At 44.1% G+C, this 122,161-nt stretch overlaps 1 protein-coding gene across 4 annotated transcripts; it reads left to right on the forward strand.

The window, feature by feature from the left end:
• Window positions 1-45,491: 45,491 nt before the first annotated feature.
• CEP78 (centrosomal protein 78) lies at window positions 45,492-105,585 on the forward strand. 4 transcript variants are annotated; one of them, XM_075931741.1, is made up of 17 exons: window positions 45,492-45,727; window positions 47,292-47,448; window positions 48,009-48,291; window positions 48,829-49,004; window positions 49,531-49,603; window positions 50,635-50,738; window positions 69,645-69,819; window positions 71,058-71,171; window positions 71,402-71,466; window positions 77,562-77,667; window positions 81,203-81,335; window positions 84,202-84,247; window positions 87,770-87,898; window positions 94,648-94,725; window positions 96,590-96,756; window positions 100,572-100,725; window positions 103,469-105,585. In XM_075931741.1, the coding sequence occupies exons 3-17, from the start codon at window positions 48,039-48,041 to the stop codon at window positions 103,928-103,930; spliced, it is 2,235 nt and encodes a 744-aa protein (XP_075787856.1). In that variant the 5' UTR covers window positions 45,492-45,727; window positions 47,292-47,448; window positions 48,009-48,038; the 3' UTR covers window positions 103,931-105,585. The 4 variants fall into 4 exon arrangements, with proteins under 4 accessions (XP_075787856.1, XP_075787854.1, XP_075787857.1 ...); XM_075931742.1 differs by lacking the exon at window positions 45,492-45,727 and adding an exon at window positions 45,778-46,054; XM_075931739.1 differs by lacking the exon at window positions 47,292-47,448 and having other exon boundaries at window positions 103,469-105,584.
• The last annotated feature ends 16,576 nt before the right edge of the window (window positions 105,586-122,161 follow it).

Below are 122,161 nucleotides of genomic sequence, written 5' to 3' on the forward strand. Positions count from 1 at the left end.
TCCCCAGTTACTTATATTAAGAAAAATACAAAGACTTTTTTGTTAAAACACAAAACTGTTGTTTTTATTGACTGTACAGGGAAGGGGGGCAGGGAGGAGTTATTGTGGGGAAGGCATAGAGGGGCAAGGCACAAGCCCCTAGTGGGGAGGCCCTGGGAAGAGTTACTGGGGTCCTTCAGAGAAACTCTCCCTCAGGGCTTCCCGAATACGCACCCCCACTTGATGGGCCTGGCTGATGGCAGCTGTGTGTGGCTGCTCGAAGGCACTCTCCTCCTGGCCAACCTCTGCTCCCTACCCCGGTAGGAAGGCCTCCCCTTTCCTCTCCACAGTGTTGTGGAAGACACAACATGCGGAGACCACCTCAGGGATATTGTGCTCCCCCACATCGAGGTGGGTCAAAAGGCACCTGAACCACGCCTTCAAATGCCCAAAGGCGCATTCAGCCTGGATGCAGGCTCTGCCCTGATGGGCATTGAAACATTCCCTGCTTGGGTCCAGGTGGCTGGTGTAGGGCTTCATCAGCCATGGCATGAGGGGGTAGGCCACGTCCCCCACGATGCACAGTGTCATCTCCACATCCCCTGAAATTGCACTTGGGGAAGAAAGTGCCAGCCTCCAGTTTCTGGTAGAGGCTGGAGTTTCTGAATACACGGGTGTCGTGCGCCTTCCCAGACCACCCAACGAAAATGTCAGAGAATTGTCTGCAGTGGTTGACCAGGACCATGGAAGAATAGCCCTTTCAGTTGATATACTGGGCGGCACGGTGTTCTGGGGCCCGGATGGCGATGTGGGTTCTACCACCCCCCTGCAGTTGGGGAAGCTCAGGGTGGCAAATCTAGCCATGATGGGGTCCAGGCCTCCCAGGCACATGACCGTGCACAGCAGGTTGTAGTTTATGGTCCTCACCACCTGTAGAAGGAGACAAACAAAGATAGAAAACAGAATCAAAGGGGGGGACTGAGCCCTTGGGATTCCCCCTTTCTGCCCCCCCGCCACAAACAGCCACCTCCTTTGAAGCCCCCTCCTTCCCGCAGGGCTGTGTGAGGGTGGGACTGCAGTTCTCCCCAGAAACCTGTGAGAAGGATTAATGAGCTATGCAGAGATATGCGCCGTCTCCAGACATGTTAGCAACCTGTTCCAGGAAGCCCTCGCTGTGTAAGTAGACTGGTCGTCACTACATCTCAATTGCTCAAAAAGATTAAGCCCAATTACACCTTAGCGTGATTACCAATGTGAACTCACCAGAAGTGCCCTCCCCACCATCAGGGTCTGGAATCAATAGGTCCTGGCTGAGGGGATTGACTCCAAAGTTAGAGAAAGGTCCTGGCTGTTGATGACATCAGATCCTCTGCTTCCCTGCTGAGCATTCTCCTCCTCCTCAACAATGTCCTCCTCATTGTTACCTGAGGCTGCCTGAACAGTTGCTTGGGAGGTATTCATGGATAACTTTGTGACAGTGGTTGAGTCCCGACTAGAATCCCATGCTGCTGCTCGTAGAAGTGGGATGTCTGAGGGTCTGACCCAGACCAACTGTTTGTCTCCTTTGTCTTCTGGTATACTTGCCTGAGCTCCTTTATTTTCACACAGCACAGCTGAGTATCCTTGCTGTGTCCTTTTCCCACCATGGCCTGTGCAATTTTTCCATAGATATCAGCATTTCTTCTGCTGCTTTAGAGTTCTGCCTGCACAGATTCCTCTTCACACACAGTAGGCAGATCCAGGATCTCCTGCATACTCCGTGCTGGAGCTCATTTGTGACCCTGAGCATCCGTGCTCAGTTGTGCTGCTGGGCTTGCCACGCTGGCCAAACAGGAAATGAAATTCAGAATTTTCGGAGGCTTTTCCTGTGTACCTGGGAGCAGGGGCGGATATAGGGCAGGGCGAGCGAGGCGGCCGTCCTGGGCCCCGCGCTTCAAGAAGCCCCGTGCATGCACCGTGGCAAAGGGGGGCCCTGCGAAATTGTGCTGCCTGGGCCCCGCAAAATGGTCATCTGCCCCTGCCTGGGAGTGCAGTAGAGTTGAAAGTGCTAGCTAGAGCAGTCACATTGGGGCACTGTAAGACATCTCCCAGAGTCCAAGAACGTCTTAACAGTGCTGTGTCTGCTATCCCAGAGTCAGCCATGGAAGGTCAAATTTAGTGCTACTCCTCTCATCAAGGTCGAGTACAGAAGTAAATTTTAAAAGCCGTTCAAGTCAGTGGAAGAGGCTTGGAGGTGTAGACTCGTTCCTTATTTTAAAAAAAAAATCAACCTAACACAGCTAACTTCAACCTAAACTCGTTGGCTGTGTCTACATTGGCACCCCTTTCCGTAAAAGGGATGCTAATGAGACACTTCGGAATTGCAAATGCCGCGGGGGATTTAAATATCCCCTGCGGCATTTGCATGAACATGGCTGCCGCTTTTTTCCGGCTCGGGGTTTTGCCGGAGAAAAGCGCCAGTCTAGACGGGATCTTGCGGAAAATAAGCCCTTTTCTGCAAGATCCCTTATTCAAGGCTTTCGCAGGCCCCTCTGGGCAATGCGGGGTACCACTCAATTCTGGGCCTCCGGGGCGGAGTGGGGGGTCCGGGCCCACCCTCTCTCCGAACCCTGACCCAGGGCCCTAACACCAAGAGTGTGACTCTCAGTGGTAGCAGGGAGGCGTAGACCCCAAACACGCCTGCTCTCGGGGTTCATGGCCCGCCCTGGGTCTGGTCCACTCCGCCGCCGGTTACCGCCCGGCGTAGTTACCCTCCGCTCCTGCCGTCCCTTCACCTTCCATGCTTCCCCTCCACTCGCTTTCCTCGCGGCCCCCTCCGGGTTCGCGCCGTCTTTCCCCTTCCGCGTTCCACCCCCCTTCCCTTGGTGCCCCCGTGCCCTTTATACTGCCTCCCCTGCGGTGGTTCCCCTTACCCCCACACTTCCGGGTTCCCGCCCCGACGCTCTCCGTCGCGCCCGTGACGTCATCAGCGCGCCCGGGCGCTTGGTGATGCCGCACTCCCTCCCCGTCTCTGGGCGTTCCCGGGGCTGCTCATCCCGTGTCGCTAGCTCCCCCTTCACCAGCCGCATCGTGCGGCGTTGGTGAGTGACGGGGTTGCTCCACCCCGTCACACCCCCATGGCATTTGCAATTCCGAAGTGTCTCATTAGCATCCCTTTTACGGAAAAGGGTGCCAGTGTACACACAGCCGTAGTGTAGAGAAGACCTAAGAGGCAACTGCAGGGAAGTCACAGCTGCTCTATCCTTTATGCTCTCACACAAGAAGGCACAAGAGAGATGCATGGTGCTAATGGACATTATTGTTCAAAAATAATATGTTCTTGTGCATGAGAAACCCCACTGACATACTTGAAGGAGAAGCAATATTTTTAATGAAAAAAGATCTTTAAGCTGTCTGGAAATCTAAATCCATTTGATCTGTGCTCTCTAATGTTCATATTTGAGAGCTTAATTGAGAAAGGCTTTACACATAATTTATGTTGACTTTTGGTTTACCTGGAAACAGTACAAGAGATGCTGTATCTCAGTGAAGTAAGTGCTTTTAATAAATATGATGCTCCATTTCCCTTGCACACAAGTGGCAACATCTGTTACACCATGGTAGGCATTTGTAAAGTAAAATAATTTCAAGAAGATAGTGTTCTTGATTAAAATATACATTTTAATAGCCCAAAATGAACCAACACATGTAAGAAAATCAATGCTTGAGTGAAACTTGACATGAATCAATCTTAACATGCAAAACAGTCATTTTAATTCAGTGGTTTATGTATCATCCTCTGCTAAGTTTAATTGCAGTGTATCCAGAATATTGCGAACTATACAATCACTGAGAAATGGAGAATCTTGTCAATTTAACAAACACAGTGAGCTTCACTATAAATTAAAATCTTTAATAGCAAAAGCATCAAAATAATATCATATCTTCTATGAACTTTTAAATGTTATGTCTTCTTTCTAGTCAGTTTTCTTTCTTCAATTACATTACCCTTTTTTTTAACCAAAGTGATATTTTGCTGTTTAATCAGTGACTCCATGGGTGAGGAAAGAAATAATAGATGCAGTAATGGAACTGACTGTGTCAGTTATCATTCATGTTTTTGCCTTGCAATTTACATAAATAAGCAAAAACATGTTCTATTAATTACACACACTAATTCAGCTTCGTCAAACTGTTGCTTTTACTTCTGTATAAAAACACATATTATCTGAAGCATTCACAAACAAAATACAGTAATATAATATACAGATTGAACTTCTCAAGTTCAGCACCTTCAGGACTTGACTGGTGCTGAACCAAAGAATTTGCCGAACCACAGGAGGTCAGTATTGTCTAGCAGCATGACCAACACTTCTACTGCTTACTGGGCTGTTAGAAGACTTTTAGGGGTAAATTAGAGCTGAATAACAGCACAGAACACTGAGAGCCAGGACTCGTGGCTGCAAACAAATTTTATGGAACCAAGAGTAACTTGGCCACACCCAAGGCAAGAGGACATCCAGCTAACTAAAATGATGCGTGACCATGGATGTTGCCGAACCAGAGAGTGCAGGACTAGAGAGGTTCAATCTATAATGTATTTAACTCATTCCATTGCACCTACTTTTGCAGTACATACAGTTTCCCATTTATTTGAGATCACTTCAGTTGGTGAGGCACAATAGCAAACCTAATAGTAACATTTAATGAGTCTGAGATGTGTCTTCAGGGCCAGTAAGAGTTCAATGAAATAAAGAAATGTAAGCCCTTTTAACATAGCAATTGCATTCACCTACAGTATATTGACCAGTGCTGTACAAGGTGAATGGCTCACCGATTTTCAGTAACTTCTGGTGTATGGTTAAGAGGCAAGTTCAGATGCTATACTTATTTTTATTCAGCGCTCAATCCTTATCCAAACTAAACTGCTTGACTCCCACAGGAGTTTTGCCTGGGTAAGGACTAAGGGTGTGTCTAGACTACACAGTTTTTTTCAAAAAAAGTTGCTTTTTTTCTAAAAAATCTTTACCCGCGTCTACATTGCTGCCACGTTCTTTCAAAAGTCAAAAGAACGCGGCAGTTTTGTCAACAGCGGTAAACCTAGTTTTATGAGGAAGAATGCCTTTTTCAACAGAGATCTGTCGAAAAAAGCTGTATGTGGACACAGGGGGCGGGGGGCTTCGAAAAAACAGACCTCCAGGAAAAAAGCCCTGGTGGACAATCCATCTGCAGGAGTAACCTCTATTGTTCCTGTCTCTAGCCATGTTTTAAAGGCACAGGCACCCTGGGCAGCCATTGTGGCAGGAAGGCAGCCAGAGGAAGCCTCTGACCACACGGCTCTCCCTGCCTCTCTGAGAAGGAAGCATGGCACAAGCCCCAGACCCCCGAGGCCCCCAAGGAACTTCCAGGGACCCATTCCATGACCCATCCAGGGGCACCAAAAAGCGAGCTCCAGCCTGGTCAGGGCCTGAGGTCCTGACATTCTTGGAACTTTGGGGAGAGGAGGAATCGCTGCAGGCTCTGTATTCCCGCCACTGGGATGCAGACATCTACACCCACATGGCTGAGGGGCTGGGAAAAAAAGGCCATCACCCAAGAATCTTGGTCCAAGTGCAGGCCAAGGTTAAAGAACTCAGGCAGGGCTATGCCAGGGCCCGTGAGCTCAGCTCCACCTCTGGGGAAGCGCCTCAACGCTGTGCATATTTCCAGTAGCTGGACAGAATCCTGGGTAGTGGGGAACCCCTCTCTGCACCAGTTCTTGTTCAGTCTGGGTTGCAGACACCTGACCAGCACTTCCAGGAGGTGGCTGAGGACAACCTGGAGGAGCAACTGCAGGAGGAAGAGGAGGAGAAGGACCCCAACTGGAGTCTTGTCACGCTGACCCTGGAGCCGGTCCCCCAGACCCAGGATGCCTTGCAGGCATCTTCTGACGCTGGTGAGGGAACATCAGGTGAGTGCGCTCAGGTTCACGCACACAGAACGAGGGAGGTGGGAGCACAGGGGATGCGGGCCAATCTTCACATGTCATGCTCTTCCTGGACAGCTTGCACCTCTCTGTGCATGTGTAAGCACGTTCAGTCCCAGGGCACACATGGATAGCTGTTCACAGCTTGGGGAGGGCCCCACACATGTCTGACCCCAGGGAAGGCTGTCCTGCCCCCCACCAGGCACTGCAGGAAGCAGGCTGGTCACAAGGGCGCACACACGACACCACACAGACCACCGCAAGTGTCACACGTAGCACTCAGCCATGTATGCACAAGCGACACAACAATCGCTCCCGCAGACAGGGCTGCCACGGGCAGGCAGTGGATGGGGCCCTGGGAGACCCATGCTGCTCCAGGCCTCTGTCCTACATCTTGTGAGCCACTGTGGCTGGACACTTTCCTGGGCTGTATGGCCATGGTGGGGATGTTGGAGGGGGGCGGATATTGCTCTAGCCATCTTGGGGCCCCTGTGAGGCTGGAGCTGCTGGCCAGGCCAGACGTGGGCTTGCAGTGAGAACATTGGCATCCCTTGTTCCAAGGACTTACTCACTGATCACAAGCAGGGACAGTTTGTGCATGCATAAGTGAACACTTCTCCCTCTTATCCTCTACAGCCGGACCTGCTGGAGCAGACCAGCATGCAACACCCCTGCCACCACCCACCTGGGACCACAGAAGCTGCAGGCACTGGTGGGTCTACAATGACCTCATGCGCAGGCACTTTGAGGCCCTGGAAAGGATGGAGGAGACCATGGCAGAGAGGACGTGTGAAGAGGTTCAGTGGCATGACCGCTTGCTGGAGGAGCTCCTCCAGCAGAGGACAGCAATCTGTGGGACTATCCGAGAGGCCATGGGTGTCCTAGGTCCTGCCCCCATTGCCGCTCCTCCCGCTCAACCTGCTCCAACTCCCCTTGCCCCCCCCACTTCCCTCTCACTCCTGGCCCCCCTTCCTTCCCCTCACCTCAAGCCTCCCCTCAACCTCTGCCCCCCCACACCCTGCCATTGCAGATCCAGCTGCAGCACCCCCTCTTCCACAGCCCCCTACTGTCCCAGGTCCCACTCGACCCCAAGCACCTCAAGGGCCACGGACCCAAGGCGGCAGACTTTTGCGGGCCAGGCGACACCCTCAGCCCTAAACCTCCCTTCCTCCCTCCCTCCTCCAGGTTTACATCCCCCCTCCTCCCCAGTTAAAGAGACTTTGCTTTATTTACAAGAAAGTTTATTTTTGAAAATACTTTGAACACAGTTTTATTTGGTTAGAAATGTTATTCTTTGCACACTATTTTATGGTTTTGTAATAAACATAATGTTTTTGACAGAAAACCTGGTGTGTGTGTGAACTATCCGGAGACTGATGCAGAGATGGGTTGTGGGAAGAAATGTCTGGGGGGGGGGGGGGGCCAGGCCACAGGCCCCATTGGGGAGGTCCTGCGGAGAGTCATCGGGCTCCTGCTGAGAATCAGTCAGGCAGGGCATGCTGGATGCGGACCCCTACCTGATGGGCTTGGTGGATGCTCGAACTGCCTCCCCTTGACCTCAGCCTATGTCCCCCACCCTGGGAGGAAGGCTTCCCCTTTGCTTTCCACCAGGTTGTGAAGCACGCAACACCCAGCCATCACCTCAGAGATACTGCGTTCCCCCATGTTGAGGCAAGTGAGTAGGCACCTAAACCTTCCCTTCAGCTGGCCAAAGGTGCATTCCACCTGCAAGTGCGCCCGGGTCAGGTGCATGTTAAATTGTTCCCTGCTCGCGTTCAGATGGCCAGTGTACAGCTTCATGAGCCAGGGAATAAGAGGGTACGCTGCATCGGCCACGATACATACTGGTATCTCCATGTCCCCAACAGCAAAGTTTCACAGCGGGAAGAATGTTCCAGCCTGAAGCCTGCGGTACAGGTAGGAATTTCGGAAGATCCGGGCATCATGTGCCCTGCCCGACCACCCAACACAAATATCTGTAAACTTTTCCTGGTGGTCAACCAGGGCCTGCAGCACCATCGAGAAGTAGCCCTCTCTGTTGATATACAGGGCTGCTCAATGGGGTGGTGTGCGGATCGGGATGTGAGTTCCATCAAGTGCTCCTCCACAGTTCAGGAATCCCAGCCCAGGATAGCCAGCCATGATGGTGTGCAGGTATCCGAGGTGGACAATCCTGTTCAGCAGCTCTGAGTTACAATCTAGACGCTTAATGCAATCTAGACGCTCTTTTTCGAAAGATGCTTTCGAAAGTATCTTTCAAAAAAGCCTCTTTCAAAAAAGGCGTATAGTCTAGACGTAGCCTAACATTATTCCAAAATAACACTGCTGTGTAGACATAGCCTAAAAGAGCAGGCACTAGATTTCTCTCCCCCAGCTCCCCTCTCTTTTTCAATATAATTATGTTGGCCAAATTCTGGTTCCCATATTTAGTATTTACTAGGGCTATTGATGCCAATGAGAGTTTTAATTGGATAAGTACTGAATAATGATTGCATAAGAACTTTGGGATATGGCCTTGTATCTACAATATCTAAATCTACATATACAGTACCCTGCTTTGGGATCTTAAATAATGTAAGACTTTTCAACTTGTGTTGCTGTAAACACAACTTAAACTTGTACTTAAAATAATCAGATGATTAAAAATAAGCAAATATGAAATAGAGTAAGATTTGATCCTTTTTTAGTGTGGGCCATATATCTATGAACTAATAGGGTGTGTCTAGAATACATGCCTCCGTCGACGGAGGCATGTAGATTAGATAGATCGGCAAAGGGAAATGAAGCCGGGATTAAAATAATTGCGGCTTCATTTAAATTTAAATGGCTGCCCCGCTCTGCCGACAAACAGCTGACAAACAGCTGTTTGTTGGCAGAGCGGGGCAGCCATTTAAATTTAAATGAAGCCGCGATTATTTTAATCGCGGCTTCATTTCCCTTTTTCGAATACACAAATCTACATGCCTCCGTCGACGGAGGCATGTAGTTTAGACATACCCATATTGAGCTCATTGAGAATCCTTGCCACTGGCTTGCATTCATAGACAATTATGTTTCCATCGAGTTGTTTCTCTGGGCTTTACATATTTGCTTTCACTTAGTGTCTTTTAAATATTTTAGGGTATGTCTACACTACAGCGCTAATTCGAACTAACTTAGTTCGAATTAGTTAATTCGAACTAAGCTAATTCGAACTAACGGATCCAGACTAAAAAACTAGTTCGAATTAGCATCTTGCTAATTCGAACTAGCATGTCCACATTAAGTGGACCCTGAACCGGGGTTAAGTTCGAACTAGCGGAGTGCTAGTGTAGCGCCTATCAAAGTTAATTCGAACTAATGTCCGTTAGTTCGAATTAACTTTGTAGTGTAGACATACCCTTAGAATCAAAAGGGAGAGTGGGAAATGAGGTAAAGAGCCTTCTATTCCTAAATTTCCATTTTTGCAAGTTGGGAATTCAAAGAGCAAGTATATTGCCAAAGGGAACGGTGTTTGGCCCAGTCTCTTCTGCTCTGGCAAATGTAGCTGGAACATGTGGGAAACAATTTGTCCCCTACTAAAGGGAATATCAGATGTTAGTATTGCAATCCTTACCCCACCACTCTTAGAATACATATACACTGCACACTTATTCTGGAGTAAGCTATACCAGAAGAAATACTCCAAAATAGCTTATTTTGAAATAGTGCATGTACACGGCAAATGCCAATCAAAATAACGCTGAGTTATTTCAAAATAGAGCATCCACACTCATTGGCTGCTGAATTGCATTTAAGGCCACATGGAAGCACTTCAGGCAGGGCATCAGAACAGCATTCTCTGCTGCCTGAGATTATCTGAGGCTCAAGCTTAAAAAGACTCCCCCTGCAGTCTCACACTCTTCTCCTTTGCCTACCTCCTGGAGGGACAGCAAAGCCTTTTCTCTGCCTGCAGATACCTCAGGACTCTAGCCATGGAGCCAGAGCTGCCTCTGAGTAGTCAACAGCTCTTACAGGGTGTGCTGCACCTTCTGCAACACTTTCTGTGGGCTGCCCTCATGGCTCTGCAGGAACCCAACCTCCAGCTCATTGTGGGGAACTTCCTCATCTCTCTGCGGGCACTGCTCATGCAGTATGACCTCACCTGCCCTCCCCTGCACGCCGGTGCACCACTGCTTCTGGCATCTGCAAACGTGTTCCGAGTGGTGGGACCGGATCATTATGGAGTGGTGGACTCCAGAATGTCCCATCCCAGTGTTAGGAGCAAGAGTCTTCTGTTACAGCCTCCTGGAGCTGTATGCCCCAGACTGGCACTTCATGTACACCCACGTGCACAGGCTGCTGCATGATCCCCAGCCAGAGAAGACCAAGCAAGGAGTGCACAGCTGCCCCTCTCCACCCACCACCTCCACCTGTGTGTGTCTAGGGAAAGTAACGGTGCTCACCTGATCGGCCTGCCCCAGCATTGGATGATGCCTGGGAGACATCCATGGCAGGGGGTACCAGCTCCAGGGAAAGCAAGTCCTCCTAGCTGGTGGGCATCGTAACACTGCTGGCCTCATCCGGCTCCAACTCTTCACTGTCTCTGTCCCCTGGGAGGGTGACAACAGGCGTCTCAAGCTCTGGGTCCACTACCAGGGGAGGGGAGGAAAAGACTGACCCTCCCCCTAGGATGCAGTGGAGCTCTGTATAGTAAGGACAGGCCTGGGGTGCCACTCCAGAATGGGAGCAGTGCTCCCTGGCCTGGCACAGACCTGCCTGAGCTCCTTAACCTTCATCCGTACCTGCTTCTGGGTGCAGATGTGACCTTTAGTGCCCAGGCTCTCTGCCAACCAGCCACAGATGTCAGCATGCCTGTGTCTGGTGCAGAGATCCTGGAGGTTTGCCTCCTTGCCCCAGACCTCAATGAGTTCCAGGATCTCCGCACCAGACCAGGAAGGCACACATATCCTGGCAGGGTCCTGGGAGCTGGCTGCCTGCTTGGCTGCAGCTGTGGAGGGCTCGGATGGAGCACGGGGGTGGCTCATGTCAGCAGGGACAGCTGTGCAGGCTGCTGCTCTGTAACTCAGGGCTGTCAAGGCCTGCCGTGTGCCACAAGACCTTCCTCCTGAAGCTGCACCTTTAAGGCCTGCAGGGAAAGGGGTACTGTAGAAATTTGCTGAGTGTGGACAAAGGGGCCAGAAGGGCATCTGTGGGAAGCTGATAATCTTGTTGCATCCTTTTATTTGTCTAATCCAGAGGTCCACAAACTTGACGTGTGCCTTCCTTGGGAGGTGCAGTGGATCACTGAGCCAGCTTTCATGGAGGACAGGGAGGGAGCACCACCCAGCCTCATCTCACCCCCAGCTCTGCTCTGGCTGTGGCCCAGCTCCCAGCCTCATGTCTGATCCTGTCCACAGCCTCAGTGTGGCTCTGTTTCTGGCCCAGGACAAAGACTGGGTGGCTGGAGCAGAGCTGCACTGGCCACTGACCAAGCTGCTGGCCCCTACCATGGCCTTGTTGCAGCTCTGCTCATGGCTTGTCCCTGGCCCCAGCTGCAGTCCCAGTCTCAGCCTTTTTATCCCTGTCAATGTCTCTCTCTCACGCACATGAGTGCTGCAGCCCTGTTCCTGGCTCTGGCTGGGAGTAGGGTGCAAGAGAGAGAGGGAGCATGATCCTCAAAGTTTGGTTTAATCTAAGAAGTCTATTGCACTCCCCTCACATCTCTCTTCTCTCTATGGCTACATCTACATTGGCAAGATTTTGTGCAAAAGCAGCTGCTTTTGTGCAAAATCTTGCCACCTGTCTACACTGGCCGTGAGTATTTGCACAAGAACACTGTCGTTCTAATGTATAAAACCAGTGCTTCTTGAGCAAATACTCTGACGCTCCCACTCAGGGATAAGCCCTCTTGCGCAACTGTTCTTGCACAAGAGGCCAGTGTAGACAGGTAACATCAATTTCTTGCGCAAGAAAGCCCAATGTTTAAAATGGCCATTGGAGCTTTCTTGGGCAAGAGAACATCTACACTGGCACAGATGCTCTTGTGCAAAAGCACATCTTTTGCGCAAAGACACATGCCAGTGTAGACGCTCTCTTAGTTATTCTGAAATAATGAAGTGCGCGTCTATACAGCAAGCCCATTATTTCAAAATAAATTTGAAATAATGCGCTTCTTACTTCAACTCCTGTAAACTTCATTGTATGAGGAATAAGGAAAGTCAGGGGAAGAGTGCTCTATTTTGAAATAACGGCTGTAAAGACAGTGCCAAAAGTCAAAATAAGCTATTTCTACTTAAGCTATGCTCAAGTTGCATAGCTTATTTTGAGTTTAGTCCTGCTGTGTAGATGTGCCCTTACTTACTTGAGAGGACTTAAGGTCACAATTCTGTGGGGGTTTCTTTGAAGGGTTGAGGATTTCATGAACACCTCACGAAAACAGACTACTATGAGGATGTGTAATTCCTATATCATGTAATTAATGTGTCACTATGTTCAGGATCCTCAGCTTTTAATATACACCCACATGGTCAGACATTTAGTAACAACAGATTTATCTCTATTTCCCTTTGTATCAGGAACATGGCCTCTAGTGCTTTGGCATTCTTCATTATTCCAGTCCTCATTTCATGGTCAGAAGAGGTCGGAAGAGGTCTCACCCCACAGGTGTGATGGGCCTCTACTTGTTAATCCAGGGGTCCAGTATCTCTCTCTCCTTTCTTCATCAAGACAGAGGAACTGAAAAGCGGAGACCACTAAGTCAAATAGTCCTATATTAGGACTGTCACCCAAAATCTGGGGCTTGGCAGTCTGCACTCCCCTTATGTACAAAGAATGTTAAGGGGGCCCAGCCCAGAGCCCCTATGTAAAGCAATCACACACTGTTTACTATGTCTCTGGCTATCTCCATGGGTTGCTTTCTATTTCTGGCCTTTGCAAATGTCCTATACATAGCAACCATGCCTAGAGAAAATTAGTTCTTGTACACTAGCTCTGAGTCTCTCCAGCAACTGCCCTACTTAAGCTGAGTTTGCATCGTTTTATCCCAGCTGTTGCTAACCGACCATCTATCTGCAGCTGACTAGTGCTGTATTCGTTAACCCTTAATGTTTGCTGTTGTGTGGTGTATATGTGCACCATCACAGACACTTTTTAGGCCTCAGTCCTGCAAGGAGTAGGAGCAGGGTTTGCTCACATGGAAAATCAGTGCTATACACAATTAAATATTGTAGAATGCTTCCTTTCACCATTAAATGAAATTAAACTCCTATTTGAAACCCCACAAGTGCCAGTAAAGCCTCTACCAATGGGAAAACAATTAATGTGTACATTTAACATGATCATTGTGTAGTCTTACAGGAAGTTTCAATGATAAAGATCAGGAAATTAGATATGAGTTAGTGACTTCCCTTTAGCATATGTGGGGTTGTTTTTCTGAACAGTTAGAAAAATGGGAAATTTGGAGAGAGATCAGTTTCATTCTATTCAGCAGTAGAACAAACATTGGGAAAGGGAATGCCATACATGGAGAAAATTACAATTTTAAACATAGGGGTTGGTTAGAGAAAAAAAAAAACCCTGCAGTATTCCCTCATACTATGACAATACTCCCTCTGAAGTTAATGAGTGTTTTGCCTTACAGCTCCACAGTTAGGCCCAGAGAAAGCAAATGTTTATAGTGTACATTTACGAGGCTGTCAAACACCCCATTTTAAAGTGACCCATTTCTAAATTTACATGTGAGTTTCAGTACTTGCTTTATTTTGAGGACAAAATTTATTCTCTATTACACACTCCAACTATGTTGTAGTCCTCAGGATTGCATGGGAATAACAAAGAGCTAAGTTCAGTTCTAAAATGTTTATCTTCTACTCTTTTATCATGTGAGCTACTTATTGCACTGCCTTTTAGAAGAATATAGAGATCAGACTAAATTTCTATCATTAAATCTTCAAAATCTGTTCTCAGAAATGAATTTAATTATTGGACCCAATTTATTAAGAGCCCAAAAGCAAACTACTTTCCTTCATAGGAAAGATAGAAAGTATGGCAAGAGACCACCTTGGTTTAACCAAGAGATCTTACATTATCTACAATTAAAAAAGGAGTCATATAAAAAATGGAAACTAGGTCAAATTACAAAGGATAAATAAGCAAGTAACGCAAGTATGAAGGGGCAAGTTTAGAAAGGCTGTGACGGGGCACCGAGACTCCGCACCCAACCCCCAAGACTCTGTGCCCTGGGAGAAGGGCAACAGAGCACTTACCGCCGCTGTGCCGGCTGCTCACGCGCCGCGGCTCAGCAGGGCGGCACCGCGGCGCGGCTGAGCAAAGCCGCAACTCAGCTGATTGACGCTGCCGCCCAGCTGGGGAGGAGCGGCGGCACAGCTGAGCGGGGCGCGGCCCCGACAAGGGGGCGGGGAGGGAAAAGCGCGCGCGATGGTAGACGCAAGGAGGGGGCGGGGTGCGCCTAAACCCCCCCTCCCCCCGGGGCTGGCAGAGATCTTTAAAAGCTGGCCGGCTGCCAAGGACAAGGGGGAACGCGAGGAGGTCGCGAGAGTACCCCCCCCCCCCCGGGCGCCAGAGAACCCGCAGGGACACTGACGGGTCGCAGGGGGAAAACCGGCGGCAGAGGAGCCGCGGGAACACTGACAGCCTCAGCAGAGGGAACCAGCAGGGAAGGACTGACAACGTGGAACTGGGGTAGGAGAGAGGAAGGAAGCAGCCCAGGGCAGGGCGGCGAGGTAGCCTGTGGGCTGGTGTGTTTAGGGGCACGCCCCCACCAGTTGGACAGAGACTTACGGGTAGTCTCCATCCTCAGGGCCCTGGGCTGGGGTCCGGGAGTGAGGGCGGGCCCGGGCCTCCCTTCCTTCTCTCCTCCCGAGGGAACCCTGACCACAAACGGGTTCGTCGCCCGAGACTAAACAACTTTTCTGGAAAGACGAGTGACCGCTCCTTCCCCCCCCAGAGACGGGCCAAGGGTGGGGGCACGGTCACAAAGGCAAAGGCACAAAATGAACTCAATCTAGCTAGAGACATAAGGATAACAAGAAAACATTCTACAAATATATTAGAAGCAAGAGGACAGGGTAGGCCCATTGCTCAATGAGGAGAGAAAAATGATAACAGGAAACTTGAAAACGGCAGAGGTGTTTAATGATTTAATTGTTTCAGTTTTCACCAAGAAGATTGATGGTGACTGGATGCCTAATATAGTGAATGGTAATGGAAATAGCATTTAGAAGTTAAAACAGGACAAGAACAAGTTAAAAATTACTTAGTGAGATTAGATGTCTTCAAGTCACCAGGGCCTGATGAAATGCATCCTAGAATACTCAAGGAGCTGATCAGAAGGTATCTGAGCCTTTAGCTATCATCTTTGAAAAATCATGAAAGTTGGTAGAGATTCTAGAAGACTGGAAAAAGGCAAATATAGTGCCCATCTATAAAAAAGGAAATAAGAACAACCTAGGAAGCTAGAGACCAGTCAGCTTAACTTCTGTGCCAGGAAAGATAATGGAGCAAATAGTTAAGGAATATATCTTCATACATCTGGAAGATAATAAGGTGATGGTGACAGCTAAAATGGATTTGTAAAGAACAAAATAATGTCAAACCAATCTGATAGCTTTCTTTGATAAGATAACAAATCTTGTGGATAAGGGGAAAGTGGTGGACATGGTATACCTCGACTTTAGTAGAGTATTTGATATAGTCTCGCATGACCTTGTTATCAATAAACTAGAGAAATACAACCTAGATGGAACTACTACAAGGTGGGTGCATAACTAGCTGGATAACCATTCTCAGAGAGTAGGTATTAATAGTTCACAGTAATGCTAGAAGGACATAACAAGTGGGGTTCCATAGGGGTCAGTTTTGGTACTGGTTCTGTTCAATATTTTCATCAACAATTTAGATATTAGAATAGAGAGTATACTTATTGGCTGTGTCTAGACTGGCAAGTTTTTCCGCAAAAGCAGTTGCTTTTGCGGAAAAACTTGCCAGGTGTGTACACTGGCTGCTTGAATTTCCGCAAGAACACTGACTTCCTACTGTCTGAAATCAGTGCTTTTTGCGGAAATACTATGGTGCTCCCGTTCGGGCAAAAGTCCTTTTGCGCAAAAGGGCCAGTGTAGACAGCTCAGATTTGTTTTGCGCAAAAAAGCCCCGATCATGAAAATGGTGATCGGGGCTTTTTTGCAGAAAAGCGCGTCTAGATTGGCACGGACGCTTTTCCGCAAAAAGTGCTTTTGCGGAAAAGCGTCCGTGCCAATCTAGACGCTCTTTTCCGCAAATGCTTTTAATGCAAAACTTTTCAGTTAAAAGCATTTGTGGAAAATCATGCCAGTCTAGATGTAGCGATTAAGTTTGCAGATGATACCAAGCTGGGAGGGGTTGCAAGTGCTTTGGAGTCGGGATGTTAGCTATCCATTAATTGATTAGTTGATAACCACATGAATTCTTAGTGGTTAGTTGACTATTCTGTAGTCCTCAGGGGCAGATCTGGCAGCCAGTGCAATCTGGCCCCACTCCCGAGAAGCCTCCTGCCAGCTGTGTGGGATGCCAGGCAGGAGATGGTTCGCGAGGGGAGCCAGTTTAAAAACCAGCTCCTCTCATGAACTGGCTACCTGCTGTCCTGCACTGCTGCCTCTGATACAGAGGCAACAGCACAGGGTGGCAGCAGCTGGGGTGGAGAATGAGAGTAGTCTACTAGATTAACCGATAAGCCTAGGCTGTTTGAACCGTTTGTCCAGAACTGTTTGGACTCCATGGAGCTAGATGATGCTTGGTCCTGCGCTGAGGGCAGGGGACTGGATTTGATGACCTCTTGAGGTCCCTTCCAGTTCTAATATTCTATGATTCTATACATACATTAAAGTAAATGGAGTTACACTAAGAATGAATTTGGCCTATTTTTTCTCAGCGTTCCAGATAGCTATTTAGAAAACAAGTTTCTTAATTGTAGAGCCAAGTGACTTTCAGACACCAGCCAGTTGACATTTCTAATAAACTGATTATTTTCAGGGATATCTACCATGATTTGAGGTAGTTTGCTTAATCATTACAATAAATAAATTTGATCCTCTAGTAAAAGTCTCAATCAATCCAGCAGTATTCCTGGGAGTAAAAGACCAATCCTTATGGCTAGTCCAAATAATTTTTCCCCATGAAATCTAAACTTCTCACTGGTAATGGCTTTATTTTAATTTGTGCAGGCACATCAGGGCTATGTCTACACGGGCAGGTTCTTGCACAAGAACGGCCATTCTTGTGCAAGAACCCGCAGAGGGTCCACACTGCCTGCCCGCTCTTGCGCAAGAAGATTTACAATACGGTGTCAGAAGAGAGGGCTTCTTGCACAAGAGCTATGCTCTTTTCTAACAGGGGTAAGCCCCCTTGCGCAGGTGCTCTTGCGCAAGAAGGCAGTGTGGATGAGCGACAGGGGTTTCTTGTGCAAGAAAGCCCTATGGCTAAAATGGCCATCAGAGCTTTCTTGCGCAAGAGAGCGTCCACGCTGCCATGGATACTCTTGTGCAAAAGTACATGGCAGTGTGAACGTGTTCTTGCATAAGAGTTCTTGCGCAGGAACCCGTCAGTGTAGACATAGCCCAGGTGTGCAGACATCTGTACCCATGTAGACCCACACTGCAGGATCAGGCCTAAATTTTTAGCAGCCATGAAACAATAACCTGTTGGAAATCTCAGAACTTCACAGAGATTATAATAATATCCAGCTTTTGCAGAATGCTTTTAATCAGTAGGTCTCAAAGCACATTACAAAGGAAGTACCCAGCCTTCACCATCCATCAGTCAGCTTCTCCCTCCCTCAGAAACACTGTTACCTATTATGAGTGGAAAATACTCTCTGCCAATATGTACAAAGTCTTGTCTTTCTTCAGATCCTTCCTTGAGACTCACAGCTACTAGAGTGTTTATAAAATGTTAGCAGTCGACAATAGTGAACTGGAAGCTTTATTTATTGTTATGACTCTGTACTGTAGATTTATAGACCTCTAATTATATTATTATAATTTGCTTGATGCACTTTTCTTTCATCTTCCATCAACCCCTTGCTCATTTGAGTCTGTTATACTCATGTGGATCACAATGCAGGACGGGGGACTTACAATATCTGTTCTCTAGGCTGCCCAGGTCCGCAAGAGGCGGGTGCCCACCTGGTCTAGTGCGGAGATCGTGGACCTCATCCATGACTTCTGCACTAGGCACAGGAAAGTGGCAATCTAGGGCAGGATAGCTGCCAGCCTGGACACCCAGGAGTAGGTTTGCATGAAAATCAGGATGGTCCACTGAGACCCCCGACCCTGAGCCCTGAGCTTACAATGGCCGTACTGGGTCAGACCAAAGGTCCGTCTAGCCCAGTAGCCTGTCTGCCGACAGCAGCCAACACTAGGAGCCCTGAAGGGGATGGACTGAAGACAATGACCAAGCCATTTGTCTCGTGCCATCCATTTCCAGCCTTCTACAAACAGGGACACCATTTCTACCCCCTGGCTAATACCACTCCATGGACCCAACCTCCATGACTTTATCTAACTTCTCTTTAAACTCTGTTCTAGTTCTAGCCTTCACAACCTCCTGCAGCAAGGAGTTCCACAGGTTGACTATTTGCTTTGTGAAGAAGAACTTTCTGTTATTAGTCTGAAGCCTGCTACCCATTCATTTCATTTGGTGTCCTCTAGTCCTTCTATTATGAGAACTAATGAAGAACTTTTCTTTATGCACCCTCTCCACACCACTCGTGCTTTTATAGATCTCTATCATATCCCCTCTCAGTCTCCTCTTTTCTAAGCTGAAAAGTCCCAGTCTCTTTAGCCTCTCTTCATCTGGGACCTGTTCCAAACCCCTGATCATTTTAGTTGCCCTCCCCTCTCCCACCCTCTCTCTTCCCCTCTCCCACCTCCTTTTCCCAGTCTCCCCGAGTTTTGTTCAAAAAAGAGAGTTTCCATTTTTGAACACACGTGTCCTTTATTTTGTACATCACGAAGGGGGGTCTAGGGAGGGGTAAGTGGAAGGAGGTGAGGGAGGAATGGGGTACGAGCCCCCAATGGGGAGGACTGCGGTGGCTTTGCGGGCTCCTTGGGGTGGAAGCTCTCCTGCAGCCCCCCGATTGACCCAACTCCCCCGGATGGCAGCCTGCGGCAAGTGCAGCCGGGCTGATGGCCGAGTCCTGTGATGTGCCCAGTGTGGGCACTCAGGGCACTCCAAGCCAGGACTTCTTTGCAAGCGGGGAACCCCTGAGAACTGTCTGTCTGGGGTGGGGGTCGGGTCCCTTTAAGCACAGCCCTCGGCTAGCCTGAGACAGCAGCTCCACGCTCTAAGTCCTAATCTGATGTCCTGCCGGCACTACTTCCAGCCATCCTTAACCTTGGTTCAGGGTCCACTCAATGTGGACATCCTAGTTCGAATTAGCAAAATGCTAATTCGAACTAGTGTTTAGGTCTAGATGCACTAGTTCGAATTAGCTTAGTTCGAATTAACTAATTCGAATTAAGTTACTTCCAATTAGTGCTGTAGTGTAGACATACCCTTAGAGATTGTATCCTGTACTTGACAGGTGATGCATTCAATGTTTTAACACACCTTTGCCATGACTTATGATAACTAACTTCCATGGCAACTGTACTTTTCCTGTTGGCAAGATTATTTTTACACATGGCTAAGGCAGTTAGTATTATTTACATTATATACCACAATTATTTTAAATTTTGAGTTTGCTTTGTTTATGGAGTATAGATGTGAAAGGAGGCACTATTGTTTTATTTGTCTTTCCTCATCCTAGTGATATACTGTATGTCTATGGAGGATTTTTGCTTGATCTAGCCTTTTTTAGAGACAGCTACAATATGTTCTGTACTCATTGCTGTAAATAAACTCTGAGAATATTACTCCAGTCTGCAGGAATCAATTTTACCTACAATATGCACCAAGCAGGCTACCTCAGGACATAGTGTTTCATTTTATTTATATCTGTAATTTATTCCTTAATTTTATCAAGACATCCTATCGACTATAAGACATGAAAAAGATATTCTTATTGGGTGTGTCTAGACTACATGGCTCCGTCAATGGAGCTGTGTAGATGAGGCAGGACGACAAAGAGAAATTAAGTGGTGATTTAGATAATCGCCTCTTCTTTTAAATCAAAATGGCCCCCGCGGTGCCGATCAGCTGTTTGTCGGCACAGCGCATCAGTCTAGACGGGGATCTGCCGACCCCAGAACCCTTTGTCGGCAGATCCTGTTTGAGGCTTATAGGATCTGCCGACAAAGGGACAGCTGATCGGCACAGAGCGGTGGCCATTTTTATTTAAATGAAGCGGCAATTATTTAAATCGCCACTTCATTTCCCTTTGTCGAGTAAACTAATCTACATGGCTCCGTCGACAGAGCCATGTATTCTAGACATACCCATTGTTACCTCTCATCAGTGTACATATGTTTTTCTTTATACCCCATCTTCTGAATGACACCCAACTTCTTTACATTGTTACCTTTTATGACAGGAACCATATTTTCTTACATGTTTGCACAGCACCTAACATGAAAGAGACCATGTTCTAACTGGATTTTCTATGTGCTAATGCCCAATATTCCCTGCCACAATAAAATTGTGCATTCTGTCTGTACCACAGACAGTATCTGCCTCAAGGCTGTCCCTACCCATCCATAAAACATGGAGCTACATAAGGCACCACAAAATTTGGGGCTTGAAATTGCCCCAAATTTCATGGCGCCCTAGGCAACTGAATGCTGCATCTGGGTACGTCCCATGCTTTGGCTTCACACCCCTAACTTAGCAGTGGTCTGGGAGTCCCTCCTTCACCACTCCATCCCCTGGCTGTCCCTCCAGGGTTCAATGCCCAGCCCCTCATATCAAACCATAGCCACACAGAGCAGGGGGCTGGAGAGAAGTGTCTTTTTCCCTGTAAAAGTGCCGTTTCTCTCTGGCTGGGTGCTTGGCTGCCTGCTGCTACTTGGGAGTTCTCCAGAACTTCTCCTCCTTCCTGGCCATGGTTGCCAACTCTCAGACTGGACAGCACTGCAGTACTTGGTGTTTGGTCTGTCTGGTCTGAGAGAGTTGGCAATTCTTTTCCCGCACAGCTGTAGGGCACTCCTACCCATACAGTGGCCACTTCCCTCCCTCCCACCCTGGAGGAGGGACTCAGTTGCTAGGCTGTGTAGGGCACTAGCACCACTAGTGACAACCCTGGTCTTCCCTGTATGTATCTAGATTGTGAATTTCTTGAAGTTCTGCAGGAGCATTTGTTGTTTTTTAAGCTTTCCTTGAAGTTAAGTACAGTATGTTCTTCTATATTTGCACAGTGCCAAGCACTTTATCAGTGCTCAATAATATAAAAACAAACTTCTGTTAAACAAATAATTCACCTAAAATAATTATATTGACATTTTTTAAAAAATATAATCAATTTTTCTAAAGTTACCATCAGCCAGAGTGTGCACAGAACCACCAACTACACTAGACTCTTCCTCCTCTGCCAGTGCAATGATTTATTTGTGATGGGAAGCTGTGAAACACAGAGAATGAAAATAGTATCTATTATTATAGTCAGTAAATGATCATGGAAACTAGAAAAAACATAAAGAGAAGGAAAACTATATTCCCTTGCTGGGGTTTTATTGAAAGGGAAAGATTTTTTACTTGGTGCGGGGAGGAGGTGGAGAAGAAGAGGATATCCGAGGAGGAAATGTCTCTGGTTCTCCCCCCACCCCAACAAATAAATCTCAAAGTAGTACACAATATTTTATTGGCTTCCATACTCCTAGTTTCTCATTCCACCCTTTCTCCTCCCACACACACTGACTGTACTGATGTAGTTTGTCCTTTAACATTTTTCAAACAGGCAGCCTAACACTGGCTGCCTGCCAGACTGTACTTTTCTGAGGCAGGCAAGTGTATTGCTTTGTGCAAATGTTCCTGACTTTGGCAATTTTGCCAGTTATTACTATTATTACTTTTTTTTAACCAAATAGCCTTACCAAGACAATTCTCTTCCAACGAGTGCTTTCCAAAATGTCTCCAACCATGCCAAGTCCCTGTTTTCTAACTGGTTGTGGGTATATGACTGTGAACTTGAGTAAAAATAGATAATGTCTAGTGTGGCAAACTTCCTCATTGAGTTCAGAGTGTTTCTTATTACATCAAACCAAACCTCCCTTATTTATTTTGGGTTCAGGTTTGAATTTGAGATACATAGAACATGCTCTGTCTGAATTAGTGATCACCGATTTAATTCCTGAAGTGTTTCACTCCTCTCTCAGTTCACGAATGATGATGGTGTTAAATCGAATATCCTGATCTCATAAAAATGCTTAACCAGAGCACACAGAATTGTACATGTGTTGTGCTAACACATTTTTAAATGTATTAAATGTTTGAATTAAATGAACTGTGTATCCTTCGGACAGCAGCCAGCAGGGAATGTCTAATGTAGGCTTGGTGTTAAAAGCTTACATCTTTCGTAAAGGAAGGATAATAAGATGAAAAGAAAACCTAAAAGAAAAGACCCATGCTGTAACAGACAAAAGATCTTCCTGCCTCCACTCTGTGCATTCGTTCCTGAAAAACCACAACTCTGCTGAGAGCTCCACAGAAGGCCTTCCATGGGATTGTGGGCAAAGATGAAGCATGCCACAGAGGTGGCATTCCCCATTATATTCCATGTTTCACATCCAGGATTCAAAGCCTCTGACTCCTTGTTAAATGAGGAAGCAGATGGTAAAATGGCAAAATGTGGCTCTACTCAGAAAAGAAACTGTACTGATGCTACTGTGGAATTTCGTATTTATTGTTTCTATGGGTTTAAAGAACAAATTCTCTCTCTTTACAAGTAAGAGGATCTTTTTTCAACTGCTAGTTCTGTAGCTCTTAAAAAGTCAAGCTTATTTATTTGAAAGTCAAGCTAGGTTCTTTCTATCTTGCACGTCATCGTTAATAAAGATTTTAAAGGTAAGTTTTTCCCTTAAATATACCTTCTATCTAGTCTCACATGGCTCTGCAAGTGGAACTTAGTGAATGTACGGAAAAATAGAAACCAGCTCAGATTCCTGTAGCTATGCTCTGACATGCGCATAGTAGTAAAAAGTCAGTGTTGCTAACACTCATGAAGTTAGCACAAATATTGTGATATTTAATATTTTCTTAAAGACCTCACTCCTGGAGTCAAGTTAAAATGTGAAAGTCTTAGCGTGATTTTTAAAGAAATTTTCTAGCTATCATTTTGCTGTTCAGTGGGTGCTCAACTCTTTAGATGCTTGCAAGAGATCTGATTTATTCTGTTTCTGGTTCCAAATGGCTGTGCATAATAAGAGCTTCACGGTGCTATGCCCAGATTCTTCTGACTGGGTAGCGCAGTTCTTAAAAGTTCAGTCCTCAATACCATATTCATTATTGCAGAGAAAAACCTGAAAACACAATCTGGGTTTACTCTAAAGACTCAAAACCAGGAAGCAAATAAAAAGAAATTTTTCATTTTTTTCAATCTCCTTAACTGTAAACTAATCTCGGTTTTTTTTAATGCTTAGAGATGGGAATATTGAAGCCATACAACTTGTTTGTCACCAAAATAAGTAAATAATTCTATGAAGATTATTGGGTATGAAAGGTCCATTTTCATATAACCACTTCAGCACAACACACATTGCTTTATAGGAAAGTGGTTCATTCCTATGTGGATTGCAAACTTAGCTGCTCTTTGAGGGTACGTCTACATTTGCACCCTAGTTTGAACTAGGGATGCAAATGTAGGAGATCGAAATTGCTAATGAAGCGGGGATTTAAATATTCCATGCTTCATTAGCATAATCTCGCTTGCGTGCTGTTTCGGAGATCATCTGTTTCAAACCAGGAAGTGCGCTCTGGGCCGCGTTAGTTCGAATCAAACCCCTTGGTTCGAACTAACGTTACTCCTCATTTTTTAAATCCTCGCTTCATTAGCAATTTCTTTCGGGGAGCCTTGTATACCTCGTTCTATGAGGGATAAGGGCTCTGCTGAAAGAGCAGGCTTTTCTGCCCTTTGGCCCCATCTAGACTAGCAATTTGCATATTTTTTTCCGAAGAAAACCTATAGTGCAGACCTAGCCCTAGTTCCAAAAGAAAGTTTCATACCCCCAGAAATAACAGAAAGCAAAAATCAAAATGACAGCACACAACAAGAAAACACATCATTCAAAAAAGCACCTTTCTTGCTTAAGTTCACTAAGAACTTTGCAAAAAATTAATGGAGTTTCACAATATCCCTAAAAAACAGATTGTGATGCTGCTTGAAATATGTGAAAAACTTTGTGATATTATTGATCCCAACATTAAAAAATTGCAATGAATCATGCTAGATATGCCATGTAAGGTATCTTCAAAAATGTTCTGATTTTCTTAGTATGATAATCTTATTCATATGTGAGTATCACCTTTGTATATGAGTTTCAGTTGTAGATATATAGGGTATGTCTGTTCTCTAAACTTGTGACACACCAGACAGATTGGCATCTGCAGTGCCTAGCCTGCTTGATGGCCTATCAAGGGACACAAGCTGTACTCATGAGCTCATTAAAATGGTCAAGGGTTACATCTTATGACTAATCTGAGCATGCAGCCTCTGGAGAGAACTTTAAAGCTTCCAGGCTGGGGAATTTGTGTTTGCAACAAAGGAACTACAAGCTGAATGGCAAAATGACTATACAAGACAGTAGCATCTTCTCCATTTTGTCTTCATTCTTGCTTCTTGTTGTCATTTCTGTTTCTTACCTCTGGAATAACCTTTCTACAAACATAGCTCTGAACAAAGAACTTACTGACCCATCCAAACTGTGGATGTATTCCAGAGGAACTTTCAAAATAGCAAACTCACAAATAATGCTACGAACCTGATACATGGACTTTGAATGTTTGTATGTATGTGACTGCTTGCCCATTTAACCTCTCTCTTCTTGTTTTCTCTTTTTTCTTTATAGTAAACCTTTAGTTTTAGACTCTAAAGAATTCAGTGGCAGTGTGGTATTTTGGGTAAGTTCGAAACAGAGACTGACCTGATAACATGGCTGACCCTTTGGGATCAGAAGAACATTTTATATATGTAAGCAACATTTTTAAAATAACTTCTCAAGGTATGGGACCTATGTGCTGATTGAGAGCCAGGAAACTGGAATGCAATTAAGGGGATTGTGCGATTTCTTTTTTGCTTCTTAATAATCAATGTGAGGAATCAGAAATTTGTGACTGGTTGGAGACTTTAACTTCAGTGTTATTTAGCAGTGTTGGGAGTATTTTCTCTCTCTTTTGTAGTAGGTGAGGGCTACTCTAGATACACCAGGTCACACAAATAAGTATTTCTATGAGGTTTAATATATACATAAATTAACAATGGATTGTGCATTAAAAATATCTAAATAGCATGATAAAAGTGAGGAACTCACATACCTAAAAAGTGAATCATTATTTTACTTTATCCAAGAGATGTTCTATTACTCATAGGTTGCTGTCATTCTCCTAATACAATTGGTTCAATATTTTTGTCTTTTCTCCAAAGTTATAATTTTCTTAATTCAAAATATACTCCTGTTATTTTACTTTCTCCTCCTCCTCTGCACAGTTCTGTTATGTTATCTCTCTGGTACAATAGAAATCTCAAGTTTGGTAAGTTTGGTCTGCTACTTCTAGAGCTATCTTCTCCTCTTCCTCTGAATCACTCTCTCTTTTCCTCTTCCTTCCACACTTACAATAACTTTTAGGAAGTAAAAAATAACTGTATTTTCCTTCTTTTCCTGTAACATTCAGGGCCTACCTATCCTGATATTTGCCTAGATGTTTGTAAGGTTGAGTGAAAGTTTCTATGTTTTTTTATGCTTATGGCTTGTTTCTCTTGCAAGACATTATTTACAGTAAATACTAGGAAAATTTCCTCCAAAGTGAGTGGTGCAGATAATCCTTTAGAAATATTCTTGGAGCAATATTAATGGTAAATAGTGACTATTAACTGCTGTTATGCTTCACTTGTGCATTGAGATTAAAATAACATTAATTAAACGTGATAAAGAAGCAAAGAAAAGGACCCACACTGAATTTTTTATTACTGAATTATGGAGCATGAGTAGGACACCTTATCTAAGAACAAATAGTCTAAAAAAAGTCCATGGTCTAGGAGCATACAAAGGGAAAGAAAAAACAGCTTTTAATTGAAAGAGAAGAATCCAATAGAGACAAGAAACAACCTACTTCCTTCCCTTTCACAGGATTTGACTAATCAATAGGAGATGCTTTCATGGACTCTGGAAGAGTTGTTTGTGAATGAAATGCTAAAAATAAAATGGAACACAAATCAAATCAAAACACTGGAACTTGTTGGGGTGTTGGTTTGGGGAGTTTAGTAGGTGTGGAAAGGCTGTTGCCAAATTGCATTTTAATTCAGTTTTCTTAGGTGGCCATACCTTTAGACTAAACACCCAGCTCTGAACACCCCTGAACTTTGTGGGATTTAAAAACCAGATCCAAATCTTGTGGATCGGGCTCATTTTTAAGAAAAACTAAAGGGTTTTTTAGGAATGTGCACAATATTTTTTTTAAAATAGCATTTTGGCTCATCTCTTTATATAGAACATGAACTAAACAGGCTGTGCAACTGTTTGTTATTGGGACATTTTTTAACAGTCTAACCAGTATCTTTTTAACAAAAAGCTGTAATTTTCATTTTTTTGTCATGCATGTTGCTCCTAAAAGAGAGCTTCTGTATTGAGCCAGGCATTGCAAGTATAAATGTACCAGTCTTCCCCTCTCAACAAGATATAGGTTCAAACTTTGCTTCAGGTCACAAAGTAAAATGAATATGATTGGATCATCCCAGGCCTGGCCAAACAGTGTGCAGGGCCTAAGGCAGAATTGCTGAGCTGCGCAGCAGGATGGGTGGGGCCAAAAGCAGGGCAGCACAGACTCTGAATGAACAGCTGGGTGGTTGGGGCCAGGAGCTGGGCAGCCTGGGGCCCTGAATGCGCAGGGCCCAAGGCAGCTGCCTCTCTCGCCTTGCCCTAGGGCTGGGCCTGGATCATCCTAGTCGCATTTATTTGTGTGTTCTCTCTAGAAAAATAAATCAGATATAAGTTAGTATAACAATTAATTTAATAAAGCAGCCTTGAATTTTAAGTGACACTGAGACAAAGGGAACTATAAAGATTCTGAAGTGGGGTAACCTTTCTTTTTAAAGCCCGAAAAGGCTGCGTGTTGCTGGATGAAATGTCAGAAAAAATTTCACCAGTGGTGGTGAAAAGACCAAGGGAAGAAATGCAGCTCTTCATAAACATTTATAATTAATATACAGCTCGCTAATAAGAATGTTGCCTTTAGCATAGAGTACTTTGGCACATGGATTACTAATGTACTGATAACTAACTTCAATGCCATCAGGAAGCTTATTCACGAATATTATGTTTGCAGTGTTACTGTAGCCACATTGCTATTTAGACTTTAGCTATGCAATTGACGTAGGTAAAATTGCGTAGTTTAATTCAGCCTTTGCCCTGATGTATAGACGTACCAGTGGTGTGCTGGTCATGCCACTGAGCCTTGCAACTTGCACTGGGGCAGGCTCGGTGGCATGACCAGCACAATGGGTGACAATCCCCAGGAGACACCCAATGAACTTCTGTTTGGTAGAAGAGACAAACTTTTTAGCTTCATAAAGTTCTTCATCAGGTCTGGGGAAGGTAACCAAACAAAGTCTGAGTTAAACACAAGTTGGAACAAATTGTTAAGCATGAGGGATTCATACATGCTGTAAGAAATCACTTAAAATGAAGTGGATAATTTAGGGTTAGCAGGCAGTAGGCAGTAGGGTGCGTTACAAATTGTTGAATGAGCCATAAAAGCTGTGTCTCTATTTAGTCCATGGTTTTTAGCGTCTATCAGAAATATTAATTTAAGCTCCCAAGCATGCCTTTTGAAATTGTTGTGCAGGTTTTCTTTGAGGATGAGCACTATGAGATAAGATACAAAGCAATTGCTTTGTGAAATGTGTTAAACCACCAGTGATACAGTGTTTTTGTCTTTTGTCGTTCGTCTGTGTGAGTTCATTAAAGCTCAGTGTAGCTCAAAATCTTGTCCCTCTCACTAACAAACATTGATTCAATAAAAGATTATCTCACCTACCTTGTCTCTTTCATTAACATTATAACACTTAAACAATTTGCTTCCCATGAATTGTAACAAGAGATGGAGGTATTCATATTTTTTAACCCTCTAATTGAACACAATCGATGTTGTAATATACCTTTTCATTTAGCTACAAAAAATATTTTCATATTGGAAATCTCACTTAGAGGAAATGCACAATGAGTATATTTTTCACATTACTAATTAATTCAGCTGGAAATTAAGAAATCAGATCAAATGTGTGCTTTATGGAAACTCTCAGTAAATAAACTGTTTCACACATGCTATGAGGTATAAGGGAAGTATGGGGAGATTAATATTAATAAGAAAGAATGAAAATAAGGACTGTAATGCAGTGATTTTGTTTTCTTTTTGATAAGCTAAACAGAATAAACATGTTTAAATCTCAAGTATCAAAGGGGTAGCCATTTTAGTCTGAATCTGTGTAAACAACAAGAAGTCCAGTGGCACCTTATAGACTAAGGGTATGTCTACATTTCATTCCTCTTCCGATAGAGGAATGCAAATGCAGACATCTGAAATTGCAAATGAAGCGGGGATTTAAATATTCCACACTTCATTTGCATAATTGCGTTATGGCGCGACTTTGCAATAGCGCTATTTCGAGAGAGAAAACGGGTTTATTTCGAGATAAAACCCTTCCCTTATTTTGAGGAATAAGTGTTATTTCAAGGGAAGGGTTTTATCTCGAAATAACCCCTTTTTCTCTCTCAAAATAGCACTCTTGTGCTATTTCTAGACATGGTTCTTTCGAAAATGGGGCACTTCTTTCAAATATCCTGTAAACCTGCTCTAGACTGCAGTCTAGACTGTGGTTTCAATTTCAAAATAGAGCTTTTTCAAGCGCCATTACATGATTATGCAAATGAAGCGCAGGATATTTAAATCCCAGCTTTGTTTGCACTTTCAAAGTGCTTTATTTACATCTCTTTGCCAACAGAGGGATGTAGTCTAGACGTAGCTGCAGCGATATTGTGTTCAGCAGTGGCTCACCTCCATGCAGGCCCACAGACGAGGGGGGAGACAAAAGGGGCAGTTGTCCTGGGGCTCAGCAATTCAAAAGGACCCGGGGCTCCTAGCCACTGTCACCACTACTGCAGGACCAGGTGCACAGAAGCCAGGCAAAGGCAGCTAATCTTGGGTGCTTCAAGAAACAGGATTTCCTCCCCAAAACACTTATTTCCAGAACCACTTTTCAATATCTTCAAGATCCTTGGGTATGTCTAGACTACAGGCTTTTGTCTACAGAGGCTTTGTTGACAGATACTGTCTAGACTACAGCCAGTTCTGTCAACAAAGCAAGCCGCTTTTTCGACGGAGAGTCTAGACACTCTCTTTTGTAAAAGCATAGTGTGGATGCAATAGCGCCTTTTTTCGACATAATTCTGTCGAAAAAAGGCGTTATTCCTCATAGACAAAACTGCTGCGTTCTGTTGACTTACTGTCGACAGAACTCGGTGGTAGTGTAGATGCAGGTATAGTTTTGTCGACAAAAGTCCACTTTTGTCGACAAAACCCTGTAGTCTAGACACACCCCTTGTGTATAGATTTGACCTTTCAAAATTGTAAAAGGACCCTGACAGGACCCTAGACACCATTCACATTCAGAGGCAGACCCTGTCAGTCTCCTAGTGCACTCTAGGCTTCATGTTTTTTGTCATGGTCCACCTTATGATTGGAAAAGCCTCATGACATATACCAAAGTCCCTGCTTCTTTGAATCACTCAAAGTAAACTGGGCCATTTGTTTTTTAACTAAGTCAGTTCGCTTTTTTTGATTGCCCTGATTTGTTGACAAAGATGTGGAGATTTGTTGCACATATTTTGAGTGTGTCAAAGTACCATTTTTGGTATAGCACTAGATAAAAAATGATCCTGTGTGAGTGTAACCATGATGATCCAAGAAAACGAAAAAGCCACCTAATGATGACATGATGAAGTCACTATTTCCGTTGTGCTTGAAAAAAAAAGAGTTTCAGTCATTATGAGTATCTGTTTACTTAAGGAACATTGCCACCTAGCAACAGCCTAAAAGTATTCTCTCAGGCAAAACCCTAAAGAATAGCAGCAGCAGCAGCTCCTAGAACAATAGCATTGAAAAATTTATTTTTATTCCTCTACCACTAGCATTCAATGCCAGCTGGCTTTCTGCAGAACCCAGAGAGAAATAGCTAGCAATTGACTTTCAGAAGCAGACTTTAAAAGGCAAGGTACAGTAGTAAAGAAATTTAAAAGAAAAGACAAACTATGAGCTAAACATTATAAATATTTTTTATTTAATGAACACAAGTAATGTATCAAATATTTTAATTTAAGTGCTATTTTAAAAAAAATATAGGTTGAAGCAAAAAATCTTGTAGAAAGAGAACTTGAATAAAATAGGAAAATCATTAAAAGTCAGGAAAAATGCATGGACAGGCTATGGCTGTTGTTTTCTCATCAGAGTAAAAAGCACTGAGACAAAATCAACATTTTGATGTCCACACGTTTTGATGTCTCGCATTTAAGCTGTCATTGCTGTGGATGGAGTAGCTACTAGGGCACTTGTGCTTTTTTCCTCTTTCCTCTTCTTCTGAAAGAACTCCCTGTCCACACACGCCTTTGTCTGAAAGAGCTCTTTTGGAAAAAGGCTTCTTCCTCATAGAAAGAGATTGACCAATATCGGAAAAAACCCTCTGTTCTTTCAATTTTTTTCCAAAAGAACGCGATTGCAGTGTGGCCGTAAGCAAAGTTTTTTCAGAAACACGGCCACTTTTCTGAAAAAACTCTGTAGTGTAGACATAGCCTGGGAGTCATTATGTCTCATTTATCAAGGAAAGATTAGTTGCTGCGTTACCCTTTAACACCGTACATCTTTATTTGTCCCTTCCCTCCTCTCACTGTAGCATTAAACTTGCAAAGTGCTTGCATTCTTTGAAATACACTTGACTTTGTATTTAAAATTAGAACCACTGTAAATTAAAAATAGACATCAGAGCATATGGCCTAGAAATATGTTTGAAAAAACCAACAATATTTAGAACAAAAATTAGTACAAGTAATTCAACAAAATGATTGTTTCGGGAGAAGATACCATGTGCCAAAGTGACACACAAAGACAGGCCTGTTCAAATGGGCTCAGCGACTGTCTTCTTGAAGAAAAAGCATGCATGTATCGGTACCTCACTGAATCATCGTCAGAAGAAAATAGTGTAAGTGAACTCTGGAAAAGTAAGTGTAGACTCATAGAATACTAGAACTGGAAGGGACCTCGAGAGATCATCAAGTCCAGTCCCCTGCTCTCACACCAGGACCAAGCACCATCTAGACCAGTGTTTCTCAACCAGTGGTACGAGTATTCTTAGGGGTACTCTGGAGAAGTCTGGGGGGGGGGGAAGGGGGTTACGTCAATACAACTGACATTTGGAGAAAACTGAATTTTTGTTTTAAGTTTTGTAGTGCTTTATTATTTTTGTTCTTTTTACACCCAAAAATTTCATTGCCCGCCTGGCTACGAATAAGTTGTTTAAACAAATGTGTTGCAATGGTAAAAAAAAAAAAATGTGTGAGTCTGAAAACTGTAGGTACTGGGGGTACTTTTTTTTTTTTTTTTTTTTAAAAAGGGGTACTTTATAAAAAAAAGGTTGAGAAACACTGATCTAGACCATCCCTGATAGATGTATATCCAACCTGCTCTTAAATATCTCAAATAATGGAGATTCCACAACCTCCCTAGAAATTTATTTCAGTGTTTATCCACCCTGATAATTAGGAATAACAATTCATACAATTAATTAAGTAATAATTAAGACACTTTACCACAAAATAAAAACTTAGCCAAAACAGTACACATTTCAGATCTCAGTTTTATTTTAAATGAGTACAAAACACTAACAAACAATGTAGTTAAATGACACTGTATGAAATGGGAGAATAATGAGGCACAATATGTCTATAGAAATGTTTAAATCTGCAAACAAAAATATGGATGTAAAAACTAACTTTAGTTCCTAAAGAAGAATAGATTAATCTACCATAAAACACTCTCATCACACTCTCCTGGGTAGTGGGAAGCTTCATACATAGAATTTTCATTTTTAATGATCTGATAAGCCCAATTTAACATAATAGTTTTGTAACTTTCAGGCTGTGTCTGCATTGGCACCCTTTTCCGGAAAAGGGATGCTAATGAGACCAGTCGGAATTGCAAATGCTGCGGGGGATTTAAATAGCCCCCGCGGCATTTGCATGAACATGGCTGCCACTTTTTTCCGGCTCGGGGTTGTGCCGGAGAAAAGCGCCAGTCTAGACGGGATCTTGTGGAAAATAAACCCTTTTCCGGAAGATCCCTTATTGAAGGGAGGGATCCCTTATTGAATAAGGGATCTTCCGGAAAAGGCTTTATTTTCTGCAAGATCCTGTCTAGACTGGCACTTTTCTCCGGCACAACCCCGAGCCGGAAAAAAGCGGCAGCCATGTTCATGCAAATGCCACGGGGGCTATTTAAATCCCCTGCGGCATTTGCAATTCCGACTAGTCTCATTAGCATCCCTTTTCCGGAAAAGGGTGCCAATGTAGACACAGCCTCAGAGAATGAGGACAGAACAGGAGTACAAGACCAAAGTACTATAAATTTTGTATTTTCCCAAACTCTTCACTGATACTAACAGGCTTTACTAAAATAGTGAAATAGTTAGAAAAAGTTATTAACTAGTAAAAGAAAGTTCCTTATGGCCATGTTAGCCTGCACTTGTAACAAAAGATTTGGCTTTAGCTGTTTTGAAACAAACCAATCAACCAGTCTTGCATCATCTTGATAGAGACTGATAGAGGAAAAAAATAAAAAAGGGATGTAAATATCCTAAAAAGATGGCATTAGAGGGAGGAACTTAGTTATCTAAATATAGGAGGACATCAGGTGAAAGTGAAGTGTTAGGGTTAAGGTTCATACATGAAGTGTGAATATGCTAATATCTGGAAGCTGATTGGCTGAGATGAGCTGACCTGAAGAGTACAACCAATATACAAGGCTGACAGTCAATAGGCCTAAATGTGGATGTATATGGTATTAGCGCTACAGAAGCTTCAGAAGATTAACTGAAGAAAAGTAGAAGACTCCACAAGCAATTACCTGAAGAAACAGCACTAGAAAATTCTGAAGCAGCAGCAAGAGGGTTCCAGAGGCAACAGCTTTAGAAAGCAGTAATAATGTGAACCATTGAGGCAACAGCCCAAGGTCGTGACTGCAGCAGTCCCAGCAGCAGCAGCTGAGGCAGCAATAGCAGTGAGCCCAAAAACATCAGGATGAGCTTCTTTTTAGACAGTACTGCGGGACCAAAAATATGAAACAGAAGTGTAAATTGGAATTTCTGTCTAATTTTAAGGAGTGCTTGGGTGTGTATATGTTATGGGGTGTATGTTAATAAAGCTATATGCCTGTTTTTGAGTGAGATCCACCCCCTGATCCTGCAACTCGCTGATCAATGCTCACAGGATGTTAGTGTTATGCAAATGATTTTATTATATTTGTAACACTATGATAGTCTCTTTTGCATGCATATAAAGGTCATGCACACATCCTACATAACAGTATCAGAGTATATACACTAAAGGCTACGTCTACACTGGCCCCTCTTCCGGAAGGGGCATGTAAATTTCACGAGTCGTCGTAGGGAAATCCGCGGGGGATTTAAATATCCCCCGCGGCATTTAAATAAAAATGTCCGCCGCTTTTTTCCGGCTTTTAAAAAAGCCGGAAAAGAGCGTCTAGACTGGCCCCGATCCTCCGGAAAAAGCGCCCTTTTCCGGAGGCTCTTATTCTTACTTCAAAGTATGGTCTATTTCATCCAGTATCCTGTCTTCCAATAGTGGCCAAAAGCCAAGTGTTCTAGAGGGAATGAACAAAAGAGGCAATAATCAAGTAATCCATCCACTGTTGTCTACCTCCAGCTTCTAGCAGTCAGAGGTTAGGGATACCCAGGGCATGCAGCTGCATCACTGACCATCTCAAATAATAGCTACATCTGGACCTATATTCTATGTATATAGCTAATTCTTCTTTCACCTGAGTAGGTCCGGCCTTCAGAATTTCCCCAGCAATGTATTCCACATGTTGACTGTGCATTGTGTGAAGAAGTATTTCTTTTTGTCTGTTAATTTAATTGGAAGACCCCTGATTCTCCTGTTTTGTGAAGAAGTAAATAACACTACTTTATTCACTTTCTCCCACCATTAATGATTCTGCATGACCCTCCCCTTCTTAGTAATTTGCTCCCCACAATAAAAATTCCCAGTCTTTTAAAATCTGACTTCATAATCTTTCCAACACACAGCTCATTTGGTTAGAATCTGCCACAGGTACCAGGATTTTGTTGCAAAAGACTGCAAAATGTTAGTTAGTACTTTTTGCAGGAAATAACATACAATAAAATGTAAACCAGTAGTTCTCAAACTTTTGTACTGGTGACCCCTTTCACACAGCAAGCCTTTGCATGTGACACCGCTTAAATATATAAAAAGATCTTTTTAAAGTTTATAATATCATTAATAATGCTGGAGGGAAAGTGGAGCTTGGGGTGGAGGTGACCCACCCAATGTAATAACCTCACAACTCCCTGAGGAGCCCTACCCCCAGCTTGATGTAAATGAATAAACAATATTTTCTAATGAGTGAAACTATAGTGTTTTATATGGAAAGGACACTTCCAGACCCCACACTAAGACTAAGGGGATGTTGGAATAGTATTTGGCCAAGAAAGCCCCATCACTCAGCAGCTGCAGAACACGTTCCAAATAGAGACTCTGCTTAAAAGAAGACTCTGACAGTCATACAGAGGGAGTGTGAAAGAGAGCCTATCCATGGGAAGGAAGCAATTGGGTTTATAGTTTTTCTGGGGTAGAGAGATCCACAGGGCAAAGGCCTGGTCTGTGGGTAAGACCTGACTGGGAGGCCAGGGGCCTGACCCTTTCTCTCCCTGCCCCCTGCCTGGTGAGAGGGAACAAATGGATATTGAAAAGTGAGCTGGAAAGCGCCAGCTAACTGTCTGAATTGTGAGGAATGTGTGAGAAAGCCCTTCTGGAAGAAATGCAGATTGCTGTGACCTTGCTCCAAACTGAACAGAAAACATGGGAAGGTAGGACATGGTCCGGGGACTCTGATCTGGGGTATCAGCTAGAGAGCTTGGAGATTCTTCTGGGTCACCTTACTTTCCCCTCCCTCTTTACGTGATCAGGAGAAACTGTGGGATGATGCACTGCACATCAGATTTGCAGAGCAAGGCTGTTTGAAGATGCTGGGTAACTATTGCCTGCCCACTAGACCTGCACACCCCTAGTAAAGCCCATTAAATCCTTGGTAATAGGATGACTGTCACCCTTAAAGCTACAATCCCATATATTATATTTACTGAAAAGGCAAATCCTTCTATAGTTACAGCTGCATAACAGAATGTTTGGCTAGGTTTATTAGCATGTGTGGGTAGCTACAGGCTGTCACTGGTGAATAATTTAGAGAATAATTTTGCCATATTGTAAGATAATGAGGGCTATATTTATATTCTGATCATTCTGTTCTATGGGCTATCCTCAGCCTGACCCTTCAATCTTATTCTCAACAGATAACAGAACTAATATGTAAAGCAGCAAGTATAAAACCAAATAATAGCTTTTCATTTCATTTACATGTGTATGGCAATGTTGCTGAGATTCATAATTCATCTGCAAATCCAGTTCAATACAGTTGATAGGAATTTGACAGCAAAATGACTGTATGGAGACCATCCAAGATATAGCAGTTGTATTAATTAATGGTACATCTAGACTGCGTTGCTCTTTTGGGATACCTGAAGTATCCTGAAATAGCAACAACACGTCTTTAAAAGTGCCTGCTATTTTCCAATATCCAGTAGTGGGTGCACTATTCCAGCATCCATTGTGGAACGAGGGTTAAGGGATTTGTTGGAATAGTGACTCATTTAGAAATTTGGCGCTGAGTACACAGTGCCAAATTTCAAAATAAGCTCTTTTGATTTAGAGTCTAAATAAGTTATGCAATTTGCTTAGTGCAAATTGCGTAGCTTATTTTGACAGAAGGGTGCCTTCTAGACGTACCCTGAGACTTTATCTCCTGTGGAATCAATCTCAAACCAATCTGACACTTTTGATTTTTCATATATGGTTGTCTGAGGGTGTGTCTACGCTGCAGGGCTTAACTCAAAATAAGCTACCCAAATTGAGCTATATCAATTGCGTATCTTATTTCTAAATAGGGAACACCTACACAGCACTTATTTAGAAATAGAGCACTCTTCCTCTGACTTCCCTTATTCCTCATACAGCGAGGGTTACAGGAGTCAGAGTAAGAAGTCCTCCAGCTTGACAGTATTTTGACACTATTTCGAAATAACTGCCTACTGTGTAGAAGCAAACTAAGTTATTTCGGAATAGCGCTAGTTATTTCAAAATAGTGTTGCAGTGTAGACGTACCCTGAGATGTCTCTTTTCAACCAGCATATCAAGGGTTATGCCATTGTTTAAATACAAGTGCCAGAACATAGAAAATGTACAACATTCTTCAGTAGTCATGGAGAATACAGAGATTTGAAAAGGCAGCATCCCATGCCTTTCATTGGTAGATGTAAGTATAAAACTAGTAATTGTTGTCACAGTTTCAGAATAACTGCAATTGTATTTCCTTTCAATCGTCCTGAGGCACACACTTTAAGACTTCTGGCTCCCAGACATCACCTCTCTTAGGCAGAGATCTGAATCTCAGTCCATCTTCCTGACCACAGGTTTTAAAACAACAGCAACCTGGAATTACATTATTATAGCCCCCAAAAGACAGACTGCCTAAAAAGATCAGTGGGTGCACATTGCTTTGCTTTCTCTCTGAAGGTATGAACAGTGTATTTATTGGCCACATTTATTAGTTACCACAGTGCTTCTTCTAACCAATAGGCTACATCTAAACTACATCCCTCTTTTGAAAGATGGAGGTAAATTAGGCAGATCGAAAGTACAGATGAAACGGGGATTTAAATATCCTGTGCTTCATTTGCATAATCACGTCACAGAGTTCTTTTCAAAAAGGGTATTTCAAAAGTGAAACTGCTGTCTAGGCATGGTTCTTTCAAAAAACCCACCCCTTTTTTGAAAGATCTTGTGCACCTCATTTTTAAAGTACAGGATCTTTCGAAAAAAAAGTTTTTTTCGAAAGAACCACGTCTAGACAGCAGTTTCACTTTCGAAATACCCTTTTTCGAAAGAACGCTGTGACAAGATTATGCAAACGAAGCATAGGATATTTAAATCCCCGCTTCATTTGCACTTTTAATCTGCCTAATTTACATCCCTCTTTCAAAAGAGGGATGTAGTTTAGACATGCTCTTAGAGAGAAAGCATATTAAACAACAGAAGAATCCACATCCATGCTAGAAAGCTTACTAGAGGTTATCCCCAATTTCAACCTAGATCTGTTGTTGGATTTAGTTCTTCAAAACCTACAACTAGTTTTTCCCCAGGGCTACCAGTTCCCTCCCTCTTAGATGCCCTCAACTGGGCAGATTGGCTGTTTCTCAAGCCTTGGATGATTGCCTTCTACAATAGGTAATCAGTTATCAAGAATTTTCTCCTCGGGCATAACTTCAGGATTTTTGCATAACTGAAGTTGAGGAATTTGTATTTACCTCTCCCCTAGGGACTCCTAAGGAATTCCACTTAATAGTTATTGTCCTATTAAGGACAATATAATCTTTAAAACTCCCAGGCCTTACATCTGTCACATCTCTCCCCAGTGAGATTACATATAATCTCAACCACAATAATATATACATTTAACACAAAATAAGGTCTGAGATACTCTAGGAAATATACAACAAATAACCACTTTCTTGGGACTTCTCATACAGTTAAGAGAGTATCAAAGAAGGGAAAGTGAGAAAGAAAGAATGGAGGAAAAATTTAAAGTAATACAAAAATGATTAGGGATACAATCAAAAAGTTTTTTTTTAAAGCATGTAGCATATGAATGAAGATGTAGAAAGGTTCATTTTGTTAATAGTTAATAGTTCATTTTGTTAATAGTTAATAACAATTAAAGTTTGAACTAAACTAGATTGAGACAGGAGGCAAACTTCTAGTTGCACCGCCCACCCCGAGAAGGGGCAGCTGTTGAGGAGCTGCTGCTTATCCAAGCCAAGAAGGGGAGGAGAGAGTGCTAACACACCGCATTACTGATTCTAGTAGATCCTGTTATATGTAAAATGGATGGTGAAGAGAAATTATACAGACAGTGGGAGTAAAATAATGGTAGGAAATTGGGGTTTAGCTTGAAAAATTAAGAACAATGAAATAAGATATGAAGAATCTTTGTGTGAAGGATGGGAACTGTATGGTGACTGATCTGAAAGAGGTGGTAGAAGTATGAAAAAATATTTTCAAGGACTGTTAAATGAGAAGAGAGGGTCATGGGTGCACGAACTGCCAGAAAGTATGGGGGACTCTCAAAAGGTGTTGATACCTGTGGGGAAAACAGAAAAAGCTCTAAATAAGATCAAGAACACCAAAGCAGCTGATAAAGATGAAATAACCATTTATATGATCAGTGCAGTTGGAATAAAAGAGGAAAGTGGCTTCATAGATACTTTGTGTTTGCAAGATCAAGCAAGGATACCAAATGACTGGAACTCATGACTGATTGTGCCTCTTTGGAAGGATAAGGGTGATGCAAATGATTGGGGCATAACCCTGATGAATGTATCTCCCAAAGCAGCGTTTCCCAAACTAAGGGCCACAGGAAAAAAATACTGAGCCTCAGCATGGTTGCTGGGGTGTTCTGGGCTTCCGGAGTGCCCGTGTGGCACTGGGTCCGCCAAGCCCTTGGCCAGCCTGGGCATAACCTGCAGCCCAATGTTCTTGCTCCCGGCAGAGGAGTAGCTAGGGGAGGTCGGGAGCGGAGGAGTGGGGGGAGAGGAAAAGGAGGAGGAGGGGAGAGCCGACCACCGGAAGCAGCACTGGACAGGGGAATCGGGGCAGGCTTTGGAGATTTGGGGCTGGGGGCAGCCAGCCTAAGCAGAGCTGGCTGGGCGGCAGGGGGCTGGCCGGGAGATCGGGAGAAGGAGTAGGGGAGAAGCGGCTGCTGAAAGCAGGGCTTGCCTAGGGCATCGGAGCTGGCTGGGAGAGATTGGGGGGGCCGGTGAAGCAGGGCTACTGGGGGGCGCGAGGTCGGGGGTAGGGAGCTGGCCGGGGAAGATGAGCGGGGGGCGGAGGGGAGAGAAGCGGTCGCCGGAAGCAGGGCTGGACGCGGGCAGCAGGGCTGGTCAAGGGAGATTGGGAGGAGAAGCGGGGGAGAACTGGCTGTCTGGGAGGTGGTTGGGGGAAGTGGGGCTGGCCAGAGATGGAGCGGGACTGACCTGGCCATATGTAGATCTCGGGGCGCTGCCCCCCCCACCACCACCCCGCAAAGCACAAGTGAGTCTGGCCTGGGTATTCTATTGTGCCTCCCGCCCCACCCCCTCGAGTAGTTGCGAACTGGCTGGCTGGTAGACACACTCATGCAGCCTGAGCATATTTAGCAGCCAGGCAGTTAGAAAGTACAAACTGATACATCTAGTAATAATAAAACGTACCTAATGAGAAAATACCAGACATGTTATATGTATGGTATTTTCTCTGTTTGATTTTTATGTGTTTATATTTTGGGGCTGCAAAAAACAGTACTGAAAAAAAAGGGTTCCAATGAAAGTAAAAAGTTTGGGAAACCCTGGTCTAACCAGCTTTCTGTCTGTCTTACACTCCATTTATCCAATCCATATTCTTTAACTTGATGGCAAGAATATTGTGGGTGACCATATCAAAAGCTTTGCTAAAGCTGGCACTGGGGGCTTTGGGAGGACCAGAAACAACTTATTTGAATATTCATCATTTGATTAATGAATATGCAAATGTGCAAATGAATGTTTCCGGTCCTCCAAAAGTTCGTGAATGGATTTACTGGTCCCCGTGTCAAAAAGTTTGGGAACCCCTATCCCAAAGTCTTTGAGAGATTTGTGGAGGCAAGTCTGAGGAACAAGTTGAAGGAAAATAAGAGAGGAGCAACATGACTTTAGGAATGGAAGGAATACTATAAGCACAGAATTTGCAATGAGATAGAACTCTGAAAGAATGATAAATAGGAGGCATAACTTACGTAGTACATATTGATTTTGAAGAATGCAAAAGATAATTCTGTTGCAGCTGGTATTTGGAGTATTGAGATGGATGGGCTTCAAGAAGTAGAGACAGAGGAGTTGAATTAAGTGTGGTCACAGTACATGGAATTTCACAAAGTTGTGATGTGGTGGTGAGACTGAGACAAAACAGTGTACTTCCTCCCCTTCCCTTCATACTATTTATGGTGTTAAGTAGGATATCCAAGCCTGTGGTAATGCAGAGAAAAATAAAGTATGTTGATAATCTGGCCCTTTTGGTTAACAGCATAGAGGAATTGACAAATACGATATCAGAGTGGGTGTATGTTTGAAAACCATGATTTGAAGGCAAACACACACAAACCCTCCACAAACCCTGAATTATTCAAGTAGGGAAGGTAAAAGAAGAGCTGTTAGAATCCTAGATGATTAGGTCTGGAAGAGACCTCAGGAAGTCATCGAGTCTAAAGCAGAACTAATTCCTACTAAATCATTCCAGACAAGGCTTTATCAAAGTGGACCTTAAAAACCAATAAGGATGTACAGTCCACCACTTCCCTTACAGTGCTTCATCACCCTCTTTGTGAAACAGTTTTTCTTAATATCCAACCTCCACTACCACCACTGCAACTTGAGACCGTTGCTCTTTCTTCTGTTATCTTCCACCACCGAGAACAGCCTCGCTCCATCCTCTTTAGAACCCACCCCTTCAGGTAGTTGAGGGCTGCGATCAAATCCCACCTCACGCTTCTCTTCAGCAGACTAAATAAGCTCAGTTCCCTCTGCCTTTTCTCATAAGTCTTGTGCCTCAACCCCCTAATCTTTTTTGTTGCTCTCTGCTGGACTCTCTCCAATTGTCCACATCATTTCTGTAGGGGAGGCCCCAAAACTGGACATAATACTCCATATGTGGCCTCACCAATGCCAACTACAGGGGAATAATCACATAACTCGATCTTTTAGTAATGCTTCTACTAATTCAGCCCAAAATGCAGTTAGCTTTCTTGGTGACAAGGGCATATTATAATCCTCAAGTCCATTTCTGCAGAACTGCTGCTTAGCCAGTCAGTTCTCATCTTCTAGCAATGCATGGAACTCTTCCATCCTAAGTGCAGGACTCTACATTTCTCCTTATTGAACCTCATCAGATATCTTTTGGCCCACTCCTCCAATTTGTCTAGGTCACTCTGGGCCTTATCCCTACCTTCTAGTATTTCTACCTCTCCCCCAGCTTAGTGTCATCCACAAATGTGATGAGGATGCAATTCCTTCCATCATTCAAACCATTAATGAAGTTGTTGAACAAAACCAATCCCTGGTGCATGCTGCTTGACTAGACATCAAGCAATTGATCACAATGTATTAAGCCCAATGACTTAGCCAGCTTTTTATCTACCTTATAGTCCTTTCATCCAATCCGTACTTCTATAACTTGTTGGCAAAAAAACTATGGGAGACTGTATCATGTCCTCTGCTTTCCGCATATCCACAGAGCCACTTATTTTATCATTGAAAGCAATTAGGTTGGTCAGACATGTCTTGTCCTTGGTGAATCCACTTTGAGTGTTCCTGATCACGATCCTTTCTTCCAAGCACTTCAAAATGGATTTGCTGAGGACCTGCTCCATGATTTTTCTGCAGACAAAGGTGAGGCTCATTGATGTGTAATTCCCCAGATTCTTCTTCTTCCTTTTTAAAAGATGGGTACTATATTTGCCTTTTTCCAGTCATCTGCCACCTTTCCTGATCACAATGAGTTTTCAAAGATAATGGCCAATAGCACTGCAATCATATTAGCCAACTCATTCAGCACTCTCAAATGCATTGCATCTGGCCTATGGACTTGTGCATGTCCATCTTTTCTAAATAGTACTTACCCTGTTCTTTCACTACTAAGGGCTGCTCACCTCCTTCTTATTATATTGCTTGGAATTACAGAGTTTAGAAAAAAAATCACTTGAAACACAGAAATCTGAAGCAGTTGCAAGATTCCATTTATTTCATAAAACAGAACTAAACAGAACCAGCCAAAACTGGCTGTGCTGACCCCTAATGACATAACTCAGTTAGTATAACAACAAGATCTACAATAATCCAGTACACAACATATTCTCCCCCCCTTAATAAGAATGTCCCCTTAATAAAAGCAAAATGCAGGACTATGTAGCACTTTAAAGACTAACAAGATGGTTTATTAGATGATGAGATTTTGTGGGCCAGACCCACTTCCTCAGATCAAACAGTGGAAGAAAATAGTCACAACCATATATACCAAAGGATACAATTAAAAAAATGAACACATATGAAAAGGACAAATCACATTTCAGAACAGAAGGGGGATGCGGGGGGGGGGGGGGGGGAAGAAGGTAAGTGTCTGTGAGCTAATGGTATTAGAGGTGATAATTGGGGAAGCTATCTTTGTAATGGGTAAGGTAGTTGGGGGTCTTTGTTCAATCCCCCCTGGAGAGTGTCAAATTTTAGCATGAATGACAGTTCAGAGGATTCCCTTTCAAGTGCAGATGTAAAAGGTCTTTGTAGCAGGTAGTTAAGTCATTGAGACAGTGTCCTTTCTGGTTGAAATGGCAAGAAATTGTTTTTTCTTTGTGATCCTGTCTGATATCTGTTTTGTGGGCATTAATCCTTTGACGAAGTGTCTGAGACGTTTGTCCAATGTACATAGCAGACAGACACTTTCGGCACATGATAGCATAAATTATATTTCTGGATGCGCAGGAATATGTGTTCTTGATCTTATAACTCACTTGGTTAGGTCCAATAATGGTATCAGCAGAGTGAATATGTGGACAAAGCTGGCAACGGGGTTTGTTGCAAGGAAAGGTACCAGGGTTGGTATTAGTGTGATATGTCTTGTGGTTGTTGGTAAGAATCATCTTGAGGTTAGGTGGTTGTCTATAGAAGACTATGGATCTGTCTCCCAGAGCCTCTTGGAGTATGGTATCCTGTTCCAGTATAGGCTGTAGTTTATTGATAATGTGTTGGACAGGTTTAAGTTGGGGGTTGTAGGTGATGACAAGTGGTGTTCTATTGTTGGTTTTCTTGGGTCTGTCTTGAAGTAGATGGTTTCTAGGTATTCGTCTGGCTCTTTCAATTTGCTTTTTTATTTCTCCGGGTGGGTAGTTGAGATTTATAAATGCTTGGTAGAGATCCATAGTCTCCTATAGACAACCACCTAACCTCAAGATGATTCTTACCAACAACCACAAGACATACCACACTAATACCAACCCTGGTACCTTTATCTAACTGATAAAGGGGGGTGGGTTGCTTAACTGAGTAGTCTATGACGCGATGGAACTGTCTATATAAGACTACCTGTTAATGAAATCAGAGCTGGTTCTCTTCGGAGACAGGCCGCTCTCTATTGTTGTGTGCACTCTTCAATAAAGAGCTTATGATTGAACCTTGCTGGTTTTGCCTGTCTCTTCGCGGTCAGATAATGAACGGACGCCATCTGGGTTCGAGTCCCTGACAGTAATAATAAAGTCCTTTATGTTTCACAACAGTCATCAGCTCTTGGGACTTCTCATCAATGTACATCTATAAATACGCTTGACTCAGATCAATCTTGCTGAACTTTTGTTCACCAGGCAGGCCCGCAAAGAGGTTATTGATGCAGTAAAGAGGGTATTGTTCTGCACACAACACCAGGTTAACAGTGACCTTAAAAATCTCTGCAAATCTGAATAGAACCATCTTTCTTTAATATTGGAATAATTGGAGTGGCCCAAGGGCTATGGGTAACTGGTATGAGACTTCATTTGTGACTAGGTGCTCCAGGTCCACTTCAACTTTTGACCTGATGACATATGGAACAGTTCTGGCTTCCAGTTATTTGGTTGGCTGTCAGTTTTAATGTTCAGTTTCACAGTGATTCTCCTAATGCTTCCCAGATCCTCTTCAAAAACAGCAGCATGTTTCTTTAATACATTGGTCAGACCAGTTTCTTACTTATTCATCTCATGTACTTCTGCCCAATTCAGCTGGATCTTTCTAAAGCCACGATCTATCCATTAAGGCACCATGCATCTGAAGAAGTGGATTGTTCCCAAAAAAGCTCATGATACTATATACAATTTTTGTTAGTTTCTGAAGTGCTACAGGACCACTTTTTTAAAGTTTTTGTAAGTTACAGACTAACATGGCTACCCCCTGAGACTTTTTAACATGTTTTCCAGCCTCATTTTAAACTTTTTTTTTTTTTGTGTGGAAAGCATATGGTTGTGGTGGGCTGGGACTGTGGTGAGAAGGGTGAATCAGAAGGAAAGCATAAGAGAAGACACCAAGAAACAGTGAGGAAGATGAAGAATACTTTGGAAAGGCAGACTCTTGTCATCATACCTTTAAAGAAGAAAAGGGTGGGAACCCCAACACCTTCCTACCCATGTCTTGAACCCCAGAGTGGCCAAGAATGGTGGATACTTCAACCTTGCCGAAACAGGAAAAAAGCACGGCTATGTCTAGACTGGCATGATTTTCCGGAAATGCTTTTAACGGAAAAGTTTTCCATTAAAAGCATTTTCGGAAAAGAGCGTCTAGATTGGCACGGACGCTTTTCTGCAAAAGCAACTTTTTGCGGAAAAGCGTCCGTGGCCAATCTAGACGCGCTTTTGCACAAAAAAGCCCCGATCGCCATTTTTGCGATTGGGGCTTTTTTGCGCAAAACAAAACTCAGCTGTCTAAACTGGCCCTTTTGCGCAAAAGTTTTGTGCAAAAGGGACTTTTGCCCGAACGGGCACAGCATAGTATTTCCGTCAAAAGCACTGATTTCTTACAGTAGGAAGTCAGTGCTTTTGCAGAAATTCAAGCGGCCAGTGTAGACAGCTGGTAAGTTTTTCTGGAAAAGCGGCTGATTTTCCGGAAAAATTAGCCAGTCGAGACACAGCCCACAGGTTTCTGCTGTGGGTTCTGCTCTTCTCTGCGCCTGTTGCTAGGGCTACTGGGCTTTGCTAGAAGGGCGCAGCTGAGTGTGTCTCAGGCCCGGGTAGGATCGCGCAGTGTGATGGGCAGGATTGGGGGAAGCTGGGCTGACGGGTAAGGGCAGGGGGGGGGAAAGATTCGCCACAACCCGCAAGGGAGCGCCCGTTGCCCTCCTCAGTGGGCTGCTACCAGCACCCTGAGGCAAAAGCGAGGCAGGGGGCAGTTTAGCGATTGTGCGCGCGGCGCGAGCCCGGAGAAGCCCCGCCCCTCGGCTAGAAGCGGAGCCGGAAGCTGCGGGGGGGAGAGGGAGGGGCGAGACGTTTTGATCCTGCCCTTGGAATCGGAAGCTCTGCCCTCAAACTAACGGCTCGCGGGCTGGTAAACTCCAGTGGCCGTTCCTTGGGCGCAGCCATTTTGAACCGGGGTCGCAACCAATAGGCGAGCGCGCGCCAGGGATCACGTGGTCAGGGGCGGTTGGGGAACCAAGGAAACCTCCCCACGCGCTCGCTTGCCGCCGGCTGCTATAGCTACAAAGGGGCGCGGTGAGTGCGGCTGGCTGGGAGCGCGCGGTGCAGAAGGGTCAGTGGGGGAAGGGGTCCGAGGCTCGGGGCATGCGCCAGCCCGGGGGGGGGAGGAATAAGGGTGAGCGCAGCAAGAGGCAAGTTGGTAGGAAATCGAGGAGGGGTGGAAGGCGCCGTGAGCCTCCCCGCGTACTGGGAACGTGCGCGTGCACCGGGTTGCATCCCTCGGGGCCGTGGAGCGTATTTGCCACTAATTTTGAGCGTGCGGGCGAGGTGCGCGCTTAGTTGATTGGTATGAAGACCCCCCTCCCCCAGTCTTTCCGTTACTCTCTGGCACTAGCAAGTCGGGTAAGTGAGAGGGGGGTTTGCATGAGATCAGAGGGAGAGGAAAAGTGGTGCCTGCAGTTAGGGAGGTCAGACCATTCATGGGCAAGCCTGGGTTTATCATTTAATCCTGTCAACTACCTGCATCTAGGGTTGCCAGGTGTCCGGTTTTGAACCCGACTGTCAAATATTCTGTTCTGGAAACAAATTGAGAAAAGATAATTGTCCGGTATTGGAGATTTGGATGTAATGTCAAGTGTGTCCAGTATATTTGTTGAAACCATCCGGCAACTATACACTATCCTCCCCCTTGCTGCCTCTGTGTCAGAGGCAGCATGGGAGGGGAGGCAGGAGCCAGGAGCCAGTATCATTACTCCCCTGCTGGCTGCCCCACTGCTGGCTCCTCCCCCATAGGCTCTCAAGGCTCTCAAGCTTCCCTCCCCCCCACTGTCCCTGCTGCCACTGGGGGTTCCCAGGAGTTCCCCAGCAAGGGCCACCTGGCTGTTAACAGCCCTGCTACGTCTGGGAGTTCCTTGGCCAGCACAGCTCTGTTGCCATCAGGGTTTTCCTGGGGTTCCCTAGTCAGGGTGGCCATGGCCAATTTCCCTGCTGGAGCTGGGACTGCCTGACTGCTGCCTGGTCCTGCTGCTAGGTTCCCCAAGTGGTGCTTCCGTGCTGCTGCCTGGCCCTGCTGTCATTGGGGTTTCCCAGTCAGGGCTGCCTGGCCATCACAGATCCGCTGCTTTCCGGGGGGATCTCAGGATTCCCTGGCTGGGGTCGCCCAGCTGCCACCAATCCTGCTGCCAGGGGCTCTCCAGCCACCTGACCCTACTAATGGGGGGGGGGGGAAGGTTCCTGGCTGAGGCGGAGGTTCTCTAATGCTGCCTGGCCCGCAAACCCCACATTCTCTTGGTTGGTTCCCACTCCTGGGGCTCTTTGGTCCAGCAACATTCATGGCCTTGCTGGACTATGGCTGTTGCGGGACTAGATAATCCCAGATTTGGGGGATTCAACCTGTATTATGGTAGTGCCTACCATCCATTAAGACTCCATTATGCTAGGTGCTATACCAATGCATAATGAGAAGAACTTACACTCTAAGTATAAGATGAGAGGCACAGATATATTGGGAAGCACAGGGTAACTATTAGGTCGTTATTCCAGTTCTAATAAGAAAACTCAATTTCTGTTACAGTGTTCTACCTACACTCAGTGAAGCAGCTTCTTAGTGGTTGAATTGACAAGTTCTTATTTTGCTTAGAATCATAGAACCATAGAGCTGGAAGAGACCTCAGAAGGTCATCAAGTCAAGCCCCCTGCTCTAGGCAGGACCAATCCCAACTACATCAACCCAGCCAGGGCTTTGTCAAGCCGAGACTTAAACACCTCTAGGGATGGAGACTCCACTACTTCCCTAGGTAACCCATTCCAGTGCTTCACTACCCTCCTAGTGAAATAGTTATTCCTAATATCCAACCTGGACCTCTCCCATCTCAACTTGAGAAAATGTAAGCTTATTTTCTACAGTTGGACCATCCCATAGTAGTAGACTAGATTTCAGTGTAGCAAAGCACCTAAACATGTGCTTAACTTGCAACATGTGAGCTGTCCTAAAAGCAAGGATCACCATCTATGCATTTCATTGCTGGATCAGGACCTAAGTCAACACCAGTTTAAGGCACTGAGCATTACACAGGAAGCACCCAGCATGTCGGAACTTGGAGCCTTGATACATTAGCTTTATAGCCATTGTTACATTGACTATATCTGTGAAGGTATCAATGTAGGGATTTTTCTTTTCCCTCCATCTCATTCAGTATAGTAATTTAAACATAATGATACTGTCTTCCTGTATGTGCTGAATTGCCTGAATGTACGCTTTATTTATTTTTTAATATTGTATGCCTGTATGTTAGTGCTGAAAGCATGTAATAGTACGCTGTTCAATGGAAACTGTCTTATTTTCTTTCTCCTTCAGTTTAGAGAGATACTCAGCACATGAATAGAAATGATTGACTCAGTTAAAATAAGAAGACAGTGCAGCTTGGATTTTTATTCTCACTATGAATTTCTCTGTGCTGTACAAGGCTGTGTTCCACTAAAATTTGTGAAAGCTAATGTGAATCAGGGCATTCTTGAGATAAACGCAGATCGCTTAAAGACTGCTGACTGGACGCCTCTTGTGAATGCTATCAGGCATAATAAGACCTTGACTTCTATAGTAATAAAAAGCTTTCATCAACAGGGCCTTGGAGAAACAGGTTCGTAATGATCACTTGAGATATTAATTATGTCTGTCTAGATGGGAATTAATTTCAGGAAAACTGGGGAGGTTTTTTTTAATGGTCTTAGGTAAAACATAATAGGCCAATCTTGTGTTGATAGTAACAACTCAGATAATGTGGTATAAATAACATGAGCTGGAGACTTTTTTTTCCCTCCTTTTAATGGTCCATTAAACGGTGGTGATGATAAATCCAAGAGGTATAAAAGAAAGCTTCAGGCATTACTTCTTGGAGATAGGAAAGACTTCCTATGGCCAGTTTGTTTGTTAGGAATTTTTTTTTGCCCTCTTGTTTGGGTTTTGGCTTCTGTGGGAGATAAAATACTGATTAAATGAACCACAGTTATCTGATATAGAAATTGAGGTGTGTACTGGGGGGGAAAGGAATAATTCTTCAGATATCACAATCTTAAAACAAAGAAATAGGATGGAATTCTGGCCCCATGTAAATCAATGTAAAAAATCTTACTGATTCACTGGATTTTACCCCTGATTCACTTCTGTTATTTATTAGGGACTGAAAGATATAAAACCTACTTTAGAAGACGAATTCCAGCAATTCGATCAAAAGACCTGACTAGTCAATTATGTAAAGCCATCAGAGGTTGTCTGAACATATCAAGTGCTCTAAAAAATTTGGAACTTGAGGGACTGCTTCTGAGAGAGCGTGATCTAATACTTTTAACAAAGGTAAGACTTCAAGTACATCTCTTCCCCTCCCTCCCCCTGTGTGCACTTAGCAATAAAGATGTTGGGTGAGAATCTGTTTTTCCACTTTTTACAAGCTTCTCACAGATGTAGCTGGAGCTATGGGTAGCTAGCTTTAAGCTTATTTGTGCCTTTGATTATTCTGAGGGTTGGAGAGGCCCCTAGTGTAACTTGTTTAAGACAGACCTAGGGACCTCTCAAAGTTAGTGTAGACTCCTCAGGTTGTCTGCATGTTCTAGCACTATCCTGGCCTGATCCCTTCCCTAGGGCTTAAGAGGGAGCTCTTAGAAGGCAGATTTACAGGTATCTTCTACATGTTCTGTACTAGGGGAATTCTCCCTTAGAACCAAATAAGGCTTTTGTGGCCTCTTTGCACCATTCTGGCCTTTTGCATGCATGAAGGATCCATAGTGGGAGGTACTACCAGTGCTTTTTCTTCTGATATGTGCTATTAAAATACTGTTATTCAGGCAATTTAACTATGTTTTGAATTATTTTTATTTTGAAGGGATTGGCCAAGACCTCATCTTTGGAGAGCTTGTCATTAGCACGTTGCCCAATTGGGGATGGAGGACTGGAAAGTAAGTTTTGAAATTATTTAAAAAAGTAGTCTATAGTTATTAGGGTTGTAAAAGCTCGTTTAAGTGGTTAAACAATATGTTTAAGCAATTAGCCAATTAATCAATAAAGGGGAAGCAAGCAGAGTAGCCACTACAGCCCAGCTGCAGCAGCTCACTGCTTGCCACTGGGCTGGAGCGCCCTTCCCAATGCAGGCAGGGGCTGCAGGCAGGAGCTACGCTGGCTGGGACGCTGGAGCAACCCATGCCTGTGGCGGGCCAGGGTGTCATGCAGGAAGGGGCTACTCCGGCATCCTGGTCAGAGCAGCCCCTGCCTGTGGGGCCAAGCACCACACCGCGGGGCTGGAGCAGCGCCCCGCTTGTGGCAGGTGGGGAGCTGCTTCAGCCCCCACCTGTTAATCTTAACTGGTAAGCCTCATCTGTTAAGGGTGAGGCTTAACTATTGTGAATGTGAAGTTTCAACCAGCATCTACGTCTTGTGTGATTCTGCTTTTGAAATAGCTTTTTAAAAACCTCATTGTTCCATTCCTATTTTAATCTATATTGCTTATAGGAGAAAAGTCATGTTTACGTTGAATATTGTGAAAATTTGCATTTCAAGTATAAGACTTGTCATTATTGTGACTACCAATCATTTGTGTATGTGTATTTGGTTTTGAACATTCTTCACACTGAAATAAAATAGTATCTTACCAGCATACTGCAAGTAAACTAACTGTTATGTTGAAAAGTTACTTCTACAAATCATGAAATACAGTAGTTTCCTCTTATCATGTGCAGTATCTATACTGCTTTAATGTGCCATATAAAGCAATTCTGAAATATACCTATTTTAAAGATATTTGATGTTCTGTATGCAAAAAGTTATGAAACAGTTAATTGATTCTTATCTTGGTCTTCTACAATACTTCATTCAAGGCTCTAGGTCCTTTCCAAATGTCCGAATTATACTTTTATAACACCATAGTGAGAAACATAGTAAGTATTATTCATTTTAATGATTTGACCTTAATTTTTTTTCTTTTTAACTTCAGCAATCTGTCAAAGTGTGAAGAACTCAGCCAACATCAAATCTATAAATTTTACAGGATGTAATTTAACCTGGCGGGGAGCAGAACACTTAGCTAATGTCTTAAAGGTAACTTGCTTTTTGTAAAGGCAGATCTTTAAATGGATTCATGTACTGTACATATTGTAATTCATAGCTGTCTAGTATGTAAACAAAATTTATTTACATATTTAATATTAATAACATTCTGATACTATAGGAAAAGCCAAAGTGTAATTTACTGCTAGTGTAACATTGAGTTCCCAATAGTCCTCTTAAGATGATGTCGTCTCATAGCAGTTACCTTCCTGAACAAGAGATGCATATATGGCTATTTTTTTATTACATACCTGAAAATAATATAACATTTATATGACAAGAAATAGTTCTTGCCACACGAATTTTTAATGTGCTGAGCCATATTATTAAAGATTATTTAATGTAATCATAGTTCTACATATCCCAGTTTGTTCAGGTGTTTTGGGTTCCAATTCAACCTGGTACTTAAACATCTGCCTAACTTCAAACGGTGAAGTCTATGAGACTATTTACATGCTTAAAGTTACCTTCACGAGGCCCCCTGACTTGCAATGCGATTGGTTTCTGGGAAAGCATCGCAAGTTGGGGGCGTCATAACGCAAACCCTCATTTACGGTAGGCGCCATACGCTGTCGTAAATGCAGGCCAAGGATGTAAGTTGGAGTTTTTTGACTCCTTCTGAACTTACAACCTATTTTGTAAGCACGAGGGGTTGGAATTTGGGCTGTCTCAAGTCAGGGGCCTCCTGTATATGCTTCTGTACCACCCTGAATTATGGCCTATGAGAGCAAAAATATTCATTCTCATTTTAATTGTTTGCACTAAACATTAGCTATCGCCTTTTTTATTAATAAAGAAACAAGCTAAGCTTACATATATATCAATAGTTCAAGGAGCCATTGTACTTCTGGCAATGCAACCTCCTCTTTTATCCCAAGCATTGAAGGCCTGATCCAGTGCCCATAGAAGAAAATAGAAGTCTTATCACTGAGTTCAGTGAGCTTGGTCAGACTCTAGGCCTTATGGGCTGTATTATATCATTTGGAAGCTGTTAAAGCATGAAAGAAAACAGATGTGCTTAGACTAAAGCCGCATCATTTAAAAATATTGTGACTTCAATGTCCTTAAGAATGAGAGTGACTTCACTTCACTTCATTACATTTTAAAATTCTTATCAAATGTGTTCTGTTTTTGAAGTTTGTCTTTTAATTTATTCATTGCTTAGACACATTCTTAGATTGTTCAGCCAGAAGTAGCCCCTGTAATCATGTGGTATGCCTTCTTGCATAATAAAGGCTGGGAAATTCCCTGAAATAATTCCTGTTTGCACTAGAGCATATCTTTTAGGGGGTGGAAAGATCTACTCTTAATTTAAAAACTAACAGTCACTAATGGGATTCAGCAGATTAAAATAGCTGCCTACAGCTCCTGCTTGCTCTCCCTCCCATCTGCCAACATTTGCTATATTAAGATGATGGGTTTTATCTCTGAAGATTGTTCATCCTGTTCTTTAAAATCATAGAACTAATGGATATGGTTTTGAACTTCCTCGCCCTTCTTCCCTGGACTCCCTTCCAGTTAAGCAAGGGAGGCTCTCTGACAGCTCTATGCCTGGTAGCATAGCCACACTCAATAAGGAGACACTGATAGGCCTGGACAAATTTTATAAAATTCTAAAGCAAATATCCGAAGAACAGATCCTGCTTAGAAAAATATCTGACAAGATCTCTGAAATTAAAGTGATAGCTGCAGCACACCAGCTCAGTTTGCAGGGACTATCCTCAAGAACGGGGGAGGCAGAAACTAAAGTTTCTTTTCTAGAAAATAATATAGGCTGTTTAGGATCACTGCAGACCAGCAATGTCTGATCCAAGAAGTGCAAGATAAAATCAATAATCTGGAGGGCTGGTTCATATGAAATAATATGAGGGTTGCTAGGTTCTTTTAGGATATGAAAAAGGCCGATCAGTAGAATTTTTTTTTTCTAAAACCATCCTTGGAAGCCTTTCCTTCGACCCTGAAACAGAGTTGGACATAGAAGTCACTGCTCTATAGACAATCACTCAGCTAATGTCAAGCCTAGGGCATTTGAAGTAAAATGGCCTGCTCTTTAGTTGCTCTGAACTAAGAAAAGCAGAAAACTGCATTATCTCCATATAACAGACACAATTTAAACTGCCAGGTGAATTACTTGACGGGAAGGGATCCAGAGCAATGCCCACCTCAGCTCTGCACCTTCATATTTTCCATCTTGTCTGCATTTAAAGTGGACCCATCAGGCATTCGGAGGCTCAGATCATTATGCCATCTCACTGAGCAAGTTCCCAAGACAATCTGTCTCCAGTGGAACATAACTAATCTGTCCTCTCTGTCAGATACCCGAATACAGTAAACTTCCGATAATCCGGCACCTTTAGGACCCAGGGGGTGCCAGATTATTAGATATGCCGGACTATCGGAAGGGGGGGGGCTATGAGGGGTCTGGAGTGGAGTGGGAGGGGATGCCACCCCAAACCCCTCATAGCCCCCCGTTCCGATAGTCCGGCTCTGCTCCAGGCATTCCTGATTCAGCCGCTGCTGGTCAGTTTCAGCAGTGGCTGAATCGGGGATGCCTGCAGCAGAGCAGCTGGGGTGCTGCCGGTTGGTCCCGCAGTGCCGAGGGGCAGCGCTACGGGACCAACCCAGCAGCACCCCCGCTGCTCTTGGGGATGCCTGGGACAGAGCAGCTGGGGTACTGCCCGGTTGATCCCGTAGTGCTGCCCCTCGGGGCTGCGGGACCAACCCGGCAGCACCCCAGCTGCTCTTGGGAACGCCTGGGGAAGATCAAAAAATTTGGCTTGGTTTCTTCATTACATACTTCTGAGATTGTCTGCACTAGACAATTTGAGATTAGGTAAGGCTCTATATCTTTCTAGCTGAACTTTATGCCCAATTCAAATACAGGCTGGTGTACAGATTGTCTGAAGTATACACCGACACTTGTTAAAGACACTCTACTTTCTTTGGTGAGAGAATCTGTCAAGAGAGTAAAAAAGTTTAAGATTTTCCAGTTACAGACTAACTCGGCTACCCCCTGAAGCTTTTGTCAAGAAAGAGTTAGCTATTGCTGAATACCCTTAATGAGCTCTGGCATTACTTGTCTAAAATTCTACCAGGGTGAATAAAAAAACGTAATGTGAAATGTAACCCAGCTCAGGTAGGATTTTTCCAAAAGAGATGTGGTTCAGACAACACTCATCAGCTTCTTTGTGCTGTCCTAATATTAAAGCCCTTCAGGATAGTTCTGTCACAAGTGGAGAAAGTTTTCAGTAGATTTGACCAGAGTATTTGTTGTTCTTCGGGTGATGTTCCCATGAGTTTTTACTAACCGTGCCTGCGAGCTGAGCATGCGCAAGGGGAGCTCGCGTTGTCCCCAGATTGTCACCTTGCACGCACAGCTCACCTCCTCCCTTCAGTTCCTCTTCTCCCATCCTCGGCTTCAGGCAGAGTTCTTCAGTCTCTTCAGCTTTCCTCAGGGGAAGTGAGAAACCTCCCTGGTTTCACTCCCCGTTTCCCTTTGTGCCATTGCAATCAACTTTAGCTGGGGGGGGGGGGGGGGTGTTTGTCAGTGCAGAGTACCGGCTTTAGTGAGCAGCCACCTGTGGGCGACTGCCAGACCCATTGCCCCCTTCTGTCAATTAAGCTCTCTCCCTATTTAAAAAAAAAGGGGGGGGGGGAAGGGAGGAAGAGAAAAATCAACAGAAAAGAAAAACGGCAGCTGGTTAATGGCAGCAACTGCCACAGTGGCAGTCTTAATAGAACGCTGGTGGAGAGCTGGCCAGGAGCCACAATGCCAGGCTCCTCTGATTTTAAGAAGTGTCACGTGCCAGGAGCCCATGCTGGTTTCAGACAGACATGCGGATTGTATCTGTTGTCTTGGTGAGACACATGTCCCCCAGAGATGTGATTTCTGCTGCTCTTTCATGGGGAGAGCCACGAAGGACAGGTAGCTTTGCCTCTGCATGCTGCTACTAAATAAAGCAATGCAGCTGGAGAGTTCTCAGGGATCCGTGGCCAGAAAAAGAGTCACCTCCAGCTTCAGCAGCATGGGCAAAGAGGGGACAATCCTCCACCAAGTCCCTGCCCCCGACTCCATCTCCCCGACAGGTGAGAATGGAAAAGGAGAGCACCCGCACTAGGGAAGTTAGCGCCAGGAACGGCACTGAAATGCCTAAGGCGCATTCAGCCTCGGTGCTGTGGAGATCAGTCCTGGCACTGGAGAGCGCTTCTAAATGCCCGTGCACACCAGTGCTGGCAGCAGCAACAGACGTTGCACCCAGAATGACCCTGCACGCAGCCACACAATCCGTTCGCAAGGAATGGGGTCCAGAGGCGTGCTTGTCCACCTTCAGCTCCATGCCATCCCCCAGGGGCACTACAGGTTGCAGATGATAATAGGAGGCCACAGCTTTCACTTACACAATCCTAACGGGCTTCCCCCACGTAGTCTTCTCCAGGGTACATCCCACTCTACCCAAGATCTCCAGCATTGTCTGAACGAGATGGTATCAGGCGGGGGGGACCAATACAGTGTCTTCACAGTGCAACATTTGTCCCTTACTGCAGCTTGTCACCCTTACTACTTCCAGGGTAGACCACCCTGGTATTTGGAGTACCTGTACCCTTCACCCTACTACCCACCTCACTGGGTGCCATGGGACCACTGGGGTGTACGGAAGAGACACTGGACATCATCCTCTACCTCAGGGACGCTACCTCCTCCCTCCCCCTCTCAAACAGTACCGTCAGCTGCAGACTTGGACGAGGAGGAGGAGGATCAGCTCTCCGACAACCAGGCTGAATTAGATAACTTCATCCCACAACAATAATGCCTCACGTTCCCAGGAGGTGGTAATACCAGATGAGACTCAACCATCTGACAACATGAAACAATTCCACAAGTTATTTAAGAGGTTGGCAGCAACACAGGACGTCCGCCTCCAGGAAGTAGGGGAGAAACAGCACCGACTTTTAAAGAACGTGCACCCTGCTTCACAATCCAGAATTGCACTTCTGATTGATGAGGCAATAATGGAGGTCTCTGAATTCCAACGAACTCCTGCCTCAATCCAGCCAACCTGCAAGAAGTCCGACAGGAAGTACTTTGTACCCCAGAAGGATCTGGACTTCCTGTTCTCACATCCACAACCTGACTCCCTCATCATGGATGCAGCTAATCAATGCACAAAAGCCCCTCATCCCAAAACCTCACCTAATGACAAAGAACACAAGAAGTTGGACCTTTTTGGGGAAAAAGGTCTATTCATTGGCCACCCTTCAGCTACGGATAGCCAACTACGCAGCCTTGTTAGCGACCCACAACTTCGACAACTATTTTAAACTGGCTGAATTGATGCAACATCTCCCTGACTCCCAAAGGTCTATCCTCAGAGGCATTATACATGAGGGTTATACGATTGCTCATACAGCTCTTCTCTTCACAATAGATGTAGCTGACATGGCAGCCAGGGCAACTGCCATGGCTGTGGTGATGAGAAGAGCTTCTTGGCTCCTTGCGGCCCAAGGAGCTCCAGTCCAGAGTAGAAGACCTACCCTTTGACAAACTCAGGCTCTTCGTGTCAACAACTGATGAGGTCCTACCTCCAACAGTAGGGCATCATCATCATCTTTCCATATCTAGACGATGGTCTCATAAAAGGCCGATCTCAGGCACAAACTCCAACATGATCACCAAAACCAGGCAGAGGTTCAATTGTCAGGGCCTTCTAATAAACGAACAGAAATTAACTCTGCTCCCCACTCAAGGCATAGAGTTTATTGGGGCCCGCCTCAATTTGTTGACAGGCAGGGCTTACCTGCCCCAAAACCAATTTGCAGCATCACGCAACATCATCAGCACATTGCAAACTACGTCACCCTACTGCTACAGTTCTCACATGCCTACAAGCAATGGGACGCATGGCAGCTACCACCTATGTTGTACAACATGCTTGCCTGAATTTTTGGGCCCTACAACATTGGCTAGCATCAGTTTACAGACCCGGCCTCCCCTCCCTGCACAAACAAGTCGTGCTCCCCAACAGGGTGCGAGATTCACTCACATGGTGGACAGTTCCCTCCAACCTCCGAATGGGCGTTCCCTTTCACCAGCCCGAAACGTCCAGACAGATTACTACAGATGCCTCCTTTATCGGATGGGGCGCTCATCTGCTCCATCACACAGTCCAGGGCAGGTGGTCGGCACATGAATCCTCAATGCACATCAACCTCCTTGAACTCAGGGCCGTGAGGAATGCCAGCAACCACTTTCTTCTGCTCTTTACCGACTAGACTGTTCATATGCTCACTGACATGACAATCATGTTCTATATAAACAGGAAGGGGGGGGGCTCACTCCCTGTCACTATGCGCCGAAGCTATTTGCCTCTGGAATTTGGTTAATCCATCATGGCATCACCCTGAAGGCGTCCTACTTATCTGAAATAAACAATGTTCGAGCAGATGCCCTGAGTCAGAATTTCAACTCTGATCATGAATGGGAACTACATCTGGCCATACTTACCTCAGTCTTTCAATGATGGGGGATCCCAATGATAGACCTCTTTGTGACTCCCAGCAATACCAAGTGTCCCCAGTTTTGCTTGAGAGCCGGCGTAGGCAGACAATCTCTAGGTGATGCCTTCCTCAACCGTTGGGATGAACCACTACCCTATGCCTTCCCGCCCCTCCCGCTTATAGCCCAATTGCTACACAAGATCTGTAGGAATGGGGCTCCGGTCATACTAATAGCACCATCCTGGGCAAGACAGACCTGGTTCCCCTTTCTATGCGCAATGTCAGTAACCAAGCCATAGCCTCTGTCACGACATCCTATCTCAGAACAGGGGCATATTGCTTCATCCCCAGCCTCACACACTTCACCTACATGCGTTGCTACTTTCTGGATCTAGGGAACGGAATCACTGTGCTCAGACCACATGAAGGAAATCTTTCTACAGAACAGATGACCATCCACAAGGGCTAACTACTTGCAAAAATGGAAAAGATTCTCAGCGTGGTGTCACCAGGGCCATACATATCCTCATGTGGCATCACTTCACTGGATTCTTGACTACCTACATCATCTCAAAACTGAGGGTCTGTCAAATTCCTTTGTGAGGGTACACCTTGCAACGATATCAGCTCTTCATGAGTGTATAGAGGGCTCATCAATATTTGCACACCCCACTACGAGAAGATTTCTGAAGGGCCTTCAAAATCTTTACCCTCCTGTCAGGGTTTCTCCACCTACGTGGGATCTGAACCTTGTCCTGGACTCTTTCATGAAGCTTCCCTTTGATCCCTTGGCCACTTGTCCAGTGCAGTTCCTACTAATGAAGGTGTTGTTCCTCACAGCCATCACCTCGGCCAGGAAGGTTTGCGAAATAGGGGCTCTCATGGTGGACCCTCCCTATACAATGTTCTCTAAGGACAAAGTCACGTTATGCCCACATCTACCTTTTTTACCTAAGGTGTGAACGGCCTTCAACATCAATGAACCTACAGTGTTACCAGTGTTCTTTCCCAAGCATCACACATCCCCCCAAGGAGGCCATGCTTCACACACTCAACATACGAGCTTTGGCCTTCTGTATAGACAGAAAGGATCATTCCGCAAATCTTCTCGCTTGTTCGTTTCTATCGCACCACGATCAAAGGGTGTGCTTATTTCAATGCAATCCATTTCCAAATGGGTCTCATTATTCATACTATGTATTTATGCACTCTGCAACAAGCCCTTGCCAACTCCACTAAGGGCACACGCAGCCCGTGCAGCTTCCACCTCCATGGCCTTCCTCACTGACATTTACAGAGCAGCCACCTGGTCCTCAGACCATACCTTCGCTAGACATGCTATTATGCCACAACTGGCTGCCGATTCAGCACTGACGACGGCGGTGCTATCTACAGCTTCTAAGCAGTGACTCTGATTCCTATCATCCTGTCGGATACTGCTTGCCAGTCACCTGACGTGGAGCACCCTTGGGAACGTCACCCTAAGAAGAAAAAGGAAGTTACTCACCTCATGCTGTAATGACTGCTCTGCTCTTAGGTCCCTGTGGGTGCTCCATGACCCTCCCTTCCTCCCCTCTACTCGGAGTCGCATACTGCTTCAGTGGAGAAGAACTACTGAAGGGAGGGGGCTTGCTGCATGCCCAAGGTTGATAATCGGGACAGTGTGAGCTCCCCTCGTGCATACGTGGCTCACAGGCACTGCTACCAAAAACTCTGCTCTGAGGCTCTGGGACATCCCTACACCTGACGTGGAGCACCCATGGGGACACATACCTCGAAGAACAGTCGTTGCTGTACATAGGGAGTAACTTCCTTTTTCCTCTACAAAAATTTGGATTTGGACCCTCTTTCATTTTCTGGATTAGATTTTATACTCCAGTCCTAGCTCCTGTGTTGTAACCAGACACATCATCTCCCCTTCTTGGTACAAGACACAGAAGTCTCCTGTTCTCTGCCTCCTCACCTTGGCCCCCCATTTGATTTGACTTTGGAGCCAAATACAATTTAGAGTTCCCAAGAGATGATATATTTATTTTCTACTAGCCTCTGTCAGCCGACGGTCAGGGCAGTGTGTATGTGCTGTACACCCGAGACTTCAACTGCTGGGACCGGGGTCCCTTGCAGCGGGCAACCTGGAGGAGGTTGACGGGCGCCCAATGAGTTTACAGAGAGAGCTTATAACACCTTAGATTTCAGCTGCTAGAATTTGTAATTCCTTCGCAGCGGGCAGCCTTAGGGAAAGACTGAAAGGTGCCCCAGTGAATCTGCCACCTGGGAGTGACACAAATCCAAATGCCCAAGTGCTTCCTATATATTGTGTGTGTGCTATACACCCGAGACTTCCAACTACTGAGACCGGGGTCCCTTGCAGTGGGCAACCTGGAGGAGGTTGATGAGTGCCCCAATAAGTTTGCAGGGCGAGCTTATTACACTTCAGATTTTAGCTGCTAGAATCTGATTCCTTCGCAGCGGGCAGCCTGGGGGAGGCTGAGAAGTGCCCCCAACGGATCTGCCACCTGAGAGTGACACAAATCGAAACGCCCAAGCTCTTCCTATATCTGTCCCTTAAGACCGGCTGAAGTTCTTTTAAATTGTGCCTGGTTCTGTTACAGCAACTGAAGGAGACAGGTTAAAGCTTAAACAGTTACAGGTTTGAGGAAGCTTATAAATCATATCGTTGCAATGGCTATTGTTCTATTTCTTAACTGCTAGCAAAATATAGATCTTAAAAATGGTTACAAAGAAGATAAAGATAGGAAAAACAGAAATAATAGTACCAAGTAACAGCTTAACCTTTAAAGAGCTCTTAGTCTGTGTACACTTAAGACAGAGGACCACATCCAGGTACAATTTTTACCCCCTTCTGTGCCTCTCGACTCCAGCGTGTCAGGCCAGGGCCGGTCCCTCAATTCCTAAGAAAGATGAAAATACGAGGTGGGCGTCCCCATAGAACCTTGGGAGGTCAAACACCTAACCCGACCAGCAGGTAGAGGGTAGAATGACACTCAAAAGTGAGTGTGCTGCTGTACCCATCTTTATACCCATGGGGTCACGTATTTCTCTTTCTTATCTGTGATGCCAAATGGTGCTGGTCTGTCTTTTGTGAGACCAGTTCTTACAAGGGAGTTGTGAACTTAATTTACACTTGTAAGAGAGAGAACTAAATTGGAAGTACTGGGCATTCTTTTCTCAGTGGGAAATTCCTCTTCCAGGGACTGTGTGTTCGTATCAACATGGGTGCCAGCCGGGTACTTCTCGCAGCCTCAAGGTCAGCTTATTGCCTTAATCGTTCTCTCCTCATAGCTATGTTTTCAGCTTCTCAGGATCAGATGAGCCAGCATAGACTATGCTGATTTTATTGCTCCTTCTCTGTCCTGTATGCTTTAGGAACCTCAGAGAGGCAAATAAGATAGATGAGATGGGGGGGGGGGAAGGGGGGCGGTCTGTCTGGCTACAGCCTCCTTTAACCATCCCCGGTATTACAAATCACTGAATTGTTTGGGAAAATTCCAGGGTAGAAAATTAATGTAATTGTCACAGATTGGAGGCTTTTGGTACTTCGAGGGTGCTTAACTTGCCTCCTCAGATTATAGTTTTCATTAGCAGCTGGCAGAAATCAGGTAATTGGGAGTCCTCTTTTTCTAGAGACATAAGAAAAATAGTCAAAATTAATTTAAATTCTTTTATTACACACATGGTTTTGGATTTACATAACTGTCAGGCCCTCCTTCTATTCAGGCAGAGTTAGTATATTACAAACAAATGTTTTCCTGTGATTTATACTTGTTTTTTCACTCCTGCTCTGTTTCTTTTCAGAATTAATAACTCTTAAGAGCTCAATGTGGGGTATGGGCAATAAGTCCAGATTATTCTTTGAAGAAATGCAACTGCCTTTTAAATTAGGGGCTTTGATTTACCTAACCTTAGACTTTACTATGCATCTTCAATCATGAGCAAGGTTATATAGACTTTAAGGCCAGAAGAGACCATTGTGATGATTAAGTCTTACCTCTTGCACATGGCTAGAAGTAAGAATCTCACCCTCCCCTCCTGTAATAGATCCATAACCTCTCCACAAATCTTGATGTAAATATTTCAAGTTCCAGAGATCCATCATTTACTCAAGTTAACACCAGCAGGTGACGCAAGACCCCATGCAGTAGAGGAAAATGGAAAAACACTCAGGATCTCTACTTATCTCATATGGGGAAAAAATCCTGACTCCAAAATATGGCAGTTAGTCCCTAAGCACGTGAGTGAGATCCATTAGCCAGGCACCAGGGAAAGAGTTCTCTGTAATAACTCTGAGTCCTCCCTATCTAGTGTTCTATCTCTGGCTGTTGGAGATGTTCGCTAATAGCAATTGAGGCTGGGCCATCTGCCACTGTAAGCAGTCTCCTGATACCATCACCTCTGTAAACTTAATGAGCTTAGTCTTGAAGTCAGTTAGGTTTTTTGCCCCTACTGTTCTATTTAGAACTTAACCACCAAAAGGAGTAATCAACATTTGTCTAATTTCAAGCCTTAATTTGTTGATGGCCTATTTATATCTATTTGTTCTTGATCATTGGTCCTTAATTTTGAGATTGCTCTCCCATCTGGTCTGTATCCTTCTTACATTTATAGAGATCAATTATATGTCCTCATAACCTTAATTTGGCTAGGCTAAACAAGCCAACCTCCTTCTTCATTTGTATGATCCTCCTAGTAGGCTTTCCAGTTTCAATTTATTTTCCTTAAATATGGGAGACTAGAAGGGAATATTTGAGATAGACTTGCTTGCTCACTGACAGGCACTGTCTGTCCATCTGTTCTTTTCAAGAACTTTTCCTAAAGAGTAAGGCTTAGGATCACCAGATTTGGAATACATCTTTTATTGTAACTTACAACAAGGTAAGGGTTTGGTTGTACGGCTAGGCAGAAGGTCTGAATTCCCCCTCCCCTCCGCCTTATTTCATGCCGGTAAGGGTTTGGTTGTGCCAGCAAAATGGGATGTGCCTGGAATAGGATTGCTTCTCATAAAACCATACTGAAAAGGGACAGAATCACCAGGTAGGTGAAAGGGGTTGGTTGAGGTGTTCTTCCTCCACCCCTTATCCTGGACTACCCCAACTCTAAGCCTTCCCCCACAGGTGCCCAGTGGGGAGGGGGTTGCAGCTCCCCCACATCCAATTAATACTGGAATATAGCTGGCTGTTCCCCTTTGTCACAAAGTGAGGGGAAAGTGCACAGTTTGCTCTATTCCTCCTTCTGGCTGGGAAGTGCAGAGGACAGATGAACCTGGATGTGTCCCAGCTGGCCGATATGTACCCACCCCTCCCCTGTCTGTGCTTGCTGAAGCTGTCATAGCCACGGAGAGGTGGGTTTTTTCACTTGACCCTAAGTTATTTCAGTGAGAGAGCACTGGGGTAGTCCTCTCTTTCCAGAGAACCTTGCATACTGAACCTCATATCCTCAGCCCTTCCCCAGGGCAATGATTTAAGTGAAGAAAAAACAAAAATTAATTAAGAACATGAACCTGAGAAATGCTGGGAAAATCTTCTCATACAGTGATAATAATCTTCTCTAAAGCTACTGGATCTACCTCATTAGATACATTGTAGGATTTCATTTGTCTCTTCCATGGTGTTACGGTATCTCTTCAACAGAAATGGAGAAGGTCTTAAGGACACTGCTCCCGAGAGCTATTTAATAGCCCATCTCATCCGCGAAGGATGGTATTTAAGGTAGTGACCCTCTAATCCGTATCTGATCACCGGAGAATGTCAGACCACAGCTTAATAGGATGCGTAAATAAAAACTGGAGACGTGGATTGTAACTGACAACCACAAGACTATATTATTATAAGAAAATAAATTTGACAAAACAATACCTCAAATTAACATAAAGGGGGCAGTCCCTTTTTACACTAAATGGACCAGGAAGGGCAGTCCCTCCAGGTCCCTATGCCTACCACAGAGTCTACGATGACGGAGACGACTGATGAGCTGCTAGCGACCTACAACCCTCGGGCTAATTGAAAGCCTTTAGGGAGGACAGCTAGGCGTCCCTCGTCGGATGATCCCGACGCTTGGTGACCTACAACCTTCGGGCTAATTGAAAGCTGTCAGGGAGGAACAGCCAAGGTGATCCCTCGAAGTGTGAGTAGAGAGCGATGACGGTCGATTCGCCTTCTGCGAAGTCTCCTGGTCCTCGCGATCCCTTCTCCGCACTTCGGTGTGGCAGAATCAGGCGATTGATGCTAGACTCTATCTTATCTACCTTAACCCTAACCTAAAATAAAAAACCATATCTAAACCCGACGAGCCCCACGGACAGACACGAAGACGGCCGACATGCGTGGACCGACGCGACCTGCCGTACAGTCTCGATGACGAAAGCTGTCCTAACTAAATACTATGCTACCTAAACTAACCTAATGGAGAGAGGTCTGACCTTCCGTCAGCCTAACTCTAAAACCTAAATTTACTGAAGTGGAGGAAGCATAACCTTCAGTCAGCTTCTCCGAAAATGACCTTTACAGGACCTCGCTTAAACCTAGGACAAGAGTATCTAGAACCTTGCTCTCTCTCTCTCTCTCTCTCTCTCTCTCTCTCTCTCTTAACCTAAGACCTATACCTGACGCACCCAAAAGCCTGACGCTGTCTGACCCAGGGATAAGCCCAGGGACCAGCAGCAACTGCTGTGCGGCAGAAACTTTTATACTCAGGGCTCATGAATATTCATGAGTGTTCTAGGCTTAAAATGATTGTCTGATAAAGATGCTCTTATTGCATGGTTTGAATTGATTGGTCAGTGGAGGATGCTAATGAATATTCATAACTTATTCAAATCTTAACAGGTAGGTGAGTTGCTGCTTTTAAACTTTAACTGCTACCTGTGGACATGACAGAATTTACATTTCCAAATGGATGCTCAGAGAAAGTTCTATGGTTTTCAAAATGGAGTTTTAGACTCCATTTTGAGATATTGCAGAACTCTGCTATATTTGAGTCTTTATGCATTGTAAATGAGTAAATTGACATACATATGTGTACAAGTAAATATCATCAGTCCTATACACTGTACAAAGATTCACAGGGTAAATTTACAATTGATGTTATACATTTCCGTTCAATTATTTGCATTTCACCGATATATTAATTCTGCCTTACAAGGGCACGTCACCTTGGCAACTCATAGTCATCCTGTGATTGACCAGTACACCCAGATTTTTCTCGTCCTCTGTCACTTCCAACTGATAACTCTTGTTGTTTGTCCATAAGTTCATGATCTTGCTCTTCGTACTATTAGTTTTCATCACATTTCTATTACTTCTATTTTCAAAGACTTTAGAATTATCTTCTGTGATATTCCAGTCCTCCTCCATACCAGCAATACTTCTCAACTATGTTTCATAATCATATTTTATGTGCACATACCCACTTTTTGTGCCAATGTCATTAATAAAAACGTTAAACGAGTGGTGTGATGACCGATTCCTGAGAAACTCCACTATTAACTACCTTTCTGACAGTTCATTTTTCAGCACAATCCACTTTGGTCTCCTTTTAATCAGTTCCTAGTTCACTTTTCAATTTTCATATTCATTCCCATCTTCCCCAGCTCTAGCTGTGCATGGTAGTGTCATCCCACTACCACCAAAATCAGTTCTAAACTTAGACTTCTATACCTTCTTTAAGGATAAATAAGTCACCATTTTGCTGTTAGGAAAACCTGATGTCTGATTATTTATAAGTTTAAATGTTATTCTTATTACATTTTCTTCAGTTTGGGGTAACTTGAAAAATGTAACTGCTCATAGATCATAGACCTATTCTTTGTCCCAATAGGATTAAAAAAAAAGAGAGAGAGAGAGAGAGAGAGAGAGAGATTTTGAACATAAGATACATAACTGAAAATGATTCCTTCATGTCCTTTACTCACCAACTCTGTTTTGGGAACTGAAATCCTTTGGAAAAGCTTTGATTGGGTAGAGATCTGATCATCGCTAAATGTCTAATTCGACAATGCTGGAAGTTGCAAGAGTGCCCAGCTACCAAAGATTGACACTTTAACTTGGTTAGGCTGCTATCAATGCAATAATAATGTGTTGCTATAGTAGCAGTCAAGATAAATATATGGTCTGCATTTCTGGATAATCAGTTTAATTCAAAATCTGTTTTGGATTTTGAATAATCAGTTTAATTCTCCATTGGGTAACTTGGTTTGCATTGTCTTCCGAGATCCTAAATTCCTCTCATCATCTCAGACTATCCCTTCCATCTCTTTTGTGTGTCCCTGCTTGTCCCTGCCCCCCGCTGCCCTTTCCTCCCTGTTTGATCGTTCTTTTATTATTTGCTTTTGCTTACCTTTCAAGTTAGTTTTTGGTCTGCCCTTCAGTGTTCTCTCTAACATATGTCCATGGGTATAACTTTCGTTATTTGGGTAAATATGGAAGTGATGTATCACATAACAAAAATCATTCCACATATGCACAGTGTGTAATGGGGGTGGTGTTGAGGATTTGGGTTGCAGGAAGTGCTTCAGGGCTGAAGCAGAGGGTTGGGATGCATGGTGAGTTCTGTGGCTGAAGTTGTTGGCTCTGGGGTGGGGCTGGGGATGATGGGTTTGGGATGCAGACTGTCCCTGGGCCAGAGGACTACTCCCACCCCCAGCACTCACTCATTGCAGCAGCTTGGGTCCTCGTGAGAGACACCTTTCCATGGCCGCAGCAGGTACAGCAATCGGAAGGGCAACTGTTCCCCACCTGGGATAAGTCCCAGCTAGACATAATGGAGGTCAGGAAGGAGCACTTCTTCCCTGGCAGCAGCAGTTCTGGGTTAGGTGCTGTGGCCAGGGGAAAGTCACCCCCTTCCTGCTGGCCCCAGTATGGAGCTGCTGTGGCTGGGGCAGAAGCAACTTTTTCCTCCCTGGAGCTGTCATGGCAGCTCTGCTACAGCAACTCCATGGTGAGGAGAGGTGCTTCTGTCCTGGCTTCAGCAGCTTCATGCTGGAGTCAGCAGGCAGAGGAAGCGCTTTGTGCAGCTGCATTGGGCCCTACCTCCATGCTTGTTAAGCAGCTATGCAGCCACCTAGCCACGAAGCTAAAGGGAACTTAGCCTCTCTATACTTTTCATATCTTTTTTTTCCTTCTTTTGCTTCTCTTTTTCTTTTGTCCTTTCCAAAGAAGCAATTCTGGGAATTAATTTATGATTTTATTTTACAACTGGAAGCAGAATAACTAACAAAATGACCATCACTGCATGATTGTACACGCAGTTCTCTTTAAACACTCAGTTGTCTTTATTGTATTATTCTTTGCCCTTAGGTAATGCAATACTTTTTCATTATTATCTTGTTGTATAATCTGATCTCTCTCTATTCCAAGCTAAATACCTTCATTTTCTTTGTCCTCTTTGTTATTTATTAGCTGTATTTAAAATAAAGAATAGGTAAATAAATTGCCAATGATGGTGAGTCCTTCACAACTTCTCCCCCCCCAGATTAATTACCCTTAAAAATATGTTTCTTATTTTCAATTTGTTTAATGTCATTTCAGATTGTAGTTATTGGATTTTATTCTAGCTTTGTTTGCTAGATAAAAGCCCCCATTTTCAAGTACCTGTACCCTATATAGTTACTTATAAACTCTGATCTTTTTAGCTGTTGAGCTAAATAGAACGATGGATCTTCTTGAGTATGATACATGGTTTTTCAGAACTTTAATAATCTTTGTGTCTTTTCTCTGAATCTTTTCCAGTATATTAACATCCTTCTTAAATTATGGATACCAGAATTGGATGTAGTAGTCCAGCAATTATCAAACCAGCCCCAAATACAGAAATAATATCTCTGCATTTCAACTTTCAAATCCAATATGCATCCAAAGATCATATTAGCCCTTTAGTCACAGTGTAGAACTGGGAGCTTATGTTCATTTGAATCCCAGGAATTTTTTTTTTAAAAAGTACTTGTTTATAGACATGTGGGGCAGATAGCCTTTTACTAATGAAAAAACATCAACTATCTTAAAAGTTGTAGAATGCCAGTTCTGAGGCTTAATTACTGTTTTCCTTTGGACTGTAAATTTTGGGTTAAAGACAATAGTAGGGCATGAAGAATGATACTGTTCCCAGCAATGTTGCAGTGTTGCTGTTGGAGAAATCTGTGTCCGTGAGAAGTAGGAGAGGTAATAAGCCATCTAGCAAGTATATCTTTTTCTTGCTTTTGCAGATTTTTGCATTGGGTAGGTTTTATGTATGACGGACCATTCTCAAAGAACAGATACCAGTGGTTGTAGTTGAAGTAGGAGATAGGGATGTTAAAATGTGTGTAGTCAGGTAAATCTGTAATCGCTGAAAAATTCAGGATTACATGTTTACATGTGGGGGAGAGGAGAGCAGATTGTCGGGAGCCACTCCCCCCGCTATGCTGCTGCTTCTGTATCTGCTTCTGAGGCTGCAGTGAGGGGGGATAGATGGCTCCCTGGGAGCTGGTGCTTATGGGGAGCTGTCTTAAAGGCTGGCTCCCCATGCGCATTGTCTCCTGCCTGCTTTCCCTCCTCCTCCCCCTCCCCCACCCCATCCTTAGAGGCAGCAGCATGGGGGTGGGGAGCCTGTGTGTAAATGTGAAGGTTAATTGATAAGCCAGGGCTCATCGGTTAATTGTTTACATGTGCAAACTATCACATCCCTAGTAGGAGGATGTATGGGTTTTGCAGGGGGGATCTTGACCTATGGCTAGCTTTAGTATTTTCATTAATGACTGGATGATGGAGCAGAGAGTAATGCTCATAAAAGTTGTGGATGATTGCAAGCTGAGGGAGGTTGCAAGCATTTTAGCAGAATGGATTAGAATTCAAAGTGATCTTGATAAATTGGAGAATTGGTCTAAAATCAGCAAGATGAAATTCAGACAGATATAAGGTAGGGACGTGAACAGGTAACTGGTTACCTGGTAAGCGTCACCATTACCAGGCCATCACCATACTGGGTGATGCTTACCAGGTACCAGTTAATCAATACCATAAGCAGCCTGCAGGGCTGCTCCAGCTCCGCTTTGGCAGGGAGCAGAAGATGGGCATGGGGGGCCAGCAGAGGGGACGGGCAGCTTCAGTGAGGGCAAGGAACGGCAGCCCCAAGCACAGCAGGGTGAAGAGTAGGATCTATTTAACCAGCTAACTGATTAACCAGGATTTTACATCCCTAATGTAAGGTACTGCACTTAGGAAGGTAAAATAAATTGCTGAAATATAGAATGGGGAATAACTGGTGAGGTGGCTGTACTGCAGTGGACCACAAGTTGGATATTCGTCAACAGTGTGATACTGTAGCAAACAGACAAGTGTCATCCATGGATGTTTAAACAAGAATATCATACATAAGAATGACATTTGGTGCTGGTGACCCTGTACTGGAGAACTGCATGCATCTTTGGCCACTATGCTTTAAGACAGATGTGGAGCAATTGAGAAAAGTCCAGAGGAGGTCAAGAGAAATAAAAAGTTTAGAAAATTTGACTTATGAGAAAAGATGGAAAGAATTGGCCATGTTTAGTCTTAAGAAGATAAGACTGTAATGTGTAATGGTCTTCAGATTTCTGAAATATTATTATAAACAGGACAGTGATTAGTTGTTCTGTGTCCTCCGAAGGTTGGACAAAAAGTAATCTGTCTAATTTTCTGCAAACGAATTTTAGGTTGGATATTAGAAATACATTTCTAACTATAAGAAATGTTAAGCTCTGGAATGGTTTATCCCGAGAAGCTGTGGAATTCCTTTCATTGGTGGTTTTTAAGAACAGTTTAGACAGACATCTCTCGTGGATGGTTTAGGTAGTCAGTCCTCCTTCAGTGCGGGGGAGGGTGAGGTAGATGACCTTTTGTGGCCCTTGCCATTCCTACATATCTTGGATAAATGATCAAATTGCATTTGCAGTTCAGGTCTTACAATGAACATTTCATACATAACAAGCTCTCATATTTAAATAATTTTAATCATTTTTCAGTAATAGAAGAGAATATGGTAGAACTCTAAGGTATGTTAAACAAAAATATTGATCTTTATGAAAATAATAAAAAACAAAACTTTTTAGCCAGTGTGTGTTAACACACATGTCAAAAAAACATATCTGTCTCTATTTGATAGGGAGATTCCTAACAAATTCTCTGAACCTAGATTATATTTTAATTAATGAAATTTGTCAGTAATAAGAATGTGAACTCATAGGATACCATAGGCATAATGCATGACAGCATGATTGTGTTTATTTCTTAAATTCAGTAACATTGTAGTTGGGTTTTATTTCATTTAATGTAGCAACATTGCAAATAATAATAACAGTAATTGAATCATTACTCTCATTAATCATTGTACCAGTGTTGATGCCTTCAATAATGTTAACTTGTTCTGTTTTCAAAGCATCAGGCAATGAAGAGACATGGTGAAGCTTGGGTTGAAAGCCTGCGCTATAGGAGACCTGATCTTGACTGTATGGCAGGTTTAAGGCGTATCACTCTTAACTGCAATACACTTGTTGGTGATCAAGGGGCTAGAGCTTTTGCAGAATGTCTTGGAGAGGACTTATGGCTGAAGGGTATGGTAAAACAATTGTTTTGTGCTTCTAAGTAGGTTGATCACAGTTCTGAAAGGTAAAAGGTGATACCATGATGGGCTTGGATGGTCATCCCTGCTCAACCCAAGCCCTGCTAGCCTCTCCCCTGGGCTCCTCTCCCCTGTCTCTCGGCCCCGCAAGCAGTAGCAACCCTTCTGGAGCTCCCAGCTGTGCAAGCTGCGGCAGCCCCACTAGATCTCTTGGCAATCCCACCGCCTGCTGGCTTCATGGCAGCCCCGCCAGACTTGCTGGTGGCTCCACTGGCTGCAGGGTCTACTTCCCCACGAGCTAATCCTCTCCCTCCCCCGCCCACATGTCCCCCCCACACCAGCTTCCCTACCAGTTGTGGGTTCTGGTGCCCCATGGGCCTCCCTGTCCTACTGGCCCTGTTATCTGACACCATTCTGAGCCGCCAGCAACCTCTGCTGCTGATGCTCTCTAGTCCCGCAACATCCATGGTCTTATTGGACCACAGATGATGTCAGACCAGAGTGTTCCGACCCACAGAGGTTCAACCTGTATCGGATATTACAGTATCTGCATAATGATGCTTTTCCTGTGAAGTATTGAGGTCAGTATTTAAAACCTATGCTATTAGATGCGTTTGTTTATTTTTCTCCTAGCAATATGTTGAACCGTGTTAAGCAGCATTGCATTTAATATTGCTTTGCATATTAAACTTTGATTCTTTTCTGTTCTTCAAGTTTGCAATTTTCAAAACCAATCATAAAAATAACATGATGAAATGATGGAGTAAGGACTTTTAATATTTCTAAATATAAACGTTTAGAAATATAGAATATAAACATAGTTTAGAAATTATACAATTGCTAACATTTAGTAAAAAAGAGACCTTTTAGTCAAGAGTACTCTAGATTTAAACATAAATAAATTTTGCTGATATTCCAGTATTTTTTTTTTTAAATCAAGAGCAGTTCTCTTTCAATTCACAGATATTTATTTATTTATTTTCTCTCATATGTTTGTCCAGCAGCTATATGTTCTAACTTTGATGTGGATAATGACATAAATGTTAATCTCTGTCCTTCATTTAAAACATTACCTTAACTCTCCTTTGGGTGGAGAAAAGAGTAGTGTTTGTTTGTTTTGGTTACTCACAAGATGAAGTATATGCATGTTCATATTTTCAATATGGATAGATTAATTATTTGGGTTAAGTGATGCAGCTGAGTAATGTTTAACCTTTTTAAACATTTCAGCACTTGACATGCAGCAGTGTGGAATTTCCAATGATGGGGCAAAGTCGTTGTTAGATGCTTTTCAAAGTAATACTACTCTAGTGATATTGGATGTAAGAAAAAACCCATTAATTGGTACGTACTTTTATATGTCCTTCCATTTTGATTGAAAAGAAAGATTTTTCATTTATTCCTTATTTAGAACTTGGGATATTCAGCACATTCAAATCTGGTTTAACATGTGCCATATACATTTTAATTAAAGGGAGATGTTGACTTGTTTTATCTCATACTATCTGTTATGTTTTTCAAAAATAATCTAATATTGAAATTAATTAAATGAAATAAATTTTGTTTCACTTTAGATCACACTTTGATGAAAAAACTTACTGAAAGAGTTCTCATGAATGGAAACAGTGCCAGTTCAGAGGTATGTTTTAGGTATTCTGGAATTACTTTTTTTTTTTTTTGGTATCTGTATTTAAAGATATAACATCACATGCCTTTGTACAGATCAGTACAACTGTTTTGTTTAATATTAAATGTAGGTTCACGTTACGGTTAAAATTGACAAAAAATTAGAAAACGCAAAAGTGTAATACCAATAGCAGCATTAACAGTGCCAGTTTGAACATCCTGTATATTTTGTGAAATTTATAACGTAAACTAATAAAGCAGGAATTAGGTAGATATTTAACAAGAAAAAGAAAATAGAAAACAGTTCATATGTGTACCTTCTGGCTCATGGAGACTCCTCTCCCATTCAAGCCACTAGCTGTTTGCTCTTTAGCCTGCCTCTGGTACAAAACAGCCTTCCTGGTAGTTATTACTTCGAGCAGATGAGTGTTGGAGCTGCCTGCCCTTTCTCATAGACTCATAGACTTTAAGGTCAGAAGGGACCATTATGATCATCTAGTCTGACCCCCTACACAGTGCAGGCCACAGAATCTCAACCACCCCTCTTAGAATAATCCTGAGCTTCTCTGATGTATCAGAGGCAGCAAGGCAGGGGAGATGGGAGCCAGCTTTTAAACAGGCTCCCCGTGTGTGCCAGCTTCCGCAGAACTGACTGACAACCTGACAGAGCTGACTGGGGAACTGACTGCCATGGAGGCAGCAGCACAGAGGGGCAGGCAGAGCTGGTGCTTGTGAGGAGCTTACTTAAAAGCCAATTTCCCATGAGCACCAGCTCCTGTGGTCACCTGTGCTTCGCTGCTGACTGATGGAGAGGCAGTAGCGTACCGGGTGAGGGGGGCAGGCAGGAGCTGGTGTATGTTGGAAGCTGGCTTTCAAGCCAGCTTCTTGTGTGTACCCGCCTCCCCTCAAGGTGCCTGCCCTGCCCCTCTCTATCAGAGGCAGGGGGGAGGAGGGAAGTGGAAGGGCAACAGTGCCGGGGGGAGAGGGGACAGGAGGGAGATGTCTTAAAAGCTGGCTCCCCATCAGCACTCGTTCCTGCTGCCCTCCCTGCCCCCTTCCTCCGCCTGCGCTGCTGCCTTTGATAGAGAGGCAGCAATGCGGAGGGTTGAGGGTGCAGAGGTGAGTTTGTTCATGTTGTAGCGGGGTCAAGCTCAGTTCAGCCCCACTGACCCCCCTCCTTCAGTCTGTCTCCCTCCGTGTCCCTGCCGCTGCACGACAGCCACTTTACAGTCTTGGCCGTCTCGTTGGCTCGGCCGTTTCCCACTTTGTTCCTTGGGCCATCAGCGCCCTGGCTTGGGCTCAGCCGGCCTGTCTCCCGGGGGCTGCGTCGCTCCTGGGCCCTCCTGGGGGCAATCCCCTGCCACCGGCCCGCTCCTCTCGGGCGTCCGCCGTCCCGGGCACTCGCCACCCCTCAGGCTCTCCACCTGTGGGAGGGGAGAGCACAGCCAGTCCCCGCTCTCCTCCCTGCTCCTCCCAGTCCTCCTCCTTTTGGGCGTGTGGCCTGGCGTCCTGCCCCTGCCCTGTCAGCGTGCTGGCTGCCCCTCCCTGGCCCCTAGCGTCTGCCGCTTGCAGCCCGTCCCCTGCTGCGCATGCGGAGGTGGCGCCAGTGGCGCCAATAGGGTTGGGAGCCGTAGGACAGCGGGCAGAAGTGCGGGGTGCGGTTTCCCCGCCACACACTATGGCTATGTCTAGACTACATGCCTCTGGCGAAAGAGGCATGTAGATGAGGCTACCAGGCATAGGAAAATGAAGCAGCGATTTAAATAATCGCCGCTTCATTTAAATTTACATGGCTGCCGCGCTGAGCCGACAAACAGCTGATCAACTGTTTGTCGGCTCAGTGCTGTAGTCTGGACACGCGGGTGTCGACATCAAAGGCATTTGTTGACCACCCAGGTAAACCTCATCCCAGGAGGCATACGTGGGTGGTCGACAAATGCCTTTGATGTCGACACCCGCGCGTCCAGACTACAGCGCTGAGCCGACAAACAGCTGATCAGCTGTTTGTCTGCTCAGCGCAGCAGCCATGTAAATTTAAGTGAAGTGGCGATTATTTAAATCTCCGCTTCATTTTCCTATGCCTGGTAGCCTCATCTACATGCCTCTGTCGCCAGAGGCATGTAGTCTAGACGTAGCCGTAGGGACCTAGGTTTGAAGCTTGCTCTCCTCACATACTGACTCTCACTGAGATGACTGCTGCCTTTCCCTGCCTCTGACACAGAGGCAGCTGGGGGAGCTCTTCCCCCTACCTCCCTTCCCCCCCTCTCCCCCCCCCCCCCGCCGGTATGTAAACATGTATCCTCTTGAAAATTGCGTGGATACACATTTCCAGAAATAAACACATTTTAACAATGCTAGTGCTAATGAGGCTAATTAAGTGGACTGAAAGTGTCCTGTTCTTAGCTTTTGATGTAAAAATGCAGTTGTTAAAGGCAGGAGAGACTAACTTTTTAAGGTTACATCCAGTTAATGTCTTTGTTCAAGCCCAGGGTAACAGTGTTAAATTTGTAGATGAATACCCATTTTGCACTCTCTTTCTGTAATAGGAATGTCGAAGCTTGGGTTTATCGGTTAATCCTGTTGAATTTCCTCCCTCTCACCCCTGCTGCTTCTGTATCTCGAAAAACCAGCTTCCTGCACAAACCTGCTCCGCTTGCCGCCCCATGCTGCTGTCTGATACACTGCCTGCCAGCTCTGCCTCCAGGGACTAATGAATAGTCATGTAACTGCAAAAATTTGATGCGGTTGCAGGACTATTCAATTACATGCTATCTAACAGCCCTATTCTGTAATTGGCTTGTGAAATTACTTTGTAGAAGAATGGCTACTTTTAAATCCATAATTGAGTGACCACAGAGGTTAAAATGTTCCCCCTCAGGTTTATGTATGTTACCATTTTTGATGTCTGATTAATGTCCATTTGAGACAGTCCAGTTTGTCCAATATACATGGCAGAGTGGCATTGCTAGCACTTGATGGCATATATCAAAGTGATTATGAAGCCCCATCCCAGCTTCATGCCTAAGGTGTTCTCAAATTGGTACCTAGCTCAGTGTGCTCTTATCTAGCCCCCATTCCTATATATGCTAATCTTATCTCCCAATTGCAGATGTAAATAGGCTATTCTCCTCTTCCTTGGAAAATACAAAACCTTTTAGAAAATCTAATAAAGACTAGTTGTAACATTTGGAGAGATGTCAGGGTTTACTAGAGTCTGTCACTGGATTAAGAGATATATGAAACATTGTTACAGCTCACATTGAAAACCAGTACACCCTCCTATAAACTACTCCATGAGAGCTGCTGCAGCATAATTTCCTTCTACAAATTACAGGCAGTCCCCGGGTTACGTACAAGATAGGGACTGTAGGTTTGTTCTTAAGTTGAATCTGTATGTAAGTCGGAACTGGCGTCCAGATTCAGCCGCTGCTGAAACTGATCAGTTTCAACAGCGGCTGAATCTGGACGCCAGTTCTGACTTACATACAGATTCAACTTAAGAACCCCAGGCGTCCCCAAGTCAGCTGCTGCTGAAACTGATCAGCGGCTGATTCCAGGAAGCCCGGGGCAGGGGCTTCCTGTAGTCAGCCACTGGTCAGTTTCAGCAGCGGCTGACTTGGGGACGCCTGGGGCAGAGCAGCTGGGGTGCTGCTGGGTTGGTCCAGTAGCGCCGCCGCTCCTCGGCGCTACTGGACCAACCCAGCAGCACCCCAGCTGCTCTGCCCCAGGTGTCCTGATTCAGCCACTGCTGAAACTGATCAGCAGTGGCTGAATCAGGACTCCTGGGGCAGAGCAGCTGGGGTGCTGCCGGGTTGGTCCAATAGCGCCAAGGAGCGGTGCTGTGGGACCAACCGGCAGCGCCCCACCTGCTCTACCACAGGCCCGGGGCTTTGCTCCACATCTCCCTGGTCTCCTGGGAGGGGGGGGGGACCACTAGCTGCACGCCTCCCCCCCCAGCAGACCAGGGACACGGGGAGCAAAGCCTCAGAGGCGCGGGAACCCTCTGCCTCCCGGCTTTGCTCCAGGTGTCCCTGGTGTGCTGGAGACGGTCCCCAGTAGACCAGAGGCACCGGGAGCAAAGCAGCAGCAGCGGCGGAGTCCCGTGCCTCCCCGGCTTTGCTCCCGGTGTCCCTGGTCTGCTGGAGACGGTCCCCAGCAGACCAGGGGCACCCGGAGCAGCTTTTCTCGCCCCGGAGGTCGAGGTGGCGGGACCGCTGCTCTCTGGGCAGTCCCGCTGCCTGCGAGCTCCGGGGCGAGAGAGCCCCGTTCGTAAGTGCGGATCCGACCTAAGTCGGATCCGCGTAACTCGGGGACTGCCTGTACTTTAATGAAACAGCAATTTAATGTCTGGTGAAAGTGATCACTAAACTGCATTCCTTGGATTTAGCATTGTGCTCCAATGCTTAGTTTAGGATATTTATGCTGTAATTCATATTTAACTAAACTCTTAGCTCACTGTCCTGCTGGTAGATCTCACTACTTGTTATACTCTCATAAATGGGAAGACTTAAGATTTTGAAGACAGGGAGATTATTCAACAGTGATTGCTATTTTTCAAGAGTTAAGTCTGTGTATTTGCTCTCTCTGTCCACCTTCTCTTCTGCCTGGGAGTTCTGTATAAATAATATCAGGTCTCTGTGTTTAAGAAACAGGGACTAAGTTGGGAGTAGCAAACGTCATATGAAGTAGGACTTTAATATCACCCTTGTGTAATATCTTTCATGCATTTGCCAAAAGATACAACTTTTCAAAGTAGTGCCACAACTTAATACCAGGGTGCTGTATCCCACAAATGGGAATTCAAGTGTGAAAATGCAAAGGTGACTCTTGAAGAACAGCCATAAATGGCAAGTAACCTCTTTCCAATTGTCAGACAAACAAATTGAATCTGGACTCCAAAAGTCTAACTATTTTTCCCTCCTGCTTATATTTTGCAAGTGAAGCTTAATAAATTAATGATAAAATCTTTTCTTTTGACTCACGAGCCAGATTAGAATCCAGTGAACTTTCCCGTAATTGTGGGTTCTGCTGTAAACAGTAATAGACTTAGCTTTTGTCCCTAAAGTATGTAAACCTGACTTTGAATAAAATGAAGGCAAATCAGCTGAGAAAGACAAAGCTATTTTTTACATTAACATTCTTTCATCATCATCATGATCATCATCATGCTCATAGATAAAAGCATAAAACCCTACCAGCATTTGCTTAATAATTTCATGTGTGGGGGGTTAGGCGTTCTGATGTGATAAATGCTAATGATACTGATGCCAAGCTTTTTTGAGCCAGTGGCTTTCAAGTTTTATTATATCTACAAGTTGGGGAGACATACTTTAAAAAGCAAACAAAATTCTGGAATAGTTACTTGGAACGTAAACCTAGAAAATATTGGTCAGATTCAGTGTTTTTTGAGACTCATCTAGAGCAGTATGGTGTCATCTTGAAGGCAGACAGTAAAATCAAAGCACAGCTTTTTCTTTGATCTCAATATACAGTACTTCAATTTTAGTGTGAATTCTTGTGATAAGTGTGCCCTTTGTTATACCGTATCATTGTAAGCACTAAAAAAACCTTTATACTTTTTTTTTTAAACCCTGCATTTTATTTATAATATAATATCTTACTAGAAAGTCTTTTTTTACTCTGGAGAACTTTGGCTTGAGCCACACATTCCTACAAGTCAGCTCTGTACTGGAGCATGGAAAGCAAGTGGCAGTTTTTCTTTTCTATAGAGCATGTGCTGTTTTTGTTACTATAAAAGGAGAACTGTTTCACAGAGGAAGATAAGTTGGATGGGGATGCTTTGGAGATGTTCAGGGAACATTTGCCTGTGGATAGGGTGTGTAGTATTTATAGCCAATCAAATTGAAAATTATTTTGTTAAATAAGAGACCACACCTCTAGAAGATTGAATTTTTTTCATCTTATTCCTGATTATTGAAAACTCAAATTGTTAACAAGACCACAAGTGATATTTATTAAATAAAATATTCTACAAAGAGAAATAATCACTAGCATATTAGCTAAGAAACCCTAAAACTAGTACCTTCCAAAATATCAGTTACTAAAATAAAGTTTATATTTTTCTTTTTCTTTTATTCAATGTTTTAGTACAAGTGGCTGACATCTCCTTCAAAGGATGTTTTCAAACCTAAATCAAAAAAAAGAACTATTGTCCTAGGAAATGGTCGGAAAGGAAAAGCTACTATTCGTATTGGTAATACTGTCTTCCCTCTCTCTTGGCAGTTTTGCTATTCTGCATGCTCCCATCTGTCTAGAAAGTAGGCAGTGAAATTGTCCTTCAGAGGAGGACAAATACAAATAATAATGACACAATTCTTATTAACATTATATAAATATTTCAGCTCTAAATGATAATTTTATCATTCATGTTGTCAATCTCAATAGTGAGAAAAGCTAATAGAATTTTTTTAGGAAGAAGGACAGTGAATGGGAGTGTTTTCAGTTATGAAATAACCATTGAAACTACATTCTTAAACAACTAGCCCCCAGCTGGCCCTCAAATTAAAATACTCGCTGCTAATCTCTTCTTCTGTTTTTATATTGATTATCATTCTAGTCATTAACTGGGGTACCTTTCTGTTGCTGACATTACACATAGCTAATAGTACTTTCCCTATTAGAACAGAGGGAAACTTCAGCTGTAGAGTTTGCCCCTCTTTTAGTTTGGCAATACTGAATTTAATAGAAATGAATTGTTTCATCCTCTTTCCAAATTTCACTGCTTCTTTCCTGTTAGGAGACAATAAAGAGACCAGACTGCATTAAGGGTCTGTATAAACACAAAAGTTTGTATTGCTTTAACTTCACTGGTATAGTCAAAATAGTACAGGGCCCTTAGAGTGAATGCAGTTATCTGTATAAAGGTTATTTTATCAATACAGGTTGAACCTCTCTATTCCGGCACCCTTAGGACTTGAATCAGAGAATTTGCCAAATCCTGTGAGGTCAATGTTATAGTGAGTGGATCTCTTCTTATTTCACTCCGGTTAAAAAAAATGGAACAATATTTGCAATTCTGCTTAATGTATGACTTTACTGATACACCCTATATGAGCCTATGCCTAGCCAAGGCTTATCTCGCTTTATAGTAAAGTGTTAGTGTTGTTGCACAATTTTATTGTATTGTCACAAGGAAATAAGCAGATAAAGCATAAAAAGCATGCTTATGCTTAACAGCATTAACAACACTTCCATTGTTTGCTGGGCTCTTAGAAGACATTTAGGTGTAAATTGAAGTTATATAACAGCTCAGAACAGCGAGAGCCAGGATCAGTAGCTGTAAGCAAACTTTATGGGATTGCGGGAAACTTGGCTGCACCAATGACAAGTGGACATCCAACTAACTAAAATCATGTCAGACCACGGATGTTGCTGGACCAGAGAGGTTCAATCTGTATAACGTATTCCTATTCCTGTTACATGGAGCACTGTTAGACCAGTATAATTGTGCCCATATGCGGGGTTCTACTTGCATAATTACTTCAGTAAAATTTGATGCCCTAACCAAAATATTTGTGCTGGTACAAAAACTGTGTCTAGCTCAGGCCTTATGCTTTCCCTCCCCTTCTTCCTGGTGCTTGGTAGAATTAGTAACTTTTTGTGCGTTCTCTTAGTTCCATGTATACTGGATTAGTGCCTCTGTTTGAGAGGATAGCAGTATTTTCAATAGATTGTGTACTTGGGCTCATGCAGAATGAACTGAGGAGTGATCAAAGATACAAAAGCAAAAGATCCTGTAATTTGAGAACACCATAAGCAGTGATCCAGCATGGCCAGACTAAGGATGTTCGATGTTGAGTAATGGAATAATCGTATAACTTAGCAGTAACTTAGCAGTTACATGATTATTTGATAGTCCTGGGCGGGAATGGGTGGGAGGGTTAGAGCGGCAGCCAGCGTGCTCCTGGCTGCACTCCTAGGGAGCCCCATGCCACTCTGCGCTGCTGCCTCTGATACAGAGGCAGCAGTGTGGGGTGGTAGCAGCCCCTATCCATAGGGGCCCTGGGCTCCCCACCGACAGAGGCTGCGCTGGCATCCCATGGAGCAACCTCCCCCCGCACTGAGACAGTAGGACAGCAGTCGGGGGAGAGGCAGGAGGTTCTGTAGAGCCTATTCTTATGGGGAGCTGGCTCCTGCCTCTCCCCCCCCCCCTTGCTGTCTGTGTCTCAGATGCAGCAAGGGGGGGACGTGTAGTCTACAGGATTAACCGATGAGACCAGGCTTATTGGTTAACCGTGCAGTTGACTATATGTTGACATCCCTAGGTTACACAAGCATTACTGTACTTAATGGAAAACCAGATGAAATTTTGAAGGTTAGGATTCATCAATTAAATGCCAGAATCAGTTTAAAATGAAGCATAATAAACTCTTAAAAAAGGGAAAAGAAACTCTGAAAATTGTTTTAGAATAGCTAAAATTTGTGCAATGGTCTGTTTCCTAAAATACAAATGTTCTCCAAATTCTCTCATTGCTGCCTAATTCAGATTCCTACTTCTGCTGATCCCTTTTCAAATAACACACAGCAAATGAAGCAGGGGACTTCTGAATTGTGTGCTGCATCAGCATAGACCTTTTTCTTCCTTCCCATGTTGACTTTAGCATAGTTTACTCACTCTTGGAATTGCTATGGATGTTGGATTCAGAGAGCAGTCTATATTTTCATATGTTGGGCTTTCCATAGCAAACTGTCCACTGCTAGCATAAGATGAATCTGGCCCTAAACATGAATGGCATTCCTGTCACTTTTTTATTGCAAGTAAATCTGCTAATTTGACTAAATTATTCAAATTGTTCTTCTTTTGAATTTGCGACACATTATAGTATAACTATTTTTCAAAAGGTTGCTAAAATCATACTTAATTGTGTTTCTTTGGCTGTTTATCTTTTTTAAATCTTTGCTTCAGTGATTTGGAGACACAGAGGTAAGCATAGTAAGTCAAACTGCATGAAACAGATAAATTTCAAAGGTCTTGAAATTGAGACAGTTGTGAGAATACGGAAAGAAAACTACTGCTGCTAACTTTTTTGAACCTTTCTCCTAAAGTTTCGTTACTTGATAATTGTGACTAGGAATTTGAAGTCTCATCAACATCAATTATGTCTTTTTACATTGCCACCAGATTAGCAGGACTATTGTATGTTCTTCAGAGGACTATAACTCAAAGCTTTTGTTTTTGAATGCTTCAGTTAAAACAGCTCAGGTATTCCTGATGCAAAGAGAGTGGGAATATTTCCTTTTACCCATAAGTTCAAGGGCTGACTTATTTTACAGTCTGGACTGCACCCCAAAGTTAAATAACTTATTTTCATGTTCAGGTATTTCACTAAGGTAAATTATATAAACTTCAGGAGCAGTTCTTGAGTGTGGCTGGGTCTAACTGATGCAAAGCCAGAGATGGAGTGAGCATTTAATGATACAGTTAGTATTGGGATACAGTCCAAACAGTGAAATATATCTGCCCTTGGGCTAATGGGTATAAGGATATAGTCCCACTCTCTTTGTACTCAGGAATACCTGACTATTTTCACTCAAGCATTCAAAACCAAAAAAATTCTTAGAAACTTGTCCTGAAAAATTTCAGTTGGAAAGTTGTTTATTTGAAAAAATTACAAACTAAAAGAAGATCCTTAAAATGGAAATGCCTGAGCAATCTTAACTCTTGATGTTTTCCATGTTGTAGTTGTAACGAATTCTCTCTTCTCCTCCATGCCTGCTGTACAATACAGGATTATCATCTAAAAAGCCAATACAGCCTGGAAAGAGTCCATCTGATAAAGATAGCTATTCACCAAAACCATTACCACCAGGTGCATATGGTTTCCTACCGTGGCGTACTGCAGAACGTGCAAAGAGGTGCAGGTGAAGTATTAAGAGTGTGAGGAAGAAAATACAACATTCGGATTGTATCTTGGATTATGGTAGAATAAATGGATGTGGTTTTCAAAGGCCATACTGTAAATTCTAATCTATGCTTATTTTAAAACAAGTTAGTGGACACAAAACAGATTTTACATTGCATTTATAATCCTTTCTGTGTCCTGTGGTTGTAAACTGTTGCTCTGCCAATAGTTGCCATTGGTTAGCTGCATGTAGGTTTTGTTTTTTTCCAGAGCGCACTTGTTTCTTTAAAAAAAAAAAAAAAAATCATGGAATATTTCATGTCATAATTGGTTCTGTAAACCAGATAAAGGAGAATAATGCTATTGGTAAAATTGATATCTTCTAATTCAACTTAGCCATTTATTTTGTTGAGTTGTAAATGCTTGAATTAGAGACAATGTTTGTTACTCCTTTTGGATTTGCGGTGCTAACAATTGAAAGAGAGACTGAGCAAGGTACTCTTCCTTCTTGTACGTCATCAGGAGATTGTTTACTAAGTTCCAATCAGTTTATGCAGCCATACAAATAAACATATAATTTATCTTTTTGTCATGTTTTCCTATCAGTCTGTTTTTGCCACATATTCACAACATGACTTTCCGCACTACTTTAATTACTTGGCTTATTTATCTGTCTGTCTTTTTATTTGTTGTGGTTTTCACGTAATGTGGAATTAACTGAATATCCTATGTCTGTGACCTTTTAAATAAGACAGAGTGGAAAATTCTTTCACGGTTGAGATAGCAGTCAAAGTGCAAGAATTTGACCACTAGATCTGGGTGGTGGAGCGTCTTTGTTGAACTTGATCATTTAGGTAGGCTAAGGTATGCAGAAGTTTGTAAGCTGCTCTATTTAAGTGACGATGGGCAGCTTCTCATAATGGGAGACTGTGTATGTGGCTATAGGAACGATAGAGTTATGGACTCGGAGTGAAAGGGGCAAAGTCCTTGTTAGTTTAGAAAACACTTGCAGGAGGAGGTAATGGCCATGCATAGCTTCTAAATCTTACAGGAGCTGCCTGGCCCCTTCTCTCTTACTAGGGTGACCATCCGTCCTGTTTTTACCGGGATTGCTCTGTGTTTAAGCTGTCTCCTAGGCATCCCAACTTTTTTTTTTTTATAAGGGGCAAAATGTCCCATGTTTGCACACCCCCTTATGGTCCTTGAGTTCCCTGGTCAGCGTAGCCACAGCAGCCTCCTATTTGTGGCTGATGGTAAAGCATGTGGTGTGTGGAGTCAGGCAGAGTGCCAAGGGAGAAACCAGTTAGGAGTGTCTTCCCTTCCTGTGTACCCCAAAGAAGGAGGGGAAGTCTTCTAGCCTTTCAGGAACATGGGGCTGAAGCCCCAACCACCGGCATCCCACACCCCAACATTGTAATGCTTAAAGATAGACATATTTAAATCCATATTGAATCACCTAAATAAGACCTGGCTTCAAAAGTGCCAAGAAGCCAACATTTCTTATAAACTCCAAAGTCAGCTGCAACGGTGCCACATCTAAACTGTACAGGAGCTGTAGGCATCTAAATACAGGCAGTCCCCGGGTTACGTACAAGATAGGGACTGTAGGTTTGTTCTTAAGTTGAATCTGTATGTAAGTCAGAACTGCCATCCAGATTCAGCCGCTGAATCGGGACACCAGTTCTGACTTACATACAGATTCAACTTAAGAACCCTAGGCGTCCCCAAGTCAGCTGCTGCTGAAACTGATCAGCAGCTGATTCCAGGAAGCCCGGGGCAGAGCAACTCTGCCTCTGGCTTCCTGTAGTCAGCCGCTGGTCAGTTTCAGCAGCGGCTGACTTGGGGACACCTGGGGCAGAGCAGCTCGGGTGCTGCTGGGTTGGTCCAGTAGCGCGGCCGCTCCTCGGCGCTAATGGACCAACCCAGCAGCACCGCAGCTGCTCTGCCCCAGGCGTCCTGATTCAGCCACTGCTGAAACTGATCAGCAGCGGCTGAATCAGGACTCCTGGGGCAGAGTAGATGGGGTGCTGCCGGGTTGGTCCAATAGCGCCAAGGAGCGGTGCTGTGGGACCAACCGGCAGCGCCCCACCTGCTCTACCACAGGCCCCGGGCTTTGCTCCACATCTCCCTAGTCTGCTGAGGGGGGCACTAGCTGCGTCCCCCCCAGCAGACCAGAGAGACGCGGAGCAAAGCGGCGGAGGACCCGGGCCGGACCTGCTGTGCTTCCAGATCAGCTGGAAGCGCCGGGGGTCCGGCCCCGGGTCCTCCGCCGCTTTGTTCAGCGTCTCCCTGGTCTGCAGACCAGGGAGACGCTGAGCAAAGCGGCGCAGGACCCGGGGCCGGACCCGCGGCGCTTCCAGATCAGCTGGAAGCGCCGGGGGTCCGGACCCGGGTCCTGCGCGGCTTTGTTCAGCGTCTCCCTGGTCTGCTGGCTCTCGCAGCAGACCAGGGAGACGGGGAGCAGCTTTTCTCGCCCCGGAGGAGGCGGGCAGTGGGACCAGGAGTCCCGCCGCTCCAGTCCTCCGGGGCGAGAAAATCCCCGTTCGTATCTGCGGATCCGACATAAGTCGGATCCGCGTAACTCGGGGACTGCCTGTATGGACTTATGAGCCTAACTTTAGGCACCTAGTTTTGAAAATGTGGTCTAAATCTCGATTAGAGAGTAGAGCTACTTTGTTGTACAGTATGATATTTTAACAACAGTTTGTTGAACAGATCATGTCAGGTATTTTTATACAGTGTTTTAACTTTTATTTCTTTTGACTATCTTAGCAATGTATGTTTGCAAGATCAGGACTCTTAGAATTATACCTTCAAATTAAAATGCTGACAAAAGATAACATTTTTTTCAAAAAACCCACCCTGATTTAATCATATCATTGTAGGGGGTTCCCGGTGGATGATACCTGTGAATTACCAATGAAGTTCCAGGTATGATTATCAGTTACATATTACTAGGTAGGTGCATAAATAATATGCTGGCCAAATAAAATCCTTTGTACCCAGGGAGCTTCCAATACAAAACTACATAGTGACAAAACAGAAGTGGAGAGTGTTTTTATGATTTAAATACTTCCTGGAATCATGGAAATCGTGTGTGTGTGAAAATACTTCATGGTCACACTTTAACATTTGGGAAGAATTTTTGTTTTTAAGCAATGCTTGAGGTTTTATTTGTGTTCCTCGTAATTTTTTTTTATTGCTAAAAATTGTATTAGTAGGGTTGTGTTTTTTTTATTTTTGAATTTTTTAATTAAGCAAATATCTTCTTACAAGACTCTAACATAAGTAGGAAGAAGGTAATTAAGATGGCATGGCATTTTTTTATTATTAAAGACATTTTTGGTTCAAAAACTCTACTGCGACAATCTCATCATCCTCTCAAGCCTCTGTGTAGACATACATGCTTAAACTGAAATGTGTCCATGTGAGAGGATTACAATGATTTTACAAGTACAGTGATTTCAGTTAGACTTTAGTTGGATTTTTTTTAAAGTTTAGCTGGAAAAAAATGCAGATTGAACCTCTCTAGTCTGGATCCTTGGGACCTGTCTGGTCCTGAACCAGATAATTTGCCAGACCTCTGGAGGTCGATATTATATAGCAGAATTACCAACACTTCCACTGTTGACTGGGCTCTTAGAACACATTTAGTGATAAATTAGAACTAAATAACAGCACAGAACACTGAGATCCAGGACTGGTAGCTCTAAAAAACCTAATTGAATGACAGGGAAACTTGCTCGCACCCATGATAAGCCGACATCCAGCTAACTAAAATTATGCCAGACTACAGATGTTATCAGACCAAAATGTGCCAGACTAGAGAAGTTCAGTGTGTACAAATATTTTCATCAGCAGCGACCATGAGTTCAACGCCCTTTGGTGTCCGATGCCTCCCTCACTATTTCCTTCCATCTTTCCCTGTCCAGTGCAGAGTGGCTTAGTTTCTGTAGACTAGCTCCGCACCAATCTACTATATCATCTACCCATTCTCTGTGGGGTCTGCCTCTCCTATTCAGACCATCCATTATGCCGAATACCAAGGTCTTAACTTTTCGTTCATCGTTCATTCTGCAGATATGCCCGAATATTCTGCAGCAGGTTCTCTTTCAGCTGTATCTTCCTATATAATTCCTTGTTGATGACTTTCTGCATCTATCCTATTCTCAGGATCTTTCTATAACTCCTCTTGAATGCCAATATCCTTCTCTTCAAATCTTTCGTTATCACCCATGTGTCACATCCGTACAACATGCTGCTAAATACACATATTTCCTTAGCTAATCGCTTTACTTTTCCAGATTTTATATGTGAACTTCTCTGCGTTCTCTAGTTCGATACCATCTACACTCCTTCCTATTTCCTTATCTCTAAATACCATTGTCTTAGTTATATCAATATTCATAATCAGTCCATACTGCTTCCCTTCCTCATTTATCACCTGCACCATTCTCGCTAACTTCTCTTCATCTTCCTTACTGATAACTATATCATCTGCGAACCTCAAGTTGTTAATTTTCATCCCATGTATCGATATCCCTTCCGCCTCTTCCTTGATCTTGTCCATTGCTCTCTCTAGGTCTGTGAAGAAGATACTCGGCGATATCAGATCTCCCTATCTCGTACCTCTACTTGTTCTAAACGAACTTCCCAACTCTCTGTATGTTCTTACTGCTGCCTCTGTATTACTATTGGTATCCTTCAACAACCGTATCAGTCTACTATCCACTCTGTACGACTTTCTAATCTATACTGTCAAATGCCTTCTAAAAGTCAATGATGCAATTGTAGATGTTCTTGTTCTTTCACTGAACTTTCTCCGCTATCAATCTTAGTGCCAATATCTGCTGTATGGTACGTCTATCTTTCCTGAATCCCTCTTGCTCATCCACTAGATGTTCTTCTATCTGCGATCTCAATCTCTCCATCAGTTTCATCTTCAGCACCTTGCCTAGATGACTTGTTAAGGCAATCGATCTGTAGTTCTTGCACTCCAACTTGCTTTCTTTCTTGTGTATTGTCACCAGCACAGATCTTGTCCATTCCTTAGGTGCCTTCCCTTCTTTCCACGTTTTATTACATAGTCTATGTATTTCCTGAATCATACTTTCTCCACTGTATTTGATCATCTTTCCCGTGATCTTATCATTTCCAGGGCTCTGATTGTTCTCTAGTCATTTCACTGCTCTTCTTACTTCCTCCTTCAAATTATCGGTCTCGCTCTCAATGCCCAGCGGTGATATGATATCTCTTTCTATTCTTCAATCATTTTGAGTTCAGTTAATTGTGGTATAGAAGATACTAAGGGAAGCATACTCATGAAATCTCTGGCACCAATCACCTGCTTTGAGGTTGACATTAATTTATCTGTTACTGAAAGCATGACCATTTTACTGCTAGTAATTTAAAAGAATAGGCTGTAGGGGAGAGGAACCTTGATAGTTATGACAATGTTTGCCATTTTCATAATATGGTGTTTTTTTTTTAATGGAGTAAAATCACTCGCTCTCCATTGGAATTCTGGGTTGATCAGGAACCAAATCAGCTTCCAGCGTAACTAGCATTTCAGGAGCTGCTCTAAATTGTTACCTTGCTTGGACTACCTCTGAGCATTTTTGCATCCCAGAGCTGTGCAGAACTAGGTATGTTTACATTGCGCGTTCTTGCATAAGAAGATATGCAAATAAGGTGCGGCGATGAACATCGCCGTGCCTCATTTATATACCTAATGACCTGCCATTTTGCGCAAGGGGCATTTGCACAAGAAGGAGCAGTCTACACTGAACATAAGCAGCAGAATGGCTCTTGTGCAAAAGCCCCTTGTGCAAAAATGGCAGCTCATTAGGTATGCAAATGAGGTACAGTGATATTCATCACCATGCCTCATTTTCATATAATCTTGCGCAAGAATGCGCAATGTAGATGTAGCCTTACTGAATAACTATGTATCTCTGCTTCCACTACCTGCAGGCAGACAGGCCCCCACCTGTAGTACAAGAGCTTTGGAGATCTCTGGGTAACACAGTGGTTAGGATTTATCTTGCGTAGTAATTGTAACAAAAAATTACCATTCAGGCACAACTTTTATCTCTGTGTCCATAGTTATTATAATGAAACAGTATTTTTATAGTTTATGGTGCTTAAAATATTCTTCCTGGTTCATTAAAATGCTTTTAAGTCTAGTATAAAGAGAGACTGCAAATGACAGACTTTACCTCATTTTTGGCATGGAAATTACTTTGCAAAAGATTATGCATACCCTTTCCACATGCACACTTATTTCTAGATTGTTTGGAACTATTCAGAGGAACACATTATGACTAATTCAGAATAAGATCTTTGTGGATGACATGGCTTCTAATCAGAAGTATTCACTAATATTGTATAACATATTTCCTTGTTAAACATTGTTTAATAATGCTCGTATATTCACTTATTTCATATAAATAGACAGGCATTCCTGTGAAAGTGACAGTGGAAACTGAAGAAACAGAAGGGGCTTTAGGGGACAGTCTGCATGATTCTGGTTTAACAAAATCCCTAGATAAAACTAATGTAAGACAATATCAACAATTACAGGTAAGGAGAAATATTTTGTTCTTCATATTTTCCAGAAAAAACAGATTTTTAGAATTAGGTTTAAATGGAAGACTAATGATTGAAAGTGAACTCTGAATATTTGCATATTTCTATTGTACTATAGCACAGTGTTTCTTAAATTGTGTTCCGAGGCACACCGGTGTGCCACGAGGCAGTTGGAGGTGTGCTGCAGAGAACAACAGAGTTCAAAATGGCCACCCTTAAAGGGGCAGGCGACCTTTTTTCCTCAGTAACTTCCCCCCTGACCTTGCCCCCCCCCCCCCCCCCAACAAAAAATTCCTTGGTGTTCCTCATTTAAAAAAAAATATTGTTTGGTGTTCCTCTGTCTTAAAAAGTTTAAGAAACACTGATATTGCATATGTGCCTCAATTCACCAAAGTGCATGAAGCACAATTCCTGTCCTTAATCACCTCCTCTTTATAACTTGAAGACTGTTGTTCTGTCCCCATCAGTCTTCTCCAGACTAAACAAACACATTTTTTTCAGTGTTTCCTCATGGGTTATGTTTTCTAGAACTGTAATAATGGTTACTGCTTTCCTTTGGACTTCCTTCAATATATCCATTTCTGTGGTCCCCAGAACCAGACACAGTACTTTGGTTGAGGCCTTATTAGTCCAAAGAAGAGAGGAGGAATTACTTTTTCATGTCTTGCTTACTTCACTCATGCTAAATAACATCTTAGAATGATTTTTTTGCAATAATATTATTCATACTTTGTGATCTGTAACCCCCAAATCATTTTTTCAGTATTCCTTCCTAGACAGTCTGGGTTTGTGCAATTGATTATTCCTTCTACAGTGCAATAGTTTGCATTTGTCCTTATTGAATTTCATCCTATTTAATTCAGAACCATTTTTCCAGTTTGTCAATATAATTTTAAATGTTAATCCTGTCCTCCAAAATGCCTGCAAACCCTCCAAGCTTGGAATCCTCTGTAACTTTTATAAGTGTACTTTCTATGCTACAGGCAGTCCCCGACTTATGCGGATCCGACTTATGTTGGCTCCGCAGTTACGAACGGGGCTGCCCCGGAGTACACAGACTGCGGGACCTCGCGGTCCCGCCGCCCGTGTACTCCGGGGGAGAAAAGCTGCTCCGCGTCTCCCTGGTCTGCAGACCAGGAAGACGCGGAGCAAAGCCGCTGCCCGAGCCCTCCCCCCCCCCCCCCCCCCCCGGCGGCTTTGCAAAGCCTCGGGGAAGCCGGCAGCGATGCAGCCCAGACTTTCCCCAGACGTTGCAAAGCCGCGGGGGGGCTCGGGCAGTGAGGCAGCCCAGGCCGCCTGGGCTGCTCCGCTGCCGGCTTCCCCGCGGCTGTCCCGCTGCCGGCGTCCTCAGAGGCTTTGCTCCCCGTCTCCCTGGTCTGCTGGTCTCCTGGGAGACTGGGAGCAAAGCCGCGGAGGACCCAGGCGGCGGGACCGCGGTGCGTCTCGGTCCGCCGCCCGCGTCTTCCTGGTCTGCTGGGGTGGGGTGGGGGCGCACCTAGTACCCCCCTCCCCCCCCCCCAGCAGACTAGGCTTTTCTCTGGACGCCTGTGGCAGAGCAGCTGGGGCGCTGCCGGTTGGTCCCGCAGCGCCGCTCTGGGCGCTACTGGACCAACCCAGCAGCACCCCAGCTGCTCTGGTCCTGATTCAGCCGCTGCTGGTCAGTTTCAGCAGCGGCTGAATCAGGACGCCTGGGGCAGAGCAGATGGGGTGCTGCTGGGTTGGTCCAGTAGCGCCGAGGAGCGGTGCTACTGGAGCAACCCAGCAGCACCCCAGCTGCTCTGCCACAGGCGTCCCCAAGTCAGCCGTTGCTGAAACTGACCAGCGCTGACTACAGGAAGCCTGAGGTACAGTTGCTCTGCCCCGTGCTTCCTGGAATCAGCTGCTGATCAGTTTCAGCAGCAGCTGACTTGGGGACGCTTGGGGTTCTTAAGTTGATTCTGTATGTAAGTCAGAACTGGCAGTCAGTTTCAGCAGTGACTGAATCTGGACGCCAGTTCCGACTTACATACAGCTTCAACTTAAGAACAAACCTACAGTCCCTATCTTGTACATAACCCGGGGACTGCCTGTATTATCAAAATAATTTTTAAAGATACTGAACAGAACTGCATGTTAGAAGATAACTGCAGGACTCTATTTGATATGCCTTGTTAGTTTGACTGTGAATCATTGATTACTCTGAGTACAGTTTCCAACCAGTTGCATCTGTATTATCATAGGTTTGTCCTAGGTAATACTTCCCTCATTTGCTTATGAGAAAGTCATGAGAGACAGTATTAAAAGCCTTACTACAGTATAGATCAGTGTTTTTTAAAGTGTGTGCTGCAGAGAACAGAGATCAAAATGGCCTCCCTTAAAAGGGTAAACTTCTTTTTTTCCCTCAACAAAAAATCCTTGGTGTTCTGCATTTAAAATATATATATATATATATATATATATATATATATATTGGTTGGTGTTCCTTGGTCTTAAAAAATTTAAGAAACACTGGTATAGATATATTGCATCTACTGCTTCTCTCACTCCACAGGGCTCGTTATCCTGTCAAAGAAAAATATTAGGTTATTCGCTTCTAGATACTTACAAATTTATTGTTTGATTTCTTTTTTTTCTCCATTATCTTTTAGGGTATTGAAATTAAGATGGCTGGTCTATAATTCCCTGGGTTTTCATTAGCCCCTTCTCCCCCCCCCCTCCTTTTTTTTAAATACAGATAATTACTATGATAATTTTGTTTAATCTTCTGGGATCTCTCCCATCCTTCATGACTTGTCTCAGATTATCACTAATGATTTAATGAACTCTTCATCTAGTTCTTAAGACTTCTAGGAAGCATTTTGTTGGGTCCTACTGACTTGAAGGCATTTAAGTTATTCTTAATTTGTTTCCCCCCATTCAAGCCTCAGAGCCTACTTCATTTACACTGGTGTTCAGTATGTTAGTTGTCTGATCACCGTTAATCTTTTTGGTGAAAATTAAACAAACAAGGCATTTAACATTTCAGCCATTACTGTGTTTTCTGTTATTTGTATCTCCATCCCCATTGAGTAATGAGCCTATTTTGTCCTTGGTCTTCCTCTTGCTTCTAATGTGTTTGTAAAATGTTTCATGATGTACAGCACTTCAATAGCAATAATGAGATGTTTATATGTGCTGTTTCCTTAAAACTTTGTGAAGGGAGTAAATGTATTTAAAATAGTTTTTTATTAAAATATTGTATTTTGTTGTGCAAAATGTTTTTAAAGATAAATTGAAATTTGAGGTACTTTAAAGCTCCATTTGCAGTTAAGTTTTATAATATCTTTTTAACTTTGTCATCATTCTGCATAATTCCTTTGCTTACTATCTATAGCAAAATGAAGAATCATAGCTAGACTCTCTGACAGCTGCTAGAAGCATATTCATACAGTGTGTGATAGTGGTGCAGAAGGAAGGAAAATGAAGGGTTTGTTTTAATGGCTCAGTAACAGTGATTTGATAAAATAGAATTACTATAAAACGCTACTCCTCAGGCAGAATAACTAAATACTTGAAAAGCTGGCAGTTGAGAATTTAGTTTGCAAAAGATATTTTGCCACCAATTAATGTAATTTTTAACTACACAGTTACCCAAAAGAAATAAAAATTAACTTAGTGGCAGATCTGTGTCAGAAGGCGCATAGAGAATGATTGGGATATGGAGGAGACAGTGGAATTACTGTACTTTAGTATAGGTTCTCTTGTAAGGGGAAAACCTACTATATGTCTTACTACTCCTGGATAGAGGATAAAAGGAGTAAGTATTTGTTACATAAGAATTATGGTTCTCTTGGGAGGTGGACAAGTTTGAAACATGTCTGAAAAATGCCTTGGTAGTATCCTCCCTTCCTATTAACTGAGGGCCAATATTCTTATACCTGTCACAGTGAATAAGTCGTGTATGGTGCAATTGATAGTTGGTTTATTTCAATGTGGCTATTTAAGGATCAAGATACCACTGAATGGGAAACAGGTGAGATAATTTGGCATTTAGAAGTATTGTTTCCTTTTATGCTATGCTTCTTGCCATAACGGCAGTTTATAGTCGCTTTAATTCTTATGTTCATTTAATATGTTAGTTAATGTAGTTCATTTAAAAAAAGGATTCTGAAAATGTAAATGAAAACTCCAATATTTTTCAAAACTAAATAAAAAATAGGAACTGATATATTCCTTCCCTCCACTAGAGGGAATCAGAAGCGCTTGAATTGGCTCTTATTCACAGAGGAAAGACCTAAGAATTATACTATTGTAAATAGTTATTTAAATGGTGGACTTCACACTCCATGTAGTGCAATCTTTAACTTTACATAAGCACTGCAGATATTTATATAATATGTGAAAAGAGCCTGTTTATTTTCCTTTTCAGTTTTTAAAGGTTAATCTGTCTGAGAACTTACCTAAAAGTCAATGATTCCTGTTTTAGTCAGCCACCTAACATTTCTTTATTATGTTATTTTCTGTGTTAACTTCTATTGCACTGCAGCATTAGTGTTGTTATTATTAGTGTTATACTGTAAAACCAAACTGCAGGGCTGATTTTGTTTCTTCCTTAACTCCAAGCACATCTGTGCTTGTCCCAGCCAAAACCTGTCTGGAGATATAAATCCTCTCGACAAACTACAGTAAAAGGATTTTTTGCAGAAGAGAATAAACTAACTAAAGGACACATTTCAGATGTGGATACCAAGGCTGCACGAGAAACGTACATACACCTGTTTTAGCACCAACAAATGGGTGTAAATAAGTCACGTTCATTTGAAATTTTGGCTTCTAACAAGATAGCACTTAGGAGGAAATTTACCTGAAATTTTTTTTCCTATCTACTGTGCAGACATTTATTTGCTAATTCCTAATTAGGGGTTTAATCCTGCAAGGCTGCGTCTAGACTGGCATGATTTTGCGCAAAAGCAGCCGATTTTGCACAAAATATTGCCGCCTGTCTACACTGGCCTCCAGTACTTGTGCAAGAACACTGACTTTGTAATGTACAAAATCAGTGGTTCTTGCGCAAATACTCTGACACTCCTGCTCAGGGATAAGCCCTCTTGTGCAAGTATTCTTGCGCAAGAGGGCCAGTGTAGACAGCAACGTTAATTTCTTGTGCAAGAAAGCCCGATGGCTAAAATGGCTTGCATGGATGCGTTCGCACAAAAGCAAATCTTTTGCGCAAAGGCACATGCCAGTATAGACGCTCTCTTGCGCAAATACTTTTAACGGAAAAACTTTTTCGTTAAAAGTATTTGCGCAAAATCATGCCAGTCTAGACACAGCCCACACGTTTACTTTCAGTGGTAATGCCTGCCAACTTCAATAAATCCTACCGAACTGGATTTCTTTGGAATTAACAACAGTAAGAAGTGTATCACTAGTGTTTGCATTATAGGGCAATGTACAAGGCAAATTTATTATGTGTTGGTATTATTAGAATGTTGTTTTCTTAAGAATCTCTGACTTTTTTTGCCCTTGCAAGTCCTCCCTTTTCTAGATTTGTGATAGCAGAGACCATGTTCCTTTTGTGATGGTACGATGTCTGCCATACACAAGTATCTTCAATGCTTGTTAAGAAAGAAGTCAGTATCCAGCTAGATCTGTCTCCAAGATAAATTTCTATGAGCCTTTCTACATATCAACAGCTGTCCTTGTTTAATTCTCCTTTGGCTTTAAATACCTAGAAGAAGATGAGGCTGTAGAAGGCCCATTCTCATATTTTTGGTCTGTGAATGATTCTGTCATTTGAATCCCCAGTCTCCCTAACTCAGGATTCCAAGAGTTTCCAGAAACTCTTAGGAAAGCCTAGCTGAAGTCTCTGACTTGGAGTCGTTTGTAATTTGTTACTGAGCAGTTCCATCAGCGTCTTGTTGTAACTGTGTTGTAGAACTTGCAATAGACCTCTTGCTTATTTTCCCGATCCGTTCCTCCAACCTCCTAAGAGAGCTGACATTCTTTTTAAAGTTCCACAGAACTGTCATTTTTAATATTTCTTCTGTCCCTGACACTCTGGTCAGCTGTGGCTCAGAGGAATTTGATTATTATTCAAAATGTCATATTCCAATTTAGTCTTGCTTTATTTCTTTTTTAATTTGATAATATTGTTTATTAACCCTATTAAAGGGATTGCAGTCTTGAAAAATAAAAATATTTAAATTTAGAATTTAAAATACCCCCTCAACTGGTTAAAGTATTGTAGGGTATCACCTATAATTTTGAAGTCTTTATATTCCTGTAATATTCACAGTACTAGATGATAAATACATTCCAAAGGAATAAATGTTTCTATCAAGTAAAAATGCATTTTGATTTTTCTAACCTCACTCTGAGATTGACCAGGTAGGCTTATTTATTTTCTAAACAAGGTAGACAAAAAGAAAATAAATAGAAACAATCCTTGCATTTAATGTTGGAGACCTGAGAGAGAGTTTGCTTTGCAAAATGTTGTCAATAACATTTAAAATTTTAAAGTAAATGTTGTAGTCACATTTTAAACTTTTTATTTTAATCTGGTTAAATGATACTGTATATTTATTAAAAAATAAAAACTACTTCCCTTTCCACTAATCACCATCAAAACTCCCCCTTGTCTCCAAATAACATTCTTGAATGCAACTATATCATATCTATAGTGTTATGGACTGAGAGTATACACCCAGTTATAACATAAATATAGTTACAAAGTATTATAGGTGTGTCTGCTTCTTTAAAGACCATCTTCTACTTTCTGACAGATAGAGTTGAAAGAATGTCTACTAAAATTAAAGGAAGAAAGAAGGGCAAGAGTAAAGGCTGATGAACGGATAATGGAGGTAGTGATTGTTTAATGTTAAATGGTAGTTCACATTTGCCTTTATAGATATGTAAATCATATTACCTAAATATTTAGTTGGGAATAACTATCAATGATAATTAGGTGCATGTTAACATATTATATAATGGTTAAATTATGTGAACTAGTTTAAAAAAACAACTACTAGGATTTCAGATGCTTTAAAATGATCAGTTCCATTCTTTTCTAGAGAGGCTCTTAATACATCCATGAACCTGGTATATCTGATCGCCTTCCAGTAGCGTATTAAGTGACATGACTTACATCCATCTCTCACTCTTTCTGCAGGGGCAGAAGTGCATACAGGGGACTGATTTGTAGAATGCTCTGTTTTTAATATACATACTGCTATATACTAGAGAAGGACAGGTTGAATAAATGCATAGTCCACTTGACATTGAAGGTGGTGAGGTTTATGTTCAGGAGGAAGTTTATTCCACAGATTTGGATTGGCCTCAAGGTTGAAGCTCATGTGTGTGGAAGACAGTACATCCTTATAAAAAGAGTTGCATAGTGTAATAAGAGCATAATTGTTGAGCATGGTGAACATCATTGAATTTGATTTGATATTCCTTGAGAAGCTAATGTGGAAAAGGACAAGCTTGGTGTCTTTACAGCAGAATGTGTTGGTGAGAGATGCACTGAAGCATTCTGTTCCTAAATACTGCAGGCTTGGTGCCCAAGTGTATTGCATTTCTATAGCCCATTTAAGAAAAGGTGTGAATAGCTGAGGTCAAAGTACTGTGTGTCACTTACCAGCTTTAGAGAAATGACAATTTGTATTTAGTAATGTGTTTTTGTGCTCTTGCTCTCTTTCAGAGCCTTGAATTCCAGTTTTAGCCCAGCTGCTGTTTCATTGTGCTTTTTAGTATTTAGTATACAGGCCATTTTGCTTGTTCAATTTTTGTTGAGTGATTAATCTTTGAATGTATGGGAATAAGGATGTTAAGAGGCAAGTAACTAGGTAATTGTGTAGGCAATACAATTTGTATCGACTTCATGATTAGTTGATAAGGGAAGGCGATCAGAAGGAGCTACCCGTGCTGTGGCTCTGCAGTTTAAATGTAGTAAGAGCCAGACGCGCAGGTAGCCCAGCTCTTACTATATTTAAACTGCAGAGCTGCAGTGGGAGTAGCTCCTGGACCCTGCACAAGCTGGCACCAAGCCAGGCTTGCTCAGTTCTGGCTCATGCCAGGTCCAGCAGCTCCTGTCCGTTGTGGGGTCCCTGATATAGAGATAGCCAGGCCGGGATGGGGGAGAGGTGGAGGAATGTGAGTAGTCAATTCAACTACCCAATAAGCCTAGGCTTACTGGGTAGTTGACTAATTGACTACTCTTTTATATCCCTACATGGGAATGGTTTAATTATGTTGATGGGACATCTCTCTCATGTCAGCATAAAGTGGCTACATGAGAGATCTTAACTGCCATGCTGCTGCATCATTACAGCTGTGCTGCTTGTAAAGTCTCAAGTGTAGACATAGCCTTAAAGTTGACGTTCAAATCCTCTTCAAGGAGCATCTGAATTAACATCTCACTGAGAGGGGTGTGGGGTAAGTCATACCTCACAAAAGGGCATCTAGGGAAAGATCTACTGTATTGAGCCCAATATTGAGGTATGATTTAGACACACATAATACTAAATATAAAGAGAGCACTAACTTTTCCTAAGAGATGTCTCTTGGTTGAGACATAATGACTACGCTGTCTTTTTATTGTTTAAAGTGTTTCACAGAACACCTAAAATAGCGCAGTTTGAAATGCTTTACATCTTTTTTCAAAGCTTATGTCATTCTCAGTGATTACATTAAGTGATACTAATTTTTTCTAACTCTTTTTTGTAGCTGGAAGTTGAAAATGGCCGGTTAAGGAATTTAAACGTCTCTCTGTCTGAGGTTCTTCATGCACAGTCAGTAACCAATATGATTCTGGAAGATGAAGGTATTCTGGGCAGCATTGAGACGTCTTTCCGAAAGTTTCATGCTTTTTTAGACCTCCTTAAAGATGCTGGGTAGGTTATCATATTATCTGAGTACTTCACCATTTTCTTTTACGTCTCTCCTCACCCCGTCCCTGCACCATCTCCCTCCTAATAGTGCATGCCTCTCTTCCAGGTATCCTGGAGACTAAGAAGAAAGAGTAATTAGAAAATAAACTTCCCTCTCTCCAAATTTTTCCTCAATAGAACCAATCACCCAAACCAAGTTTATCTACCTGTTTCTAGAATACACTTTCAGGATCTATAATTCCCTCCTATTTTTCTTTTGACTGAGCTTCTTCTCCCTTCCAAGAATTCTTTACTGAATTCTTTACTCCAATTTCTCAGCAGCTCTGGGAATATAACTCTCAGGCATCCTAGTGCTGAGAGGGGAGTTCCATGTCTGTTCCATGACAAGTCTGTAATGTAGGTAGTACCATGGCCTGGAGGCTTTCCTCTCCACTCTTAAAAGGTTTATGTTTACAGATCTAACTGAAAAAAGAGAAGCAAGGCTTGGCAGAAGTAAATAAGTGAAAATATTTTTGGACCTTAAAATTGGTCATTATTTCTTCATCTCAGAAAAGACCACATAACACAAGAAATTTTATAGGCCAGATGTTTGAAAGTTGACTGAGTGGCTTCCGATCATTCTTCTCTGTCTTATGAGCAAATATGGTTTTTGTATGTTCTTTGAGTGGTTGCTCATGTCCATTCGAAGTAGGTGTGCGCGCCGCGTGTACCACGTCTTCCGGAGCGTTTTCCCTAGCGGTACCCGTAGCGCCGGCGGGGCGCCCCCTGGAGTGGCGTCGCCATGGCGGGGCATAAGTACCCCTGCCGGCGCTGCCCCACCTCAGTTCCTTCTTACCACTGTGTCGGTCGTTGGAGCGTCTCTCTCTCTCTCTATCTGTTTAGGCTTAGACAGTTAATGGTTCCCGTTTCTCACATTGTAAATAGTTTGTGTAGTTAGATAGTTAGGTTTTTTGTTTTTGCTCCTTCCCCCCTTGGGGGTAAGGAATGCCAGGGCCGCAAGGCTTCAAGGCGTGCGCTGACTGCGGGAAGTTTATGTCCAGGGGCGACCCACACGACAGCTGCCTTAAGTGTCTGGGTGAGGCTCATCTGGCAATTGCCTGCAAAATCTGCAAGTCTTTCAAGCCCCATACGAGGAAAGAAAGAGTTTCCCGCTTGAAGCTTCTCCTTATGGAGATGGCGCTTCAACCGGTACCGCCGGACCAGCCGGTGGTGCACAGCGCACTGGCCTCCACGCGTGAGGCCGCACACCGGCACCGGGCATCGACGTAGAGATCCTGGCACCGGTCTCACTCTCCGCCATCTAAGAGGGTGAAGAAGTCCCAGGGTAGGTCTCCGTCTAAAAAGCCAATGTCGGCTGGACACCGCAGCGGCAGTTCACCGGTGCATGTTTCCCCTCCGGTGCATCGTCGGCACCGAGGGGGCCTGGTGAGTCCTGGTCGCCTGCCCTCTCATCGTCCGTCTACGCCGGACACCTTTGAAGCGGCGCAGGACCTAATCAGTCTTACGACCTCCCCTCCGTCATCGGTCGAAATTTTCTAGGCCAGATGTTTGAAAGTTGACTGAGTGGCTTCTGATCATTCTTCTCTGTCTTATGAGCAAATATGGTTTTTGTATGTTCTACTTGCACAGGTCTTTCCATCACCCAATCCCTGATTCAGCAGAGAGAGAGGTGGCTTTTCAAGCAGCTTCTATTCCAGAAAATGTCTGATTTCCTTATGAACTAGGGATGTCAGAATGTAGCAGTTTAAATGGGTAACCCATAAGCCTGAGTTTATTGGTTACCTACGCAGCTGTACACAGCTCTCAGGTAGCTGTCTGTTGCCCTGTGCTGCTGTGTCTATATCAGAAGCAGCAGTGTGGAGTGGCAAGAGGGAGCCAGTGTGCACGGGGAGCTGACTTAAAATACGGAGGCAGAAGTGCGGGGTGGCTCCTAGCACGTACCATCTCCTGGGGGCTGACTGTGGCCCTGCATATAACCATATAACCGCCAAAATTTTCAGCGGTTAAATGGTTAGTTACACAAACTTGGAGAAAATGTGAATAACTTTTTTCCTCCTGTACAGATATCACTTCTATACAGAGACTCTACAGTTACAAAGGAACTGTTCATAGACCCTAGACACCGCTTCTCTAGATTTTCAGCCTTTGAAATGTTCAAAAGCCCCAGTGGGCTCAAAAGGAGAAGCCCTGCATGGAGTGCGGGGCCAGCAGGCAGGGGACTCCTCCGCTAGCCCCACGCTCCCAGCTGCGCCTCAGCCTTTGAAATGTACAAGAGCCCCACTGGGTTCTGACATGGTGACAGGGGGCTCCCTGGGGGTGAGGCTAGAAGTGCACTGACTGCCAGCCCTGTTCCCGGGGACTATCGAATATTTGTGGGACCCCTACAATTTCATGCGGTTATAGGACTATTCGATCACATAATATCTAACATCCCTATTTTAGACAAAGGGCACTCTTCATTTTGGTCTCTTTTGGTAAACATGGTGGTATTTTAAAAATATTTCTGATACTTCATGGGATCAGTCTGAGTTGGAAATGTTTGTTCTCCCCATCAATGAGGGAAATTTCCTACTACTTGCTACTTCCCATCATTCCTGGAGTGGTGGATTAGCAGGTATATACTTTTGTAAGTTAAATCAGTTGTATTTTTCCCCACTGTTGTTTAGTTAGTGTGTGTGTGTGTGTGTGTGTGTGTGTGTGTGTGTGTGTGTGTGTGTGTGTGTGTGTGTGTGCGCGCGCGCTGGTATTGCATGTTCCTTTTGATGTATATGTTGTTCCTGACATTGAGTAGAATTCATCTGAGGCAAGTGAAATAGTAATGAGAGTTATTTGAGGACGAGACTGCTTGAGTCAGAAGGATCTTTGAAATCACAATTTTTCCTTAAAAAAGGTACTTTTATGTTTTTAAATTAATTTTTATCCTGTCGTCTTTGTGTTCTTAGTCAATGTTAAAAGGGATTTTTGTTGGTCATTTGCATATTTTCCTCTATGGCCACTAGTATGTATCCATAACCACAAAAAATGTATTTTAACCCTATGAATTGATTTGCTTAGCAAAAACTGTAGCGTTTCTTTCTATTTAGGACAATCTTTTTTTTTTTTCTTATTCACATTGACTGCATATATAGCCCCATTGGCATCACTGAGATTAATGGGGAAAGATATTCTATGTTAATAAAAATACAGATTGAACCACTTTAGTCCAGCACACTCTCTGGTTCAGCAACATCCGTGGTCCTGCATGATTCTAGTTAGTGAGATGTCCACTTATCATAGGTGTGGCCGATTTTCCAATGGTACCATAAAGTTTGTTTTCAGCCACCAATCCTGGTTCTCAGTGTTCTGTGCTGTTATTTAGCTCTCATTTATCCCGCAATGTCTTTTAAGAGCCCTTTATGCAGTGGAAAGTTTGGTAATGCTGCTAGACAATATTGACTTCCTGTAGTTTGGCAAATTCTCTGGTTTGGCACTGGCTCAGTCCTGAGAGTGTCGGACTAGAGAGGTTCAACCTGTATCACCGTTTGTCTCCTGTTATGGGTAGGAAAAATAACTCATAACAAAACATTTCCCTCCCTTTACCAGCATCCCTTCCATCACCAGTGCCTCTTAGTTTCCTAGTTGAAATCATATATTTTTGGTAGTGCAAAAGCAGGAGGTATTATAGTAACTATAATTTATAATTTGGGGTATCCTTGCACCCCAAAAAGAAAATTTCAAACAAATATTTATTTTGCAACAGTTCTCCTCTTTTGTCTAGTACAGATAACTACTACCCATTCCGGAAAGATCACATTTCACTTTTTTTTTTTTTTAAATAGACTTGGGCAACTTGCTACGATAGCTGGGATAGACCAATCTGATTTTGGTTTGTTGGGCCATCCCCAAATGAATTCTACGGTCAATAAACCTGCTATTATACAGAGAGAGAAATCATTTGAAGAAGAAAGACAAGAACACACACAGAGTAACAAAGTAAGTGTGGGAAAAATCTGAAGAATAATGTGGCAATTTACTTTATTTCCTGGTTATTGCCCCACTGTAGGTGAAATTTATACATTGGTGAAGGACCAATGAACATTTCTTAGAGCTTCAGAATCTCTTATATCCTTGTGCAGAAGGGGCATATGTAGAAGTGTGTGTATGTTTGTATAAAATAAATGTATGAATACAAATATAACATATTACAGGTTGCACCTCTAAAATCTGGGATTCTGTGATCCAGCAACATCCATAGTCTGGCATGACCACAGATGTTCCTGGATCAGAGAGTCCCAGCACTGCAGGAGGGTGGGGGCCTGGGAGCCGGCGCACGGCTCAGTTGGAGTGCAAGTGGGGGGGCTAGGTGCACGGCTATTCTGAGCTGGAGTGGGGATAGGGAGCCAGTGTGTGGCTTAGCTGGGCTGGGACGGGGCAGGGAGCTAGCGTGCAGCTTAGTTGGGCTGGGGGTGGGGCAGGAAGCCCATGGCGGGGGGGGGGGGTGAACAAGTAGTGGGGAGCCAGCAGCAGTGGGCCTGAAATGACCTCCCTTGGTAGGGAAAAATCTCTCATCCGGGACCAATTAGGTCCCGAGGGTGCCAAACACTTCCAACCTGTACTGAAGTGTCAGTCACTCATTAGTAATACTTTTACTGGTTTTGGATAAATTGCATCACACCATTCTGGATATGTTGCATACAGACATTTTAAAATGGTGTATTTATTGTATTTCCCATACTTAAAGCTACGTTTCCTTAGTGAGCATGAATCCTATTTTGGAAGATTTAGAAAGAAGAGAATTACTATGAATATAATTTAGAAATATCTACAAATTACCAAAAATAGTTTCACTTATAGCTGTTATAACTTTAAAATCTGATGTTCGAAACAAGTGCTGGGTGTGTCCATGGAACAGTTGGGAGCTTCCATTTCCCAATGATATAAAGCATCATGTCTAGCCATGATTTTTTGGGGAATATATTAAACATGCCATTAGTCCTGGACAGAATTTTGCCACTCCTAGGCATCAAGTGAGTATAAATTTGTAATACCAACACAATAAGGCTTTGAAGCATGTTCTGCAAGTTAGTGAACTTTGAATCTATTAAACTAAAGGGAAATTAATTCAAAAATTAAGAGCCCTTCAGTAAGAACACCCATTCTAAAGATGTGCAGATATGTGGGGTCTAACAGTTGGAACTTTTCAGAGATCTTAACTGCTAGATTAAAAATGAGTGGGTATCTAAATGCTTTTCTATACCAGAAAAATTATTCTTTGCTACAATATTATTGTAACCTTCTGATGAACTTGGAACACACTTCACATCCATGCTAAATGTACTCTAAATAGTTTACAATGAGGATGCGAATGTTTACCCGAGCCCAGGCTCATTGGTTAACCCTCATGGCTGCACTCAGTGTGCCGCCCCCTTCCCCCCCGACACAGTGCTGCTGCCTCTGTATCAGAGGAAGCAGCGTGGGAGGTGGTAGCCAGAGTGCATGAGGAGCTGGATACAGAGGCAGCAGCGTGGGGGAAAGGGGCAGGCGGGAGCTGGTGCTTGAAGTGATAGAGGCAGCACCCAAAGAAGGGGGGAAATGGCTCCTGCCTCCCTTCCCCACTCCCTGCCTGTACACATGTAAATGCTGAAAAATTGAGCAGTTACATGTTTACGCAAACACATTTTAACAGCCCTAGTTTACAAGCATGCTACCAACTGCAGAGCATTGTGGAATTTTGAGACTAGTTTTGACACTAATATTGACACTCTGAATAAATCAGTTTTAATATTCATTAAGCTGAGTGAGGTTTAAAACTGGTTAAAGTGTTACTGTAGATGAGGATTTTATTGCTAGAACTATTTTTGTGACTGATTTTAACTTTGGCCTCTGTAGCCTACTCTCCAACTGTTTTTTTTTTAAAGTTGGTTGGAATTTTTTTGGATACTTAACCCAGTATAGGAAGACCTTTTTTTTATTATTTTTGTTAGTAGTAGTATTTTCCAAAGGTTAAATGTTTTGTTTTTATCTGCACTTTTTCACTTGGGAGAGTATTAATGTCTATGAAGTGTATGCAGATTAACTGAAGGGTTTATCTAATCTTCCCACTACTGTCCATGGTACACCAGTGGCTTTGGAAAATCTCCCACCATACACTGCTACTGGGTGCTGGAGATTACTACTTGTATTACCGTGGAAATCAGGAGCCCCATTCATGAACCAGGACATGATTTCCCTGGGGGCTATACAAGCACAGAACAGGTTATGGGATAGGTACTAAGAGGACATTGCAATTCAAGTCATTTTGGACAACATTAGTGTGGGCACAAGGCAAGTCTGTAATGGTTCTTAAAGTCACAACAGCCATGCTGATTTAACACGTTTGTGCTATAATTTGTTCCGTGCAATGGATTCAATTTTGAGAAGTAGACAATGCCCAAAATAAATGAAACAAGTGAAATTGTTGCAGTGTGCCTTTTTCCTCTTCATTGGTTTTTCCCAGTCACTCTGATGATCCTCCTTCATAAGCTGAACTTTCTGGGAAAAAGGATGTTCTGAAAGAGCCCTCTTCCCCATCCAATTTCATTATGTATGTATTTTACAAAGATGACTGTGCAATAATCCAGTAAATTGAGTTAGAGGTTTTCTGGCTTCATTAAGAAATTTGATTTTAATTTGAATCTTTTGCTTCAGAATGTTGGTGGAGACATCAGTTTCTCTTCCTGGTATCTTCTGTTTTCAGGTTCTTACGAATAATACCTGTGCTGTTCCCAGAGAAATACAAGAATTTAAGGTCATTGTTCAACAGCAGCAAGGCTTATGGGAAGAAACTGAAGCTCAAATAGATAATCAAAGAAAGAAAGAGGAAACATCCAAAAATAGCAAGCCATCATCCTCTGAGAAGTGTGTCACATTAAGTGAACAGACAAAAGGGCATTCCTTGAAGCAATCAGCTACTAGTAGTCAGCATTTATTCTCTGATTCCAATGTCATTCTGAAAAGTAGGGGTAGCAGAAAAATCAGTGCCACTTCTAGTGAAGAAAGCCAAAACCATTCCTCAAAAAAACACATCTACAGAACAAATGAAACTGGAATTGCAAATGTTACAGCCCAAGAAAATCAGCCAGCAGACCCATCTGGAAATGATGCAGAGGGATTTGATTCTGATATACAAGAAAGTATCCATACCATGAATAGCATTTGAAATGAATATAGAAAGAAAATTCAGATTGTTTTTCCGCGTGTATAGAGAAATGTATGGTTTCAAAACTTTGTAAAACTTTCCACACTCTTTACTGTTTCTATTTCATGTAAACAGTCTTTTCTCATTACATGATTTCTAGCAAAACCAAATGATACGTCATCAGACTAGTACCCTTTACTGTTCTGAGTTTAGAAAGACTCTCATATGGTGTGTGTGTGTGGGTATGCATGTTTAATTTGCTGTGCAGTAAAATGAATATAGATTTATTAAATAATAAAGTTTTGAGCAAATAAAATTAATGAGAGTACTAATTATGACCTGTGTTCTGTCTAAACTGCATGGCAGCACAGCTTCACAGGTGATTAACCAGCCCTGCCCAGTCAATCAGCTCTGTGTATAGAGCCCTGAGCCTCCTGACAGGGCAGGACTGATTAATCATCTGTGAAACTGTGCTACCCTGCAGCTTAGAGGGAACACTGATTATGACTTTTATTTTCCTTTCAGTTGACCATATTTTAAATCCTAATTTAGTTGTAAGTACATGCCACATTGTCTTAGGCACCAGTGAATATGTCCTTACTTCATTGTTTATGCGTAGCTTCCATTGTTACTGAGAGAACCAGGGTGAGTCTAAATCCTTGCTGGTCAATATTGTGTATTAGAATATGGTCTTGTTTTATTGTTACACATGCAATAATGGTTTTGTATATCTTGTCTTTGACGTCAATTGAAATTACAGTCTTTTTATTTCAATAATTTGTTTTCATCTTATTATTATAGAGCAGTGGCTTCCAACCTTTTCAAGGATATGGACCCCTTTTCAATCTATTAACATTTTATGGACCCCTCTCCCCCAAAAACAATATAGCTGGATTTGTAGCTTCCACATCCCTCAGCCCACTGGGGAAGCAGTGTGGGCTGAAGGACATGCTGGCTGCTGGCACAGAGCCTGAGCTGAGAGGCTCTGTGCCAGCGGCCAGCAAGTCCCTCAGCTCATGCAGCTTCCTGAGCTGCAGGAAGCAACACAGGTTGAAAGATGTGCTTGACTGTGAGAGGCTCCTCATGGACCCCATACAGACCACAGGCTGGGAACTACTGTTCTAGAGAATATAAGTAATAACTTACTGACTCACTTGCATATGTCAAGCATTTTTATTGTTTTCATATACAGGCAGTCCCCGACTTACGCAGATCCGACTTATGTCGGATCCGCAGTTAGGAACGGGGCTCGCCCCGGAGGACACGGACTGCGGGACCTCGCGGTCCTGCCGCCCGTGTACTCCGGGGCTTTCTCCGCGTCTCCCTGGTCTGCAGACCAGGAAGACGCGGAGCAAAGCCGCGGAGGGGCTCGGGCAGCGAGGCAGCCCAGGCGCACCTGGGCTGCTCTGCTGCCGGCTTCCCCGAGGCTTTGCAAAGCCGCGGAGAGGCTTTGCAAAGCCTCGGGGGAAGCCGGCAGCGGGACTGCCCAGACGCCCCGCGGCTGTCCCGCTGCTGGCGTCCTCAGAGGGTTTGCTCCCCGTCTCCCTGGTCTGCTGGTCTCCAGCAGACCAGGGAAACTGGGAGCAAAGCCGCGGAGGACCCAGGCGGCGGGACCGCGGTGCGTCTCGGTCCGCTGCCCGCATCTTCCTGGTCTGCTGGAGTGGGGGGGGCACAGCTAGTACGCCCCCCCCCCCCCGCCCCCCCCCAGCAAACTAGGCTTTTCTCCAGACGCCTGTGGCAGAGCAGCTGGGGCGCTGCCGGTTAGTCCCGCAGCGCCGCTCTGGGCGCTACTGGACCAACCCGGCAGCACCCCAGCTGCTCTGCCCCAGGCGTCCCCAAGTCAGCTGCTGCTGAAACTGACCAGCGCTGACTACAGGAAGCCCGAGGCAGAGTTGCTCTGCCCCGGGCTTCCTGGAATCAGCTGCTGATCAGTTTCAGCAGCAGCTGACTTGGGGACGCTTGGGGTTCTTAAGTTGATTCTGTATGTAAGTCAGAACTGGCGGTCAGTTTCAGCAGCGGCTGAATCTGGATGCCAGTTCCGACTTACATACAGATTCAACTTAAGAACAAACCTACAATCCCTATCTTGTACGTAACCCGGGGACTGCCTGTAATGGAATTTATCTCTACTTAATCAGCCTATATTAGGTGTGGTGACTCTGTTTTTGTTTTAAGACAGGTATTGATTGAATTCAATCACTAACATGTCCCACTTGAAGTTTCAGTTTCTGAAATAGTGATGGTTATTCTGAAACAGTAAAATCAATTTAACTTGGATTCTTATAGACGACTGAGAGGGTGAGTATTGGGTTCATTTCCAGCTTGCTGATTCAAGACTAGCAAGTGAAATTATTACGATCAAATGGCTATTAAAAGGTCTTTTAAATTAATTAATTGTGTTGGTCCAATTCCTAGAGGACAAGTGTCCTTATCACGAAAATTCATATTCTATTTAATTTTGCTCTTCTTAGCAGCGATATCAATGACAGAAGAAAATGGAGCCTTTAAATCAGATCGAGGATGCTGAGAATAACAAAAATATCTAGGAAGATAGAACTACCATATAAAGGACTATCCAGAACAGCATTTGAAGCAGTGTTCCCTCTAAATTGAATGGCAGCACAGCTTCACAGGTGACTAATCAGTCCTGCCTAGTCAGAGGCTCAGGGCTCCTTGCAAGGAGCTGCCTGACTGGGTGGGGATGATTCATCACCTGTGAATCTGTGCTGTTGCCCAGCTTAGAGGGAACACTGATTTGAAGTATTCTGGTTTGGGCAGTGCGGTGATTCTTTTGGGCTCATTTAATGAAGAAACATGAAATTTCAGTGATTATTACATAGTGGCTGTCCCAGAGAATGAAGTTTCATGATTTTAAAAGGACAACAAAATTGAACATGTTTTCCAGCAAAATTGTTTAACCTTATCACATGGGGAACTGCTTAGTGGAAAATATTGTCCCACACAAATGGAAAAAATATTGAAAGAAAATGGAAGTCTGGAAGAAATTGTTTCCTTTTGCATCAGAAATCATTAGCTGGTACAACTAATGGCTAGAAATAACTTTTCTGTAAGTCAGGAAAATTTTTTATTTTCAGTCAGTATAAAAAAAAAAGCCCATTAGATATCTTGTAGTGGTATCTAACTTTCTAGTTAGTGATAAACTTCTAGTATGTTGTTGAAGCAATGATTTTGTACAAAGTTTAATTTCAAATTGTTGCGGTTTTAATTTAACCTCTTACTTCTCTGTACCCATGTTAAATATGTTAAATATGAATCACAAAACAAAATTACATATTCAAGATTTTGTTCTATTCTTAAATTGACTGTAATATTGAAATGAACACTTAAAGTTTTATTTATTTACATTTTAAATAAATTTTTGCAGATAGACTCTTTTCAGTCCATTCACTATCTGATCTTTCTCTAAACCAGTGGTCTCCACAAGATCACTTGCTCAGTTTAAGTACGATGTAAGATTTACCTCAACCCAAATACCTTTGCCCCACTTCCTTCCCATTTCTTCTTTGAGGCCCTGCCCCTGCTCCACCCTTTCTCTGAGGCCTCACCCTGCTCACTCCATCTTTCCTCCCCCATCCTCATTCACTTTCATCAGGCTGGGGTAGGGGGTTGTGGTACGGACTCTGGTCTGGGTCAAGGGATTTGGAGGGGCTCCGGGCTTAGTCCAGGGTGTGGGGGATTGGGGTCCAGGAAGGGTTTCAGGGTGCAAGCTTTGGGGAAGGAGTTTGGGTGCAGGGGGACTCATGTCTGGGGCAGGAGGCTGGGTGTAGGAGAAGGTTCAGGGCTAGGACAGGTTCAGGAAGCAGGCTTTGGCTGGATACCCTTTAAATGAGACTGCTTCCTGTACTGGAGCAGTGGAGTTAAAGCAGCCTTACTCCTACCCTGGCACCACTCCTAAAAGCAGCTGTCATGTACAGCAATGGCTTCATAGCACCATGTGTTGCCCTTCATCTCAGGTACTGAGCCCACAGCTTTTACTGGGCATGGTTCCCCGTTATTGATCAATGGAAGCAGCAGGGGTGATGTCTGTAGGCAAGGACAGCATGTGGAGACCAACTGCTCTGCCTTTCTCAGGGGCTGCAGGGACATGCCAGCCACTTCCAGGAGCAGCAATTACCATTGGTATAATTTCTCCAGCCATGACAGGTTAGGCATTTTAGAACTCACTGCTCAAAGAATTACATTTAAGCATAAGAGAAATGAAAACTAAGAAATGCACAAATCAGACAAAAACCAAAAATAACCCACTTTGCAAGCAGACACAGATTTGCATTGCCAAACTCCCTCCATCCACTTCTTTCTGTGTGGAGATGGGGTACGGGAGAGGTGGGACACCCTGACATCAGCATTCCCCACTTCTCCCTCCCTCCCATACCCTGCACAGCAAGCAGAAGCTCTCACAAGGAGGCAGCTCAAAAGCGGAGGGCAGGAGCAGCACAACAATGGGTGGTGGGGCAACTGAAGCGCCAGTGCTTGATAGCTTCCTGGCCAAACCAGTCAGCATCACCTGTCAGAGGCTCCAACATCTCCTGGTAGGTCCCAATCTACAGATTGGTAACCACTGGTCTAGACTCTCCTCTTGAATCATTCTCCCTAATATCCTTTATAGATGTATGGGAGATGAATCCAGAAGAATGCTTCCAGTCAGGTTGGATTTGATTTAAATCAAATGTATTTAAATCACTAGTCAGGAAGACTTGATTTAATTATAGTTCTTCTTCGAGTGATTGCTCATGTCCATTCAAACTAGGTGCATGCACACTGCGTGCATGGTTTCCGGAGCATTTTTTCCCCAGCGGTACCCGTTGGGCTGGCAGGTCGCCCCCTGGAGTGGCGCCGCTATAGCAGAGCATAAGTACCCTGCTGGCTCTCCCCCTCCCAGAGCCCCGGCTGGCACTGGTAGAGTCGAAGGACCGTCCGTCGCTGCTGGCCGCAGTGGTACGAGGCCAGACTGTGCCGGTACTGGTGCAGGTGGTAGTGATGGCTCCAAGACTTGGCTGTCGGGGCTCCCGTGCTGTGGTCGTTGCCACAGGCACCGGCCTTGTTGGCTCAGCAGGCGTCGTCCATGCCGGCGCTGCAAGCCCTCCCGCCGACGCACGCACTGCCGGTACCGTACTTGCCGGCACCTCAGATAATGGTTCTTCCGGCACCACAGGCACCAGCCTTGCTGGCACTGCATGGCCCGGTGCCGCAGCCTCCATCCCTGCAGCCCTGCCCCCACACAGGGATGCCAGAGTTGATGGCGCGATTCCGCCCTGGGGCAATGCAGGATCAGCCCTCATCGGCACCTCCGTAGTCGGCGTCAGAACTGTCCTCAGAGTTGGAGGCAGAGTCGATCCCGTTCCCAGCACCAGGTGACACCGTTAGGTTTTGAACAAACGTGGCCACCTCAGGTCCAGCAGTCCTGGCCTTTTTGGACACCCTGAGCTTATCACCAGTGGCAGGGGTCACTCCTGCCTGCCAGGTCTGTTAGTGGCTCGCGGCGGAGGTCCACATCCTCGGCCTCCTTGTCCAGAGCTCGTCCTTCACCTAAAGGGGCTAGCCCCAAGTGCCACCTGAATCTGGGGGACTGGGCAACAGGGACCCAGCAGCAGCAGCAGTCCAGAGGACCGCTGCAACCAGCCCCCATTCAGGAGGCGGTGGAGCAGCCACTTCTGAGTCGTGAGTCGACAGCTTCATCGTCCCCGGACAAGACCCTGGCTGATCTGGCCCCAGCTATGGACGCTAGATCCCACCAGGAACTGCTGCGCCGGCTTGCTGCAAATCTTGGGGTACCGGTACATCTGGTGACCGAGGAGTCAGATCCGATGGTGGACATACTTATAGATGATGCTCCGGCAAAGTTGGCACTGCCACTAAATAAGACAGTGGCAAAAATCACCAACACGTTGTGGCAGATGCTGGCCTCTATCTCCCGAACTCTCAAGAGGATAGAGAGAAGGTACTATGTCCCACAGTCGGGGCATGAGCACCTATACTCACGCCCGGTACCAGGGTCTATGGTGATCCAGGCAGCCACCCAAAAGCAGGGGCAGAGGCAACTGGGCCCATCCCCTAAAGCGAAAGACCTTAAGTTCATGGACCTGATGGGGCATAAGGTCTATGTGATAGGGGAAGAGAGGAGGTGCAACTGCGTATCGCTAACCAGCAGGCCATGCTCAGTCGCTATGCCTACAACACCAGGCAGGTGATGGACAGGTTCCGTGACAGATTGCCCCTGGAGGACAGACATGAGTTCTCCGCCCTGTCCACGGAGGGCAGAACGATTGCGCGCACCACCCTGCAGGCGTCCCTGGACATGGAGGAATCAGTGGCCAGGACAATGGCGTCAGGCGTGGTGATGCGGCGCAACGCATGGCTGCCGGTCTCAGGGATCCCGTTAGACTTGCAGGCCACAATCCAGGACCTGCCATTTGATGGGAAGGCCCTGTTCACTGAGAACACCGACTCCAGACGCCTCAGCCTGAAGGACACCAGGTCAACCCTGCAATCATTGGGTATCCATACGCCAGCTCCCCAATGCAGGCAGTTGCTGAATAGGCAGCCAGATAGGGCCCCCCCGCAGGCTGCGCGCCCTGACTATTGGCGGCGGAGACCACGTGGTCTGTCTGGGGCCATCACCCAAGGGCAGGGCCTGGGGTCCTGCAACAGGCGCTGCTAGCAGCGGCAGGAAGCAAGCAGGGGCCCCGCTCAGCTGCCTCCATCTCTGCCCAAGCAGTAGTTTTGAGGGTGCGCTCGGGGACCGCATACCGTTGCCAGTCATCTCCCTTCCCCCGTCTGGAGACAGATTGTCCCACTTTGCCCAGGCCTGATCGGGTATCACCTCGGACAAATGGTTGCTAGACATAGTGTCTCGGGGGTACTCCATCCCCTTCCCGGGACCCTTCCCTCCCCCTTTCCCCATCCCTCTGCAGGGACCCATCTCACGAGGCCCTCCTTGAACAGGAGGTCCTTGCGCTCCTGGAAAAGGGGGCAGTGGAAATGGTCCCTCCCCATCGGGAGGGCAAGGGGTTCTATTCCCGTTACTTTATTATCCCGAAGCCAAAGGGAGGCCTTTGGCCCATTCTAGATCTGAGGGCCCTAAACAAGCATGTAAAAAGGAAAAAGTTTCGGATGGTAATCCTGGCCTCAATCATCCCAGTACTATACAAGGGTGGCCCTCGATTTGAAGGATGCCTATTTTCATGTTGCGATCCGGACGAACCACAGGGTTTCTCCGGTTTGTTGTATCCCACCAACATTTCCAGTTTAGTCCTCCCCTTTGGGCTGTCTACGGCACCCAGGGTGTTTATGAAGTGTACGGCAGTGGTAGCGGCCTACCTCAAGTGGATGGGAGTCCAAGTCTTCTCGTATTTGGACGACTGGCTTGTCAGAGGTTGCTCAAGAGACCAGGTGCTTGCGCACATAGGTCTGGCGCAGTCTCTTTTCAATGAGCTGGGCCTTGTGATAAACGAGGAGAAGTCGACCCTTACCCCCACTCAGAATATAGAGTTTGTGGGGGCGGTTCTGTGCGCCAGGATGGGGTGCGCCTACCTCCCGAGTTCCAGGTTCCAGGCGATGCAAACCCTAGTGTCGACCCTGTGGCTGTCTCCCCTGATGATGGCGCGGTCATGCATGAAGCTGCTGGGCCATATGGCAGCCTGCACCTATGTGGTCAAACATGCCAGCCTGAGGCTCAGATCGCTGCAGATGTGGTTAGCGGGAGCATTCAACCAACCCAGGGACACCTGGGACCGGATCCTCACCGTGTCACAGGGAGTCTTTGCCTCACTTCTCTGGAGGACATTGGAGAGCGAGGTCTGTTCAGGAGTTCCCTACCGTGTGGTACTGCCGTCGGCACAGCTCATCGCGGATGACTCCGACGACAGTTGGGGGGGGTGCACCTGCAGGTCCACAGGATGCAGGGGCTGTGGACTGCGCAAGAACGGGGGTTGCATATAAACATTTGGGAACTGAGGGCAGTCAGTAGGGCCTGCGAAGTCTTCCTGACCATGCTCGAGGGGAACCTAGTGTCAGTGCTGCTGGACAATACCTCAGTGGTCTTTTACATAAACAAGCAGGGGGGAGCCCAGTCATCCCCGCTGTGTCAGGAGGTGGCTCTCTTGTGGGAATTCTGCATAGCCCACTGCATGCCATTACAGGCGGCATACTTGCCGGGGTGTGCGAATACATTAGCGGACTCACTGAGCAGGTCCTTCAGAGTCCACAAGTGGTGCCTGAAGGAGGAGGTGGTGGAGCACCTCCTCCAGATGTGGGGTCGTCCCCTAGTGGACCTTTTTGCTACCAAGGGGAACAGGCAATGCCCCCAGTAATTCTCCCTACTGGGTCTGGGTGCGGGCTTGAGAGGGGATGCCCTGACCTCAGCGTGGCCTCAAGATTTGCTTTATGTGTTTTCCTCCATTCCCACTGGTCCCCAAGATGCTTACCAGGATCAGGCTGTTCAGGTCACAGGTAATCCTGATAGCCCCGGATTGGCCCAGACAGTTTTGGTATCCCATCCTGTGGGAAATGGTGGTGGCCTGCCCTTATCGCCTGCCGCTGACCCTGGACTTAGTCACCCTGGACAGGGGTGGGGGCATCCTGTATTACGCGGATGTACAGTCCCTCCACCTTACGGCGTGGCTTATCCATGGCTGAAGCCCTCTGAGAGGGCTTGCTTGACGGGGATACAGGAGATTCTCCTGGGCAGCCGGAAGCCGGCCACCAGGTGGTTGTATGCCACCAAATGGAAGTTTCTCTCAGCCTGGGCTCAGAATAGGGATGTTTGCCCCTCCCGGGCTTCTGTCCCGGTGGTCTTGGATTACCTACTTGGGTTGCGACAGGCGGGCCCGTCCGCTCTGTCGGTACGGGTGCATCTGGCATCTTTGACGGCGTTTCATGAGGGATCAGGGGGCAGGTCTCCGTTCTCTGACTCTCTGGTGAAAAGGTTCCTGAAGGGCCTAGATAAGCTGTTTCCCCATGTAAGGGCCCCGGTGCCGCAATGGGACCTTAACTTGGTGCTGAATAAGCTCTTGGGTCCCCCCTTCAAGCTGCTAGCATCCTGCCCTCTGAAGATCCTGTCTCTTAAGGTGGCTTTTATAGTCGCCATTATGTCAGCATGTTGAGTGTCTGAACTGCATGCCCTGACGGTGGAGCCCCCGTACTTAGTATTCTCAGCAGACAGGGTTCATCTGCATCCCCACCCTGCGTTCCTCCCCAAGGTGGAGTCAACCTTTCATATGTTGCAAGACATATACCTCCCGGTTTTCTTTCCCAAGTCCCACAGCTCCCCTAAGGAGCGGGCTTTGCAATCTCCTTGATGCGAAAAGGGCACTGGCATTTTATATAGATAGAACTAAGCCGTTTCGCAAGACTTCTCAGTTGTTTATTGCTTATGCGGATCGGATGAAAGGGATGCCAGTTTCAGCCCAACGGCTGTCGGGGTGGATATCATCCTGCATCCGGGAGTGCTATGCTCTCATGCATACGTTTCTAAAGTTTTCCAGCTAGTTAAGTGTTGGATAGCACAGGTTTTACAGTACTATAAGTAACAGGTAGGCCTTGTCAAAAGTAGGTGTTTCACTGTAAGTCAGTGTCTAGGATACAAACCCAGCACTGGTACTGCTAGCACTGCTAAAATACATGGAGCATGTAAATACACTCCACCAGAACAGTACAAGGACACGCTAACTCAGCACGCGATAAAATAGTTTGACAAAAGTGGCGAATATTTTGTCTGAAACATCAGGAGTGAAAGCACAACAAAAGGTGGTGAATAGGAATGTTTGTCTGAAGTGTCAGGAGGAAAGTACAAAGGGAGGTAACTAAAGCATCATTAATGCCTAAGATGATACATAAGGTGCGTATCATAGAAAGTTTCTCAGTCAATAAATGTCGGGGTACCTGGACTTAACTCTTTGGCCAGCCTAGGGGACAAAATTAAATCCACACAATTGACTGAGCCATGTCTACTGTCAGGGGGTACATATGTGTAGTGGCTTGGTGGCTGTCTGGCTACTGAGAACTATTACTGTACTTAGTTTGATAATAAACCTGACTTGGGTACTTTTGTATATTATTTCAGTCTGTGATCTTTGGGTACTCTCTTGAAGTCTTTTATGCTAGCTATCTGCACAGACCTGGTATGATATGTGGAGGGAGCATACAAAAACTCACACAGCAGAACATTTATCCTCACAAACAGAGCAGGAGATCTATCAGGACACAACACTGGTGAATCCTGAATTACTTCATTGCTGCCCTGAAATTCAATTCCATATATATATATATATATATATATATATATATATATATATAATCCAAGGCCAAGAGCAGTCTATAGCCCATCCTAGATCTACAAGACCTCCACAAATATCTAAAGAAATTGAAGTTCTGTATCGTTTCCCTGGCCTTTGATCATCCTTTCCCTGGATCCAGGAGGGGTATGCTGCCCTCAACTTGAAGGATGCGTATTTCCTCATAGTGCTCTTTCAAAGTCACAGATACTTCCGAAGATTTATAGTGGGATCCAACCACTATCAGGCTATGTCAACACTGTCCCCGTTTTGTGCAAAAAATATGCAAATGAGGCAAAGCGTGGAATAGAGCTGTGCCTCATTTGCATAATTGAGGCTCTGTTTTTGCTCAAGAGGCTTTTGTGCAAGAGCTGTTCTGTATTTTTTTCAGGCAGAATGGCTCTTGCGCAAGAGGGGTTTTTTGCGCAAAAGCCTCTTGTGCAAAAACAACCTTGTTAATTATGCAAATGAGGTGTGGCATATTTTTTGCACAAAACGGGCAGTTTGCAGTCCTCCCATTCGGTCTAGCAACAGCACAAAGGGCATTTACCAAGTGTATGTTTGTTGTAGCCACTTACCTTGCACATCAGGATATCCAGAGTTACTAGTACCTTGATGCCTGGCTCCATAAAAGCTGCTCCAGATCCCCAGTTCAGAGCGATGTTGCAGTGCTGCTGCAGGCTACACCAATCCCTGGACCTCTTGGTAAATGACAAAAAGTCAATATTAGATACAATGCAGAGGACAAAGTTAATCAGAGCAGTGCTCAGCTCCATCTGGCACCTCAGAATATTTCTGCCACAGGAGAGATTCCAGGTGTGGGTATAAAGATCTCCAGGATCAGAACCTAGTGTGACACTGTACCCCATATTAATCACATTATTATGATATGATTATGGCATAATTATGATTAGTTTTGTACAACATAAGTTGTGAGATGTCATTGGAAAAGTTAATATTTGCTGAATATGATTATCCAATTTATGTGCATGTATCAGAGTTGTATTTGAAACTGTGAAAATTGACTGGGGATCTGTACTTCAAATGGGCTTTCTATGGAAAACACCTATAGCCAGCCTTTCAGGTACAACAGTGAAGAAGCCAAATGGGGCTGAAAGCCCATCAGCAAAGACAATGGTGATGCAGTGAAATGGTGGGAATGTTGGCCAGCTTGTAAGTAATGGCTACCAGGACTCTACAAGAACATGTGATCAGGCTACATGGTTCTAGACTCCATCTTGGGATGTCAGTATTTTTCCACAAATTGGTCTGGGAAACAAGTTTTGAAACAAAGAGTTCTTACCTTATGCTCAAGCCGTGTAAGGAAGGGAGTGATCTCATTTGTGGTTCTCCACTCCTCATACAAGAAGACTCCTGGAAATACTTGAGTAAAAAAGACTGAACTGGAGGAAGCGCTGGACCCAGACTAAAAGGGATTTCTAGCCTTTGTTTGAAAGACCTGGGGATTCTAAGCTGCAAAGCAGTAGCTTGTGCCTTAAGAATCTCCAAGTTTGCTCATACAACCAGTGAGGGTCAGACTCTGCTATTCATATCCAATTATTTAGTATTTAGTTTGTTGTGTTTTTGTTTGTTTGTTAACAAAGAGATTAAAGCAGATTCCCTATCACTTAATATCTATCTTCTGTAATTAATAAATTTGTTTTAATCTATTCTAAGCCAATGAGTTTAGAGTGAAGTATGTAGGAATCTTAGCAATGTTGATGCATATTTCTGTTCACAGTGAGAGGGAGACAAACTGAATAGTAAATTCTTACTATTGGAGTAGGGTAGGATGGTACCACTATAGGGTCCTGTGCTGGAAAGCTGGGAAGGGGGGGAGTATTTTGGCTGTAGCTTCTCTATTGTGGGTTCCCATGTAGTAGGTGGTCAAAGAGCTTGCATGTAACTGCAGATGGTCATGTCCTTACCTCTGTGTATGCTGGAGGAAGCATAAGACCAGGAGGGTTACACCTGCACTTTTCATAACAGCACAGTGTGCAAGAGAGCCCAGACTGGTAGGTCAGAGGGCTCAATGGTACTCCAGTTCCATGCGGTGCCACGGAGAGAAACTCATCACACCTGTATCTGCAAAACCAGGAACAGCCGATGTTCCTACATCAGCAGTAGGAGGTCATAAGAGACACAACCAATGACCATTTTGAAGTTTAGGTACTGGAAAAAGTACCAGCCAAAAGATCCAGAGTGACAGCTCCCTGTGGCCTCCTAATTTGCCCATGCTCATGATTTAACTTTAGAGGATGTTCCTGGCTATAGTGTGGGTAATTATACAGACTTCTGACCTCATCTTGTTTGCTCATCTCCAATCTCTGACAATAGTCTGACCCTGACTGTTGCCTCCTGATTTCAGCCTGCTGATAACCTCTGGTCTCTGACCCTGGCCTGACTCTAACCCTAGTTTTTGCTTATTGATCATAGCTTTGATCATATGCGCTGATTACTGTCTTATAACCCTTTGTGACTTAGTGACACTGGCCCAGCTGTGAATGGGCTACCTACTCCCCTGTCCCTTACTAGGGATGTAAAATCCCATTTAATTAACCAGTTAAGCCTTAAGTTTAACGCAGGTGGGGGCTGCTTTGGCTGGGCTGGAGTGCCTCTGACTGTGGTGTGCCTGGGCTGGAAAGCCCCTATCCTCTGGTGGGCCCTATGGGGCTGGAGAAGCCCCTTGCCCATGGGGGATTACAGAGCCTTATAAAGAAAATCTATTAAAAATAATAATGCAAGCTAATAAGCTTACCAGAGACCACCCCAAATTCTAGCAAGGGATCTAGTAAATAGTACTTCAATTCCCACAAAGGGTTTTTTTTTTCCCTGTGTTTACACGCACATAACCACTGTTTTGTTCAGAACAAAACCCATATAATAGATTAGCCTTTGTTTTATATAGATAGGCACTTGGCTCTTCAGAGACCACGGAACAGACTATACTCTTTTGGGGGCATAGTTTCAAAAGATTGGATCCAGCTGTGGGAATCTGCATTCCCTTCCCCCAGTCATTTGGGAGGAAAACCATTGACCTTTGTGAGTTCCTTCTTGTATGATACATTATTTTCAAATAGTCCTTTGAAACTTGTAACACTTCTCGGGGTTACAATAATTCATAAACTTTGCATTTTTAGTTCAATGGACTGCAAGGCTATTGAAACTTAATTCAACGAAGTCTCTAAAAGACATTGCAGGAGATTGTTGTATCTGTCATGCTGGGTATTAAGGAAACTGGAGATTTCCTATATTTTGATAGAATGTTTAAGAAATGCAATTTAGAAACCTTAACTTTAGCTTAACAAAGGGTTTTTTTCCCCTATGGGGGAGAGTCTATAGACCTATATATATAATGACTGTGTGTATAAATTCATTATGCATTTTGAATTTTGGTAAAGACTGTTTATTTCAAACTCTTGCTGGCTGTTAATGTTTCACATATTTGTAGTTTCCATGTTTGATATGGCAAAAGCCTGAAATCAATAATGGACTTTGGCCACATTTCACAACTGTAATATATAATACTGGAAACAACAACCGATTATCTGATCAGGAAAGTTCTTTGGATGAATTATCTGAATACTATTTCAAATCCCCCCCTCTTGTGGGGGGTAGGCAACCTCAACCCCGCCAGCGTGGGCCCCTTTTCCTCCCCTGTCATAATTGCCAAGGCCCCCTTTCTCCCTCCCTCTGCTGTGCCAGCCTGAGCCCTTTCTCCCTTCCCCGTCCCCCGATGTCTTAGCCCAGGTCCACCCTTCTTCCTCCTCCCCCAGCCCTGTGAGCCCCTTCTCTGTCCTCCTCCCCCACTGGCTGAGTCTCTTTAGGGGTAGCCAGACTCCAGGTGGTCGGGCACCATGCTCTGGCTCCCCAAGAGCCCTCTGTTGGAACATAAGCTCAGCTGGGATTCCTGCTCCTAGCGCCTGTCTCTGGCCTGCTGTCGCAAGCACCATACCGTTCTCCCCCACCCGTAGCCTGTCATGGCTGCAATGTGGGGTCTGCCAGTTACTGTGCCACGTTTCTTGGGCTGCGACTAGCTAGACTGGCAAGTTTTTCCGCAAAAGCAACTGCTTTTGCGCAAAAACTTGCCAGCTGTCTACACTGGCCGCTTGATTTTGCGCAAAAGCACTGACGTTCTATCGTCCAAAATCAGTGCTTCTTGCGCAAATGCTTTGACGTTCCTGTTCGGGCAAAAGCCCTTTTCCGGAAATGTTTTTGCACAAGAGGGCCAGCGTAGACAGCTAAAAACTGTTTTGCGCAAAAAAGCCCTGATGGCGAAAATGGCGATCGGGGCTTTCTTGCGCAAAATTGCATCTAGATTGGCACGGACGCTTTTCCGCAAAAAGTGCTTTTGCAGAAAAGCATCTGTGCCAATCTAGACGCTCTTTTCTGCAAATGCTTTTAACGGAAAAACTTTTCCGTTAAAAGCATTTGCGGAAAATCATGCCAGTCTAGACGTAGCCCTGGTGTTTAAAGCCCTGTGAGGCGAGGATGGAGGAAGGGGAGTAGCGTCTTGGTTTAAAACAGCAGTTCCAAGTGGCAAGGGGAACAGCGAGGTCATGCTCAAGCTAGAAGGGGGGGGGCGAGGAGAGGTGAGATGCAGAAGGATTTGATGACATCACTCTGTTATCCCACAGGAATTTCTTTATAATATATGAGACACATTAATTTGCCCATTATCATGATCAGCCAAATACTCTGCACACAGTTTATTTTGTAGCAATATAACCTCAAGAACTCTATCTAGCTCTTTTTGGAACCTGTTAAAGTCCTGGTCTTCTCAACATCCTCTGGCAAGGAGTTTCACAGGTTGACTGTGCACTGTGTGATGAAAAAATTCCTTTTGTTTGTATTTAACCTGCTACCTATCCATTTCATTTGGTGACCCCTAGTTTTAATATTATGGGAATAAGTAAATACCTTTATTAACTTTTTCCACACCAGTCATGATTTTATAGACCTCTATCATATCCCCCCCTTAGTCTCCTCTTTTCTAAGTTGAAAAGTTTAAATCTTTTCAATATTTTTTTTAATATTTCTTCATTCCAAAGCCTTAATCATTTTTGTTGCCTTTCTCTGAACCTTTTCCAAGACCAATATATCTTTTTAAAGATGAGGCGACTACATATGTATGCAGTATTCAAGATGTGGGCATACCATACTTTTATGTAGAGGCAATAAGATATTCTCTATGCCTTTCTAAATGATTTCTAACAATCTGTTTGTTTTTTTGACTGCCACTGTACATTGAGTGGATGTTTTCAGAGAACTATCCACAGTGACTCCAAGATCTCTCTCTTGAGCAGTTATAGCTAAATTAGTCCCCATCATATTGTGTATATATAGTTGGGATTATTTTTTCCAATGTGCATTACTTTACATTTACCAATTTCATTTGCCATTTTGTTGCCCAATCACTTAGTTTGGTGAGATCTTTTTGAAGCTCTTTCCAGTCTGCTGTGGTCTTAACTATTTTGAACAGTTTAGTATCTGCAAATTTTGCCACTTCACTGTCTATCCCTTTCTCCAGATCATTTATAAATAAGTTGAATAGAATTGGTCCCAGTACAGACCCTTTAGGGACACTACTAGTTACCTCTCTCCATTCTGAAAACTTACCATTTATTCCTGTGCTTTGTTTCCTATCTTTTAACCAGTTATCAGTCCATGAGAGGACCTTCCCTTTTATCCCATGACAACTTACTTTACTTAAGAGCCTTTGCAGAGGGACCTTGTCAAAGGATTTTGGAAATCTAAGTATACTACATCAAGTACATCCCCCTTCAAAGAACTCTAGTAGATTAGTAAGGCATGATTTTCCTTTACAGACACCATGTTGACCTTTCCCCAACAGATTATGTTAATCTATGTATCTGACAATTTTATTCTTTACTATAGTTTCAACTAATTTGACATTAGACTTGCTGGTCTGTAATTGCCAGGATCACCCCTATAGCCTTTTTAAAAAATATTGGTGTCACATTAGCTATCTTCCAGTCATCAAGAACAGAGGCTGATTTAAAGGATAGGTTAGACAATAAAGATGCTAGACCAGTTCCCAAACTTTTTGACACAGGGACCAGTAAATCCATTCACGAGCTTTTGGAAGACTGGTAACATTCATTTGCATATTCATTAAGCAAATGATGAATATGCAATTACGTTGTTTCTAGTCCTCCCAGTGCCAGCTTTAGAAAAGCTTTTGATATGGTCACCCACAATATTCTTGCCAGCAAGTTAAGGGAATATGGATTGGATAAATGGACTGTAAGATGGATACAAAACTGGCTAGACCAGGGTTTCCCAAATCTGACTGGTCCCAGATGAGGGATTTTTTTGGACCAGGGGAGGTCATTTCAGGGCTCCTGGTTCCCTCCCTCCCCACTAGGCTTCTTTGTACCTCCCTCCCCTGCAACCCAACTGAGCTGCCCACCCCCACTGGTTCCCTGGACCTCCCCCAAAACCATCCCCCACAATCCAAGGGAGTGCAGCACCAGTTCCCTGCAACCCCTCACAGCCCAGCTGAGCTGCCCTTCTGTTCCCTATGCCTTCCACCATCCACCTCAGCCCAGTTGAGCCCTGCACTGGTTCCCTGCAGACCTCCCCCACAGCACAGATGAGCCCCAGTTCCCTGCACCTCCCCCCAAACCCCGCAAAACTGCTGAGCCCAGCTCTGATTTCCTGCCCCTCCCTCCCCCTTGAGTCTAGCCCCGGGTTCCCAGGTTCCCGGCACCTCCCTCCTCCTGCAGCCCAGGTGAGCCCAGTGCCCTGCACCTCCTCCCCCCCCCACCGCCTGCAGCCCAGCCCGGCACCCCCCTAGCATCAGAGGAGTAGCAAGGGTGTTATGCAAAAGCAAAATTTGTGCCCCCCCTTTCCCTGCCATGGGGCAGGGCCCTGACCCCGGCACATGGCTGAGCCGGACCCTGAGAGGAGCGGGGAGCTTATACTGCATCTTCCCTCACCCCCTCCAGTTTGGGTCAGGCCCCACATGCACTATCCACAACAACATATGGAGGAAATCGATCATCTCAGTAATGCCAACTCCTTTAGAACTGAGGCCTGGATTATCCAGGACAAGTTGAGGTAGAGAGGGCACTGTGTGTACATCTGATACATTTTTACCAAAACTGCTACCTGCCCAACTTGCCAAAGGAGAAAGGAAACAGAGAGGCCAAAAGGAATGGTTTGGAGCAGTGTTTCTCAACCTTTTCTTATAAAGTACCCCCTTTTTAAAAAAATTATCAGTACCCCCAGCACAATTTTCAGACACACACACAAAATTTCTACCATTGCAACACATTTGTTTAAACAACTTAATCATAGCTGGATGGGTGATGAAAGTTCTGGGTGTAAAAAGTATAAAAATAATAAAACACTGAATAATTAAACCAAAAATTCAGTTTTCTCCAAATTTCAGTTGTGTTGATGTACCCTCCAGACTTCTCTCAAGTAACCCTGAGGGTATTCATACTACTGGTTGAGAAACACTGGTTTAGAGAAGTGTTTTTCAACTTTTTTTTATAAAGTACCCCATTCAAAAAATTATAAGTAATCCCAATGCACCCACCCCTCCCCCAGATCCAGGCATCCCCAGCCCCACTGCTCCAACCTAATGCTCCTTTTGCCCCAGAACACCCTCCCTGCTCTAATCCGATGCCCATCCCTCAGAACCAGGTACCCCCAGCTTCCCTGCCCTAGCCCAATTCCTCTCCCCCTTCCGCAGAGCCAAGCAGGGTAAGCCTATCTGTAAAGTGGCTGCTCCTGCCGCTTGGCCCTGCCTCAGAGGCTTGATTGCACAGGGAACATGTGGCCCGACAGTGCTTGTGTAATGTAGAAAGCTGCTACCTTATAGGAATTGTGCTACTGGTACCCTCAAAAAATGAGGTTTACAGGATCTTTTGAAATGGGGCATTTCTGTAGAACGATCCCCGTTTTGACTGCGGGTTTTTTCCGAAAAGCG

Source organism: Pelodiscus sinensis, chromosome 6 (genome assembly GCF_049634645.1).
Source record: "Pelodiscus sinensis isolate JC-2024 chromosome 6, ASM4963464v1, whole genome shotgun sequence".
Taxonomy (NCBI): Eukaryota; Metazoa; Chordata; order Testudines; family Trionychidae; genus Pelodiscus; species Pelodiscus sinensis.

What these genes read in the sequence shown, in the direction of transcription:
- CEP78 (XM_075931741.1), top strand. Translation starts at nt 48,039, where the DNA reads ATGATTGACTCAGTTAAAATAAGAAGACAGTGCAGCTTGGATTTTTAT. An exon ending in GAACGTGCAAAGAGGTGCAG is followed by an intron (nt 81,336 to 84,201) that starts GTGAAGTATTAA and finishes ATATCATTGTAG; the next exon opens with GGGGTTCCCGGTGGATGATA. An exon ending in CTGATGAACGGATAATGGAG is followed by an intron (nt 94,726 to 96,589) that starts GTAGTGATTGTT and finishes TCTTTTTTGTAG; the next exon opens with CTGGAAGTTGAAAATGGCCG.